Below are 144,179 nucleotides of genomic sequence, written 5' to 3'. Positions count from 1 at the left end.
CTTTTATACCACAAGTAAAAAGGGATGATGTGTTGGTTGATAAGCCTTGGTCTGAATGGACTGAGACTGATAGTAAGAAAACCAAGTTTGATTGGATTGCAAAAAATATAATAACTTCTACTTTAAGCTCTGATGAATTTTTTAGGGTGTCACAATGCAATTCTGCAAAAGAAATGTGGTATATTCTTGAGGTCACACATGATGTGAGTTAATTTTTAGATGTTTTCAATTATGGTGACATTTTACTTAAGGTTGGGATTTTAGCAATTAATGGTGAGTACCTAAGGAAGATTCCCACTGGACATGAACTTAATCAAATGATTAAGTAAGTGTGAAGGTTCACTTCACAGAGGCAAAGATGAAAAACAAGATATAGTGATGATGAGATGCAATTGCAGAATTGAAATGGGCATAAGGTAAACATCAATGGTGGTCATGGCCTCCCCAATGATGCGTCATACTCATAATTATGAGTGAAATCTAAGAGCAACAAATAAGAGAACTAAGAGACAAAAACATAAAATGGAATGGAGAAATGGAAGGAAAATGGAATGAGAAAACTTATGATAGTGGGTGAGAAATGTCACGCCACTTGGAGTGTGAAGTGCTTCAAGATGAGTGTGTTGGCCGCCACTTGAGAGCTTCCCAAATCACTCAAGATAAGACCTCAAACCTAAGAGGACATAAGCCTTACTTGTGCAGAGTTTCTTTCCTTCATTCAAATTCAACTTGTAAAATACAATGGGTAAGTCTGCTATTTATAGAGGAAGGAGCCTTGGAAAATAAGCAAGAGGGGTAGGATGGGAAAAGGGAAAAAAAATGGCAGCCTTAGGGTTTGACTAAGTCAAACTCGTATCCTAGGCTTGTCCTTCTAGAAACTAGGTCAAAATGCCTTCCTAAAGGGCTAGGAACAAGCTAAAATGCTAACTACACCCCCTATTATGCTAAAGGCACCTTATTCTAGCATATCTTTGCTATTTGGACCCCTAAAGTGAGCTCAAATTATTTACAACATATTCTATGTTTTAAGAAGACCAGAAGGAAGAATAGTTGGTGTTCTGGTTTATTCCCATCTCCTCTAGTCGTGTCCATGAGATCCTTGGTGGGGTCTTGAATTGTTTGCTGAGATGACTTCTCACCATGTGCTTTGTCTTTTGTTTCCTTGGTCATCTTCATAGCTACTTGGTTTATATCATGCCCCCCAAGTTTGAGAGAATTCTACCTCGAATTTAGAACTCCTACAGATAACATATTTAGTTTGTTCACATATAAGATAGTGCAAGGATTGGGATGTGAACTCAACTTATGTTCCTTAAGTGTGAGGAGTACATAAGATGGGTTTCTATATACAAACCAAGTTTTAAAAGAATATTGGGGAATGACAAATCTTTGTGATGAAAGTCCTCTTAAAAGGTGGAAACCTTTAAGAGGTGTTTGAAAATCATCCCTAAAATTCTTTAAGAAAGATGGTATGTAAGTAGAAACTTTTGGTAATGAAAAAGAGAAGGAAGAAGTATACCGTAAAGGCGCATTTATTTTTGTGAGGTCTAACAAGATGAGACCCTTTTTACTTTCCACGACTTTTTCATTTTCTCTTTTTGTTTTTATTTGAATTTGGTTTTGACCTATTGTAACATTATGGTTCTTTTATTTGGACAATTGGCAGCTATGTGCCCAAACCCTAAACATTTAAAACATTTTATGCTTAAAGGCTTGGTGGGTGACTTAGGGGTAGAGGTAGAAGGTTTGTCTTTAAAATCTTTATAGGAAGAAGTGGTTTCTTTTGAAAAATTGGAAGGAGAAGTTTTTGTAGAAATGTTATATTTATCTTTCCCTGAAGATTTGTAGAAGCCATCATGATGAGTAGTTTTGAAAGTTGTTTTCGTCAAAATATGTGATTCCACTTTGATGGCTAGGTGAACTAACTTCTTTAAAGAAGAGTACTCATATAATTCTACAATATCTTTAATTTCTATTCTTAAACCACTCACAAACCAAGTGATCTTCGACTCTTCACTATCATGCATATTTATCTTAGTCGAAGTTGTTTCTAGATCTTTAAAATATTCTTCTACCGTCCTATGTCCTTGATGAAGTCGTTGGAGATTCAACAAGAGTTCCTTCATATAAGGAGGAGGAACAAACCGCTCGTGTATACATTCTTTCAAATCATACCAAGAGACCATGGCTGACCTCTTGTTTAGCGCAATGTCCATCAGTTTGTTGCCACCATTGGATGACATAGTCTAAAAAAACTAGGGAAGTTAACATAACCTTTTGGTCCTCGGTGACCTTATACACACTAAAGAGATGTTCAACTTTAGCTTCCCATTCTAAATACAAATTAGGGTCATTGGTGATGTGAATGTAATAGCAAGAATACATGATTCTTTGACATTCTTAGGAGCAACTTGAGTTGGTCATGAAATGGCACTTTACTTAGAATTGGATCAATGTTCTAATTCAAGAACTCACCAAGACTTTGCACCAAACCAAAGCTCATATGGAAGTCCATATATTGTCAAATGGAATCAAACAACAAGGAATGAAGAACAGCAATTGAAACTGAACAGAATTGAAATATAAAGCTACTGTACCGAACAGAATTTGAAAGCTAAGCTAGGAAACACAAATTTAATCGGTGGAAAAGAATGAAGAACACTAAAACAAACAAAATTACCGATTGAAATTGAAGAACAAGATGAAGGAAGATAACTTATGTGATTGAAGCAAGGATTGGGAATGGACACGCCACTTGGATGATGAATGTTCCAAGATAAGTGCAGATTTGCCGCCACTTGAATGCTCCCAATGCATCACAAGATAAGACAAGGAAAAGGAGAACTAGTCTCACAATCACTCACAAATGGAGCATAGTAACTTTACTCTATTTTTCCAATCTGAATTGTACAAGCTAAGCACCTTTATTTATAGCCTAGAGGTGCTGAAAAATAGGTGGGAAATTTCAAATAAACTCATTTGAAATTCCCACCAAAAACAAGTCACATGGGAGGTGTGACCTTTTTCTACTATGACACCTCCCAAAAACTACACCTACACCACTCTCCTAAGTCACATGGGCAATGTGACTTTATTTTACATTTTCACACTCCTTTATTTAATAACCACACCTCCTAAAACCTATACAAGAGTATTTCAAAGCTTGGCCTTGCCCCTCATGGGATGGACTTGGGCTCTTTGGGCTTTGGCCTTCTTGGGCTTGGGCTTTGGGCTTGGGCCTCATCTTTATTTTATGTCTTCTTTTAATTTTGAGAAGACTAGAAGGAAGAACTTCAAATATGAGGGTGGATGTCCTCTTCCTCCATTAATAAAAGCCTCCTTTATTTGATTCTCATCAATTGGACCCACTAAAACTACGTAACTTTACAAAATCAAAAGAATGTTGTGGTTGTTGTTGGTGTTGATGGTGTCGTTTGTCAAAATTGTGCACTCGCCAATCATGTTCTTGACTCCCGTAGTGCATGGAATGTCCAGTTGATCTTGGAAACTCCCATCTCCTTTCTTGAGATTTCCTTTCTTGAGCTTCCTCTAGCCTTTGCATTCTTTCCACTAGTTTCCACATTTTGTCTTCTTTGTGGGTCAAACTCCTCCGGGCATCCTCAAGCTCTCCCAAAAGACGTGTCTTTTGAGAAAATTGTGGTTTAGAAGATTTCCCTAAAGATAGATGATACATAATTCACAAGTGAACAAACAATTAGTGAAATAGAAGTTAGAAAACACTCTCTCAAGTTTGCGTCACTTTTGGTGAAAAGAAATCAAGATGAGAACACTCAAAGCACTCAAAAAGAATTTTATCCTCTCAAAAAGGTCTTTCTTGGTGTTGAAAAATTTCTCAAGTGAAAGAGGACAAAGCCAAACACACTTGATCTCAAAGAACCACAACAAAACTTAAGAAATTTGAAAAGACAATCAAGAAAAGCTCAAAACAAGAAAGCTAACCCAATTTTGGGAAAAAAGATTATGACAAAACTTGTAAAGGAAGACAAGCAAGAAAAAAGGCACAAAAAAGACTCTAAGATACCTACTAAACTTTTAACAATGAAACTTTCTTTAGAAATTCGTCAAAGCAAAAGGATAAAAATTCCACAATGTTGAAATCAATTTGTCAATTAAGATGAACCCAAAATTTTGAAAATATTGCTCTTTGAAAGATTGGAACACAAATTTATTTATTTTTTGCGCAAATTCCTTTTCTCTTCTCTCTCTCTCTTTTTTATACTTGTTCTTGAATTATGGGAATGAAATGTCCATATTTTTTACCATGCATATTTTCATATGACTCCAATTTTCACAAAAAGTTTGGGATTCAAAATAATTGATCAATTATAATCTTTTGTTTGGAACTCAAATCTACTTCTACTAAAACAAGTTTCTAATTACTTATAAACTTTCACAATTAAAAGCAAGTAAGTAGAAGCAAAAATATAAGGACTCCTAGTACACTAAAGAACATATGACTCAAAGCAAAGAGGCAAAAATAATAAAATACATAAAGGAACATTCAAAAAATGAAACAATGCTATTGAATAAGGTAAATGCCGAATTTAAAAGCAATAAAGTAAAGAGATGAAATTAAATGTTCTTGAATATAAAGACAAGAAATTAAAAGTGCAAGAAAAGTAAATTGCCAAATCAACTATAAACAAGATAAGCTCAGAGAACCAAAGCTCTGATAACCACATGATGTGAGTTGATTTTTAGATGTTTTCATTTATGGTGACACTTTTACTTAAGGTTGAGATTTTAGCAATTAATGGTGAGTACCTAAGGAAGATCCCCACTGGACACGAACTTAACCAAGTGATTAAGTAAGTGTGAAGGTTCACTTCACAGAGGCAAAGATGAAAAACAAGATATAGTGAGGATGAGATGCAATTGTGGAATTTAAATGGGCACAAGGTAAACATCAATGGTGGTCATGGCCTCCCAAATGATGCACCATACTCATAATTATGAGTGAAAACCAAGAGCAAAAAATAAGAGAACTAAGAGACAAAAACATGAAATGGAATGGATAAATGGAAGGAAAAAGGAATGAGAAAACTTATGATGGTAAGTGAGAAATGTCACGCCACTTAGAGTGTGACGTGCTCCAAGATAAGTGTGTTGGCCGCCACTTGAGAGCTTCCTAAATCACTCAAGATAAGACCTCAAACCTAAGAGGACATAAGCCTTACTTGTGTAGAGTTTCTTTACTTCATTCAAATTCAACTTGTAAAATAAAATGGGTAGGTCTCCTATTTATAGGGGAAGGAGCCTTGGAAAACAAGCAAGAGGGGTAGGATGGGAAAAGGGAAAAAATGGGGAGCCTTAGGATTGGACTAAGTCAAATCTGTTAGAATTATAGGGCTAAAACAAGACGAGGGTGAATTGTATTTGAAAGATTTTTGCAAGTGTTGAAGGTAGAATGAAAGGCTATGAAGAATTAATATATGGAAAATTTATCCAGCCAAATACAAAATTGTTTTTAAGCTTGAAGCAGAAAATCAATCGGTTGTTTTTACGAAACAGCCAGTTTTTTTTATTAGTAGGTTATAAAAATAGATTTAAAGAAATTTAAAGAGTGTAAGGACAGAAATATTCATATAGAATGTTTATACTGGTTCACTCAACACCTGAGCTACATTCAGTCCTCAGAAACCACTGAGAATTGACTATGTAATCAACCCTAGATTACAAGCTATACACACCAAGAGTGACGATCTTGAACCCCTCAAGAACACACACCACTCCTTAGCAAACACCACACAAAGAATGTTGATCTTGATCCCTTCAAGAACACACAACACTTCTTGGCAACACTAGTACATAAATACAATTATCAAGGAAGAAGAGAATAGAATACACTTGGGTAAATCACAAGATCAAAGATCAGAATACGAGACCCAATCTTATTCCACACTTGAGATGATCCAAAAAGCTCCTTGAAAACTGTTTTTGATTGATCTCTTTCACTTAGTTAATGCATAGGAGCGTAAATCCATCTTTTTATCTTTCAATCAAATGGTTAAAACAGTTACAACAAAAGTCCAAAAGTTGTTGGAATCATTTAAAACAGAAAAACTACTTAACATAATTCTGTTAAAGTTTTCACACATATTTGGTTGATGTTCTTCTTTAGAAATCACCTAGTGGAAACTGGGTTTGTGGTGCTTGATATATCTGGAAAAGATTATCCTATGTTTCTGCATCTGTTTGTGATTGCAGATTGAGCCAAATTCTAAACAAAACTTCCCAAAGCAACTCAGGGATTTGTCTTCATCAAATAGAGGGAGAATGTTGAAAATGAAGCTTTAACTTCTCCAAATCTATGAAGAGAGCTTGATGCCTGTGCTGCTGATTTTGGGGTTTAGTTCTAGGTTGTTTAGAATTTGTAAAATTCATTCTTAATCCAAAGCACAACTAAATCAATCTGGTTTTGAAAATGAAAAGTGTTTTTCTAAGCTAAGTGAAAACAACCGATTGATTTTGTTGGGTTTAATAGTGCCAAAGTTCAAGAAGGGGGGTGAATTGACCTTTTCAAAGCTTCGCGCAGAATCAGTATTTATCACAGTATACAGAAAATAAATCGATTTATTTGTAAATGAGTAGATTTATTTTGGCACTGTTTATGTTTGAAAACGTTTATATCAACCAAGTTATTCTTGAGATTATGCAGATTAATTTGCAAGCCACACACACACTGATATAACAGAGAAAAATAGTGAATCACAAAAACAGCAACCTTCAATTTTAAGCAAGTGATTAAGGTTCAATTATTAGCTTGACAATCAATTTGGTAACCTATCACAATCAACCTGTTTCAGTGATATTTAACAGATCATATATCTTCTATTCAGAATCAAACTGTTTTTCCAAAAAATAAGAACTGTATGAACAAGCCTAGAAAGAATAGATTTATTTTTAATTGAACAGATTCAATTTCTGACAGATTAACATATAAGCGAGAATTAGAGTGCAGAGATTAAGGGAGAAAGAACACAAGGCACTTATATTGGTTCACTCAACTGAGCTACATCCAGTCTCACCTAATCCAAGGTGAAATCTACTAAACAAACATACCAAACACACTTACACAACCACTGTTCTTGAACCCTACAAGAAACATGGCACACTTGCTGAAAAACCCTATTTCATCACACACACTCTTCAAGAAACCCTATCAAGAAGAGTTTACAATCACACTTTTACAAGAAAAGAAATATGAAACGAATACACCTGATAGAGGATGCAGAAATATGCCTTAAACCAGTAGAACAGATCGCTTAAACAGTAGCAGCACCTCTCACCAAGCTTTGGAACCAAACAAGAACAAGCACACTTTTGATTTTTGAAATCTTTCAAGAACAAATGCTAATTCTTTGTAAATCCTTAATTCTTTGATGCAAAACTTGTTTTCTCAATTGTATGATTCTTGATTTAAACGTTGGAACAAGTTTTCTTTTTATAGAAAAACAGCCTATAACAGTATTTCAAAAAATAGTTAAAGCTGTTACAAAAAGAACAGATTGAAAATAAAATGAACAGATTTATTTTCAAAAAATAGTTAGAGAATTTGTTATGTGAAGGAGACTCAGTCAACCATTTTGGTGCAGGGACAAAACAAAAAACCGTTTAAGATAAGCATTGCACCAAACTTAAAAGATTCTATTCATTTACAGATGAACATATTTATTTTTCAAAACGATAATAGAAAAAACTTAACTATTGAAACACAGTCGTTTTGAAATAGTGAAGACTTAGTCAAAATACTTGATGCACAAAATCTGATTTTCACAAGACTTAGCCAAAGCAACAGTTTAAAAAAGAATTTGTTCATTTAGAAAATAATAGATTTATTTTTATGCAGTAAAGGTGTTTTTTTGCAAAACATGTGAAAAACGGTTTAAGAAACTTGTGCTTGCTCTTGTCACATGGTATGTGGTTAAGAAGTGAGTTACCTAGCAAAAAGCCTACTCTTAAACAACCTCTAAACTATACCTAAGAAATTCTTAAAGCAAATGTAAAAACAAGTGAAATCTATACAAATGGCTTCATCAAACATATGTCTTGAAGGGGCAGCAACCATCTTCAACAATCTCCCCCTGTTTGATGGAGACAAATCCCCATAGCTCTATTGCTTTAAGAACCTGTACTGCACCAAATACTAAACCAAAAAAGTGAAACTTTGCATAACATGTGAATTAGTTTTAAGGTGCAAAATGTAAATTCCTGTTTCAGCTAGCTTCACCTAGCATGGTAAGCTATTTTTCTCCCCCTTTGGGTTCATCAAACAGCATTTAAGCATAGAGAAAGATAAAACAGAAACATAACCATAACAGTCCAGAAAACAAATACAGATTGTTCAACATTACAGAAATTAAAAACTGATAAACAAAAGCATGAAAAGCAAGATATTTCTACTCTTTGTAATATAACTCTGCAAGCTGCAACTGAACTCCTTCAATCTGATCATCCAAATGCTGAGATCTTGCTTGAGTGGTCTCAAAGTATGCCCTCTGTTCTGCTGTCATAGCATCAAGGCGATACAGAGCTTGCCTTTCATACATGGATAATGGCTCTCCCCTGTATTCTGGGGCTTGATAGGCAACAATAGCATTTTGGTGAGTTGCAGCAGCTTCTTCATGCACTGATTGTGGAGCTGGTGAATCTCCTCTGATTTCTACAGATGGAGAACTTATCCTTTGATTTCCAGCATGTTCAGCAGATGGCTCTTGCCCGTAAGAGTGATGGATAACATATCATGAGTGTTCTGCAGCTTGAACCGTGTCATCTTCCATGGGAACAGCCTCATCTTCATCTTCATTGTTAAGGTTTGAGGCTCCATGTTCTTCTTGAGGATTCTTGCCTTTGAGAACCACCCAATTGTCCTCTACTTTGTGAAATCCCATTTTTGTGAGAGTTGAACTGTCAATCTCACTTACAGCCTTAACGGGTTCGTTTCGCTCATTTGAAGCATCAACACCAAAGAAATCAATCAATTTTGAAACAAGTATAGCATAGGGAAAGCGATAATCAGCCAACCTTTTGGATTTCAGCATATGTTCATTGATGATATAAACCCAGTTTACCTTAATCTGGTTCATGATGCAATATAAAAGGATTAAATCCTCTTCATGTAAAACAACATGATTTGTACCTCTTGGGATGAGTTGCCATGCTATAATGTAAGCAACAAGACGTGGTGTTAGGTTCAAATGACCTGCATGGAACCTGCTTATGTTCTGGGTAGGGGACCTCATACAACTCTTGTAATATTCCAGTTTATTGAATTCTTGAATCCCACTTGTGTTTCCTTTTCCAACCTTGAGTCCAGAATATTTGATTCCAGCCACTGAATTCCAGACATCACTTGTGACCTTCATTTTGATCCCTTTCACATAGGAGACAATGTTTTTTCCATCCAAGGTTAGATTAGTGTAAAACACCTTAACTAAATCAGGATACACATTACCCGTTAATTCCAGCAGCTTTTTCAGTTTCTGGTGCTTCAATACAGACCTTGTTTCTGCCAGTTTTTCTGCTTTCAGCCAGTTGAAATCCAACACCTTGGGTATGTTAATATGCTTTCTGCTCATCTCGTGGATGTAGGCATTGATACCCTCTTCATCTCCAGCAAACCAACCTTCTAGCACACCTTGAAAGGTGCTTTGCTTGCCCTTATTTTTCTGTTTCTATCTTGAAGAAGAAGTCATGGTTGAACCAGATTTTTTTCTTTGTTTCAAATGGTGAGAACCGAAAATGGACAACCAATGTGGGTAACAAGATTTTCACACAGATTTATATTGTAAAATGTGTAGGTTGATATGGAAGTTATGAATGGATATGCATGAAGATTTTATGCTCTGAAATTGTGCAGAAAATCTTTGAAAATATACAATAAATATTTAGGGTCACGATGCACACATCTCATACCTTCATTGAGCACCCAAACCATCAAATCGGTTACATAACCATGACCAAAACCGTCAAAGGTACAGTGGTTAATGCCCACTAAGGCAGTCAATCAGTCAAAGATAAGAAATTCTCTTTCCTAGTCATCAAAGCATATCAGTACCAAAAATAAACACATTTAATTGCGAATAAACAGATTTAATTTTTCACTGCTAGGCACAATTAACATTTATAATTCCCAATTCATTAAGCAGAAAATTAAACCTATCTTTAGCTAATGGTTTTGTGAACAAATCAGCAAGTTGTAAATCTGTACCAATGAACTTAATCTCACATGTTCCATTTGAAATGTGTTCCCTTAGGAAATGATGTCTAATTTCAATGTGTTTGGTTCTTGAATGCATAACAGGATTTTTGGTTAAGTTAATTGCACTTGTGTTATCACACAGCAGAGGTATATGGTTAAGTAAGATACCAAAGTCATTCAATTGTTGTCTTAGCCATATGGTTTGAGCACAGCAACTCCCTGCTGCAATGTATTCTGCTTCAGCAGTGGAGAGAGCAACACAAGCCTGTTTTTTGCATTGCCATGAGATCAAGCTTGATCCCAGCAAGTGACAGGTTCCACTGGTGCTCTTCCTATCAATTTTGCAACCTGCAAAGTCTGAATCAGAATATCCAGTTAAACTCAATGAAATGTTACCTGGATACCAGAAGCCAACTTCTCTAGTTCCTTGCAAATACTTCAAAATTCTTTTGGCAGCATTGTAGTGTGATTCTTTAGGAGCAGATTGAAACCGAGCACACATGCATACTGCAAACATGATGTCAGGCCTGCTGGCATTGAGATACAATAGAGATCCTATGAGTCCTCTGTATTTGGTTTCATCAACAGAAAGCTTCATCATGATCCAAGTGACAGCTAGTTGAGAAGGGTGTGTTGATTGGTTTGCACTTGTCCATTTCAAATTTTCTCAGCAGATCCTTGCAATACTTGGCTTGATTCAAGAATATGCCATCCTTGAGTTGTTTGACCTGCAAGCGTAGAAAATAGTTCAACTCACCCATCATTGACATTTCAAACTCACTCTTCATGATTTTCACAAAAGTTTCACACAATTCCTCATTGTTTGACCCAAATATGATATCATCTACATAAACCTGTACTACAATAGTGTCATCCCCTTTCTTCTTGATGAATAAGGTCTTATCTGATGTGCCTCTTTCATAGCCTTGTGAGATGAGGAAATCACTTAACCTCTCGTACCATTGCCTAGGAGCTTGCTTAAGCCCATAGAGAGCTTTCCTTAGTTTGAACACATGTCCTGGATGTTGATGGTCTTCAAAACCTGGTGGCTGTGAAACAAATACTTCTTCATTTATATAACCATTCAAGAAGGCACTCTTCACATCCATTTGGAATAGCTTGAACCCTTTGATCCAGGAGAAGGCAAGCAGCAATCTAACAGCTTCTAGCCGAGCCACTGGTGCATATGTCTCATCATACTCTATTCCTTCTTCTTGATTATACCCTTTAGCAACTAGCCTAGCCTTATTTCTGGTAATCACCCCATGCTCATCCATCTTGTTTCTGAATACCCATTTTGTTCCAATTATATTCATATCAGGTATTCTAGGAACAAGAGTCCAGACCTCATTAAGAGCAAATTGATTCAGTTCCTCTTGCATGGCCAGAATCCAGTTACTGTCCTTGAGAGCTTCATTCAGATTTTTGGGTTCCACTTGAGATACAAAGGCCATTGCTTCACAGAAGTTGTTCAAGGATTTCCTAGTTGATACTCCTTTCTCAATGTTCCCAATGACATTATCAAGGGTTAGGTCTCTCGGGGTTTTCCACTCTTTTGGCAAACCTGCAGACACAGTAGGTTCTTGCATAGCATGTGTATCAGCAGTATCAAAATGAATCGATTCATTTTGATTTAAAACATATTTAAATTCATTACAATCAAGGTCATCAGCAACAGTTTTAGATATCCTATGATCAGCTTCATCAAATACAACATGCATTGATTCTTCTACTATAAGCAACCTTTTATTGAAGACTCTATATGCATGACCATTCAAAGCATAACCAATGTGCACACCTTCATCAGATTTAGCATCAAACTTACGTAAATTCTCTTTGCTATTATTCAATACAAAGCATTTACACCCAAACACTCTAAGGTGACTCACACTAGGTTTCCTGCCCTTATACAATTCATATGGAGTTTTCTTAAGAATGGGTCTAATTAGGGTTCTATTTAACACATAAGCTGGAGTATAGACTGCATCTGCCCAAAAATACTTAGGAAGCTTAGATTCATTTAACATAGTTCTAGCTAGTCCTCTAGTGATCTGTTTTTCCTTTCAACTACACCATTTTGTTGGGGAGTCCTAGGGGTTGAAAATGTTGAAGATGGTTGCTGCCCCTTCAAGATTGTGTTTGATGAAGACTTATATGTAGTGTTTGATGAAGACATTTATGTACTTTCCATGTATTTGTGCTTTGCCTTAAGTATGTCTTAGTTAGTGCTTAGAGGTTGTCTAAGAGTAGCTTTTTGCTGAGTAACTCACCTCATAACCACTGGCCATGTGATAAGAACAAGCATAAGTTTTCTAAAACTGTTTTTCACATGTTTTACACAAAAACACGTTTTACTGCATAAAAATAAATCTGCTCTTTTCTAAATAAACAGATTCATTTTTTCACTGATGCCTTGGCTAAAGTCTTGTAAAAATTAGATTTTGTGCATCAGGTATTTTGACTAAGTCTTCTTCTTTTCAAAACGACTGATTTTTAAATTGTTAAACTTTCTCTGTTTTCGTTTTGAAAAATAAATCTGTTCATCTGTAAATGAATAGATTCTTTTTGCCTCTGGTACCATGTCATGCTTAAACGTTTTTCAGTTTTATCTCAGCACCAGAATGGTTGACTAAGTCTCCTCACTTAACAGATTCTCTAACTGCTTTTGAAAATAAATCTGTTCATTTTATTTTCAATCTGTTCATTTTATAACAGCTTTAACTGTTTTTCAAAATTCTGTTAGAAGCTGGCTGTCTATAAAAAGCAAACTTGTTTCTGAGTTAAATAACGATTCAAACAGATCATACATCTGAAAAAAAAAAGTTTTAACAGCAGAGAGTTAAGTGTTTTCAAGGATTAGCATTTGTTCTTCAAAGATTTCAAAAATCAAAAAGTGCTTGTTCTTGGTTTGGTTCCAAAAGCTTGGTGTGAGGTGCAGCTACTGTTCTAGCAATCTTGCCTACTGGTTTAAGGCTGATCTTTGTTACCTCAATCAGGTGTAGTCGTTTCATTTCTTATTACTTGTAAAAGTTTGGTTGAATCCTCTTCTTGATAGGTGTTCTTGGAAAGTGGATGTGTGTGTATGAGTGCTGAAATAGGTTTTTTCAGCAAGAGTACCTAAGTTCTTGTAGGTTTCAAGAACAGTGGGAAGTGTACTTGATTGTACTGTGTGTTAGTGAATTCCACCTGTTGTTGGTGAAGACTGGATGTAGCTCAGGTTGAGTGAACCAGTATAATTGTTTGTGTTCATTCTCTCCCTCACTCTGCAATTTCGTTTCTGCATAATTGATAAAACAGCAAAGAAATAAATCTGTTCAATTGTAAATAAATCTGTTCTTTCTGGGCACTGTGCATACTGTTCTTGATTTCTGAAAAAGCTGTTGTAATCAGATAAGAACATACATAATCTGCTAATACCATTGGAACAGATTGACTGTGATAGGCTGATCAAGAAACTGTCAATATCATTAATTGAACCTTAGACAATTGCTTAAAATTGAAGCTTGCTGTTTTGTGATTAAGTGTTCTTAATTTCTGGAAAATTGCTTAACATCAAAAAGAACATTCATAGTCTGTTAAAAGCCACTGAAACAGCTTGTTTGCAAAGATCACTCAATTAATTAGCATGCTATCAATTGAACCTTAATCACTTGCTTGAAATTGAAGCTTGCAGTTTCTGTGTTTCACTGTTTTTCAAATCTGATATTTGAGTGTGTGCTGCTGGAAATTCTCACTGCATAATCTTGTGATTAATCTTGCTGAATTAAAAGCTTTTCAAACAAAAACAGTGCTGAAATAAATCTGTTCATTCTTACATAAATCGATTTATTTTCTGTAAAACTGGGTTAAACACTGTTTCTGCGAAGAAGTTTTAAAAGGTCAATTCACCCCCCCTCTTGAACTTTGGCACTATTAAACCCAACAATTGGTATCAAGAGCTAGGACTTGTATTTTAATCAAGTTTGTTTGTAATAATGTCTGAGTTCAATGTGCTTTTTGCTGAAGGTTCTGCTGTTAATAGACCACCTATGTTTAATGGAATGAATTATGCATTTTGGAAAGTTAGAATGAGAATTTTTATGGAATCCATTGATGCATTAATTTGGGAAGCTGTGGTCAATGGACCTTATGTGCCAATGCAGGTTGTCAAGGATGAACAAGTTGAAAAGCCAAGATCAGAATGGAATGAGACCGAAAGGAGGAAGGCTCAACATGATCTTGTGGCCAAGAACATCATAACCTCTGCATTGACCATGGATGAGTTCTTCAGGATATCTCAATGTAAGTCAGCTAAGGAGATGTGGGAAGTCTTAGAAGTGACTCATGAAGGTACTGAAGATGTGAAAAGGTCAAGGAAACATGCACTCATCCAAGAATATGAGCTGTTCAGAATGCAACCCGAGGAGAGCATTGCTGATGTGCAGAAGAGATTCACCCACATTGTGAATCACCTCACTGGCTTGGGAAAAGAATTTGACAGAGAGGAGCTCAACACAAAGATATTGAAGTGCCTCGACAGAAGCTGGCAACCAAAGGTGACAGCTATCTCTGAAAGCCGTGATCTGTCAAAATTGGAAACTGCTGCTTTGTTTGGAAAGCTGATGGAGCACGAGCTAGAGCTTAAAAGACTTAAAGAGCAGGAAACAACAGAAAGAAAACCCAAAGGTCTTGCACTGAAAGCAACTGAATTGGATGAGATCAAGGAAGAAAAAGAAGATGCTGAAGATGATGACACAATCAGCCTTCTTACAAAAAGATTCAGCAAATTCCTGAGGAAAAAAAGCAAAAACAGAAACCAGCAGAAAAGAAGGTATCCTAAACCCAATGATTTAAATTCCTCTAAATATACTTGCTTTGGATGTGGCAAATCAGGGCATATCAAAACAGATTGTCTAGACAATCAAACAAGGGACAAATCTGCCAGCAAGAAATTTGAAAGGAACAAAGGAAGAAGAGCCTACATCTCATGGGAGGAAAATGAAGTATCCTCAACTAGCAGCTCTTCAACAGAAGAAGAGGAGAACAATCTGTGTTTCATGATGAAGGATGAGGAGTCAAGCTCTGAATCAGTAAGTAATTTTTCTGCTGATTCTGATAACTATGATGATTTGCTTGCTGCCTTCAAGGAAACACATGAGGAAGCCAATAGGCTAGCTGTAATATGCAATAAGCTGCTAAAGGTAAATAATGTGCTTGCACCTAAAGTAAAAACACTTGAGGAAGAATTGCATAAGGCCAAAACAGATTTGGTAAGCCTTGAACTGACTTGCTTGCATGCCTCTATTAAAAACTGTGAAAACTGCAAAAGATTGGAAAAACAAGTGGAATATTTGCTGAAAACCCTTTCCAATTTCACCAAGGGAAGAGAAAACCTTGAGTCTCTCCTTGGATCACAGAATGCTGTTTTCAATAAGAATGGACTTGGTTATACCCCTGGAAATACAACCAATGTCAAAAAGCTTTCAAATTTTTTTGTTCCAGCAAAATCAGTTTTTTCAGCTTTTAACAGTGGCAAAAAGGCATCTCATGTAACCTGTTTTTACTGCATGAAATCTGGTCATACATCTAGGTTTTGCATTGCTAGAAGACATCTTGTGCCTAAGAACTTAGCTAAATGGCTACCAAAGAGAAGGTGTTAATCTGTGCTGGACCCTATACTGAAAAAGGGTACCATTTGTGAATTTTTTTATTCTGTTTTGCAGATTGGAAGCAAGAAGAACCAGTGGTACTTGGACAGTGGCTGTTCCAAGCATATGACTGGAGATCTTACAAAGTTCACCAGCCTAAAGCTCAAAGCAGAAGGACATGTGACCTATGGTGACAATAACCGAGGGACAATTTTAGGCAGAGGAACTGTTGGAACAGGGAGCTCAACAACCATTGAGAATGTGCTGTATGTAGAAGGACTTAAGCATAGTCTTCTCAGCATAAGTCAGCTTTGTGACAAAGGATACAAAGTGAATTTTGAGTCAAATGGCTGCACAATCTCAAGTAATTCATCTAGTAAGGTACTGTTTACTGGTAAGAGAGTGAATAACATTTACTTGTTGAATATCATGGAAACTAACTCCTCAAATGAGTGTTTGCTGTCCAGAAGTGATGAGTCTTGGTTGTGGCACAGGAGGTTAGCTCACATACATACAAATCACTTGAATAAATTGAAATCTAAAGATTTAGTTTCTGGTTTACCTAACATTAAATTTCAGGATAACAGGCTTTGTGATGCTTGTGTGAAAGGTAAACAAATCAAATCCTCTTTCAAGTTAAAGGATATTGTCTCTACAAAAAATCCATTGGATGTGTTACATATGGACTTATTTGGTCCATCTAGAGTTGCTAGCTTGGCTGGAAATTTGTATGCTTTAGTCGTTGTGGATGATTACTCTAGATTTACATGGACTTTATTTCTTGCACATAAACATGATGCTTATTATGCTTTTAAGAGATTAGCAAAAATTCTGCAAAATGAAAATGGTTGCTGCATTAAATCAATTCGAAGTGATCATGGGGGAGAGTTTCAAAATGCTAATTTTGAGAGGTTCTGTGAGAAGCATGGGATAGCCCATACCTTTTCAGCCCCTAGGACACCCCAACAAAATGGTGTAGTTGAAAGGAAAAATAGATCACTAGAGGAACTTGCTAGAACTATGTTAAATGAATCTAAGCTTCCTAAGTATTTTTGGGCTGATGCGGTTTATACTGCTGGTTATGTCTTAAATAGGACCTTAATAAGACCAATTCTTAAGAAAACCCCATATGAATTGTATAAGGGCAGAAAACCTAGTGTGAGTCACCTTAGGGTATTTGGGTGTAAATGTTTTGTATTGAATAATGGAAAAGAGAATCTTGGTAAGTTTGATGCTAAATCTGATGAAGGTGTGCACATTGGTTATGCTTTGAATGGTCATGCATATAGAGTCTTCAATAAAAGGCTGCTTATAGTAGAAGAATCAATGCATGTTGTGTTTGATGAAACTGATCATAGTATATCTAAAGCTGCTGATGAACCTGACAGTAATGAATTTAAATCTGTTTTAAATCAAAATGAATCGATTCATTTTGATACTGCTGATACACATACTGTACAAGAATCTACTGCAGCTGCAGGTTTGCCAAAAGAGTGGAAAACCCCAAGAGACTTAACCCTTGATAATGTCATTGGAAACATTGAGAAAGGAGTGTCAACTAGAAAATCCTTGAACAATTTCTGTGAAGCAATGGCTTTTGTATCTCAAGTTGAACCCAAGAATTTGAAGGAAGCTCTCAAGGACAGTAACTGGATTTTAGCTATGCAAGAGGAACTGAATCAGTTTGCTCTTAATGAGGTCTGGACTTTTGTTCCTAGAATACCTGAGATGAATGTTATTGGAACAAAATGGGTATTTAGAAACAAAATGGATGAGCATGGAGTGATCACCAGAAACAAGGCTAGGCTTGTAGCTAAAGGGTACAATCAAGAAGAAGGAATAGACTATGATGAGACATATGCACCAGTGGCTCGATTAGAAGCTGTTAGACTGCTGCTTGCCTTTTCCTGCATCAAAGGGTTCAAGCTATTCCAAATGGACGTGAAGAGTGCCTTTCTAAATGGCTATATAAATGAAGAGGTATTTGTCTCACAACCACCAGGTTTTGAAGACCATCAACATCCAGAATATGTGTTCAAACTCCAAAAGGCTCTCTATGGACTCAAGCAAGCTCCTAGGCAATGGTATGAGAGGCTAAGTGATTTTCTCACCTCACAAGGCTATGACAGAGGCACATCAGATAAGACCTTGTTCATTAAGAAGAAAGGAGATGACTCAATTCTAGTCCAAGTATATGTGGATGACATCATTTTTGGATCAAACAATGGAGAATTGTGTGAAGCTTTCGTGAAGGTCATGAAGAGTGAGTTTGAAATGTCAATGATGGGTGAGTTGAACTATTTTCTAGGCTTGCAGGTCAAACAACTCAAGGATGGCATTTTCCTAAGTCAAGCCAAGTATTGCAAGGATCTGCTGAAGAAATTTGAAATGGACAAGTGTAAACCAATCAGCACACCCTTCTCAACAAGTTGTCATTTGGATCATGATGAAGCTGGAATTTCTGTTGATGAAACCAAATACAGAGGACTAATAGGATCACTGCTGTATCTTACTGCCAGCAGGCCAGATATAATGTTTGCAGTGTGCATGTGTGCAAGGTTTCAGTCTGCTCCTAAAGAATCACACTACAATGCTGTCAAAAGGATTTTGAAGTATTTGCAAGGAACTAAAGAAGTTGGCTTGTGGTATCCAGGTAACATTTCATTAAGCTTAACTGGGTATTCTGATTCAGATTTTGCAGGTTGCAAAATTGATAGGAAGAGCACAAGTGGAACCTGTCATTTGCTTGGATCAAGCTTGATCTCATGGCAATGCAAAAAGCAGGCTTGTGTAGCTCTTTCCACTGCTGAAGCAGAATACATTGCAGCAGGGAGTTGCTGTGCTCAAACTATATGGCTAAGACAACAATTGAATGATTTTGGTATCTTACTTAACCATATACCTCTGCTGTGTGATAATACAAGTGCAATCAACTTAACCAAAAATCCTGTCATGCATTCAAGAACCAAACACATTGAAATAAGGCATCATTTTCTAAGAGAACACATATCTAATGGAACATGTGATATTAAGTTCATTGGTACTGATTTACAACTTGCTGATTTGTTCACAAAACCATTAGCCAAAGATAGGTTTAATTTTCTGCTTAATGAATTGGGTATTTTAAATGTAAATTGTACCTAGCAGTGAAAAATTAAATCTGTTTATTCGCAATTAAATGTGTTTATTTTCTGCACTGATACACATTGATGACTAGGAAAGAGAAATTCTGATCTTTGACTGCTTTACTGACTTAGTGGGCATTAACCTCTGTACCTTTGACGGTTTTGGTCATGGTTATGTAACCGATTTGATGGTTTGGGTGCTCAATAAGAATTTGAGTGTATGCATCGTGACCCTAAAGATTTGGTGCTTATTTTCAAAGATACTCTGCACAAAATTCAGAAGCATAAAATCTTCATGCATATCTTCTCATAACTGCCATATCAATCCATTTATTCTGCTATAAATCTGTGTGAATACTTGCTACCCACATTGGCCATTCTCTTTCCATTCTCACCATTTGAAATCAAGAAAAGAATTCAGGTTACCATGGCTTCGTCTTCAAGACAAAAACAGAAAGGCAAGGGAAAGCAAACTGATGAGAATCAAATAAAGGAGGCTTTTATTAATGGAGGAAGAGGACATCCACCCTCACATTTGAAGTTCTTCCTTCTAGTCTTCTCAAAATTAAAAGAAGACATAAAATAAAGATGAGGCCCAAGCCCTAAGCCCAAGCCCAAGAAGGCCAAAGCCCAAAGAGCCCAAGTCCATCCCATGAGGGGCAAGGCCAAGCTTTGAAATACTCTTGTATAGTTTTAGGAGGTTTGGTTATTAAATAAAGGTGTGTGAAAATGTAAAATAAAGTCACATTGTCCATGTGACTTAGGAGAGTGGTGTATGTGTAGTTTTTGGGAGGTGTCATAGTAGAAAAAGGTCACACCTCCCATGTGACTTGTTTTTGGTGGGAATTTCAAATGAGTTTATTTGAAATTTCCCACCTATTTTTCAGCACCTTAGGCTATAAATAGAGGTGCTTCCTTTGTAAAATTCAGATTTGAATTTTATCTAAAGAAACTATACCCAAAATTGGAGTGAGCATTTGGAGAGCTTTGAGCTTCTTCTCTAGTCTTATCTTGAAGGACCATGGTTTCCTCAAGTGGCGGCTTCCACACTCATCTAGGAGCATCCATTCTTCTAGTGGCGTGATCATCCAACCATTCCTCCATCTTCATGAGCATTCTCTTCTCCTTCCTTTCTTCTTCTTCAATTTGTTCTTGTTGCCTTGAGTTTTGAGTTGTTTTTGTTTCGGTTCCTATAATTTTCCAGCACCTTTATTCTGTTTAGTTTTTAATTTCTGTTCGGTTCTTTTGTTTTAAGTTCAATTCTGTTCGGTTTATTCTTTTCCTTCTCCTTTGTTGATTCAATTTGACAATATTTGGTTCATCCAAATGAGTTTGGGATTTGGTACTTGTTTTGGTGAGTTCTTGATCTTAGAACCATGATCCAACTTCTAAGAAAGTGCCTCTACATTTTCCAGCTCAAGGTGATTCCTCAAAGTGTCAAGAATCTTGTTCTATGTGCTATTGGAATCACATCATGTGGTATCATGAGTCTTAGGTTCATTCTTGTTTAATTGTTGAGTTGTGTGCACTTTATTTCAAGAGCTTTTTAATTTCTTGCAATTTAAGTTTCTGTTTTTGCATTTTTAATTGAGTATTCTTGCTGTTTTTTTTCTTTTGCTCCAAGTGTTTGTGGAAAGGTTTATAGCACTCATAATTCTTATGAGTATGGTTGCTCTTTTGGAATGGCATTATCCTTCCTAGAGTTTACCTTAAGCTTCCTTTCACTTGTTACAATTTGTGTTGTGTCTTTTAATTTTTGAATCTTGTCAAGTTTTGTCTTAGTCATGTTATTCCATATATGTCATTACATCTAGTAGTACTTTTATTGTTTTGATTGTTTCTTGCTTTAGTGTCATATAATTTTCTGAATTGATGTTGATCCTTTGTGCATTTTCTTTTTAGAATTGAGTTCATACTTGTATTCTAGACCTATACAAGTTCCAATACATCATTTTCTATTATGTCTTTGCTAGTTCATCATTCTGTTTTTTTTATTCCTATTAGGTTTCCTCTGTTTCTGAAAAGAGTGCTTACTGTTTTTCCTTATTGCAACTGATTTACGTACTTTAAAATTCTGAAATTCTGGATTTGAGATATTCAAAGTGTTAGAAAAGAATAGAAAAAAGAATCATTCAAAAATATGAAGTACACAAAAAATGATAAATAAAATAAAAAAAGTGTACATTCCTGCCGAAAAAAATACGGTAATCTGGCAGTGATTTTAAAAAATTTATTTCTCTCAATTGGCTTACTGTTTTTAATTGATTCCAGTGCCATTATTGAGTTAACATCTTGAAGTTTCTGTGGTATAAATTTCATAATCCAGTTCGCTCTACAACGTTCCAGTTAAATCAGTGAATATCAAACACAGTTTGCATAAATTTTTTTTTTTTTCCAGTAGCTAATATTTTTGTTTTCTTCATCTACTCTAGTGCTTTTCCTTAGGTATTCTTTTGTGTGCCTACTTTTCTCATTGAGTTCTTTATTTTCTTGATTGTCTTTCATTCTTATTCTTTGAGTTTGTCTTACATATAGTATTCCTTTTGCAATTACCTTTCCTTGCTTATACCTTTTCTTGTTTGTCTTTATTGTTTCTTTGGTTTTGTGGTGGTTTGCTCTTAAGATTGGTGTGCTTGCTTTGACATATTTCATTTGAGGATTCCAAGGCCTCAAGATCAGATTGGTGCAAGAACATTATTTCTTTGAGAGTGATCTCTTTTTTCAGCCTCATTTCACTTCGGCAGTTTCATTGCCAAGCTCACTGTTATTGCTAATTTTGTTTCTTAACTTGTTTGCTGTTTTTGTGTGTTTGCTGTTTTTTATTTGCAAAATGGCTGGCTATTCAAGTGGTGCATCTTACAAACAGCATTCTCCTTCCAAAGCTTCAGTCCTTGGTGAAGAAGAACATAGAAGAAGGAGGCATCACCATCATTCTCATGAAGAGAGCTATAACCGTGACCAAAGATATCACCAAGTGTTCAACATTGCTTGTAAAAAAGTCCCTAGTTTTAATGGTGATAGTGATCCTAATGTGTATTTAGAATGGGAGACTAAGGTTGATCATTATTTTCATGTGTATAAGGTCCAAGATGACCAAAAACTTAGAATAGTTTCTTCATCCTTTTTGGGCTATGCCAAAGAATGGTGGCATAAAATTGTAATGGACATTATATATCGCAAGAAACCTCCCGTGGTTTCTTGGAATGCTTTGAAAGAGTGTATGCGCGCGAGGTTTGTTCCTCCTTCTAGGAAGGAACACTTGTTGAAGTTCCAAAGGCTTCCTCAAGGACATAGGATGGTAGATGAATACTTTAAAGATTTTGAAACAACTTTGACTAAAATGAATATGCATGCTAATGAAGAGTCAAAGATTAAATGGTTTGTACGTGGTTTGAGAAGAGATATTAGAGACTTTGTAGAATTAAAAGAATATTCTTCTTTAAAGAGAGTGTTTCACAAAGCCATCAAGGTAGAATCATATCTTTTGAAAAAAACTTGCAAAAATACTCATGATGATGATTTGTACAACTCTTCTAGGAAGGATGCAAACAAAATTTCTACTCAAATTTCTCCTTCCACTTTTTCCAAACAAACCATGTTTCCAAAAAAAGTTTCTACTACAAATCCTTCTACTCCTAAATCACCTACCAAAACTTCAAATATCAAATGTTTTAAATGTTTAGGTTTTGGGCACATCGCTCTTCATTGTCCACAAAAGCAAATCTTAAAGATAAAGAAGGTAAAACAAGACCTAACTCACCCACTTCCCACAAGTAAAAATGAAAAAGACAAAGAAGGCCAAGTTGACATGGATCTAATCCTTTCACCTCCAAGGTGTTTTCCTTTCTTATCTTTTTCCTTACCCAAGGTTCCTATTTCACCACCATCTTGGTTAAAAACTGTTAGGGATAATTTGTTCATACCTCCTAATGGTTGTCACCATTTAAGAGGTCTTTTTCCAAAACATCACATCATTCCCAAACAAATTTTACCAACTTGGTCGATTAATAGAACCTCCTTTTCTGAAATCCCATTATTTAAAAATACTAAGTCATGTTTACATTTTTCTTCCACTTTTAATTGTAAAACTAAACTGACTTTGTTATATGCAGGGATTCAGAATTCGTGGACGAATTCTCTCCAACTCGAGGAGTATGATGAGAATCAAATAAAGGAGGCTTTTATTAATGGAGGAAGAGGACATCCACCCTCACATTTGAAGTTCTTCCTTCTAGTCTTCTCAAAATTAAAAGAAGACATAAAATAAAGATGAGGCCCAAGCCCTAAGCCCAAGCCCAAGAAGGCCAAAGCCCAAAGAGCCCAAGTCCATCCCATGAGGGGCAAGGCCAAGCTTTGAAATACTCTTGTATAGTTTTAGGAGGTTTGGTTATTAAATAAAGGTGTGTGAAAATGTAAAATAAAGTCACATTGTCCATGTGACTTAGGAGAGTGGTGTATGTGTAGTTTTTGGGAGGTGTCATAGTAGAAAAAGGTCACACCTCCCATGTGACTTGTTTTTGGTGGGAATTTCAAATGAGTTTATTTGAAATTTCCCACCTATTTTTCAGCACCTTAGGCTATAAATAGAGGTGCTTCCTTTGTAAAATTCAGATTTGAATTTTATCTAAAGAAACTATACCCAAAATTGGAGTGAGCATTTGGAGAGCTTTGAGCTTCTTCTCTAGTCTTATCTTGAAGGACCATGGTTTCCTCAAGTGGCGGCTTCCACACTCATCTAGGAGCATCCATTCTTCTAGTGGCGTGATCATCCAACCATTCCTCCATCTTCATGAGCATTCTCTTCTCCTTCCTTTCTTCTTCTTCAATTTGTTCTTGTTGCCTTGAGTTTTGAGTTGTTTTTGTTTCGGTTCCTATAATTTTCCAGCACCTTTATTCTGTTTAGTTTTTAATTTCTGTTCGGTTCTTTTGTTTTAAGTTCAATTCTGTTCGGTTTATTCTTTTCCTTCTCCTTTGTTGATTCAATTTGACAATATTTGGTTCATCCAAATGAGTTTGGGATTTGGTACTTGTTTTGGTGAGTTCTTGATCTTAGAACCATGATCCAACTTCTAAGAAAGTGCCTCTACATTTTCCAGCTCAAGGTGATTCCTCAAAGTGTCAAGAATCTTGTTCTATGTGCTATTGGAATCACATCACAAACCACTTCTCAAGGTGTGTTAGAAGGATGGTTCGCTGGAAATGAAGAAGGCATCAATGCCTACATCCATGAAACAAGCAGGAAGCAGATCAACATACCCAAGGTGCTGGATTTCAACTGGCTGAAATCTGAAAAATTGGTAGAAACAAGGGCTGTGTTGAAGCACCAGAAACTGAAAAAGATGTTGGAATTAACGGGTAATGTCTATCCTGACTTGGTTAAGGTGTTTTATACTAACCTCACATTGGATGGGAAGAATGTTGTCTCTTATGTGAAAGGGACAAAGATGAAGATCACGAGTGAGGTGTGGAATTCTGTGGCTGGAATAAAATATGCTGGACTGAAAGTAGGGAAAGGGAACACCAGTGGAATTTCAGAATTCAACAAGCTGCAATATTACAAAAGTTGCATGAGGAATCCTACAGAAAGCATAAACAGATTCCATGCAGGGCATTTGAACCTCACTCCACGTCTAGTTGCATACATCATAGCTTGGCAACTGATTCCAAGAGGAACAAACCATGCTGTCCTACATGAAGAGGATCTTATCCTCCTATATTGCATCATGAACCAGATTAAGGTAAACTGGGTGTTCATTGTCAACGAACACATGCTCAAGTCAAAAAGGTTGGCTGATTACAGGTTTCCCTATGCTATTCTTGTTTCCAAATTAATTGATTACTTTGGTATTGATGTTACAAATGAGAGAAATGACCCTATCAAAGCTGAAAGTGAGATTGATACTTCAACTCTCACCAAAATGGGTTTCCACAAGATTGAAAACAAGTGGGTGGTCCTCAAGGAGAAGGACACTCAAGCAGAACATGAAGATGAGGATGAAGCTATTCCTATGGATGATGACTCTCCTGCTGCCCAATCTGAACATGAGGAAGTTGCTGCAAATGCCATAGTTACCTATCAAAGTCCAGAATACCGTGGAGAACCAATGTCTATGTTTGAGAGGCAAGTGCTGTACCGTCTTGATGTCATGTCTGCAGAACAAAGGGCACACTTTGAGGCTACTCATGCAAGGTTCCAACACCTTGATAATCAGATTGAAGGAGTTCAGGCACAACTTGCAGAGCTTTACTACAAGGATTAGCAGTCTTCTATTTTTAATGCTTTCATTATCTGTTTTCAAGTTTCTGTAATGTTGAACAATTTGGTTTTTTTGTTTCTGAACTATTATGATTGTGGTTTCTGCTTTATATCCCTTTATTCCCTATGCTTATTTGCTGTTTGATGAATCCAAAGGGGGAGAAAAATAGCTCACCATGCTAGGTGATGCTAGCTGTAACAGGGAGTTAATTCTGCACCTTTAAATCAATTCATATGCTATGCAATACTGCTGCTTTTTCTGGTTTAAAATCTGGTGCAGTGCAGGTGCTATTTTGGTTTAAAATCTGGTGCAGTACAAGTGCTTAAAGCAACAACGCTATGAGGTTAGCTATGGGGTTTTGTCTCCATCAAACAGGGGGAGATTGTTGAAGATGGTTGCTGCCCCTTCAAGATTGTGTTTGATGAAGACTTATATGTAGTGTTTGATGAAGACATTTATGTACTTTCCATGTATTTGTGCTTTGCCTTAAGTATGTCTTAGTTAGTGCTTAGAGGTTGTCTAAGAGTAGCTTTTTGCTGAGTAACTCACCTCATAACCACTGGCCATGTGATAAGAATAAGCATAAGTTTTCTAAAACTGTTTTTCACATGTTTTACACAAAAACACGTTTTACTGCATAAAAATAAATCTGCTCTTTTCTAAATAAACAGATTCATTTTTTCACTGATGCCTTGGCTAAAGTCTTGTAAAAATTAGATTTTGTGCATCAGGTATTTTGACTAAGTCTTCTTCTTTTCAAAACGACTGAGTTTTAAATTGTTAAACTTTCTCTGTTTTCGTTTTGAAAAATAAATCTGTTCATCTGTAAATGAATAGATTCTTTTTGCCTCTGGTACCATGTCATGCTTAAACGTTTTTCAGTTTTATCTCAGCACCAGAATGGTTGACTAAGTCTCCTCACTTAACAGATTCTCTAACTGCTTTTGAAAATAAATCTGTTCATTTTATTTTCAATCTGTTCATTTTATAACAGCTTTAACTGTTTTTCAAAATTCTGTTAGAAGCTGGCTGTCTATAAAAAGCAAACTTGTTTCTGAGTTAAATAACGATTCAAACAGATCATACATCTGAAAAAAAAAAGTTTTAACAGCAGAGAGTTAAGTGTTTTCAAGGATTAGCATTTGTTCTTCAAAGATTTCAAAAATCAAAAAGTGCTTGTTCTTGGTTTGGTTCCAAAAGCTTGGTGTGAGGTGCAGCTACTGTTCTAGCAATCTTGCCTACTGGTTTAAGGCTGATCTTTGTTACCTCAATCAGGTGTAGTCGTTTCATTTCTTATTACTTGTAAAAGTTTGGTTGAATCCTCTTCTTGATAGGTGTTCTTGGAAAGTGGATGTGTGTGTATGAGTGCTGAAATAGGTTTTTTCAGCAAGAGTACCTAAGTTCTTGTAGGTTTCAAGAACAGTGGGAAGTGTACTTGATTGTACTGTGTGTTAGTGAATTCCACCTGTTGTTGGTGAAGACTGGATGTAGCTCAGGTTGAGTGAACCAGTATAATTGTTTGTGTTCATTCTCTCCCTCACTCTGCAATTTCGTTTCTGCATAATTGATAAAACAGCAAAGAAATAAATCTGTTCAATTGTAAATAAATCTGTTCTTTCTGGGCACTGTGCATACTGTTCTTGATTTCTGAAAAAGCTGTTGTAATCAGATAAGAACATACATAATCTGCTAATACCATTGGAACAGATTGACTGTGATAGGCTGATCAAGAAACTGTCAATATCATTAATTGAACCTTAGACAATTGCTTAAAATTGAAGTTTGCTGTTTTGTGATTAAGTGTTCTTAATTTCTGGAAAATTGCTTAACATCAAGAAGAACATTCATAGTCTGTTAAAAGCCACTGAAACAGCTTGTTTGCAAAGATCACTCAATTAATTAGCATGCTATCAATTGAACCTTAATCACTTGCTTGAAATTGAAGCTTGCAGTTTCTGTGTTTCACTGTTTTTCAAATCTGATATTTGAGTGTGTGCTGCTGGAAATTCTCACTGCATAATCTTGTGATTAATCTTGCTGAATTAAAAGCTTTTCAAACAAAAACAGTGCTGAAATAAATCTGTTCATTCTTACATAAATCGATTTATTTTCTGTAAAACTGGGTTAAACACTGTTTCTGCGAAGAAGTTTTAAAAGGTCAATTCACCCCCCCTCTTGAACTTTGGCAATATTAAACCCAACAGAAAAGGTATGTGATATCCCATGCTTCTCACAGAACCTCTCAAATCTAGCATTCTGAAACTCTCCCCCATGATCACTTCGAATTGATTTAATGCAGCAACCATTTTCATTCTGCAAAACCTTTGCTAATTTTTTAAAGGCATTGTAAGCATCATTTTTATGTGCAAGAAACAAAGTCCATGTAAATCTAGAGTAGTCATCCACAACAACTAAAGCATACAAATTTCCAGCCAAGCTAGCAACTCTAGATGGTCCAAATAAGTCCATATGTAATACATCCAATGGATTTTTTGTAGAGACAATATCTTTTAAATTGAAAGAGGATCTGATTTGTTTACCTTTCACACAAGCATCACAAAGCCTATCATCCTGAAATTTAATGTTAGGTAAACCAGAAATTAGATCTTTAGATTTCAGTTTATTCAAGTGATTAGTGTGTATGTGAGCTAACCTCTTGTGCCACAGCCAAGACTCATCACTTATAGACAGTAAACACTCATTTGAAGAGTTAGTTTCCATGATATTCAAAAGATATATGTTATTCACTCTCTTACCAGTAAACAACACCTTACCAAAGGTGTCACTTGAGATTGTGCAGCCCTTTGACTTGAAGTTCACCTTGTATCCTTTGTCACAAAGTTGACTGATACTAAGAAGGCTATGCTTGAGTCCTTCTACATAAAGCACATTCTCAATAGTGGTTGAATTCCCTGTTCCAACACTGCCTATGCCCAAAATTCTTCCACAGTTATTGTCACCATAGGTTACATGTCCCTCTGCCTTGAGCTTCAAGCTAGTGAATTTTGTAAGATCTCCATTCATATGTTTGGAACAGCCACTGTCCTAGTACCATTGATTTTTCTTGCCGCCTATCTGCAAAATAGAACAGAGATTATACAAATGGTACCCTTTTCAGTATAGGGTCCAGCACAGATTAAAACCTTCCCTTTGGTAGCCATTTTGCTAAGTTCTTAGGAATAAGATGCTTTCTAGCAATGCATGACCTAGAGGTATGATCAGATTTCATGCAGTAAAAACAGATTACATGAGATGCCTTTTTGCCACTGTTAAAAGCTGAAAAACCTGATTTTGCTAGAACAAAAGAACTTAAAAGCTTTTTGACATTGGTTACATTTCTAGGGGTATAACCAAGACCATTTTTATTGAAAACAACATTCTGTGAGCCAAGGAGAGACTCAAGGTTTTCTCTTCCCTTGGTGAAATTGGAAAGGGTTTTCAGCAAATACTCCACTTGTTTTTCCAATTTTTTGCAGTTTTCACAGGTTTTAATAGAGGCATGCAAGCATGTTAGTTCAAGGCTTACCAAATCTGTTTTGGCCTTATGCAGTTCTTCCTCAAGTGTTTTTACTTTAGGTGCAAGCACATTATTTACCTTTTGCAACTTACTGCATATTACAGCTAGCCTATTTGCTTCATCATGTGTTTCTTTGAAAGCAGCAAACAATTGATCATAGTTATCAGAATCCATAGAGAATTCACTTACTGAATCAGAGATTGACTCTTCATCCTTCACCATAAAGCACATATTTTTTTCCTCACTCTCAGTTGAAGAGCTGCTGGTTAAAGATACTTCATTTTCTTCCCATGACATGTAAGCTCTTCTTCCCTTGCTCCTTTCAACCTTCTTGCTGGCAGATTTGTCCTTTGATTGATTGTTTGGACAATCCATTTTGATGTGCCCTGTTTTGCCACAGCCATAGCAAGTATAGTTAGAGGAATTTGAATCATTAGGTTTAGGATACCTTCTTTTCTGCTGGTTCTTATCTCTGTTTTTCATCTTCAAGAATCTGCTGAATCTCTTTATAAGAAGACTTATTGTTTCATCATTTTCAACATCTTCTTTTTCCTCCTTGATCTCATTTTGTTCACTTTCTTTCAGTGCAAGTCCTTTGGGTTTTCTTTTTGTTGTTTCCTGCTTTTTGAGTCTCTTGAGCTCTAGCTCATGCTCCATTAATTTTCCAAAGAGTGCAGCAGTTCCCAGCTTTGACAGATCACGGCTTTCTGATATGGCAGTCACCTTTGGTTGCCAACTTCTGTCGAGGCACTTCAGCACTTTTATGTTGAGTTCCTCTTTGTCAAATTCCTTTCCCAAACCAGTGAGGTGATTCACAATATGAGTGAACCTTTTCTGCACATCAGCAATGCTCTCCTCGGGTTGCATTCTAAATAATTCATATTCTTGGATGAGAGAATGTTTTCTTCACCTCTTCACATCTTCAGTACCCTCATGAGTGACTTCTAAGACTTCCCGCATCTCCTTAGCTGAATTACATTGGGATATCCTGAAGAACTCATCCATTGTTAATGCGGAGGTTATGATGTTCTTGGCCACAATATCATATTGAGTCTTCTTCCTTTCGGTCTCATTCCATTCAGATCTTGGCTTTACCACTTGTTCATCCTTGACAACCTGCATTGGCACATAGGGTCCAAGGACCACAACTTCCCAAATTAATACATCAATAGATTCCATGAAAATTTTCATTATAATTTTCCAAAAAGCATAATTCATTCCATTGAACATAGGTGGTCTATTAACAACAGATCTCTCATCAAAAAGCACTTTAAACTGCATCTGTTTCTGGTGCTTGATATATCTGGAAAAGATTATCCTATGTTTCCGCATCTGTTTGTGATTGCAGGTTGAGCCAAATTCTAAACAGAACTTCCCAAAGCAACCAGGGATTTGTCTTCATCAAATAGGGGGATAATGTTGAAAATGAAGCTTTAACTTCTCCAAATCTATGAAGAGAGCTTGATGCCTGTGCTGCTGATTTTGGGGTTTAGTTCTAGGTTGTTTAGAATTTGTAAAATTCATTCTTAATCCAAAGCACAACTAAATCAATCTGGTTTTGAAAATGAAAAGTGTTTTTCTAAGCTAAGTGAAAACAACTGATTGATTTTGTTGGGTTTAATAATGCCAAAGTTCAAGAGGGGGGGGGGGGGGGGGGGGTGAATTGACCTTTTGAAAGCTTCGCGCAGAATCAGTATTTATCACAGTATACAGAAAATAAATCGATTTATTTGTAAATGAATAGATTTATTTTGGCGCTGTTTATGTTTGAAAACGTTTATATCAACCAAGTTATTCTTGAGATTATGCAGATTAATTTGCAAGCCATACACACACTGATATAACAGAGAAAAATAGTGAATCACAAAAACAGCAACCTTCAATTTTAAGCAAGTGATTAAGGTTCAATTATTAGCTTGACAATTAATTTGGTAACCTATCACAATCAACCTGTTTCAGTGATATTTAACAGATCATATATCTTCTATTCAGAATCAAACTGTTTTTCCAAAAAATAAGAACTGTATGAACAAGCCCAGAAAGAACAGATTTATTTTTAATTGAACAGATTCAATTTCTGACAGATTAACATATAAGCGAGAATTAGAGTGCAGAGATTAAGGGAGAAAGAACACAAGGCACTTATACTGGTTCACTCAACTGAGCTACATCCAGTCTCACCTAATCCAAGGTGAAATCCACTAAACAAACATACCAAACACACTTACACAGCCACTGTTCTTGAACCCTACAAGAAACATGACACACTTGCTGAAAAACCCTATTTCAGCACACACACTCTTCAAGAAACCCTATCAAGAAGAGTTTACAATCACACTTTTACAAGAAAAGAAATATGAAACGAATACACCTGATAGAGGATGCAGAAATATGCCGTAAACCAGTAGAACAGATCGCTTAAACAATAGCAGCACCTCTCACCAAGCTTTGGAACCAAACAAGAACAAGGACACTTTTGATTTTTGAAATCTTTCAAGAACAAATGCTAATTCTTTGTAAATCCTTAATTCTCTGATGCAAAACTTGTTTTCTCAATTGTATGATTCTTGATTTAAACGTTGGAACAAGTTTTCTTTTTATAGAAAAACAGCCTATAATAGTATTTCAAAAAATAGTTAAAGCTGTTACAAAAAGAACAGATTGAAAATAAAATGAACAGATTTATTTTCAAAAAACAGTTAGAGAATTTGTTATGTGAAGGAGACTCAGTCAACCATTCTGGTGCAGGGACAAAACGAAAAACCTTTTAAGATAAGCATTGCACCAGACTAAAAAGAATCTATTCATTTACAGATGAACATATTTATTTTTCAAAATGATAACAGAAAAAACTTAACTATTGAAACACAGTCGTTTTGAAAAAATACTTGATGCACAAAATTTGATTTTCACAAGACTTGGCCAAAGCAACAGTTTAAAAAAGAATATGTTCATTTAGAAAAGAACAGATTTATTTTTATGCAGTAAAGGTGTTTTTTTGCAAAACATGTGAAAAACAGTTTAAGAAACTTGTGCTTGCTCTTGTGACATGGTATGTGGTTAAGAAGTGAGTTACCTAGAAAAAAGCCTACTCTTAAACAACCTCTAAACTATACCTAATACATTCTTAAAGCAAATGTAAATACGAGTGAAATCTATGCAAATGGCTTCATCAAACATATGTCTTGAAGGGGCAGCAACCATCTTCAACAGATTTCTCGGTTTAGTCGGTTGTTTTACACCCAGCTTGTTTGGAGGGCTTTCAAACTATTTTTGACTTGGTTGACTAACTTTCAAAACCAATTCAATCAGTTAAAACGACATTTCAACGTGTTGATTTTTGAATTTCTTAACAGCTTTTCAAAAACCTGTTAAATCTGTTTTCAGTTGATTGGAAACTGTTTTGGCTCGCGTTTAACTGCCTAAAAGGACTAGTTTGAAGAGCTATAAAACTGGGTTACCCTTCATATTTGAAAACACAGAAAGAGAGATTAAGAAATTGTTTTGAGAGAGATGTAATTCAAGCTTTGCAAGATTTCCTAAGACTGTGTAATTGGTTTAAGAAGTGAATTAGGAGCTCTGTGATTTCATGTACACCAGGTGTATTTGTTCCTTCTCTTCTTATTATTTTTTTCCATTTTGTATACTTGTAAAACGGTAAATCTGTAAAGTCAGAGGATTGTTCTGACTGTGTGTGTAAAGGCAAAGAGGGTGTGTGTTCTTGTGTGGTCAAGATCACCTCTTTGTGGTGTTGTGTGATTGTAATTTGTTGTTGATTGCTTAGTGTAATACCCAATGATTTTCTGGGGACTGAATGTAACTCTGGTATGGAGTGAACCAATATAATTGGTTGTGTGATATAAATGGAAGAAGAAATACCTTTCTCAAAGGATGGTGATGTGAGTATGCAAAGAGGCTTTGAAGATATGGAAACATTTTGTTTAATTTTTTTAATTTTTTCTTTTTCTTTTTCACCATCTAATGTTGTGTTTAGTTTTATTTCATCCTCTGTCACCTTTTGAGGTGTAAGAGGACACAATACCAATTTATGACCTTGAAAAGAAAAGGTGGTTTTATTAGTATGTCCTTCATGAAAAGTATTATGATCAAATTGCTAGGGTCTCCTAAGAATGATGCGTCCTATTTTCATTGAAACTATATCACACACAAAAAAAATTATTTATGTTTTCCTATGGCTATAGGTACACTCACTTGGTTTCAACTACCACATGATGTGAGTTGATTTTAGATTTATCCATTTTAAGGGTGACAATTTGTTTATGATTTGGATTTTAGAAAATATAAGGTGAGACCTAGGGAAGATCCCCACTGGACACGAACTTAACCAAGTGGTTAAGTATGTGTGAAGGTTCACTTCCAAAGGCAAAGAGGAAAACACATTATATGGTCAAGATAATGCATATTGCGAAATTGAAAGACATAAAAGAGACAAATATGATGAAGGAAACCGAATGGAAATTGGAAGAACAAAACAACAACATAAACACAATGAACAATGGTGTAATGGAAAATGGAAGAAGAGATGAAGGAAAGAAAGCTTATGGTGATGGACAAGAGAAGAGCACGCCACTTGGAGTGTGGATTCTCCAAGATAAGTGTGGAGGGCGACCACTTGAAGAGCTCTCAACTCTCACAAGATAAAACCTAAGCTAAGAGAACACAAGTCTCACACAATTTGTGAGAGTTTTCCTTCTATATCAAAATTCAACATGAAAAATACATGGACTAAGGCACCCTATTTATAAGAATGGATGTCTTGGAAACAAGATAAGCAAGGGTATGATGGTAAATGTGTGAGGGGTTGCCATTAGGGTTTGACTAAGTCAAAACCGTACCCTAGGCTTGTTCTTCTAGAAGCTAGGTCACCTTTTCTTCCTAAAGGACTAGGCACAAGCTAAAATGATAACTACACCCCTCATATTATGCTAAAGACACCTATTCTAGCCTATCTTGCTATTTGGACCCTTAAAGTGAATCCAAATTATTTAGAACATGTTTTATTTTTAAGAAGACCAGAAACAAGAACATTTGGTGTTCTGGTCTATGTCCAATTCTTCTTTTGGTGAGGTTCGCTAGATCTTTGATGGGGTCTTGACTTGATTATTGAGAAGACTGTTCATACTGTGAATGGTCTCTTGAGTCCTTGATAATCTTTTTGTCTTCTTGGATAGTATCACCACACCACCCTCTTGACTAATTCAATCTAGTTTGTAGGGATGGGGATGTGGGATAACTTGCAAGGCCAATTTATTTACTAACTTGTAGCTACAATAGTTACATTAAAAGCCACTATCAGTATTACGAAACAAATTTAATTAAAAATACTTTATACTTTATGTGGAATAGGTTCTCTCTTTGTGATTGTTCTAGCTCTACAAGACAACTTTGTAAAAGTCGTTGAACTACTTGATGTAATCCTAACTTGCATCTTCATTTGTAGATCTTCTTCTTCGTTGTTTTGATTTGAATATCTTCTATGGAAGATGAATTAATATTGAGGAAACATAAAGAATTGTAGGAATTTTGAAAGAGATGAGAATTATGACTGTGAATATAAGTGAGGTTAGGCCAACACTTAATTTCGAGATGAAGTTGGATCAACACTACTAGGAAGAGTCTAGAAATTTGTCTAGCAAGAAGACAACTCTAGAGAGAACTTTGAACAAGTAAAAGTGTTTCACAAATTGGATAACATGTAATTACTCAAATCAAAGTTGAAAAACACGTACAAGAGACTCTTATTTATAAGATAAAGTCTCTCAAAACCTCTAAAATGAGAGTGATAATACTTCTATCATATGTGTTACCATGTAATATCCGCATTTTTAAGTATTTCTTTTAGATTCTTCCTTGCACAGATATCTAATGTCAATTTGAAGAAATCAATTTTTTCACTTTCTAATCATCTTTTTTTTTCTCTTCTCTTTCTTTTCTTTCTTAACCATTTTAATATGACAATTATTAAAAATTATCATAATTATCTGTATAATATATCAGATTTTTTTTCAAAAAATATCATTTAGAATCGCCATTTTATAAACTAGATCACTATTTTTGATTTTTCGTTCCTCCATAATATTTTTCTTTTCTCCAAACATAATTTTCCCAATTCCCTCCGAAACATTTCCGAAAAATAAATTACCCCCAAAAGATTCTATTTCGCATATCTTTGAAACCCCGTCTATTTCTTCTCTTTCGAAACCCTAAACCCTTTCATTTCTTTCTTTGAATCCTAAAAATTTACTATCTGCTTTCAGCAACGCGACGGTATTGCGAATTTGGCCATTAAGAGAAAACCTAATCCATGCGGTTTCAAGCGTGTCGTTGGAGCCTTATGTGAAGCTCAAATCGCAAGGTCGTGGATTGGTCGGATTCAGTTGTTTTAGGTTTGTTCTCCTCCTCGCTCTTTTGGTTCTTCCTCAACTCCACCTTTTTAATTAGAATTGGAAAAAAAATGTTTCAATTTTTCATTTAATTTGCAAAATAAGATGGTAAAGAAGCTTGTGTTCTTCACCTTTTCTTTGTAGTTTTTGTTTTGCATTTGGGAATCTCATAAATTTAGTGGTTCTGATGTAGTTTTTGTTCTTATGGGTTCTTTGCATTTTATGAACAGAGAGAAAAAAGTTAATATTTTTATCTCTCTTGTTCTTTGCTTTTTGTTTTTTTATTGAGTTTTTGTCTTATATGGATTTTGACGGGATGAATTTTGCAAGTATTTTTTTGTTAATTTGGGAGTAGCAATGTTCAATTTCATTCCTCTAACCTTTATCCATTGATTTTGTATTGGTTGTAAGGCTTAGGACTTTTTCGTAGTTTTTATTCACTTTCATTAATTCCATGGCACTTTTGCAAATTCGTCCAAGGGATTGACTGGGATAACTTGAGGGCACAAATTTCGCCAAAGCTTGCTCTGAAACATGGGGTGTGATTACCATTAATTTGCTCTTTGAAATGCCATTCCATTTGTTCACTTCAATAGTAATGGTTTTATGAAGATCATTTCCAAAATATGTGTATTCTTATTATGCAAACGCAAGTTATTAGCTTAATAATTTACATGTTTAAATATACATGCCTTTCAATCAAAACAAGCAGGGGGAATCATAGAGATATTTGCAAGTCCGAGAGAGTTTGTTTCATGTCTCTCAAAACCCTTGAACTGTTTCACCAGTAAGTTATACATAGCTTCTTTAACTAAAATTTACACAAAGTTTAAAGGGTTCCCATATAAATTTTATTTCACAAAATCATTTACAGATTATAATATTTTCTCATATTATTGAGTAAATTTAATGAATTTAGTATTGAAATAAAATTCAGGCTTGGGAATATGGAAACGGGAACAAACTAAGGATGCTTTATTTTATGTTGATTGACATCATAATTTTTTTTACAATGAAAAAAAGTCAGTAAAATGTTGTCTTCTTGATAATATTAAAAATCTCTGCATATGAAATCAATTTTGTAAGATACAGTGAGTATTAAGTATCTTTCACATTTAAATTAATTGTTGTTTGTCATTCAGAACCAACTTGAAGTTGCAAATGGGAGGACTCAGTGAACCAATTTGCAGAAACCGCATTCTCAACTTTGAAATGTTAATGTTGGAAGTAATCATAGTTATGATACTTATACGAATCATAGTTAATGTTAATGTATGAAGAAAGTTCAAATTTATGAGTATAGAACTGAATAGTGAACTGAATAATAAACACAAATTAAAGAAGAAAAAGATATATATGCAACAGAATAGAAGTATAGAACTGAAGTCTTTATTTATGAGTGACGTAGAAGATAACATAACATAGGGAGGGTAGCATACCGAGTCCCAACAGAAAAGCTATAACATATAATTGTAGATATGTGTATTTAATATTTGAATTATTCATTAATTAGTTATATTATATTATATATTATTAAATAAAGTCTATAGAGTTAGCACAAGCTACTAGTGGTGATGGTGGAGCACAACTGATCTACTGGGGGATTCTGCTTTTGTCTAAACAGATCCTTATTTCAGTTAGAATAGACACAGTAGATTTAGAAGTAGATTTACAGATTAGTTGTGGTTGAACATGCAATGCTCTGCCTATGGCTAAGCTGATAATATTTCTATTATATCTTTTACCATTTACTATACCTGCATTTTTAAGTATATGTCAGATTGTTCCTTTCGTAGATATCTATGCTCAATGTGAAGAAATCAAATTGTTGCAGGTTAGAGCACGTTCCATGATCCTTCCACTCGTGCTTCCAAAACTTTACATCACCATTAGCATAATAACTTGGCCAAACTTGTTTAAGGTGAGCATCTAAGTCTTTTGTTATCTAATAAAATAAACAAAGAATATCACTTTCCAGTATTATATCAAAATACTATTATTAAGAAATAGAAATCTTACCAGAGAAAGATTGAATTGTTCTTGTGTGCAGGAAAGTGGTCCTTTCCAGTTAGATGGCCATAAACCATGTATAGTGAACTCCAATGGTTTTGGTTTTGTTTTCAGACATGAAGGACTACCATGACAAAGGCCTCTTGGCCCAAATTGTGAAATCTTCCAATAGTCAAAAGCTTGAGCATAACCATGGAAGAATAAAAAGACCAAAAACAAAACACTAAAGTAATTCATTATGAATATTTGTGAGAACAATGAATCTCAATCATCTCAATTTATAACCTATGGTTTTTTGAAAAAGCTAAAGGTTCTTTTAATGTAAAGTGTGTTACTAAATTTTATACTTAATGTGTTGAAATAATTTTATCAATATATCTAAACATGTCATGATGTGTGTCACAATCCTATATCTATTTTCAGCTTATACCTACATACCTATAAATAAACAAAATTATGGATCAAGTTTAATTAGTTAAACATTATATAATTTGTTTAAAATACTATATTCCATGATTTTTTTTCAAGTTCTTAGTAATATATCATCTCAAAATAACAGCACTGCTTTTTTGGCCAGATTTTATTAATATCATTTTTATAAGACCTTCTTAGTTTTCAAATTTGAAAAAAAAAAGTTATATAATATCACTTTTATATTAAGATATCAATAATTTTTATTTATAATTTTTTAAATTCTCTATATTCATATCAAAATAATTTAGACATAGCATGAATGACAATAAAGATAATAATTATATTTTAAACATAGCACATACAAAGGAATAAAATACATGCCTTATTTTTTGTCAACAAAAATATATATAGAAAAACAATCCTTACCAAAACTTTTGATTAATTCATATTACAATTCTATGAAAATTAAGTCTCCTACTTAGCAAACAATGAAATTAAATTTAAATTGTATAATATTTAAAATTTAATTTAGAACACAAAGGACATTATTAAATTTACTCTAATGAAAAATAAAATTATAATATTATTATTAAATTTACTCTAATGAAAAATAAAATTATAATATTATGTATAATACATTTAATCAAATATATTATTTCCAACTAATATTATGTTTTATTAAATTATAATATTTCTACTGCAATATTTTACTTTTTTCTTTTCTAATTTACTATTCAATCTTTTATATTAGAATGGGTTTAACCATGCATTTTATGTCGTGACTAAGATTCTTTTAAATTTAATTTTGTGATAATTTTTTATAATATTTCTTTTGGATTTCATTTGTTGCGACTTATATACGATTTTGGAATTAGTTTGCCTTGCATTTTCAAGATGAGAAGAATTCATATTCTTAAAGATGTTAGTGGAATTGTGAAACCATCGAAGTACATTAATAATTTAGTGAGAATATATTAACCAAAAATATTATTAATTTCCAGTTTTTAAAGATGGATGAATAATTCTTTATTCTATCTATGAATATTACATTTATTAAAATATATTTATTTATTTATTATTTATTTAATGGAATTTAAAATTTATTCTTATTTTATTTAACTTGGTAATTTATGAGGATGATCCTACTTCTAGGTCTCCCTCCATCTACAAATGTTGTCTCTTCTACATATTCTTTTTCCCCATCTACAAATTTTCTCCCTCTTTCATTTCTTCTCTTCTTAAAGCTTCTCACTATTAATAATGAGTGAAATGGACTATGATGTAATAAACATAAATTAAAGAAGAGAAAGATATATTATATGCAACAGAGTAGAACTGAAGTCTTTATTTATGAGTGACTTACAAGATAACATAACATAGGGAGGGTAGCATACCAAGTCCCAACAGAAAACAAGCTATAACATATAATTGTAGATATGTGTATTTAATATTTGAATTATTCATTAATTAGTTATATTATATTATATATTATTAAATAAAGTCTATAGAGTTAGACGTTCCATGAGGCTTCCACTCGTGCTCCCAAACTTGGCCAAACTTGTTTAAGGTGAGCATCTAAGTCTCTTATCTAATAAAATAAACAAAAAAAAATATCACATTCCAATATTATATCAAAATACTATTTTAAGAAATATAAATATGCCAAAATTGTAAAATCATCCAATAGTGAAAAGCATTAGCATAACCATCCAAGGATAAAAAAAAGTAATAATTCATTATCAATATTAGTGCAGAACAATAAAACTCAATAATCTCAATTTATAAGCTATGATTTTTAAAAAGCTAAAGGTTCTTCTATTTTAGAGTGTGTTAGAAAATATTATATCTAATATGTGTTTGAAATAATTTTATTAATATATCTAAACATGTTATGTTTTATTAATATATTTAAACATGTTATACTCGTCCTCTTTTCAAAAACAGAGAAAAAAACAAAGAGAAGAGATTTTATTTATTTATTTATTTATTTTGTTTCTCTGTTATATGACCTTTCAAAGTCTGAGGACATGTTTGATTCAGACATACGTTCAAAATAACAACCCAAAAACTTGTTTGGTTTTTTGTTGGATCCTATATTATTATAAATTGGGTTTTGTCACAATTTTATAGTTCAAACAAACTCAATTTGAAATGAAAGAGAAGAACGAGTTATACTCAGTTTACAAAATGAAGTTTCTTCAAATTTAAGTCTTCAAACTTTAATATAAACATACACCAACTTAATTATTAGTGAATTATGAATCATAACCCCCCCTTACTTGCTTCTGTAGGTAGTTGGCACCTTAATGTCTGGTGTGGTGCATTTACTAACAGCATGGTGGCTCATGAACACTGTTCCAAATATATGCGAACGAGCATTGCTTCCAGCAGGAAGTCCTTGGACTTGTCCTGGTGATCATGTGTTCTATGACGCGTCTGTGATATGGGGTTTGATAGGGCCCCGTAGAACTTTTGGAAATCTTGGACACTACTCGGCTATTAACTGGTTTTTCTTGACTGGAGCAATAGCTCCTTTCTTAGTTTGGCTAGCACACAAGGCCTTGCCTCAAAAACAATGGATCAGGCTTATCATTGTGTCTGTGCTCTTGGGTGCATTATCTGATATGCCTCCAGCTACAGCAGTAAACTACACTAGTTGCTAACCATTACATTTATAATAATACTTCCAGTAGCGGTCTCCTAAATGCTTATGAGCAGTTACTTATAAATGTTTATTCAACAATTAAAATAGAAAAATAAAGAGTCACACGCAGTTACGTGCATTTATGTGCAGCTACAAAATCATAATATCTAACACTCCTCCTTGATTTTTGAACTGCAAACTCCAATCTTCTATCTTAAGTATTCAAACTTGCTAGCTGGAAGTGGTTTAGTAAACAAATCTGCAAGTTGATTTTCAGCTTTACAGTAACAAAGAGACACATCACCATTCTTCTGCACTTCTCTTACAAAAAATAACTTGATATTAAAGTGCTTAGTTTTGCCATGAAAAATTGGATTGTTAGAGATTGCAATAGCAGCTTGGTTATCAACAAAAATCTCTGTGCTTTGCTTCTGCTCCAAATTTAAATCAATCAGGATCTTTCTTAACCAGAGAGCTTGATTCACAGTAGCTGATACAACAACAAACTCTGCTTCAGCAGTGGATTGAGCTACTGTTTCTTGCTTCTTTGAGCTCCATGAAAACATCTCTGATCCAAGGCTAAAACAATATCCTGATGTACTTTTCATGTCATCAATTGAACCTCCCCAATCACTGTTAGAGAAACCAGTTAACTTGAACTCCTTATGATTCAAGAGCTTAACTCCAATGTTCCAAGTTCCCTTGATGTATCTGATGACTCTCTTAGCAGCCCTCATGTGAGTCTCGTTTGGGCAATGCATAAATCTGGATAGAATGCTTATTGCATTTAGAATGTCAGGTTTGGTTGTTGTCAAATACATTAGACATCCTATCAAGCTTCTGAATTCAACTTCATCAACTTTGGGAGATCCATCTTCTTTGACCAGCTTCTCCTTTTGATTCATGGGAGTGCTTGTTGACTTGCAATCTTCCATCTAAAATTTTTTAAGTATTTCTTTTGCATACTTCTTCTGACAAATGAATACTTCATCCTGACTTTGCTTAATTTCCATCCCAAGAAAGTAAGTCATCAGACCAAGATCTGTCATTTCAAAGACCTTCTTCATGTTCAACTTGAATTGATTGACTTGATCAAGATTATTTCCAGTGACCAACAAATCATCTACATAGAGAGAGATGATCAAAATGTCTGTACCATCATGCTTGACATATAGAGTAAGTTCAGACAAACTTTTCTCAAACCCCAGACTAATTAGGTGATCATCTATTCTACTGTACCAGGCCCTTGGGGCTTGTTTCAGGCCATACAGTGCCTTCTTCAGTGAGTACACTTTGTCTTTATTTCCTTTGTCCACAAAGCCTTCAGGTTGCTCAACATAAATTTCTTCTTCAAGAAATCCATTTAGGAATGCTGATTTGACATCCAACTGAAACACTTTCCAATTATTTTGAGCAGCGAGAGCGAGAAGCAATCTGATTGTGTCAAGCCTAGCAATAGGTGCAAATGTGTCTGAATAATCAACTCCAAACACTTGAGCATATCCCTTGACTACTAGCCTTGCTTTGAGCTTGTTGACTGAGCTATCGGGATTTAACTTAGTTTTAAATACCCACTTCACTCCTATTATTTTCCTGTCATGTGGTTTATCAACCAGCTCCCAAGTTCTGTTTTTCTCAATCATTAACAACTCCTCCTCCATTGCAGCCATCCAATGTTTATTATTTTTTGCATCATGGTATCCGACAGGTTCACAAACAGCCACATTGCATCTTTGATATATATCAGAGAGTGATCTTGTTCCTCTAATTGGTGTATCATCTGTTAGTTCATTATGCCATTCTTCATCTACATGTTCTTCTAGAGTGTTGACAATAGATAAATCCCTTGATTGACTAGGAATCTAGTTTGACTTATTTGAGTCTTCCCAACTCCATTGTTCATCTTCCACAAAATACACATCTCTGCTCACAATAAAACGTCCAGTATCTGGTTGAAACACCCTATAAGCCTTGGAACTGGTACTATAACCAACAAAAATGCCAGTTGTTGCCTTTTTGTCAAGCTTATCACATTTAGTTTGTGGAATATAAGTGAAACACAAACAACCAAACACTTTAAGAAATTTTAAAGATGGTTTGTATTCATACCAAGCTTCAAATGGTGTCTGCTCTTTCACTGCCTTTGTTGGAATTCGATTTTGTAAAAATACAGCAGTGTTTGCTGCTTCCACCCAAAAATTCTTTAGGAGATTCTTCTCAAGAAGCATGCAACGAGTCATTTCCATTATAAATCTATTTCTCCTCTCACTAACTCCATTTTGTTGTGGAGTGTATGGAGTCGTTAATTGATGCTCAATTCATGCCTCCTCACAAAAAAGATTGAAAGTTTCTGAAGTGTACTCCTTGCCATTATCAGATCTTAAAATCTGAATTGTACAACCACTTTCATTTTCCACTCTTGCCTTGAATTTCATAAATACACTAGCAACTTCTGATTTTTGTTTCAAAAAGAAAATCCAACACATTCTTGTTAGATCATCAATGAAGGCTATAAAATAAAGGTTACCATTTAATGATGGTGTTCTTTGAGGACCACAAAGATCAGTGTGAATGAGCTGCAATTTCTTCGAAGCCCTCCAAGCCTATTTAGGAAATGATTGCCTGTGTTGCTTCCCAAATTTGCATGCTCGACAGTTGGTCAGTTCATCATCAAGATCAGAAAGTCCTTCTACCAACTTCTTTGATTGCATTTGAAGCATCCCTCGATGATGAAAATGCCCGAGTCTTTTGTGCCAAATTTCAGTGACACTTTCTTTGGATTTAAAGACCATGTGCTCCTCCTCCATTGGATTGAGAGCAAAACTCTTTCCCTTCATTTCAATTTTAAACAAATATCTGCCATCAACATCTTTGATTAAGCAATGTTTATTTTCAAACATCACTTTGTAGCCTTTTTCCAACAATTGATCAACACTCCAAAGATTCTGATCAATCTCTGGCACAAAAAGAACATCTGTAATGATTTTTGTACCTCTATAGCTTGTGATAGCTATTGTGCCTTTTCCTTTTACTGCCAGGTGTTCACCATTTCCAATCCTCACCCTTTTAATATCAGTGGTTCTCAATTCCTTGAAGAGTTCCTTATCATGTGTCATGTGGTTGGTGCAGCCACTGTCAACCAGCCAACTCTCACTTGATTCTATGCTTGAGAAACAAGTGGCTACGAACAAGTGATCTTCCTCTTCTTGATCAGCAACTTGAGCATCTGCCTCTTCCACCTGATTTTTTTTTTTGCATATCACTGCTTCATGTCCAAGTTGGTTGCATTTAGAACATTTGGCATCAGGTCTTCTCCAACATTTGAATGGTGGATGACCTAACTTATTGCAATGCTTGCAAGGAGGATAATTTCTCCTTTTGTTGTTATTGTGTGTAGCAACTTCTCCATTTTCTTGCTGGTTCTGCTTGCTTTTGTTTTTCCAGCCACCTTCATGTTTGGCTGGTAAACCTCCCTCAACTACTCCATCTTGTCTCATGGCTCTCCTTTGTTCTTGGGCTTGTAAAGCATTTAAGAGCTCTGCGAGAGAAATCTTTGATAGGTCCTTCATATTCTCCAAGGTTGTTATGGTGGCTTCAAAACTCTCTGGAACTGTTACAAGTAGTTTTTCCACAATTCTTGAATCTTTAAACACTGATCCAAGCAACCTCACTTTATTGGCAATGGTTAGAAGTCTATCCGAGTACTCTTTTACGGATTCCGACTCCTTCATTCTCTGCAATTCAAACTCTCTGATTAGATTCAGGGCTTGCATTCCCCGAATCCTCTCATCACCTTCATATTCTGCCTTGAGGTAATCCCAAATTTCTTTTGCTGACTTCAAGGACATTATCCTTGTGAATACCATAGGAGATACAGCTGCAAATAGACATGCTTTTGCCTTTGATCTCTTCATCTTTTTTTCCTTCTGTGATTTTATTTGTGCCACAGTAGGGTTTTCTGGAAGGGACTGAATTTCATAGTCCTCTTCTACAGCTTCCCATAAATCCAATGCTTCTAGGTAGGTCTCCATACGAACAACCCACATTTGATAATTGTCTCCATCAAAGACAGGTGGTGCCATTGCTGAAAAATTTGATCCTCCTTCCATTGGTGCACTCTACTAACCTCACAGATCCCTCAAGAAAATAGCTCCGATACCAATTGTTGGTGTTGAGGGAATAAAACAGAGCAAAATGTTTTATTATCTTTGCTAACCATTACATTTATAATACTTCCAGTAGCTGTCTCCTAAATGCTTATGAGCAGTTACTTAGAAATGTTTATTCAACAATTAAAATAGAAAAATAAAGAGTCACATGCAGTTACGTGCAGTTACAAAATCATAATATCTAACAATGGTGTTAAAGTGTTAATGCAACCATGGTTGTAAATTGTAGTTGAGAGTGCCTTGCAGGCAGGTTGATCTAGCTGCAACTGTTACCACAAAGATTGAAAAGATTTTGAAGCATATGTAGGTTTAGGTATGTTTCCTCCAATGATGATGATGGTAGTCTTGAGTACTTCTTGGCAAGTTTTAATATGATCAGATTCATAAATAAGCATCTCTTGTAAAATATGAGCATCTTATTCAGGCCTTTAGAAAAATACACACAACATATGATCTTTGTATTTATTAGTAACTTTATATAGATCACATTATTAAATTTACTCTAATGAAAAATAAAATTATAATGTTATATATAATACATTCAATCAAATATATTATTTCCAACTAATATGGAGAGATTATGTTTTATTATAGTAGTGGGTAATAAGACTAGATTTTCACCATAATGTTTGGTGAGATATTTTGGTAATAAGACTGAACATTTTTTTAAGGAAATTTTTCAGTCTGTGAGTATGTCATGTCTCAGGAAATTTTGCATGGTCACATGGGAAAAGTGCCCTTTTCTTTTTTTATGCTTTTCTTTTTACATGTTATGCATGACTTCGTTTGTTCCTCAATTTTGGTTGTTAAACTTGGTAGACTTTTCAGTTTCAATTCAAGAACTTCACGGATACTGCTTATCACTAGACAATTCTTAGTTGTTGAATGATTATGGAATTAATTATTTTTTAATAAAATTTTTCGTAAGAATTTTAGAAGAGGATATTAGTTATAGGAAATGTTAAAATGAGAGAGTTTTAATAAGTTAGGTTTGTGGAGAAGTTAATTTTAACTTTTGAGGATAAGTTTATTTCATTTTATTTTCTTGTAAACGTTTGTGGAGAAGTTTATCCAAAGGACTATAACTTATAAGATTACTACTGGCCTTAAAACATCTATCTATGGAGGAGAGTTCCAGTATGAACATACTGTATATGTATACAGGTTTGTTAGTTTACTTAAATAGTTTGAACCAATTTTTTTTGTTTTTTTAATGATTAATTATCTCTTCCTTTCCTTTGCATTGTTATTATGTCTACTTCCCATCTATTATGAAAACCTACTAAACAATTATTGTCTTTGTAAATATTTTTCCTACACTACTTCAACCTGTTTCGAGTATGGGTAGGATTTCATCACTAGACATTTATCATAAAGAATCTATTAGAGATAATAGTATATTGGATATCAATATCAAAGATGTCAATGATAAACTTTATATTAGATGCCCAGTGATTCAATATCAATGATAATGACACAAGGATAATTGTGAATGTATAATTTATTCTAATTTATCAGCACAACTACAAAATCATTAGTAGTACTGAATATTAAGATTAGATTTTCACCATAATGTTTGGTGAGATATTTTGATAATAAGAAAATATGATTATTTAAAAAAATACACACACATATACATATATATATATAATGTAGAACAAACACAAAATGAGTAAGAAACAGTCGAAATACAAATTATTATAATAATTACTTTATGTTAATTTTCATTAAATTTATCTTTTATGTATTTAAAAACAGGAATTATTATTTGACACACATAATGAAAATTTCATAATTGTGTATTGTGACACCTTATTTTTAATACTTCTTTAAATTAATAGTTTATGACGATACTTAATACTTCAACTACATTACTTTGAGGTGCAACTTTTATATTTCCTTACATGTAATGTCTCACATTGAGAAGTATACAAAGAAAATTTTATGCTAAAAATAAATAATTAAAATTAAAGTCATTACCATATAATTGACTTTCAACATTTATTTTCTTCTTAATCTTTACTACAAACACAACTCCAGTCGTGATTATACATAAAATAAAACCAATTAAAATCTTAGTGTATATATTGTTGTAATAGTATATTTAAAAAAAATATTTATATATGATTTTAATAAGAACTAGAATTTCTTTTAATTTGGACAATGGTAAAACATAGAATAGAATCATTGATAATGACCAACCATTTTCTATGGTGGCGAACTTTATATTATTATATTTGTATAATTACTTAACATCTACTATTTTATTTTAGCTACACTATATTTTATTTACCATTATAAAGGTTTATTTATTTTTTAATTAATGTATCGTTTAAAACAAGTTCTTACATGACATTGTGAAAAGTTATTTTTTTTTTAATTTATTTACTCTATCCTAAGAACTTTGTATCATCTACGTTTTTTTATATTATTAATATAATTTATATTATTATTAATATAATTTATATTATTATTAATATAATTTTTTTATTATTAATATAATAATAATAATTATTAATATAATAATAATTATTATTAATATAATAATAATAATTTTTAATATAATAATAGTAATTATTATATATATATTTTTATTATTATTAATATAATTTATATTATTATTATTAATATAATTTATATTATTATTATTAATATAATTTATATTATTATTATTAATATAATTTATATTATTATTAATATAATTTATATTATTATTATTAATATAATTTATATTATTATTAATATAATGATAATAATTATTATTAGTAATAATAATATTATTATTAATAATAATAATATTATTATTAATAATAATAATATTATTATTAATAATAATAATATTATTATTAATAATAATAATATTATTATTAATAATAATAATATTATTATTAATATTATTATTATTATTAATATAATAATAATAATAATTATTATTATTAATATAATTATTATTAATAATAATAAGTATAAATTATATTAATAATAATAAGTATAATAAAAATCATAATATGACCAAAAAACTTGTGTGGTCTAGTGATTAATGTTTCATTTTGCAGATTTTAACTCTTTAGACTCAACTCTAACCAAAAAAATTAAAAATAAGAACCACATAAACCTCAAATAGATACAATTAATATAGAAAAAATATGAGAAAATCGAGATATCACATTCTCACACTTAAACTTTTTGCACTATTAAACAAAAACAAGAAAAGAAAACTAAGCAATTTTTTTTATAAAAAATCAAAAACTAAGACCTATATAAATTGTGAAAACGGAAAAGATTTTGAGTATGAAAATGTCATCAATCAAAGTCTTTAAGGCTTAAACCAAGCATCTACTCTAGATATGTGTATCTTCTATCTCTTAAACTAAGCGAATAAAATATTAATTAAAATTAAGCAAATTAACAAAGAACTTCAATTAAACAAAAGAACCGAATTCTCAACAAGCATTAAAAGACAATTCTTTAAAAGATCATGCCTAATTCTAGAAATCATGTCATGTTCTAGAAATATATTTTCAATATATGAAATATTTAGATTGAAAAATAAGACTATCCAAATTAACCATTTACATACGTTTATACATAATTACATAGGTTTCTTATGTCCCCTTCCAAGGTTACAAACCTATGAGTAATCATTGTTACAACATAATTATTTGATGCAGAAACAAAAGGAAAATCAATATCATTTATTGGAGTGAGAAAAACTTACCATCATTGTCTTTCCCATCACTGGAAGAGAACACATATGTAGAACTTTCATCAACAACATTCTAATCATCAAATATAGGTATGTGAAACATATTCTGTAAAAGATAATAAATGTATTCAAATTGAATCAGAATAGTTAAATCATAATTATTGGCAAAAGAAAGTGACCTGTTGGGCCTCAAAAGGGGTTTGGTAAGTTAAATTCCAGATATAAACCCTTGTAATTGTATACATGTGAGGAAATACGCACATTAGATGACATCACTTTTACAACAATCATTAGTGAAAGAATTACAAGGCAATTGTTTATCAAAACATAAAATCAGGTGCAATTCTTCAGGTACTTTTAGTTTTTTGGTATGAGAATTAGAATTGCACCCTGATGATTAGCCTAATAATGACTTGCATTGGTGGATCAAAAGCACCAAATTCTCAACATCATTAAAGTTAACACTTATTACTCTAGCAAATGTTTCTTTAGATAATCAAAGATACTTATAACTTAATGGTAAACTTGTATTTTCAAAGACATTGATTATCGCCAAGTGTAAAAAAAAGAAGCAATATCTATAAGTTTCTCCCTAAGCTGTAATACATTAGATTATGAGCTATATTCAACCTTTGCATGTTCTCTGTTTATGATATGCACATGATGAACCTACATGCATATATCAAAGAGGAAATAGTTGAATATTGAATGTTCATAACAAACAAGAGGTAAACATTAAAAGACTTGTGATAAAAAAATATTTAGACATTCTGCACCTTCTTCTATAACATTTCAGGGGAAAAAGTGTAGTAGTAACCACGACAAATTTTGAAATGATTCTCCAATATTGCTTTTCCCTCCAAGCTAATAATGAAAGCAAAATTTCTATAATTCTGATTTTACATTACTTTCTAGAAAAGAGTTGTAAAACTTGATATTTGATACCATACCACATGCCTCATTCAAACGAACAACATATGGATGTCTGACTAGCTTTATAATAAAAATATCCCTCCTGATTTGCATTATTAATAAATAAATAAAAATAAATAAAAAATAGGAACCATAAATCATAATTCACAAATATAATTCTTAGATTTAAACCTCATTGCCACCGATGTACTAAAAAAACCTCTCATATCTTAAAGTGGAAGAAACCCAAGTCAAAAGCTCTTAAATTCACACTCACTCACACGAAGTCTAATCAAATCAAAGTACTAGCATCACTCAACATCAAAGAGATTAATTAATATTCATTGTTCATCTTAATAATATTAAAGCTTAAATAAACTTTTTACGTTGATTAATGTACAATTTTGGTCCTTATAAAAATTTAATAACACATTAAGTCTTCTAAGTTTTTAAAATTAAGCAATTTTAGTTCAACATAGTTTATCATCTATATGCTACCAAAAAAATGCTAATGTAGTTATTGCTTTAATAATGTTAAAGCTTATAATTAAATATAGTCATTAATATTCTAAGTTAAAAAGACCTAACTAAGTTTGTTATCATTTACTAATGCATCAACCTTCTTGGTATATAATGAAAAACACATTAACTTTGGACCATAATTGTTTAATTTTATAAAACTAGAAGACCAAATGTGCAATTAAATTTCTCTAAAGACCAAAATTACACATTCACAAAGTTATAGGGAACAAAATGCATTTAAGCATAATATTAATAACCACGCCAAAACAATCATATATAACCAATGACTCTACAATTGACAAGGGAAGACGTTTGAGCCCTGTGCTTTTCTACGCTATAGCAAAAACACATCAGAACAATAAAAATTGCATATCATAACTAATTTATTTTAAGGAAAAACATTTTTACAATAACTTACTAAAGTAACTTGGAGAAAACAAAATGATTATTTGTCATCCTTTGAAGTAACAAAATAAATCCAAACCTGTCCTTTAAATTAAGAAAGTGAACTTTAACATTAAACAATCCACCATTTACCATAAGAGAAAAAAAAAACCAATTTCCATACATGCGCAAAACCTAAGAAAAATATGGGATATGAGTAGCAAACATTGTACTTGCATCTCAATTCCTATCCTATCCCAAATTTCTCCAAACCCTGAATTTTTCAAACCCCTTAGTCGGTTCTCGCACAACCAAATACCAAAATCCCTTTCCCCAATTTTTGAATTCAAAAGATCACTACTTCCTCTCAGTTTTGGAAAATATTCCACAATCAATTTTTTGTTGTCATTTCCACTTATACCCTTACATGTCAGCAATGTTGCAACATCACCATCCATGACCAAGTCTGCAATGTCAATAGTGAGTTACTAAATAAACAACGTCAATAAAGGGACTTTTCCCATTAATATAGAGACCAAAAAGGTCAATAAGCCAAAAATTAATTATTAGTTTAAAAAAAGTGGATAATGATAATAATTAATGAATAAGTTTAAAATTTTACTTACTAATTAAATTTAAAAACTAACTAATTATTAATTAAATAATTAAAAGTAATGTGGATGGTGGTTTTGTATTAAGTGGTTATATTTGGTGGTCGTGAATAACTAATATAAATGTATGGTTTAAATCTAGGCTTCTCTTGAATATGAAAAATAAGTTTTTAAGGCATTTTCTATGCCTTTAAACATTGGAGGAGCAGTCAACACCCTTTGATCTAATTCGGATTCTCCCTGCTCAAAATACCCTCCCAAGCTCAAAGATCTACTTCCATTAAAACTCATTCATTTCGATTAAACATCAAATAAACGCACCACAGTTCAGAAAATGGAGATCTAGGGAGTGAGAAATGGGAAAAATTAAAAGCAATTTTGAGAAACCTAATAACAAATACGAGCTTGGTTGGGATCACTACAAGAAATTTGCTACTTACATACCGATTATTACATATGGATTCAAATCCGTAAGTAAATTGAGAATTACATACGGATTTGAATCTGTATGTAAAGTGACGTTATGTACGGATTTGGATCCGTATGTAAAATCAGTGTTACTTACGGATTTTTACATAAGGATTTGGATCTGTATGGAAAGTAAGCGTTGCATACGAGTTTTTCATAAAGGTTTGGAGAGGTTCTTTGTTAGTAGAAAACACTTAAGCGTGAATCTGAGAATGAAAGATGAAAGGTTGTTCATCTTATTTTGATAACAAAATTTCTTTTTTATCTGCAAAAAATGAATGAATAAATATGAGGTATTTTAGGGATACCTCAAAAGACCTGTCTTTTGCTCAAAGTACAAATGTCTACTCTAAAGAAAAAGAGTTCCTAGAAAAATTAACAGTCCTCATACAAGCCATTGGCTTAAGACACTAATTAGAGAAAGAAAAGTAAACCCCTCGCACTTTGGACATTACCCATGATCAGGCCTTCAACTATGACATAGTAAAAATTTCTATGGGATCAATCCTGCAACTTCTGAAAGCCTTCCTATTCCTGTGTTTCCACAATTCCCCCTACCACTGCTATCCTCACAGCGCCCCCCCCCCCCCCCCCCCTCTCATACCTCATTTACACTTTCTGTGACCCTATTCATCCTAAACCTTAAGAAATGCCTTTTTAGCTCCCTATGACCCATTGAAACCATCCCCATCCACTCACAACACTTAGCCCACACAAGTCAGGCACTACTCTATACGTAGAATATAAGTGAGACATTACAAAAAACAGTGTAAAAAATGACGGTTTTATTATGGCGGTTATTAATAACCGCCACAATTTTCAGTATAATATGTCATTTGACTAACCGTCATAATTATCTTTGTATAATACTTCATTTCAGTATAATATGTTATTTTTAACTGTCGCAATTATCCTTAAAAAACTAATTTCCCAATTTTTTCTCTCCATACACCATTTCTCATTATTCATTTTTTTTAAAACTTGCTTTCACTTGGAAATTGGATTTTTTTTTAAAACTTACTTTTCCTTGAAAAATAATTGTTTTTTTTTGAAAATTTGCTTTGAGTTTGAAAACCAAACCCTAAGACCTCTTCCCTCTCTCTACTCCACACCCCTAACGTATCTTCCCTCTCTCTGCTCCACACCCTTAAGCCTCTTCCCTTTCACACGAAACGAAACTCTAACGCCTCTTCCATCTGGCTGCTCCTCACGAAACCCTAATGCCTGTGTCCTCTCACGAAACCCTAACGCCTCTGTCCTCTCACGAAACTAACGTTCACTCTCGGGTCTGCCATGGCCACCTCCACGCAAGGATTCAACGTTTGTTCAGGTTCGTTTCGTTTCGTTTCTTCTATCTGCAACTAAAACCCTTACTCGTGTTCAATTTCGTCTACCATTTTTACTCGTTTCAACTGCATTTCGGGTATCTCTGCCTCTGGTCTCTGTTATCTCTAGGAACTAAGTCTCTTGGAGATCACTGCCTCACCCTATCTTAGGTGGCCTCTGCTTCTCTCGTGTTGGTTTGGCAATCTCTGCCTGTCACTAAGAATTTTTATTTTTAATTGTGAATATCATCATTATTAGGTAATTTATTTTATCATTTTTGAGAATTTGTATGTATATTGTATATGATATATAAACAATTTAGGTTGAATTGTTAGCTTGAAGCAGTTGATAGATTAACATGTTTTCCAAATCCTACTTTCCTCTAACATATAGTGGTTGCTATTATCAGCTAAATTAGGCTCAATGTCTTATTAAATATATTTTTGGGTTTTCGGTTTAATGTCTTGTTATCAGTTAAATTAGGCTTCAGCAGATCAGAATAAAACTGTTATACTACTTGAGGTACCTCATCTCATGTGCAAATTAACTTAACTATCATGGTTTGTGTATTTATTGCGGGAGAAGATTCATCCGCTAGTTCTTTCTTGAAACTATATGTAAGTTGTATTCTGATTGCAAGTTACCATGCATTTGGTGTGATTTTTCATTCTTTCTGGGAATCAACTGATGCACAGTCATCGTCTAAAACTAGACTTATATTAGCCGAAATGATTAAATAATGTATTAGTTTCACAGAGGTTTATACCATTTAACCAAATTTAAATAAGAAAAATGATTTGAAAAAGAACATATTAAAAAGGATGTTGACATTCAAGACCTTGGTGAAATATATGCAGAAGATCAACAATATATTTTCAATTTGCAATCTCGTTTGTCTTTCATGAAAAAGGTACTTTTTAAAACTTAGGGATCGTCTTGTTGATATTTGAATTGAAAGAAATAACCATGGGATTCATGAAGTCTTGAATGGCCTGTGAAATGTATTTTGTATTGGACACTGTTAATTCTTGATTTTCGCATATTTTATGGTATGCTTCATCCTTTGATTCATGTTCTGTTTTGTTTTTGTGCTTGATAATGATTGATTTGCATTCAAGATCCTTAATTGCATATAGGTCTGCAATACATTGTTAATTCTTGATTGTCACATATTTTATGGTATGCTTCATCCTTTGATTCATGTTCTCTTTTGTTTTTGTGCTCGATAATGATTGATTTGCATTCAAGATCCTTAATTGCATATAGGTCTGCAATACATTTAGCTTGTTTTTCTCATTTGGATTTCTTTTTTGTTTTGCGGGACACTTTTAAAGGAGTTACATGAAGTAAAGAGGAAAAGTGCTGCTCTTCAAATGCAACAGTTTGTCGGAGAGGAAAAGAATGATTTATTGGATTACTTGAGATCTCTTCAACCTGAACAGGTTTTTTCCTTTTCTGGAATTTCCGATTTTCCTTGCATTTGGACCTATTCTCCTTTGGTGCTTTTTGCTCAGTTACATCTGTGGCTCATTCTCTTAACCATGAATATGATTCTTTCTGATATAATTTTTTTCGTATTCAGTCAAGTTATTTTTCTCTCTTATTTTAAAATACTATCAATGATATATTTGAAAATCTTTTTATTCATTTAACAATGGAGCATAAATTTTATCACATTGTAAGGTTTAGAGATAGATAATGAATATTTACTCTAAATATATCATGTAGATGATATATAATGTTGATTGGGTTCTCAACATCTCCTGAGGCAACTTCAGTCTTTCTATCATGAGTTGTCAGGGAAGCAATTATTCAAAGAAAGTTGTATACTCTTCTTATTGTTTTGGTCTATTTTGTTGATAAATTTTATACTTGGTTGTTAGATGCAATGATACAGAGCATAACATAAATAAATAACTAAGCATTTGTGTTCTGTTCTGCACAATACTTTTTTGCTTGTGTGCAGTGCAATTTTGTACGATTTTGGTGAACATTTTATATGTATAATAAGAAATGATTCTTTGTCTCTGTCCCTAGAGCTTTCCCTATGCCACATCTACAGAATAAAACTTAGTGTGAACTATACTGACTAGATGAGTATTTTAACCTTAAAAGTTCCAAGATTATACATCTAGATGGGGAGAGCAGGACTTTGCTTTGCTTCGATTGCTCCTTTACTCTGGAGAAAATTAATCAGTAGGTTTTTATCTAAATAGTAAAGAGATTGAATTGAAGCCTGCTTATTCTAAACAACTAATCAAAACTTCTATTCTTGGAATGAAACATAGTGTGGTTTTGATTATTTTTCGCAACATGAAAGGTTATGGTCACTGAGCTTCTTAATACTGCAAAATGAATGCACCATTCTCTATCCTGCTTCTGCAAAGGCTAGCCATGAGATTGGGACATTAGATATCTTATTGCTTTGTTAAAAAGATAATATTTAGACGTTTAATGCTCTAGTCATGTTGTTGTCTTTTTGTTTTCCTATTCTTCTACACTTTTAAAGAATTAAAGCTAGGAGTCAATTAAGTGGACCCACAAACTTGATGAGTTAAGTAGAAATATTTTTTTTTTCTCAGAAACTGGACTCAGTTTTCTTAAGTAACACAAGATAAGCCTATCCAAGTAGGCTCACACATTTGTCTGTATCATGTTCGGCTATGGAGAGATGTAAGCTATCATAAAGGTGTATATTTGAACAAAATTTTTCATAACAAAAATAAGTTAAATGAATTTCGTTCTAAGTTAAAAATTAACTTATACAAAAATTAAAAAACAATAATTTAAAGAAGTTATATTAGAGAATTATTTTTTTACGCATGAGTTAATTTCAGCTTTCTCTTTTAAAAACGTTAATGAGGAAAGTTGTTCAAACAAATACGCAAAAGACCCAGTGATTTAAAATGGTGATCTCAGGCATACTATGTTGGGTCTTTTAAGTGGAGATGAAGAAAGAAAATGTGGGGAGGAAGAAGAAGAGTGTGATAGATGTTTGTTTGGATTATTATATAATCCAGATTTTTGGATTATTATATAATCCGAAAACCTTATATCTTATGGTGGAAGACAAATCTTTTTCTAGTAGTTGGTTGAGAGCTTTTGAACTCACATATTCAGGTAGTTATTTGAGAGCTTATGAAATTAGATAGTTTTTTCTTCTAGCATAGCGTGATGTTTTAATATTTATACATTTATATTATTTTAACCTTTAATTTTTAATTTAATATGATATTTTATTTCATTTATTCAGAACTAAATTAAAAACATATTCTTACCCAATATAAATTAAAGTCGAAAAATGAATCCACGCCTACATCTGATTAATTCATAAATCAGATATTGAAACATAGATTTTGCAAATGTGAAGTTCTTGCATCATTTATTGGTGGTAAAGTCAAATTTCAAGTTAAAATAAAATTTGAACTTACCTGTTTTATTTATTGCATGAAGTTCTTGCATGATTTATTGGTCGTTTGAGGCCTTCTCCAGTGGTATGGTAAACTCTATTTTATTTTATTATTAATAAGTTTACTTTAAGTTTACACAAAACTGATTTCATTTTCACTTTGTAGAACATGTGTATCTCTATAAGGAAGAGACAAATTATTCCTCATACTGGTGGTGTTATGTCTTTGTCAAGAAGAAGAAATAATTTGGTATTTGTTTACTTATATTGTGCTCTCTATTTTAATATATTACAATTTCCACCACAGTATACTTATATTATTATTGTTGGTTGAACATATAGAAAATTGAGACTGGTAAAAATATTGGACGAGCTGAAATGTGGAAGATCACACATAAAAGGAAAAATGGCACATATGTGAATGATGAGGCGTTGGAAATTGGGGTAAGTGTTTGGACTACTTTGATGATGATGTATTGATCATGGAAATATATTAGATTGCTTTCATGATGATGTATTGATCATGATGATATATTGGACTGCTTTGATGATGATAAACTGATCATACAAATTCATTAACTTAAAATTATTTATTTCAGGCATCAGATTATGGAAGTGGTGCTCCATCACCTAATCAAGTAATAGGATCAAGTGCCGGAAGCAAAACTAATTAGGGATGTGTTTTAATTTTAAACTTGATTAGGGATATATGAACTTTTGAACAATTATGTATTGTAATTTTGAACTTGATTATGGATGTATGAACTTTTTATGTGTTTTAATTTTCAATTACATATAAACTTTTGAATATTATTATGTGTGCTTTAATTTTCAACGAAATGAATGGATGATTATAACTTTATACATTATTTTATTTTATTATGAAAAAGTGGTGGTTAAATTTTATAATTGTATAAAACAGATTATAAAAAAGTGGTGGTTAAATTTTATAATTGTATAAAACAGATTATAAAAAAGTGGTTAAATTTTATTTATTCAGTATTAAAATTATGTCAATTAAAAACGCCATTACTTATATATATTATGGTGCCAAAATTTTCTTCAATGATTGTAAATTGCGATAGTTATAACTAACACTATTTACATATAAAAACCGCCACTATTTACACTATGTTTAAAGTGGCGGGTGTTGCGGCGGGTAACATAAAATCGCCACATTAAACTTTGTGGCGGCCAGTTCTATGGTGGTTTGGGAAACCGCCACAAGTGTATATTGTGGCAGTTATAAACGCCACTTTATACGAAAAAAACCGCCACAATATACACTTTTTTTTTGTAGTGAGACATAGTTTCCTCCTCCTCCACGCACATGCTGCAGATAATGGTGGTCAATCCTATCCTGCTCCTTACCAAATTTTCTTTTTGCAGAATCCTCCAAGTCGTGAGATGAGTGGATGGTTGCGCCTTTAACCTCCAGAACCCCCACATTATTTTTCTTGAAGAGAATGTGTGTGCTAATAAGTTGGATAATTTATGATTTATTCATAGAGAATCATTTCATCAGGATAATAGACTTCAATCTAGTATGTTCTTAGAATTCTTTATGAATAAGTATAATCTACCTATGTATATGTTTTTTTAACATATGGGTTTTGGTCTAGTCCCTCCATATACTTTTTTTCGTCTTCCGTGTTCTGTTCTTTTTCCTTTACTTTGCTCTTGCTCTTCTCTTGTTGTTCTTTGTTGCGGTTGTGTGTGGTGCAAGGATTGTATGGTGTGCATCCGTTTGTTCAGTCGGTCGCTCTGCTTTTGGTGGTTGTCTTCCCGTGCGTTGGGTTGTGTGTTTTGTGTGTTCTTTGCACAAACAAAACTCTATAACTAACTCCCTAGTACTACTTGCCAGATCATGAATGTTTGTTTTATGGTCAAATATTTTTTCTGCAGTCACTAGTACAAAAAGGTTAATTAACGACGGTTAAAGAGGACATATAAAGACGGTTATGAAACCGTCGTTATTGCGGGTGCCGTTATAAAGTAATCATTTTTAATGACTGTTGCTGAACCGTCGTTATAAAATTAACCTACTTTATAAGTGCATGCTAAATAGTAATAAAAAATTTAAATAAAAACTTTTAAAGACGGTTCCCATGGGAATCGTCGTTGTATGTTGGACTTTTAAAGACGGCTCCACATGGAACCGTTGTTGTATGTTGGACTTTTAAAGACGGTTCCACGTGGAGTTGTCGCGTTATATGTGGATTTAAAAAAGTATTTTGTTTTTTAAAACACTTCAAACCTGCATAAAATATCCAATTCCAAAAAATCAAAACATTTAAAATCATAGTTTAAATATGAAAAATACATACAACAAATTATAACATTCTACAAAAAGTTTTCCCAACATATGAAAAAGTATGTCATTCTAATGATTTATCTATCCTAAGGTGTTATACATGGTTACAAAATACTTTGACCATGTTGTTCTCACATACTCCAATGCTTTTGAATCTAGCGGGTGTTGGTCGTTGAAAAACTGTACATTTGAAATTTTTTGAATTAGTACATGAATAATAATCCCTAAATTTTAAAGTGTTTATTGTATTGATGTATTACCTGATCCCAACCTTTATTAATTGCAACTTGCACAATAGTCAACATCCACGGCATAACATAATAACTGCACTCATAACTTCCGGATTGCTTGTTGGACTGCATGTGAAAATAAATGTATTGAATGAATGAGTAAGACACATTAAATTGATTGAACAAATATACTTTAAATACCTTAAGGTACATCCAAGTGCGTCTTTGTGCGTTTGTACTTCTCCTCCCACTCAACATGTTATATCCAGAGTAAGCACTAAAATAATAAGATTACTAAAATAATAAGATTTCATGTTAGAATACATAACATTATATAATATATAAGTAATAATAAATGTTAAAAGAATTTGTCGTACCTATCTATAATGTGTTTAAAATAGGTAGGGGTTTTTTATGCAATGAGCAAAACCATGTAGTGGTATGATCTTGAATAGATATGATCAATAGTTGCCAATGAAACCTATATAACAAATCAATTAGTTTCTCTTATGTCAATAATTTAGTATAACTTATTTAATAAATAAGGACTTACTCATGGATGTACGGAGCAAAATAAATTTGACTTCCTCCATTCTTTAAGGCAGTGGTGATGTATGTTTGTGTTTTTGACTTCTTGTTTTCATTTAATTGAATTTTTTGAGGGTCTAAAAACCCATATATATTTTGTTTCCTTTCATTGAAGCATAATCCACAAACATACCTAAATTTCAATAAGTTAGTACTAATATATTTAATAAATCAAAAAGTATAAAGATTTAAATATTTGAACTTACATCATCCATAATTGCAGAACTATTATGTTAATCTATTGATCTCCAGATGCAAGGTCCAACCAACAAATCAGACATGTGAACGTACAACGGTACATCACTATGCCTTCCAAAAGCATTGGCATCCCATGGAACCTTTAAGAAGGTTATATCTAAAGCTGTAGCAACTTCCACCAAGCTGCCACAGGATCATCAATGGAGAATATTTTCTTCTTTCGCAGATGCAATTTTGTCTTAGGTTCCTACTACTCATCAACAATCAAACAAATACTAAAATTAATTAAAATGTAATATAGCTGATATATAATCCTATTAGTATTAGTGCAAAGATATACCGTAGAGACTATAGGTTTGACGAGATGTCTAGGTTCACTCTTAAACGCGTCAAACACATCAACCCCTTCATTCCACAATAACTTCAAATCTTCAATCAATGGATTAAGATAAACATCTATGTCATTTCCAAGTTGTTTTGGACCAGAGATCATCATAGATAACATCATGTATTTGCACTTCATACACAAAGCATGAGGTAAGTTGTAAATCACTAACAAAACGGGCCATGAACTATGATTACCTCTTAAATTTCCAAAGGGATTCATTCCATCAGTTGCCAATCCAAATCTTAAGTTTCTTGATTCTTTTCCAAATTTAGGAAATTCTTTATCAATATTCTTCCACTGTAAAGAATCAGTAGGATGACGAAGTAGTCCATCACATTTTCTATTTTTTGCATGCCGCCTAAGGTTTTTAGCGTCACCTTCCTCTGTGAATTCATCAATTTCATCGTTCTAACCAACTTTAACCTTATAACGTGACAAACCACACCTGGGACATCTTCTTAAATCTTTGTACTCATTTCTGTATAAAATACAATCGTTAGGACATGAATGCATTTTTTTATACTCCATACCCATCGAACAAAGTACTTTTTTTGCCTCATAATTTCGATTGGGTAATGTATTTCCTTCTAGAAGCATGTCCTTAACCAATCCGAGCAATTCTGTAAAGCTTTTGTCGATCCATCCATTCATTGCCTTGAAATTCATCAACCTTAACATTGTTGATAATTGTGTAAAGTTAGTTTAACCAGGATACAAAGGAGTCTCTGCATCATTAGACATATTTTCGAAAACTGCATTAGCAAAATATTCTACTCCCACATCACGAATCATGTCTTCTAATCTATCATTCATTGAGAAATGAACTTCCTCTGAAGCTCCACGCACACTTGGCAAGTCTAACAATTCACCATGCGACGTTCATGTTGTATAATTTTTCAAAATCCATCATAAAAAAGATGTTCTCTAATTTCAGAAACACTCAATATCCTTCCATTCAAACAATTGACACAAGGACACCTTATTTTTACTCCATTATTACAACTAACAACATTATGTTCTGCGAACTGTATGAATTATTCCATCCCTTTTTCGTAAGCATTAGTTATCCGTTGTGTATTAATCCAACTTCGATCCATAGAACTGCTAAACTAAGAACCAGTGCGGACTCAGAACCAATGCGTTCAATATGTAATCATTAAAAAATAAATCAAAATTGTCGAAGGTCGGACACCTCCGGACTCAGAACCAGTGCGTTCAATATGTCAAAAAAATATATAATAATTAATAACTAAATCAAAACTGCCAAAGGTCGAACACCTCCGGACTCAGACTCAGTGTGTTCCCTCAATATATAGAAACTAAATTCAGATTGTCGAAGGTCGCACACCCTCGGACTCAGACTCAGTGTGTTCAATATATAAAATCAATATCTAACTCAAAACAAACACTTTCTAATATATAGTTCATAAAATTTAATATTTAATATATAATTAAATAATAAATAAAATATACTAACCTCAAAAGTGAAACGAAGCTGAAAAAAACTTGCGCGTACGAGCGAGAACTTTGTTAACGAACAGGGTAGCAAGGAGGCGTGACACAAGTTACGGGGCGCGGTCGCGGGGGCGCGGTGGCGGTCGCGGCGCGACGCTGATTGCAAGGCAAGCGACGCAGTGGCAAAGGCGGAAGGGTGGCATGTGAACGGTGTGGGTGAGGAGTGAAAGAGAATCCAAAGCATAAGCATTCTCAAACCTTTTAATTGAAAAGTAGTTTTCAAACTAAATGAAAAACAACCTGTTGTTTTGTCGAAACAACCGATTGTTTTATACTTAGGTGTTTTTAGAAAGGTTGAAAACTGTTTTTGATGGTTGACTTGCTGTCAAACCAAAACAACCGATTGATTCGTGGAAACAACCGATTGTTTGATTCGGGACCATAACAGAAAATTGTTTTATGCTTTGACTGAGCATTAAATGATTTTCTAACGGTTTACGCTCCAGTTTTTAATGTTTTGACCAATCTTTAAATGCAATAAATAGTTTGTTAAGATTATGTAACAAACAACAACTTTGTTTTAATATGGAAAAACATATTTGAGTTTTTCATAGATTGAGCTTTTGAAAAGTTGAGAATTGCTTAGAGATAGCATTGATCAAAGAGTGTGAGATAGGATTTTCATCTTGTATTGATTTCAGATCTTTTCTGTAACAAGTGTAATCCTTTGTACTTTGAAAGAAACTCTGTGTGTATAGCTAAGAAGTGTTGTGTGTTCTTGATAGCATTCTTAGTGGTGTTGTGCTTAGCCAAAGGAAGTGTGTGTCTTGAGGGGATCAAGATCACTTCTTTGGTTGTGTTGTAAGTAATCTAGGGTTGATTGCTTAGTGGATTCCCCAGTTGTTTCTGGGAAAACTGGATGTAGCTCTGGGTTAAGAGTGCACCAATATAAATCTTTGTGTGCATTCTCTCTATCCTTAATCTCTTTAAATTCAATTTTTATATTTGTGAATTGGTATAAACAACCGATTGTTTCTGCGAAACAACCGATTGTTTTTCTGGTGTTCTGCTTATTTGCTTTATGTTTTGGCAAACTGAATTCTGATTCAAGTGTTTCTCGAAGTAATTTCATTCTAGGCTTAAAAGTTTGCGAAAACCCTCTTTAAACCATTCACCCCCCTCTAGTTTAAAGTCATACATTCTAACACACACTTCTCTTCCTCCTTTTCAAAGTTAGAGGTTAGTGATTTTGCTATTATATTAAAGAGAGGTGACATGTTGATGAGTTGAGTAAGAGTTAATAAATAAATGGTATTTGAGATTGTTTCTTATTTTATGATAAAAAACAATTTTGTGATAGGTTAAATATGTTTTTTGTTCCTATATTTTCACATGAAATTGGTTTTCATCCCTAATCCAAATTTTAGACCTCTTGAGTATTTGTAGTAAGAAAAGAATGTTGATCAAGGATGATCTTGAGCTTTGATGTCTCCAAATCCATGAAGTTTGGTGGAAGGCTGAGTTGTTGCTTGTGTGGGTGGGTTCTGGGTAGATTTATATGTAATCCAATCTTTGTTTGAATCTAAAACTGATTGGAATCGAAACCTTTTTAAAAAAGATTGTTTACTTTGTTGTCAAACCAATTCAATCGATGGTTTCGAGAATTCAACCGATTGTTTTTTTAAAATCTATAACAGAATTCTGTTAAGTTTGGTAAATCAACTTTAAATGTTTTCTAATTGTTTTGACTTCTGCTTTAAATGATTTTAACTTATCTTTGGAGTATATAAAGGTTGTTTTACACTCCTAAAGGTATTGGAACAGTTTAGACATTTTGAGATTGAGAAAACAGATTTGAGTTTTCAATATTTGCATCAAGCTTTTGGATTTTCACAAAGGACTGGAATAAGATTGTTGTAATCTTTCATTTTTGATATTGATCAGGTGTAATAATTTCTTTATCTCTTGTATTTCTGAATATTTGTGGTGTAAGCAGAATCAGAGCGTGTTCTGAATTCTGTGGTGTTGTGTGCCAAAGGAAGTGTATGACTTAGAGGTGTTCAAGGTCACTTCTTTGGTGTGGTTGTATGTAATCTGGATTTTGATTGCATAGTAGATACCCAGTGGTTTTTGGGGACTGGATGTAGCTCTTGGGATAAGAGTGAACCAGTAGAAATTGCTTGTGTTCTTTTCTCTTTCCTAAACTCATTTACATTATGCTTTTAAGTTGTTTTAATCATTGCTGATAAAAACAACTAGTTGAATCGCAAAAACAACCAGTTGATTTTCTGAAAATCAACTTAAACAGTTTTGTTTCATTGTTTCCTTGATTTCTTTCTCTGTGATTCTGCATTGGAGTTCATTATACCTTCAAAGTTTGCAAAAATATTTTATAAACAATTCCCCCCCCCCCCCCCCCTCTTGTTTAAGGCCATATATTCTAACAAAGAAAACTATCACTACAAGAAAATCATTAAATAAAAACCAATTTTAGAGACAAAAGATAATTAGTTATTATGTTGACTAAATTAGATATTATTTTTAGAGACTAATACTATTGGTACCTAAAATAGTTTCTAGTACTAGTAAAATTTATAAACTAGTTTATAAATTGGTATCTAGTTAACTACCAAGATTTTAGTTACCAATTAATTCAAGTTGGTAGTTAAAACCTTAAAGCTAATTAGATACAAATTTAGAAATTAATTTATAAATTTTATTAATAATAGAAACTGTATTGGTATGGACCGAACGGTCAATACCACGACTCGGTTCCCACGACCGAGCCGACCGGCTCCCATGCGCCCATGTGAGCCGACCGACACATCTGATCCATTAACACTCAAATCAAGGTCAGTAAAGCTAAATCACCATTAAGATGTAGGTAATACGTCCCTAAGTACGATCCACTTCACTAAGCTGACCCAATAAGGTAAGCCCATTAAAATAATATAAATAGCGCATATTCCAAGAACAAGGTACGTCATTACTAAATATACTCTGACAAGTGAGTGTCGAACACTTTTTGCTGACTTGAGCGTCGGAGTGCCTTCTGCAGGTACCTCACATTCGACATTCCTCAAGAGGGAGCAAGCTGAAGTGTGAGTTGACCGACCGACAAGAAGGAGGAAGAAGAAGTCAGTTCTCTAGGTCCCATCTCCCTAGCATGAACATAAACTACTTTAAATACCAATAATTATTTTGGTCTCTAAAATTATTTTTTATTTTATAATTTTTTTGTTGTGTATTAGAATGGGTTCCTATCAGCTTTTTTTTTAATGAGAAACAAATTTTTAGTGTAGAATAGAATGATAAAATATTTCATTTGAGTCATCGCTAACACGCAAATGTTATAATATAACCTATATTAAAAATTTATTTATTAGATAAAAATATACTAAAAATTTATTTATTAGATAAAAAAGAAAAAGTGATAAAGAGTCCTGCAAGTAGTTAGAAGGTCTAAAATTTGAAAAAAAAAATACAAATTCAACATTATAATTGAGCGACCAAAAGTATTTAATTCTTTTGTTATTTATTATTTTAAAATTTGACCCACTAACTTAAATTTAATCTAAGAAAATCAAAGATGAACTCCAACATAAAAAATAAAAAAAAAACATTCGGTCTAACAAAATATTTGACTTAAAGTGATTTATATTATGCAAACCCAACTCATGAACACCTATATCACAAATGTTTTCCTTATCCACACGAAATACTCTTATTGCTTCTTCCATTTCTCCACGTTTCTTGTAGGTTCCAGTGTCTACGTGTCTTCCACATTTTATATTCCAATTCTTGCAAACTTTATAATGTGTTTTCAAAGAGATAAAGGTTTCCTCTTTAATAAATAAAAAGCAAAAGCTTTGAAGCACCCTATTGTCATTTTCAGATGAGAATATTATACCTATTTAACCCCAAAATATTCTTAATTATTAGTAATACAAATATTTAATCATGCCAACAAATATGATTAACGATTTTCTCTGTGAATCTTTCTAGAAAAATACAATTAATCTGTTTATAAATTAAAATGTACAAACAAAAATAAAAATTTAGAAAAATTACTCTTTTACTTTCCAAAGAGTTATTGAGAAATTTGTAAGACAAAAATGTCCATTATAATACTAAGAAGAACATTTGTATTAATAGGTTTTTGTTGTTCACATATTTAATATGTTATTTTATTTTATTAAGTTAATATTTAATAATGGCAATAATTTTATGAATTTTAAATTTCTTATATTTTTATCTTGTTTTATTTAAATTAATATATTATTTACGACATTTAAATTTAAGATAAAAGGAAATTGAAGTTGTTAATTAGAATGAAACAAATAGATTGTGAGAAAGTAAAAAATTTGAAAATTATGAAAAATAAATGAAAAGTAATGATTGAAAAAAATGACTCTTATCCAAACGAAACACTCATAAATAAACTACCTGGTTAATAGTTTCTTCTAATGTGAAATTGATTGAAAGAAGAGCATTGCAAGAGTCTTGGTTGAGAGTTACATCTGTGAAGTTTGTGAAGAAATTTTCATCATTGCGGCCAAGAAACTGAAGCAAAAAATACCAAGAAAAGCCTGCATGAACTGCGAAGTGCATTTAGTATAACACAGAAACACCATGACAATTTTGAACATTGATGTGATCACTGTCACAGATGAAGAGAAAATACAAGCTAAACAGGAATGGCTTTCATCCACAAGCCCCATCAAGGTTTAGTTTTTCTCTTTCTCATATTCAAGTCTGTTTCTAGATTTCTTCTGTTTCGATGAGTTTGTAGTTCTCTCTGCAAACCACCCTTTTTGGCAAATTTTTCTCCTCCATCAAGGTTATTTTCTTCCCAGACACATTATTTCTTGTGTTTTCTTGGCTGATTATGTTTGAAAAGAAAGAAACAGACACATGATTCAGTTTAATTCCTTAGAAATACATCAACTTGGTTTTGTTTTTCTTGAGCAGTTTACAAACACAACACCGGCGAGGAAGGTCTTCAAGATTATTTTTTACCTTCACTTGTTCCTAATTGCTGTCTTGGTTACTTCCCTCACCACCTATGGCCTAGTCTATGCTTCTCACAGCAACTACTTCCACCCAAAGGAGTGGTACCCTCCACTCTTTATATCAACATTATGTGGTGGAGCTGTTGGTTTCACATGGCAATGGATCACTGCTAGGAATCCTGCAAAGGCTATTAGAGAAGCATTTTGGCTGAGTCCCCTTCTTACATCTGCAATGGGGATTCTGTTTGTGTACATGGGATATGCTCCAAGTCTTGCAGCTGGTGTAGTTGCTTTGGTTTCTGCATTAATTCAGTCTCTTTATGGTATTTGGGTTCGTCCAAGATTTGAATACGCCAGCAGAATCTTGTCAGTTTCAATAGCTGATCCTCCTACCCAAAGCATGAGGTTGGCATTTTCATCAATCCTCATTGGTATTCTTTATTGCAGTTTCATGGTGTGTGGAATTGGTGGAGCTAGAGCAATTGAAAGAACCAAACTAGCTGTCTTGTTCATCTTGGTGATTCTACTGAGCCTTGTGTGGACCTTGCAGTTTCTCAAGAACGTGTTACAAGTCACCATTTCAAGGGTCAAGTATATGCACTTAGCTGGTGGAGTAATCATGGACACCAGAGTAGCATTGAATGACACAGTCAAGTACCTAACTGGAAGTGTTTCCATTGGCTCCATCCTTGTGCCCTTTGTCTCACTCTTTAGGGGTTTTGCAAGGTCAACAAGTCTGATTGGAGGAGACACTGATGAATTCATGTTTTCCTGTGCTAGTTGCTACATGGGGATTGCTTCACTTCTTGTGACCTGTGGGAATAGATGGGGTCTGGTGCATGTTGGAGTCTATAACAAGGGGTTTGTGCAGGCATCCTCTGACACTTGGGACATTTTCAATAGGGTTGGTTTGGAAGAACTGATAGACTTGGATCTCACTGCCTCCTTTTGTTTCCTCAGTGGAGTGGCAGGGGGAGCAATGTGTAGCCTAGTGAGTGGAACTTGGAGCATAGTAATACACAATAACTATGCTACAGAAACATCCATTTATGCTTTCTTAATTGGTTACTTCATGGTAAGAACCAAGAACTTTCTGTTTTTGACAAGTGTAATACTTTCTTCTTTCTCAATCATTTTTACACATATCTAGATTGATGCCTAGCCAAAGAACTTGTTTGAAAACAAAGATATTTGTTAAGATAAACTTAGATGTAAAACGGAAGTTATTGATGATGTTATTCTCCAAAATATTTCTCAGAAAAAACCCAGAAACTCATAGTATTGCATCTCAGTTTTACTATTTCAATTGATAAAAATCATCTAACACTTACTTTTTCAAGTAACTGAAATCATTTATTAAATGTTCGTTCACCAGATTTTTTAAAATATTGCTGAGTATGATGTTAATCTTGCATCTTATTCTGCAGTTTCGGTTAGCAATGTCATGGCCACAAGCATGTGTCTCAGCTTACTATGTTGCCTACGCAGAGAATCCACAGAGCACTCAATTTGACTCCACCATCCCTGTACGCTTGGAGCAGCTTTATAGATCGCATGCGTAGATAACACTCAGCTAATCATTTTCAGATTTGATGAAATGCTGAAGGAACAGTAAATACAGTATATTAATCCAAGATGAACTTGCTGATCCCAAATTACAACATTGGAAACAATTTTCACAATGTACACAAAGGTTTAATTTTGGTGTAGTATTCAATCACGATAAAATTAATAATGCAAGTTTCCTATGGCATTCCTTTCATTCACATAACATAAGTTCATATAATTCTTTCTTGAATGAACTGAATAAACAAACTATGACCCTCTTTTCTCGTAAGCACATAAGTATATTCATCTGCATTACCAAAGATAAATGAAGTCAACATAATCAAGAATAAGCTGCAGAAGTTTAAGCCAATACTAGCCATCCACATAATCAAAAGTTTCATTGTAGAAGTTCACAAAGACATAATAATACTATGTTAATTATGTCAAACACAAAATGCAGCTAATATAAATTAGCGTTTTGGATTTGAAGATTATCACAAATTACTTTCTTTATGAAGATCTTGATGTATTGAATTCTTCCTACGGTGTTGCGTCTGTTCTCAACTAATTAGAAGGAATAGTATGAGCATCTAATAATTTAGTGTACATGGTTTAGTGAACTTGTAGTTTGTTGTATACATTCTATTATGTTAGTTGTCATCTTGTACTTTTAAATAACATGTAATTGTTTTTGCAGTCCTATATAAGGATAATTGTACTTGTTGGGAACAATATTAGATTACAATGAAATATATTTTGTAAAACTTATTTATTTAATAAACGAGACAATTAATCATATTTATCTTACTTTGCATGTTCTTTATCTGTTGTCTCCTTTGGTGTGATTTGCAACTAGTATTGCATTGTCTCTTTTTTACTGTTCTTCATATAGAAATTTGGTATCAGAACCAATTTCTATATTGTTCCACATTTGTGGTATATTTTTGCAAGAATATGGGTATTATATCCAATATGGAGAATTCAACAGGAACACTGGTTTCAAGTCATGGACAATTGTTCCAAGTTATGGGCAATCAAGATGAGTGTCTTGATTAAGGAGCAAAAGGTGTGGATATCATTTTTTTTAAGGCTAATGATATTTTGACATTCTGCTTCACCTTACACCAACAACAAAATATTAATATTTGTAATAAAAAAAATTAAAAAAAAAAATTTCTTAATGAAAATATAAGCAAAATGTAAAATGTTAAAATAATTTTTAAAATTAAAAATAATTAAAATATTATTTATTTGGGTGTAGGGTGGAACATTGGGTGTCAAAAAATCATTTTCCTTTTTTGAAAGCATGTCCCACATAGAGAGACAACTTGAGAGACAACTTTTGGACAATTAGAGGAAAAGGAGAAATAATCTCATTTGATGATTTTTCTCTCACTTTTAAATGACGTTCGCTGTGAGGTTATGATAGAGAATACCAATGCATCATTGTGCCTAAAGATGGAGAATTTGTTCATGAAAATTTCCATATGCATCAAGCTTGTGTTGAAAAGAAGGTTATTATAGTAAAGCCCATACCCATTAATTTTGATTTAAGGTTTTTACAACAAAGAATAAATCACGAAAGTGTTTCGTCTAAAAGACTGTAAGTTTTTCTAAATAACATATCTTATAAGATGCAAGTGCTTCTGTTCTAGCCAACAAATCTAGGTGATTTCGAGTCAACCTTTCAACACTTTCGCTATGAGACGCTTGGAGATCACAATGAGGGGAGCTCCACCTGTTGATAAGACTTCGACGATCAAGTCAATGAGAGCATTTAAAAGATATGAGTGTAGTGTGTATTGCCTGGAATATTGCTTACCTTTGTTCAGGGTCTCAAGGTCCTTTTATAACACTCGTAGATCCTTCTTTAGGAGTTAATAACAACCTCATAGAATGTCAATATATTCCCCTTTATTTTAGGGGTGTTGATGCACAGAGTATTGTCAAGGCCGACCTCTTTCAAGGTCATTAGGTATGCTTTTACCTAGATCGAGCTCCGTCTGTTGGACCTGAGCTAAGTGGGTCGAAGAGATACGTTTCAAGTGATTAGGTCAAGGCTCGATCACGATTGAACGGTACACACCCCCCCAACCTCGAGCCGAGCAGGGTGAGGCGAAGAGGTTTACATGTGTCTATCATGAAAAGACGTTGGCGTAGAGGGCAGTCGGCTCACGAATTTGAAAGCGTCACCTGATGGGACAGTTTTATGTCAACGCTTATGGTGCATACACGTGTCCCACAATCAACGGCTAGGGAAATTGTCATTTTAACTTCTCTTTTTGAAAAATACAATACCCTTTCTTCTTCTGCACTTTTCATTTCGCGGAAAACTTAATGAAAAGAGAAATTGCCTTCTTGCTTCCCTCGTGCCACCGTGCTCCACCGTGAACCACCGCAAACTAGGTATGTTTTATCTTACTTATACCTTATTGGACTGTGGTTTTTACTATTATCTGTTGGATTATGTCTCGTTATTTTCTGGCTTGTTTGGTTTGTTTGTATGGTATTTTTGTTGAATTGTTCTTCGCATTTTATTGCTCATATGTTTTAGTTCTTTAGGAATGGATTACGCGTCCGCTTACCCTTGAGCCAAAAAATAATTGATTAGATAAGCCTCTATGTTTACGAGTTGTTTAAAAATTAAGGAGTTGAGGGAGTTAGGGAGTTTGAGTAAAACTAATGAGCACCTAGTCAAAGTTGTAGTGTGTGGAGAGGACGAGCATGTGTGTTGTAAAAATTCATCCGATCCTACTAGGTCATTATGTTTCTTTTACACCACCATCTTTACCAATGTTAAGTTGCGTCTCCCCTTATCTGTTTTTAAAAAAACAATCTGTTGACCGAGCTCAATGTTGCTCTCGCTCGATTGCGTCCGAACAACTGGCGTTTATCCAAGCATTTGTTATCTTGTGTTCACAGTTTGACATTTCGCCGAATGTGGATGTATTCTTTTATTTTTTCGAGTTTAAAAGTTTTGGTAGAGAATTGTGGGCATTGTTAAATAGTGTGTCCAGAAGGGGTTTGCTTTTCCTCTTCCAATCCTCCTACGAAAACTTCAAAGGTTGATTTATAAAGGTTCATCCCTCGATTGGTGATCCAACTTTGTTGGATTGCTTCCCTCTATGTTGGTCACCCAATCCTCGTTTCAAGAGTGTTCGTCATCTTGAAGACTTGGACCCAAGAGAACGAGGAATGTGCGAATTTTTGGAAAATCTCAAAGTCATCTTTGACACGTTGACGATCTTGACGAGAGAATACTTATTGGGTTCTCTTCAAACCTATATTGGTATATTACACTCTTTTCAACCTAAGTTTACTTAGTTTTAGAATGTACTTAGCCTTTGTATTTGAATTTCCTGCCTTTGATTTCTTTGAAGAGAAAATGTTCTCCACCGTCAGCAAGACCGAGCTCGCCGAGCGGATTAAGCGGATGATGGGCACCAAAGATGTTCTGGTCGTTGGTGAGGTATTCCCCTTTTTGTAGATAATTCACTCAAAAAAAATGGAGGAAATTGAAATTTTACTCTTTCACATTGTAGTTTCGTCACACTCTGCACTTTGACTCTATCTCTCACATAGCACTCTCTCTGCACTATGTCACTTAATATATTAGATTCTTATCTTTTTTCTATATACCGAAATCGATGTGGGGTGTCGTAGGGTAGGGTCACTACCAAAGTATCATAGACCTTTAACAAGTTAATTAAATTCAAAGTATTTGTAAATGACAAAAGTTCAAGGAATTATTTAATTTTTAAGTGTTAGTTTTTGTTGTGGTATCTTTTAGAAAAATTCTTCTATTTCAGTTCGATACAATAGCTTGTTATTCTTTTCAGCTATAAAAAAAAACTTCCTATTCTTTTCATGACACGCAGTTTCCTATATCCTTCCAAAAAAGAGCATATGAAGCTTCTGAAAATGTCTGCTTTTATTAAGCTCTTAATTTACTTATTTTATACCATATGCCACTCATTTTGTATAAAACTTTTGAAGTTGAGGGGTTTCAATTTATTTTATAAAATTTTAATGTGAAAAAATTAATAGTTTGATAACGATGTTTCAACTTCACCATTATGTGTTATCTGAATCTCTTTTAATTTTTAAATTTTAACTTATTTGAGCTTTAAAAATAGTACTTTCTTTTAATTCTCTCTTTTTTTATTATACAAACAGTATATCATTTCTAATCTATTTCTCTATTCTCTTTAAAAAAAAAAAAATCAGTTTATGATTTCAATTCCAACCAACATTAAAAAAAACATGAAATATAAACCAATTTTATAAATAAAAAATAATTAATTGTTATATTAATTAAATTAGAGACTATTTTAGAAACTAAACAAAAATTGATTTCTAAATTAGTTTTTATTATTGTTAAATGATTTCTAAATTGGTATCTAATTAGCTACCAAGGTTTTAACTACCAATTATTTAGTTTCTAAATTTGGTAGAAAAACATTGATTGCTAATTAAATACCAATTTAGAAATCATTTAACAATAATATAAATTAAATTAGAAACTATAAAATAGTCTCTAATTTAGTCATTATAACAACTAATTATTTTTTATCTAAAAATTGATTTTTATTTAATGTTGTAGTGAAAGTAATGCATGAAAACAGAGTTTGAGGATTTATTTAAATTAATCTATTCTAAAACGAATTATTCTCAATTAATCTTGGAACCATTTTCTTTTTCCACAGCAGAAAGAAACCTAATTGGGTTCTTATTCAATTTTTTGGTAGTTGGTCGTTATTATTTTGCAACTAACCATCACTTTTCTTTATTTTTATTTTTATCACTAAATGGTTAAGCACTTTCCCAATGTTTTTTTATACACTTGAGAAATTTCCCTTTGCACAGTATTAAACACTTTAGTGCCCAACACTGATACTCCAATTATAGTACTAGAAAAAGAGATGAGAATTGAACCTTCAATTTCTGTCTCCTTCACAGTACTAGTTGATGCTCTTCTAACGCAACAGAGGAAATTCCACGGCACAATAACTTCACACCATATCATATGACACAACTTCTCAATCCTCCATATATTGACACCAATAACACATCCTCAAGAACATGCTCTAAATGGCACGTTTCATCTATAACACAAAACCCCTGCACAGAAAACTACTTCTCCTCAATATATCCTTCATTTTCCTCATCTTTCTCTTCCTCAGTGCCTATCTCCACCCTTCTACTTCCAATGTTCATGCCTCCACAAATGTCTTCAACCGTGCTAGAATGCTCACTGACATCAGTGTTGATGGTTGCACTGACCTTCACAAGTACTTGGATAATGACTCCAAGTGCTTATATGTCAAATCCCACGTTCACTGCAGGTCAAAAGGGTATATAAATTATCTCCAAATCTTTTACTGCAGCTTTGGACATTCCCCAGTATTGGGTCATGCCCTGCTTATACTGTGGCTTGTGATCTTGTTTTATCTTTTGGGAGATACAGCTTCAAATTACTTTTGTAGTAATCTAGAAGGTCTGTCTGACATCTTGAGACTATCCCCCACCATAGCTGGGGTAACCTTGCTTTCTTTGGGAAATGGTGCCCCTGATTTTTTTGCAAGTGTTGTTTCTTTCACAAGTTCCAATGACGGTGCAGTTGGCCTCAATAGCATTCTGGGAGGGGCATTTTTTGTGTCCAGTGCTGTTTTGGGGATCATAAGTTTTCTTGTTAGTTCAAATGAAACTGCAGTGGACAAGGCTAGTTTCATTAGAGATGTCATTTTCTTCCTTTTCTCACTTTTCATTCTCCTTGTCATCATTTCTATTGGTAAAATCAGCTTGTTGGGTTCAATATTCTATGTTTCTATTTACTTCCTCTATGTCTGTGCTGTCTCTGCCACACATTTCATCTATGGAGAGGACAGGACAGAAGGGGAACTTGTCTCATCTTCTGATGACTTGACTGAGTCAGGCATACCCTTGTTGGGGTGTGTTGATGATGAGAAACCAAATGTATCAAATAAAGAGGTAATCGAAGAAGAAGGGGACAAGCAAGAGGGTTTTGGTAATGATTCTTTTGACCTTACTTACTTGACCAAATTTGTACATGTGCTAGAGCTACCTCTTTCCTTGCCAAGAAGGCTTACTATACCTGTTGTGAGTGAGGAAGGTTGGTCAAAACCATATGCTGTTATATCTGTGACTTTGGCACCAGTGTTGTTTGCAGCTCTTTGTAACACCCAAATGGAAAATGGGAGTTCAAGGAGTAGTCTTGTTTCATACTTGACAGCTGCTTTAATTGGCATTGTTTTGGGGAACATGGCATGTGTGACAACCAAGAGCACTAGTCCACCCAGAAAGTGCTTGTTTCCTTGGCTAGCTGGGGGCTTTTCTATGAGTGTAACATGGACTTACATCATTGCTGAAGAACTTGTTTCCCTCTTGGTTGCACTTGGGAATGTCATAGGGGTTAGTCCTTCAATCCTTGGACTAACTGTCCTAGCTTGGGGTAATTCTCTAGGGGATTTGATAGCCAATGGTGCAATGGCCAAGAATGGTGGAGCTGATGGGGCCCAAATAGCTGTCTCTGGTTGTTATGCAGGCCCTATGTTTAACATTTTGATGGGCTTGGGCTTGCCTCTTGTACTCTCAGCATGGTCTGAATACCCAGAGTCTTATGTGATTCCCAAGGACCCTTCTCTTTATGCAACACTTTTATTCTTGATGGGAGGGGTGCTTTGGGCCCTTGTGATATTGACAAAAAAGAATATGAAGCTTGATAAGTCATTGGGAATTGGGCTCTTGACAATTTACCTCTGCTTTTTGTTTATAAGGATGGTCATTGCAATTGGTGTTATTAAACTCTAGAGAATACTTTCAAAGGGATTATGGTCCCTTTTTTTATGTATGGGATGGACATGACTTATTTTATCATACATTTCAGTTTCCAACATTCAACATTATTAATAATGTAAAGTTACTATGCTTTGGTATCTTGTATCTTGGTATATATAGTAGAATAGAAAGGTTAATTAAAAATTGTTATTTTCTAAGGGACTAAGATATTAATATTTATCGGTTCAATAATTAAATTTCTCTCTTCGATCGCTCTTGTCCTCCTCTTTTCAGTCATTCAGACTTCGAGTCAGTCAGGAGAGTATCTATAAAAGGTTCTTCAACGCTCAAGTGGTTGGTATTCGGTACAATAAATATTAATAATGACATACATTTGTCTTTGATTATTGGTTATTGTGTCTATTTATAGTATCTGGTAGACTCTTTCATTGTTTGACCTTGATTAAGAGTGTGTCAATTAACATTCACATTACCTAATTTTGGTAGAGTTTAAGTATCGCCAATACACACTTTAGTTAATACACTTAAACTTGTGTCGTTCGGTCGGTACCGAATACCAACATGCTTGGGAACTGTTCGGTCTTTGACGATAAATTTGCTCTCAGGCTAAAGAAATTTTATTCTAAAAAATCTTTATATGATTACCTCATGAGTTGGTTATGGATAAGAATGTATATATTTGATCGATATTAGATACTAACACGTTTGGAGATAGTTTGGTCTTGACCTTAGAGAAATGTAATTGAATAAACTATTTATTATATATTATTGAAGATAGAGTAATTTTGTAATTATGTATGATGGTTCATCTAATAGACCGTCTAGTGCTTTGTTTAATGTGTTTCCAATCTTATTTATTTATACTCTAAAACTTAGGTTGATTCTTTGTTTTGTAACTATGTTTTACTGGTATAAGCTCATATAATTAAAATATTATTTGTTTAATTTTTTAAGCCACTAACTATATTAACCTACCTTTCTTAATATCTTTTTCATTGTAATTTATGAATTATTTAATATATAATACTTGTTAATTATATATAATTAAACTCAAATTTTGATTGTCATTACAAATATTAATTGAAATTTAAAGATGTCAAAATGGAACTATAAAACTCAATTATTTATATATACTATTTACGTATACACGAAAACACGTTACATGTATTTATATAATTATTATATAAAAAATAATGTAATTTAAATATATATAATTTTATAAAATTAGTATTAAAAAATAATATAATTATTTTAAAAATTTATTTAATTATTTTAAAATAAAAAATTTATTTGGAATTGTTTTACTAAAACATATATAAGGTTAAAGTAAGTTATGAAATAGTGTCTCCATTTATATGGTAGTATATATATAGATATATAGTTATAAACATGTTCTACAAAGAAGCCCCCTTTATTAACCATATAACTACCTCTTCTCATAACTCAAACTCTCCCATCTCTTCTGTCTCCCACTCCCAGTAATCTTGCAAATTTCCTCTAAGAATGTCCATCAAAATTGTGGTTGTTTCCTTCATGCTAACCTCACTGCTGTTCTTTCTTCTTTTCATTCCCACAAGATTAACTATACCCAGTTCCAGCTTCAAGCCTTCTATGAACTACTTCAACACCAGCAGGGCCAACAAGCCATATCCAGTTACATTTGCCTACTTGATCTCTGGTTCTAAAGGAGACTCAGGGAAGCTGAAAAGGTTGGTGAGGGCTCTCTACCATCCAGGGAACTACTACTTGATTCATATGGATTCTGGGGCACCAGAAGCTGAGCACAGGGATGTGGAGGAATATGTGGCCAAGGACCCAGTTTATGGTGAATTGGGGAATGTTTGGGTTGTGGGGAAGCATAATTTGGTCACTTACAAAGGACCAACCATGCTTTCCACCACTCTCCATGCCATGGCAATGCTTCTCAGGAGTTGCAAATGGGATTGGTTTATCAATCTCAGTGCCTCTGATTATCCCTTGGTTACACAAGATGGTATGGTGAGTGGCCTTAGTTTATGGCTGTTTTGCTCTTGTTTTGCATCAAACATTTCAATTATAATGTGTTCATCAAACACTTTGTTGCTCTGATCAAATTGAGTTTGTGAATAATTCATGTTGCCTGTGCTGTTTTTCCATAATTTCACTCGATTAAAAGAATGGAATCTTCCAATTTTCAGATATGATCCAAGCCTTTTCTCAGGTTCCAAGGCATATCAATTTCATTCACCACAGCAGTCAGTTGGGTTGGAAATTGTAAGTACCATTCATGTAGTATTTGTTTTCTTAATCTCACTTTTGTTTCATAAAGATGAACTTTTTAATTTCATTCAATTATTTTGAATACTTTGATTTTATTTTAAAAAATAAATAAATGAATATATATATGATTAATTAACAATAACACATTAACACATGACTAATGACACATTATTGATTAAAATTAATTTATTACCAAAATTATATGTAACATAAGAAAAAAAATGTTATCTCAATGTGGGAAAGATGTCTCCATGAGTTTAGTGAAAGAAATTAACTTATCTTTAAAAAAAATTAAACCAAAATAAATCCATTTAAAATTAGTGAGATGAAACAATAAATCTTTAAATAGAAACTAATTTTATAGATTAAAAATAATTAGTTACTATATTGATTAAATTAAATAATATTTTAAAGACTAAAAAAATATTTGATATCTAAATTAATTTATATTATTAATAAATAATTTTTAAATTAATATTTATTTAATTATCAAAGTTTTACTAAATAATTGATAGTTAAAAGCTAATTTGATACTAATTTAAAAGATATTTATTAATATAAAAACTAATTTAAATATTAATAATTTTTTAATTTTTAAAATAGTATCTAATTTAATTAATATAAAAATTATTTTTATTTAATAATTTTGTAGTAATGTAAGAAAATTTATTATAATAATAAAATAATAAAATTGCTATTTAACCAAATTTTAACCTTGTGTATCCATTTCAGGAATAAGAGAGGGAGGCCAATAATTATAGACCCAGGGTTGTATAGCCTCAAGAAATCACAGATTTGGTGGGTCACTAATAAGCAAAGGAGTCTCCCAACATCTTTTAAACTTTATACAGGTTTTTATCCATTTTCATCCTTACAATAAAATCATGAAATAAAAACTAATTTTATAAATAAAAAATAATTAATTAATTATTATAATAATAATTAAATTAAAAAAAAATTAATTTCTAAATTAATTTATATTATTATTATATAATTTTAAATTTTCTAGTTAACTACCAAAGTTTTTGTTACTAAATTTATAATCTAAATAATTGGTAGTTAAAACCTTTGTAACTAATTAAATACTAATTTAAAAACTATTTAATAATAATAATAACTAATTATTTTTTATCTCTAAAATTGATTTTTTTTGATAATTTTTTTCAAAGTGTTGGTATATTATTATCTGTATGTTTATGTGTTGCATGTTTTATTCAATTCCTCCATTCCAATAATTTATAATTATTTTCCTTGTGAAATATTTTCAAATTAGATAATATATTAAAAAAAACAGAAAAGTAGGGTTTTAAGTCAGTGTCAAAGTGGTACCAAATAAAATAAAACAGAAAACCAGGAATCTAAACAACTCATGAAGTCATTGTTAGAGGTCAAGGGTTCCATCATGAATGCTCTCATTCAATTATTTTCTACCAAGATGTCACTTCTTTTTGGTTAGAAGTCATTAGTTTAAGCTTGAAGGATGGTAATATGCATAATTTGTTTCAAGAACTTTACCTAATGCCATTGTTGCCTGAGTGAAACCTCACAACTTCTTCCATACCTACTAAAACACAACTCTAGTTGTTCACAAAAAAATGTGAGATAGGAGAAATCAAAACTATTTAAAAAATTGGTGGGTATATGAAGAAATGTTTAACCTAATTTATTATGTTATATATTATGTTGCTTAAAACTGAAAAAGTTAGTGTATTATGCGTGTAACGATTATGAACACACAATACAAATCAAAACACATAGCATATGTGTATTTATATTTCTAAACATAAGACATTAATACAATTAAGAAAAAAAAAACAGTTCATAACACTTTATGAAAACAGTTAAAATACTATATTACAAGTGAAACTGTACAAAAATTGAGAATATCCCATTTATTCACTTTTTTTTGTATTAATGAAAATAATATTTAAAAATATTAAAATAATATAATTTTAGAACAATAGTTTTTAAAAAGTTATGTGATGGTTACTCTAAAAAAGGAAATTGTTTAAAATTGAGAAAATGTTCAATTAATTGTTTTATTAAATAAATAAATTATTCTTTATTTATTAAAATATAAAATATCCAATTAAAATATGACACTAGGAAAAAAAAGTTATGAAATTATATATTCCTTATACAATAATATATTAGAATATATATACTTTCATACATGCACTCCCACATAAGTTGAGAAATTATGCATGTTAAACAGATATTGTATAAACGGTAGAATAGTCTTATCGAAAAACCTTGACCTTTAAATATTTTTATCTCTTTATATAAAAAAAATTGTATCTCCTTTTTGTAAAAAAATAAATATAAATGAATGAAATATGAGAGTTCTTCCCTTTTTCTTAAATCTTTTATGATAATAGTGACAATAAATAAATACACACCATTTTTATTTTATTTTCTGATAAAAAAATTATAAATAAAACAATTATTAATAATAAATATTATTCTTCTTATTAATGTTAATAAAATAATGATATATTTTTAATTAAACCATCTTTAAAAAGTAATTTTTTCTTGAATAAAATAATTTTAGAGGTGTCATTAAAAGAAATTGACACAAAAATCACATCAATATAAAAAGTTAATTAAAAAATGTTAATACCCGTATGAAACATTTTTTAAGAGTCAATTCTAACAAGATTGTAGAGCTAATTATTGGATAATCATGTTTTTGTGTTTTCATACTCAAAATATTCAATTTTCGAGTGAAGATGTGTATTAGAATGTTACATCAATTAAAAATATAAATAAATTATAATTAAAAATATAAGTAAATTATTCTGTACAAAAAATATAAATCTCATGAGAATAACTATGCATGCATTATTATGATGGAGATTAGTTCAAGGTTATATGTTTTTGTATTTTTAGCTATTCATAGACTTCTTCTCCTCTTTTGTAAATTGGTTCTCCAGAACTAACTTATTAACACTACAAGAAAATCATGAAATCGAAATATTTTAGAAACAAAAAATAATTAGTTGTTATATAGTGACTAAATTAGAGATCACTTTAGGGACTAAATAAATTTTTGGTTTCTAAATTAGTTTTTATTATTGTTAAATAGTTTCTAAATTGGTATCTAATTAGCAACTAATATTAACACTAATAGAAACTAATTTAGAAACCAATTTTTTTTTTTAGTTTTTAAAATGGTTTCTAATTTAGTTACTATTACAACTAATTATTTTTGATCTCTAAAAGTTGGTTTCTATCGGATGATTTTCTGTAATATTTACCTTAAATCTGATTTTATATATAGATTAGAGCCTCCAAAGTAGTTCATTTTATTTACTTATTCATTTGTGGATAAAAAAAATAATTATGTATTCATAATCTTTCTTGTTACCATTTTGAATAAGTTGATCAAGGTGATGCTACTAGAAATGTTTTCCATGTCCAGGTTCAGCATGGACAATACTATCAAGATCTTTTGCAGAGTATTGCATTGTTGGGTGGGAAAATTTGCCAAGAATCCTCCTTCTCTACTACACAAACTTTGTGTCATCCCCAGAAGGATATTTCCAAACAGTTATTTGCAACTCCAAGGACTACAAGAACACCACTGCAAACAATGACCTACACTACATTACTTGGGATTATCCTCCAAAACAACACCCAAGGACACTAGGACTCAAAGATTACAGAAAAATGGTCTTGAGCAACCGTCCATTTGCCAGAAAATTCAAGAAAAATGACCCTCTTCTGGATAAAATTGACAGAGACCTTCTCAAGAGGAATCATGGGGAATTTTCTTTTGGAGGATGGTGCTCAGAGGCTGAAAAACATAACAGAGTATGCTCAGGTTTCAAAACTCAGAATTATGGTGTTCTCAAACCTGGCCCTGCCTCAAAAAAGTTGAAGTTTCTGCTCTCTTATACTCTTTCTCGCAAAGTTTTTCACAAGCAGCAATGTCGCTAACTTTCATTTCATTTTGATCATTTGTAAGAAAAATATGATGAATATACACAGTGTTTATTTCATATAAATTTTATTGAAAAATTATAACTTTATACCAGTTCCATCCATTTTACATAAAAAAAATATTATTTTATTCAAAAAATTGTTGTTGGATATTTTTTTACTGTAAAAAAAATTATTTTATTCTTTGATTAAATTAAAATTATTTAGCTAAAACAACTGTCGTTTTTACGAATTTCTAAAATATTTTAATACTTTATTAAATAATTTAATGTACAATTTAATTTAAAGAAAATAAGTAAATAAAAACTTAACCTCGTCACAAATTGTTTGATGTGTGTGGATGACACATGATTTTTCCCTCATGATTTAAGAATATTTTTAACTCTTTTTGAACCAAGCAATGGAATTAAATACAGTATAAAGATTGTAATAATTATATCAGAAAATAAGAATTAGAAGAAAAAAAACATGAAAAGCCCAAGTGCTTTGAGTTAGGTTAGGAGACTCTTCCTTCCTCCACCACCATCCACCTCCATAAATTTTGGTATTTCAAAAAATACCCCTTTATAATATTCTAGATTACGTAATTTAGAAGTCTTTCTCAAAATTCTTAATTAGCTTTCAAATTATATAATCCGAAAGTCTTTTTCAGATGCATGATTAATTTCTGGATCATATAATTCGAAAAAAAATTTAGCTTTCGGATATGCAATCTAGAAGTCTTTTTTCAAACGTGTGTCCAGATTACGTAATCTGAAAACTACTCTCTATAAAGGTGGCATAAAAAGGATAAAAAAGTATTTTCATGTTTTGTGTGAAGTGACAAAAGAACCTATGGAGGTATAAGAAGAAACAACCGGATTAGGAATCAGAATCGAGCCACGATGCATACGGGTAGCCCGAAGAGATTACCATTATACGTTGATTTTGTGTGGTTTATATTCATTTAATTAAATAAAATTGGTTTGGGATTTTATAAAACAGGTAGAAAATATATTTAATTTTTTTAAATAAAAGAAGTTTTTTTCTAAAATAGAAGAAGTTTTGTTTTAAATTTGATTTTAACTATTAATTGATTTTAAAATTAATTTGAAATCATTGATTAGTTTTAAAAATCGAGTTAAATATGTTCTTTAAAGTATTCATGTTAAATATATCTACACATTCATGAGTTAATATATCATAATTAAAACTGAAGAGTAATATAATTGATTTAAGATCCTTCAAACAAGGTTAAAGTTAAGTTGAAGATATGCAAACTTAGATAAAAAAAAAATGTTGAAATAGAGATAAGTTGATGATATTATATTTATTCAAAAAGTTGTTTTGTTTTATGAAAATCATTTTAGAAAAAAAGCCTTAGTTAAAAGATTTTACAGAGATACATTAGTTGAGGTTGAAGTGAGATAAGAGATGTTGTAGTTTAAATCTTGGTAATCGATTACCAAGATTAAATTTATGATATATGATATTAATGAAAAATATTTCAATCAATCTAACAAAAAATCACCGTCGAAAGGAGTTTCTAATAAGGAGTAGACTTTAAAAAAATTCTCCTCGTAGTGGTGGTTGTCATCTCTTTCTTCTTCCTTCTACTGCCTTTTTCTGAGTGTTGAGGGGGTTCGAACACTCCGACAGGGGAGGGGTTTCAAGTTGCAACTATTTCGATGTTATCCTTACTCTTACAGGTTGCAGCCTTATGCCGAAGATCGGCCAATAGAGATGCAGTCTGAGTCATTATACTTGCAAAGTAAGAGATATTATTAGCACAAATGATAAAATAGTCTGAGAGGAAGAATTATGTAAATATACCATGATAGGTTGTCTACCGTTGGAATAACTTATATACGGTCAAGAGCTTTCAAGTAGGGAGTCTTCTGAGAAGACTATAAAAAACAATGTAGATCTCCAATTCTTTGGTGCTCGAGGAGGAATGAGGCCAGTGTTTGAGTCGAGTTGGGGTCTTGGTCCAATAAAAGAGAAATTGGGACTGGCTGTTTCGATAAAAAAATATTCCATACCCTCTGACTCTATGAAAATCTTGAAAAGTTTCTCTTTGAAGATTTTGTACAAGGTAGTCTATAGGGCAAAAAGAATGTTTTTTGATCGATTGATAAGTGACAACCAACTTATAAGGTCGGTCGGGTGGGAGGTATAATAGTGTAGGAACGTCCTGGGGGAAGGACGCAAACAAAACATGTCACAAACAAGGTGAAAGGCCTGAAGGGAAGTCCATGAGTTGAGATGAAGCTGAGTAGGAGCAATGTTGAGTGCCCAAAGGACACCCATGGTAAACTCATCGGAGGGGAAAGCGATGTGAAGGTCAGAGAAGAAGCAAGAATAAGCAAAGAAAAAAGGAGGTTCTAAGGGAGGCCGACCCATACAAACGGTATTGGCCGAATGACACAAATCTACAACAAGGATGCCATCAACGACATCATGTTTCCAAAGGCACACTTTGTCGACAAAAGAAGCAATGGAGGAAGAGTCCCAAAACTAAGAAAAATAGCCAATGACCTTAGGATCGACCCAGTCGAATGCCATACGGTGGGACGACTCCCCAGCAGGGGTTGATCGGTCGACAGCCGTAGCTGGGTCATTGGCCCTAATTGGGTTTACACCTGGCGACACGACCTCGCTAGTATTAGAGGGACCTACGGTTTCACCCATCGAGTGATCAACTCTTGCAAATGCATCAATGGAGGGCAAGACCTGGATGGCCCCGACTAACACAGGATCGATCGAGAATCACCCGGACGAAGAAGATGAAGAAGATGAAAGGGACGAAGTGGATTCAAAAGAGCTAGAAGGAGAAGACATAACTAACTTCTCGGAGTGAAGGAAAAATACCTCGTCAGATTGTAAAGCTCATAAGTTAGAGCAAAGTAAGTAAAAGTCATTATTTATAGGCGTTGAGGGGGAGGAACAATGAAACTCCACCTTGATCTCAACTTTTAGAGCGTTTCTGATCCAACGGTCCTCATTACATCGTACAATTTTGAGCCCAAAAACCCAAAATCATCATGAGGCACGTCTTATCAAGGTTTTGGCGCGGTCAACGTCACATCCAACTTTGGAAAGCGCAACGGTCACATCTAGACTCTTCAAGTTGAACCTCTTGAGATTGAGGGACAAGTGTATCGGTAAGTATTAGAAGTATCCTAGAGATTTGGTATCCGGTTTATACTAACTGACATGTACAAAATACATTAGAGATAAAAAAGAAATTAACAAGTCTAAACAATAAGTAAACATTAGATAATGTGTTATTAATCATGATACAAACATTAATCTGACCTAATAATAATGAACCCACAATAATATAAATATTCACAACTTTGAAAAAAAAATACATTATTATCCCATATTAATTATAAAATTTAAGTAAAGTGAATAAGCGAGATTTGACCAAGCGGAGGTGGAGTCGTGAACTAAGTAGTAAAAAAAAGTTATATATATTTTATTTTTATTTTTATTATTTATTATTATTATTATTATTATTATTTTTTAACTCTCTCCACGTTTCCATATAATAATATTAATTTATTCTTTACTTCATTCTTTATTTTATTTATTGTCCTCATTACCCACTTATAATATTAATTTTTTTTATGAACCTGAGAATAGAATGTACGGAGATAGTCCCACTAAAGCATAGGCTCTTTCATATTTTATCTTATATGTAACTTTTTATCTCTTCAGTGCTAATTAAATTGCTTAAATTTAGCCATTATAGCTGTTGCCGTAAAACTTTACAATATCACACTTTTGGTACACTGATACTGATTCTAAGGTGAATTAGTGGTGGGAATCCAATTCACCAGTGCAAAAATATAAATTTTTAATTCATTATCAGTTTGTTATTTGTTAAAAATTATTATTAAATAAAAATTAATTTTAAAAACTAAAATATTATTATAATGATTTATCATTTATATATTTTTTTAAATTCTTTTTCTTATTCAACAGACAACAGATGTTTTATCAGTACAGTTGATTTGCAGAAGAACATGTGACTCTGTCTTTCTTGTTGTCTGACAACAGATGTTCGTACCACTTTGTTTCAGATCCCACTTATTATTTCTTCCATCACTCTGAGAATCATATCGAAGGCAAAGGGTGAAGAAGAAGGATCAAGAAGAAATGGAGGCTAGTGTTCCTGTGGTGGATTTTGAGAAGCTTTCAGAGGGAGAGGAGTTGAAGAAGCTGAGAGAAGCATGTGAGAAATGTGGTTGTTTCAGGATCATCAACCACTCCATTCCAAAAACTCTGATGAGTGAAATGAAATCAGTGGTGAAATACGTGCATGATCTTCCTTTGGAGATCAAAATGCGCAACAAATCCATAATTCCTGATAGTGGTTATGTGCCACCCTTTCCAACAAGTCCTCTCTATGAGGGCATGGGGATATATGACATGAATGAATCACCAAAGGCACTTGAAGATTTCTTCTCCCAATTGGATTTGCCAACCTATCACAGGTTCCTCTCTCTTTCTCCCACTAATTATTAAGTAAAGCAAGTGATGTTAATGAATGAGAAATTTATAGTTTAATATTGTAGGAAGAAGTGGAGTAGGAGTGATACATTCATGCATGATTTATTATCAATCTGCATCAAGTATGCAGATTTAAATAAAAATAATATTATAAAATTGGTTTATAAAATAATATTTATTTATATATTATAAAATATTTTTATTTCTACTTAATATTTTAAAAATTCTTTGTTTTTAATATAATCAGTAATATATCTTCAACCATACAATTAATAGATAGAAAATAGTTAAACTCTTAAATATTCCTATGCAGTTAATAGATGGGTATGGGGATATTCTTGGTGGAAACAAATCAAATATTGTGGATTAGTAATACTGTTTCTCAAAATTCATGAGAAGAACTTTTTTCTTAGGATGTGTTTAGTAATTTAATTTAGCTTTGTTAACTAGGACACCATTTATGACTAAGCTCCTTCTCCTTTGTTTGCTTCAACTCCTGAATAATCAGTGGCAGAACTTTAACAAAATTTTGGGGGAGACAAAGTAAGATTTAATGTATAAATTAAAAAGAATTATATATATATATATATATATATCTTAATTGGAGGGTATTTGCATCAACAACAAAAATTAAGTAAAAAAACCCTAATTATTTCTTTTGTCTTAACTAGTTCATTTGGGGTATTATAATAATTGTTTTAAAAAAAAAACCTGTTTCTCTGTCCATACTCATATATTTAAAGGTGACATCTCCAATCTCGAATCTTAAAATGTTTGCAGTGATCTCATTTTCTACCGGCCCTTCAACATCACTTTCCTTTTGAGCCATTTTCTTGGTTTTTATAATAAAAAATATACTTTAAACCAAATTCATTTCAAACAACCAATATAATTATATTTTTAATTAAACAATAAAAAGAAATATAATTGAAATATAAAGTTATTAATTTATTAAGTGAGTATATTTATTGTTTGGATATGAAAGTATCAACATTGTTTTATAATAGGGTGATGATAGTTTTACATTATCATTTTCTTTACACTTCCACTTAACAATCAATAATATTATTATTTTATTTTAACATTTTTTAATTAAATATAATATTTTATTATTAAAATCAGTTTAAATTAAAATCTTAAATAAGTAGTTATAAGGTGAAAATAAGAGAAAAATTGTGAAAGAATTATTATTTTTTTATAATATTATTATTTCAATTAAAATAAGCTAGATTTGTTTGCATGACAGGCAAATAGTAAAGACATATGGGGAAGCAATTCATGACTTGGCATCAACTATATCACAAAAGATGGCAAAGTCTTTGGGTGTAGTGGGTGTTGATTTCAAGGATTGGCCATTCATTTTAAGAACTATTAAATATAGTTTCACCCAAGAAAATATAGGTGAAATGGGAGCACAGTTGCACTCAGATACAGGATTTATCACTCTTCTTCAAGATGATGAAAATGTTAGTGGTCTTGAGCTGTTGGATGATTCTGGCTTATTTAAGGCAGTGCCTCCTAAATCAGGGTCATTCCTTTGCATTATTGGAGATGTTGGACAAGTAAGCATAGATTAGCAAGTTAATTTTATTTTTTCTTTTTTAATGACATTGAAACTTACTTCATTTTTTTTTTCCTATCACTACTAAATCAATTTTAAAGATAAAAGATAATTAGTTGTTATATTAATAAATTATATATTATTTTACTTTAAACATTATTCGTATATAAATTAGTTTCTATTATTAATAAATTGTTTTAAATTGGTATTTAATTAGATACCAGAATTTTAACTACCAATTATTTAGATTTTAAAGTTGGTAGCTAAAATCTTGGTACCTAATTATATATCAATTTAGAAACTATTTATTAATAATAGAAACTAATTTAGATATCAGTAATGTTTGTAGTTTCTAAAATAGTATCTAAATTCACTCAATACAATAACTAATCATATTTTGTTTCTAATATTGATTTTTATTAAATGATTTTCTTGTAGTGTATATGAATACTCTTGAACATAAATATACCTTTTTATCAGGTTTGGAGCAATGGAAAATTTTGGAATGTTAGGCATCGTGTAATATGCAAGGAAATAGGAACTCGTTATTCATTTGGTGCATTTATGTTAGCACCAAGGGATGGTAATGTTGAGGCCCCAACAAAGTTGGTGGAACTTGACAATGGTCGACGTTATCAACCATTTAAGTATGAAGATTTAAGGAAGTTCAGAATCAACACAGGAAAGAGAAATGGTGAAGTTCTTGATCAATACCGCATTGCTTAGTGATTTGTGTTCACCAACAAGACTTTACAATGAGAAATAAAGTTGGCAATAACATGAATGTTGCTGATAAAAAAAAACATGAATGTTGCTTTCATTTCGAAAATATTTATATATTTTTTGAGTCTTTGGTTTCTCTAATGAGATGTGAGATGTGTAGTTGTTTGCAAATTCGCAAAAACTTGTAAAGTCTTAAGATATTGTGATTTGTGTATTTTTGTTGTACTTTGCTTAAGTTGTGTTACTATTGAACTTGCTAAAATCGAATAGGTTTACAAATGCAAATCATGCGATTAAATAGATTTTTTATCATTAATATCATGATTTCTTTATCAGTAAAAATAATGAAATAAATTAATTGGAGCATTTAAAGGATGCTCAAACTTATATACAAAAAGTTTAAAACAAAAAAGTCCAACAACACCAATTTTTACATCAAACCAACCTTGGTGCAGACCAAAAAAACTCTACTGTAAAGGGAGTTTACAAAGTTTGATACACTTGAGCACTTCCTTCCCTTCCCAATTCCCTCCCATAATTCCAAAATCACATAACATGAACTGAACATATATCCAACTTTGAGATGGCCTAAAATCGTAATGTTATAGCTCTCATATTCAGTGCAAGTAGATTGACCAGATTTTTGTTCTTGTGGATTGTGTTGAACAAGGTGTCTTGATGTCTCCAAATTCAAGAGAAATGTTTTAAGACCTTGTTGTTGGTTGTGTGTGTCTGTCTAGAAGTATTTTAATTTGTTAATCCACTCTTTATGATGATCCAAGATTAATTGAATCTTAATCCTTTTGAAAAAAGATGTTTTTTCTAAAGAGTGTGAAAATTTAACCTGTTGAAATGTCGATTCAACTGGTTGTTTTACACTTAGTGAATTTTGAAAAGGATTTGAAAAGTTTGACTTTGTTTGAATTTGTTGTCAAACCAATTCAACCGGTTGTTTCAAGAATTCAACTGGTTGTTTTTCTGAAAACCTTAACAAAATTCTATTAAGCTATACCAATCTGTTTGAAATGATTCAAACTACTTTTGGTTCTTGAATTAAATGCTTTGACCATCTGATTGGAGTATAAAAAGGTTGTTTTACGCTCCTCGTCATTAACTAAGAAAGAGAGATCAATCAAAATCAGTTTTCAAGATTCCAAAGAGCTTTTGGATCATCTCAAAGTGTAGAATATGATTGTCTTGTAATTATGAACTTTAATCTTTGATTTTACCCATGTGTATTCTATTCCCTTCTTCCTTAATCATTATATTTCTGTGTGATCTGGTGTGGTGCAGTTTCAGATGGTTGTCTAGAAACTATGAGTTTTGACAAAGAGTGGTGTGTATTCTTGAGGGGTTCAAGATCATCACTCTTGGTGTTTGTTATGTAATCTATGTTTGATTACATAGTGAATTCCCAGTCGTTAGCTGAGGACTGGATGTAGCTCTTGATTAAGAGTGAACCAGTATAAACATCTTGTGTGAATCTCTCTATCCTTACACCCTTTAAACTACTTTAGCTTTGATTTTCTAAACTTCTGGTATAAACAACTGGTTCTTTCATAAAAAAAACTGGTTGATTTTTTGGAATCAAACTAAAAACAGTTTTCTAATTGGCTGAACAATTTTCTAATTGATTGATTCTTCATAATCTTTCACTCTACCTTCAATACTTGCGAAAACTCTTCAAAAAAAATTCATCCCCCTCTTTTTTAAGGCCTATAATTCTAACAAATTGTTGTCTTGGCAATATTGAAGAATTCCTTTGTTGATGAAATTGAATGACAAAAGTGGTATGTTGCAGATCTGGGTACTTCAGATCTCTATAAAGGAAGATGAGATGAGTTAGGTAAAGAGCATTAGGAAATTTGAACAAAAATTGCTCATCCCTAAGACTTAGAGGTAATTCCTTCTTCCCTTGTTTCTTATCCCAACAACTCCCTACACAAGCACAAACACAACTTTTGTCACCAAAAGGAAACCACTTAAGTGTGGACAATGCAAACACCAAACTTAGAGGATAACAAACACAGAGAAATTCCAAACAGGATAAGAAGACACACATATAAGCTACCATGCAAAACAAATTTATGTGATAGATTTAGGGCATTGTAATGGACACAAAAACCAGTCAGTGTATGGAAACGAAAAACCAATCATGGTAGATATCAGTTAGGCAAAAAATGCTTTATTCATCTACAATATGGATGACTACGACAAACAAGGAACTTTCTCTACCTAGTGTAATGGTCTTTTGCCAATGCTTGAATTGGGTATAACTAGTGTTTTCTTCACATCTAGGGCAAACATAATGATCATTCACACTATAACTACTTAAGTTGCCATATGCTGCAAAATCATTTATTGTGAAAAATCATGTTACACGCAATGCAAAATTATCTTCGCAATATGCACTAAAGACATCTACTTCAGTTTCCCATAACATCTTCAAATCATCAATAAAGGGTCTGAGATACACATAAATGTTATTTTCTGGTTGTTTGGGTCCTAAAATCATCATAGACAACATAATATATTTTATCTTCATGCACAACCAACAACGCATGTTATAAATCACCAAAAAATTGGTCATGAATTGTGTTTACTACTTAATTTACCTAAGGATTCATACCATCTATAACTAGTCCAAGTATCAAGTTTCTTGATTCTGCACCAAACTCTAGAAATGTTTCATCAATCCTATTCCATTGTGGAGAATTCGCTAGATGTCAAACAAGTTTGTCACATTTTCTACCATTTGCATGTTATGTCAGGATTTTGCATCCTCTTTAATGACAAGCAAACTTTTAAACCTATGGATTATTGGTAAGTACCATAACATCTTCGGAAACCCTATGTTCCTTCCTCACCACTACTTAGATCATATTTCTTTCTAAATCGTGATAACTCACATGTTGGACATACCCTCAATGCAGCAAACTCATTTTTGTACAATACAACTTATTAGGGCGTTGATAAGTGTCACAATTTAGTAATATTTTGTACAAAAATATATACACTTATGGATTTTAATTGATAAAATAGTTATAAATCAGCCCCTAATTTAGGAATTTGAACATTTTTTATACATATTTTTTTATTATAAGATGAATATGAATGATTTACTCTCAAATTTGTGTTAATTTTAGGATTCTATGGAAAAATGAACATAAAAAGACTAAAGCAGAATGGACAAGTTATAGACAAGATAAAAAGACAAAGTTGAAACATTGAAAACTCGCTCAAAGTTGCCCAAGACTCGACCAAGGCTTGCTTAAGCGAGTTTGACACTAAAATTGTTTTTTATTCTCGTGAAACTCACTTGAACAAGCAATATCTCGCTTGAGCGAGTTTGATAACAAAGTTTGTTTTTTTATTCTATAGAGCAACTCGCCCAAGGCTCACTTAAGTGAGTTCACTCCAGTGAAGTTGGGTTTTTTCTCGTAAAACTCACTTAAACAAGTAATATCTCACTTAAGGTGGGCAAATTCATATTTCCTGTGGATTTTGTTGTCATGGACATAAAAGAAGACAATGAAGCTCCGTTGATACTTAGCAGACCTTCATGAAAATTGTTAGACTTATTATTGATGTTGATGAAGGAGAGCTTAAAGTGAGAACTCAAGATGATGAGGTAACTATTAATGTTTTTGATGGTTTGAAACATTCTAATACATGGAAAGATTGCTTAAGAATAGATGCACCAAAGGAAGCCATTCCTGAAACTAAAGAGCAATTGAACCTTTCAAATATCTTAGGGAAAGTTATACATCATTGTACCTCACAAGCAGTTGAAAAAAAAGAAAGATCTTGTACCAGAGTTTGTGGAAAAGAAACTCACTAATAAAGAGTCATCTACATCAAATATAAAGGAGGAAGACAAGGTTCAACAAAATGTCACTAGTGCAAAAAGAAAAAAAGAGCGCTCTTTATTTAATGCGGCTCTGCGCTTAAACGCATTCGTAAAAAACGCGGTGGCATTTTTGAAATTAATTTGATTTACAAATGCGGTTGTTTGTATAACCGCATTTGTAAATCAAGCGATTTGATTTACAAATGCAGTTATACAAACAACCGCATTTGTAAATGCTTTTTACCCTAAATATTTTTACGCGCCTCAACAATTTTGTAGTTTCTTTCAGTTCTTCCGTTCGTTTGCGCTGTTCATCCTTTTCGTTTGCCTCTCGTTTGCGCACTTCATTGCATTGTTGGTCGAAGGTACGTATACTGATTCCATTGATTCACTTTCAATCTTCACATTGGCTTTCGTTTTTAATGCCTTTCGTTTCCTTCCATTGTTGGTAAAAGGTACACTGTTCCATTGGCTCTCCGTTGCTGCTCCACCACTGCTTCCGCTGCCGCTGCCGTTGTTGCTCTTGCTCCCCTACCACTCTTCACCACCAACTTGGTTCACGCACAAGGTTGGTTTTTAAATTTTTAATTTTTTTTTTTTTGCATTTTTTTGATTTTGTTTTATGTATTATAATTTATTGTGTATTTTAAATTTTATATTATTTAATATTTATTATATTTTGAATTTGTATGTTTTTTATGTATTATAATTTGTATTTTTCAAAATTTATATTATTATAATTTATAATTTGAATTTGTATGTTTTTTTTATGTATTATGTAATTTATATTAAAATTTATATTATTTAGTAGTTAGTTGTTACTTGATATGTTATATTTAGCAATAATACATTCTGGTATTGAGTTTGAGGGTGTTCGACCCTCGGCAAACGTGTGAGATAGAACACTAATATAAAAATTCTAATTATTCCAGAATATATAATGGATAGAAATTGGATGAATTTTGTTCGTATAAGTGAGGAGTACGAAAGAGGAGTAGAAGAATTTATACAATTTGCACAACGTAACACGATTAATAGTGGTCATGATGGAGCAAAGATCAGGTGTCTGTGCGTTAATTGTTTGAATGGAAGGATATTGGATGTTAATATAATGAGGGAGCACCTGCTATGTGATGGGTTTCTTCGATCTTATACAACTTGGACATGACATGGTGAATTATTAAATTTACCACGTGTTTCCGTAATTGAAGAATACGTGGGGTCCACCATGGATGATGTAGATGATGATTGATTGGAAGACATGATTCGTGATGTCGGAGCTGAGTCTTTTGCAAAAGCGCATGGATATGAAAGTATGTCAAGCGATGCAGAGACTCCATTGTATCAACTAACTTCACACGGTTGTCGGCGATGTTAAGATTGATGAATTTGAAGGCAATAAATGGATGGACTGATAAAAGCTTCACGGAATTGCTTCAGTTGTTGAAGGATATGCTTCCAGAGGGAAATACTCTACCTAATCGTAATTATGAGGCCAAAAAGATTCTTTGTCCAATGGGTATGGAGTATAAAAAGATACATGCATGTCCTAATGATTGTATATTATACCGGAAAGATTTTGAATTGTTGAAAAGTTGTCCGAGGTGTGGGTTATCACGTTATAAGTTGAAACAAAAAGATGATGATACTATTGAAGATATAGAAAAACATGGACCCTCAATGAAGGTTATGTGGTATCTTCCCATCATTCCAAGGATGAAGCGTTTGTTTGCAAACCTAAACGATGCTAAGAATCTTAGATGGCATGTAGATGAGAGGAAATGTGATGGCATGTACCAACATCCAGCTGATTCTATTCAGTGGAAGAAATTTGATGATGAGTTTCCAGAGTTTGGTAAAGAATCAAGAAATATCTGACTTGGTTTAGCTACAGACGGAATGAATCCATTTGGTAATATGAGTACAAATCACAATTCATGGCCTGTTTTACTAGTTATTTACAACTTACCTCCTGGATTGTGCATGAAGCGAAAATACATGATGTTGTCTATGATGATATCCGGTCCGAAACAAGCAGGGAATGATATTGATTAGCATTTCTGCGCTAGTGTGTAATTATAGTGCAGGATGAATTTAGACATGGCCAACCAATTATGTTTAGAAACGCTAAGCTAAAATTCCAACCCAGATGGTTGAAGACAAAAGGGTCAAGTTTATGGGTTGTCAAAGAAATCAAGACTAGTGGAACTATTGAACTTGAAAGTTCATACTCTAAAAGAACTAAAGTTGTAACCAGGAAATTGTTGCAACAAAAGGGTCGTCCACCTTAAAAAAAATAAGCATTAAATTACATAACGTTAAACAAACACTTTCTCAAAAACAACCCAAGATCAATTTTTATTTTTTATTATTATTGTTTAATTTTATTTTATTTTTAGCTTTGATACTAATCGATAAACTCCATCTTATTTTTCAAAGAGTTTATATACCAAGACTTTCGATATACATTCTTAATGGATTGCAAAGATGTTGAGTCTCGCTTATATAAATTTGTGGGTTTCATTTGTATTTCTATCCAAATCTTTTTTACCATTTGATCTATTTATATATTTTCTTTTTTATCTTTAATTAATATAAAACCTCATCCGGGACCAGCTGATCCACGTTTGATCATGTTTAGTCAACATTTACTACAATTATATATACAAATATAACTAAAGGTAACTTGCCCCAAAAAATAACTAACATTGTTTAATACGTTACATATTTGACACACAAAATATCTCATTTAACTCTATCTTTACAATGATACTGATACTCAACTTTCACACCAATTAATATTGCACTCTAAAAAATATTGGTGCCTCCCAAAGATTTTAATCTTCTTAAATGATGGTTTATAGGTAAAAATTAGTGGCAGTAATGGCCAAACCAGCATTGTTTTCCTTGACCAAATTCCTCTTCCACATCACCCCTGCTATGAATCCACCACAACAGATTAGACACTGAGTTCCCATCATCAAAAACTTTCAAGCTTCTTACCTTTTGCAGTGCACTTTCTTTATCATAAGTTCCTTCCAAGGCATAGATAAACCCCTTCCACCCTTCTCCAACACATTTTCTGTTCAAATTGGGCACTGTCCACTCCACAAGTTCCTTCACATAACCAACATCTGAGAACAAGGCCTCGGTAATAGGAGACAGTGGTAAAACATGAATACCAAGCCTGCACTCTCTCCACTGAGAAGGAGCAAACCATAGTCCACTATCTCTCTTGTTAGCCCACACAACACTTACCACCTTGTTCTCTTTTGTAAAATCTTCCTCGTACAGTTTATGTCCCTCTCCCAAATGCCACCACATTTGAGCTGCATGAATTTCCAATGCTGCAAGTGTTGATCCAGTGGCAATAAGTTGAGTGTCACCATATGCTAGACCCATCAATGCTGCAGAATAATATGCATTCACAGCTTCACTAGTACTCTCCTGATTTCTTCCATCTTCAAATTCAGTTAACCCTCCAGCCCAAGAGTGCAATTTATACAGATCAAAACACCTCAAACGCGTGTACTTAGAGTCTGATCTTCTTCCCAAGCTCATGAAATCTGCTACAAGTGAATAGGCTTGAGGTTTGTACTTCCTTCCCCAAGCTGGATCAATCTTTGCAAGCACCGCAATTCCATAAAGGAAGTACCCCAAATTGTAATGATGATCATTATAAACACCAAACCCAAAATCTGCTCCTGAATCTTTAGACCCTTGTTTAGTAACAATCCCTCCCCATTTTCCCTCATAGAGAAAACCATTTCCACTGAAAGTTCCGTCTAACCATGGCTCAATGATCTCCTTCAAGAACTTCCTAATCACAGGCATGGCATCGAGAAAAGCCACCTCTTCAGCTATCAATGCTAACCTTGCTGCCCTTGCTACAATCTTCCCATAAAAATAGCATGATGTTGTTGTTATTCCCAAGGGATTCAAAGCTTCCACATCTTCAGAAAGCACTGAAAAAATCTCTTCATGGAATTCTTCTTTTATTCCTCTTGTGGAATGCCAAGTAACTGAAACCGGGTCGGTTTTCAGCAGCCAGGAGTCTCCAACAACACCAACAAGCTCTCCATCAATACTTCTAAATTTTAAATTATGCAGAACTGTCACACCACTATCACCACCATCATTCAAAAGCTGAAGGTGAAGAGGGTGAGCTAGCATTAACAACTCTCCCCACCCTTTCTTTTCCCATTTATACTTTACACAGAACGGATTTGTGAATGTTGCATCCCCAGAGACAGGATAACAAGAGCTGAACCTATTGAGGATTGCCTCATACTTAGGGTCAGAATCAGGCAACACTGCTATCCTAATTATGCCAGAAAATTCACCAGAAGTAATCTCAGAAAGGCTGTGGTTTAAACTGATGGGCGAGGAAGTGTTAATGAGCCACGATTGGCCATTGTTGAGCTGCAAGGTGTGTTTGGTGAGGGAGTTATTGGATGAGAGTGAAAGAATGGCATGCATGGTGGTGATGGAAAGTGGTGTGGGACATGTAACTGATGCTGTCACAAAAGGGCTTCCCCTGACAAGAAAGAACCTGAGGTTTGAAGAGGGAATGTCCAAAGTGAGACTTAGATCACTGAAGGAAGAGATGACGTGCCTGGCGTGTAAGCCTGGGGTGGTTTTGCTCTCAGTGGAAGAGATGGTGATGTCAGGGTTGAAAACCTGTGCTATGAAAGAAGAGTTGAAGTTGAGAGAAGGGTAGGAGAGGGAGAGGGAGGAGTTTGAGGATTTGATGAGGTAGGGGTGAATGTATTCAGGTGTGTCTCCATTTTGAAGAACATAGTTTTGGAAGAAAGAGTTTGTAGGGAGTGGAGAAGAGAGAAGGTTTGGAGCAAAGAAGGTTGAAGGGTCAGGGAGAATAGTGGAGTGAGCTTGAGGGAAGAGAAATGGAGCATTTGGTTGCTTAGGAAGAGGAGGAGGAGGAGGAGATGGCGGCGGAGGTGGCGGTGGAGGTGTAGATGAAGGAAGTGGTGGTGGTGGAGGAGGAGGAGGTGGTGGAGGTGGAAATGTTGGTCTTGGTCGTGGTTTATTTTTGAAGGGTTTTGTGATTTCTCTTTCAATTTTTCTTCCAAGTTTCTTAAACATGGTGAGTTTGGAAGAGGTTAAGTTAGTTGGATATGGAAATAGAAAGGGTTGGTTACTGTACTTAATGCAGAAGAGAAAAATGAAGATGAAAAGAAAAGCAAGGAATTTGGAAATTTATGAAGAAAGGAATTGTTTGTTTGAAGAGAATGGAAGAATGTTCATAGAAACAGAAAAATGGAAGAAATGATTCCATTCTTTGGCTTGAGTACAGAAAATGGGGTAAGGATCACTTCATATCTAAAAAAATTATTATTTTATTATAAAACAATATTTTATTTTAAAAGATAGTTGTAGAGTGATTTTTTTTTATTATTATTATTATTAGAGTGTAAAGATTTTTTTTTTCTTTCTTTAACTTCTTCAAAGAATTTTTTTTCTCCTTAAAAAAAAGTTAAAATTGTTTATGGGTCAATATTTTAAGTTGTTTAATCTAAAAATTCATTTCAAATGTGGTATAGATTGTAAACTATTATATTTTACATAATCTAAAAATTTATTCTAAATTGTATAATGTATAATTTAAAATCATTCTTCATTACATAATTAAAAAATAATTATTCTGAATGGTTTAATCTAGACTATAATAATTCATAATACATTTTTTTTATATAAAAATGCATTTTAAATTTTGTAATCTTAAGTATTTTTCAAATTATACAATTCAAAAATATATATTTGGATTGTATGCACTAAAAATACACTTTAGATTATACAATTTAAATATATTTTGAGATTGGATAATACAAAAATACGTTTTAGTTTGTACAATAAAAAAATATTGTTAAAAAATTATAATATGAAAATATATTCTAAATTATACAATTTAAATATTTGAATATGAAAATGCATTCTAAATTATGTAACTTGAAAGTTCATAATTTATTTTTAAATTTAGAAATATATTTTGAATAACTTAATGTGAAAAATCATAATGCATATTTCTGGATTCAAAAATATATTTAAGAATCTACATTCTAAAATATGTTTTCAAATAATATGGATTGTAAATTATGTAACTTGAAAATTCATAATTTCTTTCTAAATTTAATATTATTATTTTTAATTTTAATTTAAATACGATTTATTACATAATTATATAATATTTTGTACACTTTTTAAAAATATGCTTTTAAGTTCCCGGGTGGGGGGTAGGGTGGGGAACAGGTCAATCATATAATTTTTTAAAAATTTAAATTACTTATATAAATTTTGTGTCCCTAATATAATATATTATATTTACTAAAATACCCAAAAAATATTAGTATTCAAAAAAAATATCAAAGACTTAAAATTTATTTAAGTCAATTTATGTTAAAACATTTAATATATTTAAGTGTTATTTATTTAGTACTTATGGTGTATGTTGTATTGTAAATAAAGAATAAAATTTCAAAATGTAATATAATATTCAATACACTTCCTTTTTATTTATATTTATATTTTTTTATTTGGTGTTGATTGGATTTAAACGTAATTTGGAGAGTTAGAAATGTTTTTAATAATTATGTTTTAATTAATAAAAAACAGTTATTATTTGATAAAAAAAACTGTTAAAAATTAAAAACTCCAACTTACTCATTTATTTGATCATAACTAATTAAATTTGAGTTTGACTTATTCAATTTATAATTTTTAAATTTTATCTCTAAACAAATATTCTTAAATTATTTCTTAAAATTTATCAATATAGCAACTGAAATTCCAATTTACTAAACTCTTACTTTAATAATTAACTCAGGAAATACTATGAAGATAAATAAAATATATTTTCAATAAAAAAAATACAAATATATATATGAAGGAATTACTCAAACATCCTTAATATCAAATTTTTAAAACTTGAATTCATTTCATTTAAATAATCAAGTTAAATAGAAAATTATTTAACTAGATACACGAATCATTAACAAGTCAAACCTGAACAATTCAAGAGTAACTTAACTCATTTTTAGATCAATACTCATAATTTCGTTTTCTATTTATAGAGCTTAATTTTGATCCCTATATATAATGATGACTGAATTTAGAATAATTTCACATCTAAGAAACAGTATGAATGATGAAGAGACCACCAAGTTAAGAAGAAGTTTGCCTTACAACAATCAAAAGTTTACAGTAAGAACAATGAAGTCTTATCAGCTAGTTGAAATTGGTAACATTACATGGATCACACCATTAAGCTCCATTTCAAATTAAAACCTTAAGAGGTCAAAATGGTATGTGTGAGATGTAATGAAAAATTATGATCAAACAAAAATAGTTTGGTTTCAAAAAATGAGAACATTATCTAGCATTTCAATATACATGATTACACAGATAATGAAAAATATAAAACCAACATGTTGATGACAAATTGCTATTACAAAAAGTTATATGATTTAAGTTATCTTTGTTGAAAAGGGACACCATAGAATGAGCTGCATTTTCTTCATGGTATGACAATGATTATCCTATTGACTACTAATTGTTTTCTCCATGCCATGTCTTGTAATGCAACTCCATGAGCCAGTGTTTCAAAACTATTATATGATGCCTCATGGCACATAACAGTAGCACAGCTGCTGACTACTAAACAATTCAGATGTTTTGGAGAAACATTCCAGGTTTTAATTATCAAATCCTTCCAAATTAACCCAAAAAAAGAATGAGAGGTAACATGAGAAAATGCATATCAGTTACAAACAGATTGTAATTTTCTTAGAACCTTGACACCTTTAGAGTTTAGACTATAGAGGGCATTCATCAGGTAACAGCTGCCTGAAATTTTCAAAATGGAAATGCAAAAAACTACACAATTGAAAAGTGGAGGTAAGAAGCTAGGCTAAATCTGAAGAGCTGAAACCATAATGTCCTCATGACAGAGAATGAATGCATAAGTTCACACAACACAGAGTTTACTTAATAAAAATTGTAAGAAACAAACATCAGCCATATACAGAAATTTATTTATGTACAGTGTAAGAAACTATCATAATTTATTTTTGAATACCTGAAAATCATTAACAATACCTAGTGGCAGTAATGACCAAACCAGCAGTGTTTTCCATGACCAAATTCCTCTTCATCACTTCTGCTGTGAATCCACCACAATAGATTAGTCAATGTGTTTCCATCATCAAAACCATTCAAGCTTCTTACCCTCTGCAATGCACCTTCATTATCATATATTCCCTTCAGTGCATAAACAAACCCTTTCCATCCTTCTCCAACACCTTCCCTGTTCAAGGCAGGCAATGTCCACTCCACAAGATCCTTCACAAAATCAACATCGGAGAACAACACTTCAGAAATCGGCAGTAACGGTAAGAGTTGAATCCCAAGCCGACATTCTTTCCACTCAGGAGGCGCAAACCATAGTCCACTGTCCCTCTTGTTAGCCCAAAGAACACCAACTACCTTGTTCTCCCTCTCAAACTCTTCACCATAGTGATTATCTCCCTGTTTCACATGCCACCACATTTGAGCTGCATGAATCTCCAATGCTGTGAGCGTTGATCCAGTGGCAACAAGGTGTGTGTCACCATATGCCAGACCCATCAAGGCAGCAGAATAGTATGCATTAACAGCTTCACTGGTACTCTCCTGATTTCTTCCATCTGCAAACTCAGTTAACCCTCCAGCCCATGAGTGTAATTTATAAAGGTCAAAACACCTTAGTCTTGTGTAGTTCGAGTTTGATCTTCTGCTCAGTGTCATAAAATCTGCCATGAGAGAATAGGCTTGAGGCTTATACTTCCTACCCCACACTGGATCAATCTTAGCAAGCACTGCAATTCCATAAACGAAGTATCCCAAATGATAATGGTGATCATTGTAAATTCCAAACCCAAAATCAGCACCAGCATCAGTGGACCCTTGTTTGGTAACAATGCCACCCCATTTCCTATCATACAGAAATCCATTCCCATTAAAAGTCCCCTCCAGCCACGGTTCAATGGTTTCCTTCAAATACTTCCTAACCTTAGGAATCACATCAAGAAAACACATCTCTTCAGCTATCAGAGCCAACCTTGCAGCCCTTGCAATCAGTTTCCCATAAAAATACGACGAGTTCGTCGTTATTGAAGATGAATTCAGCCCCTCAACATCATTCACAAGCGCCGAAACAACCTCATCCCGGGATTCTTCTCTCACACCCCTTATAGAGTGCCAAGTCACAGAAACAGGATCAGTTTTCAAACTCCATGAATCACCAACAACCCCAACAAGGTCCCCATCAATGCTCCCATACTTAAAATCACTCAGAACATTAACATCACAACCACCATCAGCCAAAAGCTGAAGATGAAGAGGGTGTGCCAACATCAACAAATCACCCCACCCTTTCTTCTCCCACTTATACTCCACACAAAATGGCCTGGCAAACACAGCCTCACCGCTCACAGGGTAACAGGAACTGAACCTGTCAAGCACAGCCTCGTGCTTCGAATCAGAATCAGGCAACAGGGCAATCCTAATTATGCCAGAAAACGCATCAGAATTTATCTCAGAAAGTCCATGACTCAACCTGATCGGCGAAGAAGCATACAAAATCCAAGTCTGGCCATTGTTGAGGCTAAAAGTGTGCTTTGTGAGGGAATCACTGGAGGAAAAGGATAGAATGGCGTGAATAGTGGTGATGGAAAGAGGGGTCGGTTGAGTCACGGAGAGGGTCAAAAAGGGGCTACCCCTAACAAGGAAAAACCTCAAATTGGAAGAAGGGATGTCCAAAGTGACACTGAGATCATTGTGGGAAGAGATGGTATGGTTGAAATGGGAAAGGTGGGGCTTTTGAGAGGAAGAAATGGTGAGATCAGGGTTGAAGACCTGGTAAGTGAAGGAGGGGTTAAAAGAGCGAGATGGGTATGAAAGGGAGAGAGAAAAGTTTGAGGATTTGATGAGGTAAGGGTGAATATACTCAGGTTGATCACCATTTTTCAAGGTAAAGTTTTGGAAGAAAGAGTTAGTGGGGAGGGGATTTGAGAGAAGGTTTGGGGAGAAGAAATTGGAGGGATCAGGAACAACAGAGGAATTAGCATGTGGAAACAGAAAAGGAGAATGCTTTCTAGTATGAGACATTGTTCTTACTGGTACTGATGGAAGTGGTAATGGTGATGAAGGTGGTGGTGATGGGTTTTTATAGGGTTTGGACCCATTCTTAAGGCCACTTCTCAGGGCTGTGCTAACCTTGCGTCTAAGTTTTTTCAACATTTTCTGGGTTGTTGACTAAATCTATGTTTGCAATATTATTTTAGTGTTAAAGAAAAATTAATTATTAGAAGACTCCTTGCAAAATTCTAATAAGGACAATGTTTAGAAGCTTAATTTTAATTTTTAAATTTGATACAAGTACGCGTTAAAAGTAATCATAAACTACAAATTCCTACATTAAAAAAATAAATATATTTTTTTAAGAAAGACAAGCTCTAGAGAGAGAAAAAAAACAGAGCCTTAGTATGATATGTGTGAACCTTGATCCTAGGGAATTGAGGTATTGAGAGTAAGGAGAATTGGTTAAGCAACAAAGTGTGATTATTGTGACACTAAATTGCCAAGGGGAATGGTTTTATTGGGTTATGATTTTGCATGGGATTGGATTGGAGATGATTGAATGAGATGGGTAAGAGGGGGTTTATGAAGGTTGGATGGTGAAGGAATTAGGGTTTGTTGTTGGGGTGGGAAGGTTAGAGAATTAGATTCCTTGAAGAAAGGAAGTGAGAAAGTTTCTGAATAGATAATGATATTTTGATTAAATGAGTTTACAATAAAATATTAATATTTGTAATAAAAAATTTAAATAAAAAAATTCTTAATAAAAATATAAGCAAAATACAAAATATTAAAATAATTTTTATAATTAAAAAAATTATAAATTATTAAAATATTAATATTTATTTGAGTGTAGAAAAAAAAAACATTTTTGTTTGTGAATAGGAAAGTGCAAGGAAGGGATGGCGTAATGATATGCAGTTTGAATGTCCTAGTGTGAAGGAAAGACACAATCTAAGGAACTTTACGCGGTTAAGGAATTACTATGATTTATGATGTAGGGGGAAGAGACTTCAGTTATAGGCTACAAACAACTTCAGATCTTTGTGTTCCCAAAGTCTTATGTATTAAATTGCCTTAAATGTTACTTTCTCTTGGCTTTTCTTAGATTTGAGTTTTTAGAATGTTTTGTTCAATTAGACTTTCCACAATAGTTTTTTCAAGATATCTTTTCATAATTTTGTTTCTTAAAATATGTTTTTAGATTTTGTTTTCTGTTAAAAACAAAAATTCGTGAGATGCATTACTTGTATTTTGGATTTGATATTTCAAAATTTCATTTTCATAACACATAAAATCTGTTCCTAAATTTTCATTGGGTGCAAGTTAGAATTAAAATAGTTTAGTGATTAAGAGAAATTAGTTGTAATTACTCACATTTATTATAGTTATAAGATATTGTTAATTTGACTAAAAGAATTCAAAATTTATATGGAGTGAACAAAATTCATTTTAGTTCTTATTTAAATTATTATAGATTGAGATGTCATCAAAGTAAATAACCACAAATATTCTTAAGCAATCGCTAAGTACATGATTAATTAATCTTATAAAGGTGATAGGAGCATTGGTTAAGTCAAGATGCATAACTAACCACTTGTACAATCCAAACTGGATCTTAAAAGCAATTTTTCATTCATCTCCTTCTTTGATTATTATTTGATGGTAATTACTCTTAAGATTAATTTCGAAAAATATGTTAGTTCCATGTAACACGTCCAACATGTTATCTAACCTAAGAGTCACTTACCTGATTTTCCATCTCTTTAGTTTCTTAAGGGTTAGTCCTATAAGTTGGTCTATTCAATAGGTTGCTCCAAGACTAAGTCTATTTGATATTATATTCTCTCAAAGATTTTTGTTGAACAACTTCTTTGGAAGGACACAAACCTCCAAACTCAACTCCTTTTCACCCTCTATTTTAAGTGTGAGAGAGATTTTCCAACTTAGTTTTTTTTCTCTATTTTTTCTCCTCTTCTAGATATTTTTTTTCATTTTTATTTGGTTCTCTCTCACTTGTTAAGGTGTGGGAGGACACACGGTTATATTTTTGTCATTTTGAGAGAAACTTATTTTATTTGTAAGACCATCATGCATAGATTGTATCAAATTATCATGGTCTATCAAGTAGAATATGCCAAGCTTCCATAGAGACTATGTCACATTAAACTTATCTTTATAATTTTCTAGAGAAATTAAGATACTCATTTGTTGATTAACTACTACACCACCATCATCTTTGATCCATTGAAGTTTGTAAGGTTTTGGGCATGATGTAACGGTTAAGGCTAGCTTGTCTACCAACCAGAATTACAACAATTACAACAAGAGTCATTATCCATAATCAAATAATAAGTTTTTACAAAGACTTTACATTTGGTGTGGAATAGGTTTTCTCTTTGAAACTGTTCAAGTTCTGCGGATAAGCTTTTAAGAAGTCTTCTCACCACTTACAATTTTCACTCAGAAGGTATAGCTTCATATTCAGAATCTAGAGTTTCATCTTCACTAGGTGAAGATTGAGCTCCACCCTGACTTTCAATCTTTTGATATTTTAAAAACATTGTTCTCCTATTAGGACACATAACATCATAGTGCCTTCTAATAAGATATTTAAAAAACAGAACATCTCTAGCTTTAGTTTCTTTAGACGATTATTTAGTTTTGTAATTTTTTTCCTCTTTGTTTTTTCTTTCTTTTCATTTTTCCTATTCCTTTCTTATGACCCTTCATTCCTTGATTTGGAGGGGTCCCTCCCTCTTATATTCTTTATCTTTATTAGGGTAGGAAATGGTGGGACAATCATTCTTAGAGGTAGATTTTCTTTTCAATTATTGTTCTACCCTCATGTACTATTAAACCAATTCATTCAAATATTGCATGGTAACAATTCAACTTTATTCATAATCTCATAGTTTTAGAACCTAACAATGGTTATGCGTGGTTTTTTCCTAATCTTCACCCTTAGCATGAGTAATTTTATTTGTTGCCTATAATATTCTATACTAATGTTTTTTTGTTTGAGTCTTTAAAGCTTGTACATCAATTTGTTATCATAATGTGAGGGTACATGTATTTTTCTTAGGGCAACCCTAATTTCATTTCAATATCTTATTTGGAGATTATTATGAATTCTCAAGCCTCTTACAAAGGAAGTCCACCAATACATTACATGCCTTTGAAAAATTGTGGTAGCTAAAGGCACCTTTTTCTCATGATCCACTTGATAACACTAAAATATATATTTGTTCTACTTTCATCTCCCAATCTAAATATTCTTCTACATTATCTTCCATAGAAAAGGGGAAGGTCTACCTTAGGTTCCTTGAGATATAATTGGTTTCTAAGCCTATGGGTGGTTGATAATAGTCATCATTGTGATTACAACTATGCACCCCTTCTCTTTGAGAATGAAGGTCCTCATAATGTTCTTTTCTTCTTTGTACCCTTCTCCATGTTCTCCAATGTTTTTCTTGTGGTTGATAGTAATCATCATTGTGATGACTACTATACACCGCTTCTCTTTGAGAACGAGAGTCCGCATAATGTTCTTTTCTTCTTTGTGCCCCTCTCCATCTTTGCTCCAAGGTTTTTTTTTATGTTTCATGAAAATGAGAAAATATGGTCTTATGTTCATCTATATCTCTTTTTTTTGTTTTCTTTAAAGTCTCTCATTTCATTTATTAAGTTCAACTTTTCAAGATAATCCCTATAGGTTCTATAAACATTAAAGTGCTTAGAATAAGAAGGGTCACTCATTTTTTATCAAAATATTTTCTTAAAGTTTGAAAGGTTCATAAAAGGTGGAGTGACAAAAATTTTTAATTATGTGTGTGCATGTACCCCTATTTGGCCCCAACAGAGGTCTACCAGACATATTGAAACAAGATCCTAATTTTTGCCACAGATAAGGCTATTAATGAAAAACCTTAAAGAAAAATAACTTCAAAGTAAAATAGACAAGTCCTAGTGCAAGTGACACTTGTGAGCCTTTTAGAACACTTTCACAAGACTAAAAATATTTCTATTACAATGTTTACTTGAGAGATGAGATTATACCAAATAAGTTTTTCTAAGACACCTAAGAAATTAAAGAAAATACAACTATGTTACAAATAAAGAAATATCAATTTTGTATATACTATAGTTACAAATAAAAAAAAAGAGTAATAAACAAGTTAACTTTTAAAATTGAGAATATTACATGTTAGAGTTACATTTAGTAAATTTAAATATAACCTAAAATATCTATAAAAAATAAAACACTAAACAAATGAACCATAAACCAAATTTTCTATTATAAAGAATAGGAAATCCAACTCGTAAGAGTTCTTACAAAATTTTAATAATTTTAGTTTTAAGTTTCTTTTCATTACTTATTTTAAATAATTATAACAATAATGATTGATCTGATATTTTCAATCGTTTCACATTGTCTAGAAGTTGAGGATAAAGGAAATTTAAATATATTTTTTTCCTTAATTTTCTAAGGTGTTCCAAAATAGACATTACTTTAGGTATAGTTATTGACACTAACAATATTATCTCAACAAACTTGAGGTCAAAACTCTTGTTTTCCTTAGACTTCGATGTGAGGCTTGTTCTGATATATTCGATAGTCCTATATTACTTAGAAGTCAAGGTTATGAATAATTTAAATATATCTTCATCCCTTAACATTTTGAAATGTCTTTTAAGAGAAAAATAATGATGAAATTTCAAGTTCTAAAGTGCACTATATCACAAATAAATGTGATTATTGACTCTAATAATGTTATTTCAAAAAAAAATTATACAACTCTAACAAGTCAAACTCCTTTCTAATCACAACAATAATGTATTATTTGTGCTTTCATGTGTGGTTAGTTTTACCTTATTAGTTTTAAGTTAATGCTTATATTGTAAAATAATTTTATCGTTTAAAGAAAGTTTTTTGGTCATATTTGTTGATTTTGGCTTAATCCCAAGTCCCACATCGGTGGGTTCTGTTTGGGAAGGAGGTTGGAGGGTTATAAATTAACATTTCCTCCTTCACTGTTATATATCCCAATTTGTAATATCTTCTCCCATAATAATAAAAGTGAGTTGTTTAAGCTGTGCTAAGAGATTAGGTTAAATTGGCCGAACTCCGTTAACAATTTTCTGGTGTGTTTTTTTCTCTTTATCTCTTTTATTATTCCGCTCTGTTTATTTAATATTATTTGTCGGGTAGCTCTGTTAGGATTCTGTTTTAGTGGGGAAATTACCCGTTTTTCTCGACAAGTGGTATCAAGAGCCGAAGGTTCGCCCTTGAGTTGTTTGAAATTATTTGTAATATTGAATATTATATTTTGAGTTTGTAATGGAAAATCAAGAAGAAGAAGCGAAGGATGTATTCTGAGTGTCGGGCTCCTCGTCACCATGGTCGAGGTTCCCAGTGTCCACCTTGAAATTGACAGTGGAAATATTTGATGACACTGGACATTTTGGCATGTGGCAAGGAGAGGTCTTGGACTCTCTTTTTCAGCAGGGTTCTGATATTGCTATTGAAGGAGAGAAACCAGAAGAGGTAGAGGAGAAATACTGGAGCATCATCAACCGGTTGGCATGCGGAACTATTCGATCTTGCCTGTCCAGAGAGCAGAAGTATGCTGTAAAAAATGAGACTTCTGCACACAAACTGTGGAAGGCATTGGAGGACAAGTTTCTGAAGAATAGTGGTCAGAACAAGCTCCTGATGAAGAAAATGTTGTTCCGATTTGACTACCAACAAGGTACTACTATGAATGCACACATCACTATGTTTAATCAATTAGTAGCAGACCTGTTGAATTTAGATGTGAAGTTTGAGGATGAGGATTTGGCTTTGATGTTGTTATCATCTCTACCTGATGAATTTGAACATTTGGAGATTACGCTCCTTCACGGGAAGGAGAATGTGTCGTTAGATGCTGTTTGTTCTGCTTTATATAGTCATGAATTGAGAAAGCAGGATAAGATGAAAATCAAATCAACGACATCAGAAGAAACATTGGTGGCAAGAAGTCGTCAACACAGCCATACAAAGGGGAGAAGAGGGAGGTCTAAGTCTAAAGGTCGAGTCGTTGCCAAAGATGAGTGTGCTTTCTGTCATGAGAAAGGACACTGGAAGAAAGACTGTCCAAAACTGCAGAAGAAAGGGAAGGCTCCGCAAGATGCAAATGTTGCAGAATGCAAAAATGATGTGGAATCAGATATCTCTTTAATTGTCTCGCTTTCAGCATCATCTTATCCAGATGAGTGGATATTGGATTCAGGTTGTACCTATCATATGTGTCCCATTCGGGAATGGTTTTTTGAATTTCAAGAACTCGATGGCGGGGTTGTTTACATGGGTAATGATAATCCATGTAAGACAACTGGGATAAGTTCAATCAAGCTGCAGAATCATGATGGATCCACCAGAATTTTGCGGGATGTACGGTACGTGCCAAAGTTGAAGAAGAATCTCATCTCATTGGGGGCTTTAGAATCTAAAGGCCTAGTTGTGACGATGCGAGATGGAATTCTTAAAGCAACTTCAAGAGCACTGGTGATGTTGAAAGGCGTGAGGAAGAACAATCTATATTACTATCAAGGTAGTACAGTGGTGAGGACAGTAACGGTAGCAACTTCTAGCACTAAGAAGGATGTCGAGGCAACGAAGTTGTGGCATATGAGGTTGGGACATGCAGGAGAGAAATCCTTGCAAATTCTTACCAAGCAGGGATTGTTGAAAGGTACGAAGGCTTGCAAACTTGAATTTTGTGAGCATTGTGTTCTGGGAAAACAACGAAGAGTGAAGTTTGACACTGCAATTCATAATACCAAGGGTATTTTGGATTATGTGCATTCAGATGTGCGGAGACCTACCAAGACTCCGTCAATCGGAGGTAGGCATTATTTTGTCACTTTTGTGGATGATTTTTCCAGGAGAGTTTGGGTGTTTACTATGAAAAACAAAAATGATGTGCTTGAAATTTTCCTTAAGTGAAAAGCTCAAGTTGAAAACCAGACAGGAAGGAAGATTAAGGTTCTCCGAACAGACAATGGAGAAGAATACAAGAGTGATCCGTTCCTGAAGGTATGCCAAGATTGTGGCATAGTTCGACACTTCACTGTTAGAAAAACACCACAGCAGAATGGGGGTGTCGGAGCGTATGAACAAGACACTTGTGGAGAAAGTTCGTTGTATGTTGTCTATGTTGAAGATGGTTGCTGCCCCTTCAAGATTGTGTTTGATGAAGACTTATATGTACATTTCATTTGTATTTTGCTTTGCTTTAAGTGTGTCTTAGGTAGTGCTTAGAGGTTGTCTAAGAGTGGGCTTTTTGCTGAGTAACTCACCTCATAACCACTGGCCATGTGATAATAACAAACATAAGTTTTATTAAACTGTTTTTCACATGTTTTACAAAAAACACGTTTACTGCATAAAAATAAATCTGTTCTTTTCTAAATAAACAGATTCATTTTTACACTGATGCCTTGGCTAAGTCTTGTGAAAATTAGATTTTGTGCATCATGTATTTTGACTAAGTCTTCTATCTTTCAAAACGACTGAGTTTTAAATAGTTAAACTTTCTCTGTTTTCGTTTTGAAAAATAAATCTGTTCATCTGTAAATGAATAGATTCTTTTTGTCTCTGGTGCCATGTCAAGCTTAAATGATTTCCAGTTTTATCTCAGCACCAGAATGGTTGACTAAGTCTCCTCACTTAACAAATTCTCTAACTGTTTTTGAAAATATATCTGTTCATTTTATTTTCAATCTGTTCATTTTATAACAGCTTTAACTGTTTTTTAAAGTTCTGTTATAAGTTGGTTTTCTATAAAATGCAAACTTGTTTCTGAGTTTAATAATCGTTCATACATTTGCAAAAACAAGTTTTACAGCAGAGAATCAAAAGTTTACAACGGATTAGCATTTGTTCTTCAAAGATTTCGAAAATCACAAAGTGCTTGTTCTTGGTTTGGTTCCAAAAGCTTGGTGTGAGGTGCAGCTACTGTTCTAGCAATCTTGCCTACTGGTTTAAGGCAGATCTTTGTATCCTCAATCAGGTGTAGTCGTTTCACTTCTCATCTCCTGTAATAGTTTGGTTGAACACTCTTCTTGATAGGTTTTCTTGAAGAGTGGGTGTGTGCTGAAATAGGTTTTTTCAGCAAGAGTACCTAAGTTCTTGTAGGTTTCAAGAACAGTGGGAATTGTACTTGGTTGTGCTGTGTTTTAGTGATTTCCACCTGGTTTTGGTGAAGACTGGATGTAGCTCAGTTGAGTGAACCAGTATAACTGCTTGTGTTCATTCTCTCCCACTCTCTGCAATTTCGTTTCTGCATAATTGATAAAACAGCAAAGAAACAAGTCTGTTCAATTGAAAATAAATCTGTTCTTTCTGGGCACTGTGCATACTGTTCTTAATTTCTGAAAAAGTTGTTTGATTCTGATAAGAACATATAAAATCTGCTAAAAGCCACTGCAAACAGATTGACTGTGATAGGTTGCTCAAGAAATTGTCAAAGCTATTAATTGAACCTTAAACAATTGCTTAAAAATTGAATCTTGTTGTTCTGTGATTCATTGTTCTTAATTTCTGAAAAACTGTTTGATATCAAGAAGAACACTCACAGTTTGTTAAAAGCCACTTGAACAGGTTGATTGTAAAGGTTACTCAATTAATTGGCATGCTATCAATTGAACCTTAATCACTTGCTTGAAACTGAAGTTTGCTGTTTTGATGTTTCACTGGTTTTTGTTCTAGTATCAGTGTATGCATCTGGAAAGTCTATCTGCATAATCTTATGATTAACCTTGCTGTATAAACGCTTTTCAAACAAAAACAGTGCTGAAATAAATCTGTTCATTTTCACATAAATCGATTTATTTTCTGTAAACTGTGTTAAACACTGTTTCTGCGAGAAAGTTTTAAAAGGTCAATTCACCCCCCTCTTGAACTTTGGCACTATTAAACCCAACAGTCTAATGCCGAGTTAGGCAGAGAGTTTTGGGCTGAGGCTGTGACATACGCTCAACATCTCGTCAATCGTTTGCTATCAGCTACTATAGATGACAAAACCCCGTTAGAGGTATGGTCTGGAAAACCTGCAACTGATTATGATTCTTTGCATGTTTTTGGTTCTATTGCATATTATCATGTGATTGAATCAAAGTTGGATCCAAGGGCAAAGAAGGCTCTTTTCATGGGCTTTAGTCCTAGAGTGAAGGGATACCGTTTGTGGTGTCTAGAGGCAAAGAAGACGATTATCAGCAGGGATGTTACCTTTGATGAATCTGCCATGTTAAAGAAGGTAAATCCAGAAGGAGCTGACAGTACTCCGCAACAGGTGGAGTGTGCCCGGAAGCAGGTGGAGTTTGAGCAGACAGTGGTGATCCCAACACGAAATACCACAAGTGACTCTCCTATGGCAGAAGAAGAGTCAGATGAGGAAGAGGTTCCTACCCAAGAATCTCAACAACAATCAACGCCAATTGCAGTTACAAGACAGAGACGAGATATTCATAAGCCTGCTCGTTTCATGGATATGGTTGCCTATGCACTTCCAGTTGTTGATGACATTCCATCCACTTACCCAGAAGCCATTCTGAGTTCAGAGAGTGGTAATTGGGCAGGTGCGATGGAAGAGGAGATGCAGTCTTTGAAGAAGAACAAGACGTGGAAGCTGGCACAATTACCAAAAGGTAAGAAGGCAATTGGGTGCAAATGAGTATTTGTAAAGAAAGAAGGATTTCCTAATAAAGAAGATGTTCGCTACAAGGCAAGGTTGGTTGTTAAAGGCTTTGCTCAGAGGGAGGGAATTGATTATAATGAGGTATTTTCTCCAATTGTTAAACATTCCTCCATTCGAATTTTGTTGGCCTTGGTAGCACAGTTGAATTTGGAGCTTGCTCAACTTGATGTAAAGACTGCGTTCCTACACGGTGATTTGAAGGAGGAAATCTATTTGACTCAACCAGAAGGATACAAGGTTGATGGTAAAGAAGATTGGGTTTGTAAACTTAGCAAATCGTTATACGGACTGAAACAATCTCCGAGACAGTGGTACAAACGATTTGATAAGTTCATGAAGGATCAGAAGTACAAGAGAAGCAAATATGATCACTGTGTGTATTTGCGCAGACTTGAAGATGGTTCCTACATTTACTTACTCTTATATGTTGATGATATGTTGATTGCAGCAAAGAGCCAAGTTGAGATTGACAGGTTAAAGGCTCAGTTGAGTAAAGAGTTCGAGATGAAGGATTTGGGGGAAGCCAAGAAGATTCTTGGCATGGAGATAAACAGGGATAGGGAGAGGGGAAAACTTTGGCTGTCACAGAAGCAGTATTTGCAGAAGGTACTACAACGTTTTGGTATACACGAAGATACAAAGCCTGTAAGTACCCCACCTGCTCCTCATTTGAAATTGAGTAGCCGTTTATCTCCGACGACTGATGAAGAACGAGAATACATGGCGAAAGTCCCATATGCAAATGCAGTTGGAAGTTTGATGTATGCAATGGTGTGTACGAGACCAGATATTTCACAGGCTGTGAGTGTTGTTAGCAGGTACATGCATGATCCGGGAAAGGGTCATTGGCAAGCTGTGAGATGGATTCTACGGTACCTCCAAAATACCTTAGATGTTGGATTGGCATTTGAGCAAGATGAATCACTTGGTCAATGCATAGTTGGATATTGTGATTCTGATTATGCAGGTGATTTGGATAAGCGACGGTCTACAACTGGCTATTTGTTCACTTTAGCAAAAGCGCCAATTAGTTGGAAGTCTACCTTGCTGTCTACGGTGGCTTTATCTACGACAGAGGCAGAGTATATGGCGATTACAGAGGCTGTGAAGGAAGCAATTTGGCTTCATGGGTTGCTTAAAGACTTGGGAGTTGGTCAGAAACAACTTGAGTTATATTCTGATAGTCAGAGTGTTATTCATTTAGCAAAGAATCAAGTCTTTCTTGCACGGACAAAGCACATTGATGTTCGTTATCACTTTGTGCGTGAGATTCTCGAAGAAGAGGAGATTGTTCTCCAGAAGATTCACACTACGGAGAATCCTGCAGATATGCTCACCAAGGTAGTTACAAGGGCCAAGTTTGAACATTGTTTAGACTTGGTTAATATCTTGCACATTTGAAGTTGGCGTCCGAAGGCGCAAATTTGAAGCTCTGCAAAGTTTGTTTTTGTTATGTTTTGAGAAGATTTGTATTAGGTGGGACTTGAAATTAAGCCAAGGTGGAGATTTGTTGATTTTGGCTTAATCTCAAGTCCCACATCGGTGGGTTCATTGTTTGGGAAGGAGGTTGGAGGGTTATAAATTAACATCTCCTTCACTGTTATATATCCCAATTTGTAATATCTTCTCCCATAATAATAAAAGTGAGTTGTTTATGCTGTGCTCGGAGATTAGGCTAAATTGGCCGAACTCCGTTAACAATTTTCTGGTGTGCTTTTTTCTCTTTATCTCTTTTATTATTCCGCTCTGTTTATTCAATATTATTTGTCGGGTAGCTCTGTTAGGGTTCTGTTTTAGTGGAGAAATTACCCGTTTTTCCCGACAATATTATCATTTTTAATATACTTATTATTATTAATATAATTTATACATATTAATATAATTATTATTAATAATAAAAAAATAAATTATATTCATATTATTAATATTATATTCATATTATTAATATTATATTCATATTATTAATATTTATTAATATTATTCATATTATTAATATTATTATAAATATTATTAATACTAGCGGGCACACAGGCGCTCTCCCGCCTGTGTATTCGCATTTTTTATTTTTATATAATTAAATACAAAATTTAATCAAATTAAATAATATATTATTATTTATGTTAATTTTTTATTACTTATATTTATATTTATTTTTAATTAAATATGTTTAAAACAATTATAAATCAAATGTAATATTATTGAAGAACTTAATATTTTAACAATGTGATTCTTACCTAAAGAAATTGAAGTTATTAATTTAATTATAAAAGAAACTAAACATCTCTATATAAAAAAATAAAATAAAATGTATACATTAGAGAAATAGGAAAAGCAAAATAAGATAAATAAAAGAGATGAAATAAATTAGCAATACACAATTTCGGAATCTCAACATTAGGGTTTTTGAAGCATTGAGGAGACGGAAGACCTAGTGAAGTGGCGGTGATGAAATGTGAAGAAGAACAACAATAGAGTTTCAGAATCTCAAAATTAGGATTGTGGAGACATTAACATGTTTTTATATTATTTCTCTCTCACAGTTTTCTTATATATCACTCTTTCATAATCTCAAAAATTTTCTTATATATCACTCTTTTGCCTAAAAAAATTAGCCGTCCATAAATCCACATTTCACCCCTCTCTCTCTCCACTCTTCCCTAATAAAAGGCACCAATCTCTCAACTTTCCTGCCAGTTAAGTGAGAACACATAAAATAAAATTTTAAAATTAAAAATATGTTTATTTAATAAAGAAGAATATCAGTTTAAAACAGAAAAGTAATCAATTTCTCCACTATCCTACCAGTTAGGTAATAACAAAAAATAAAATTAACGTACCAATTTCTCCATTAAGTGAGAACAAATAAAATATTTTACTTCCAAATGATAATAAAAAAAAGTGGATCTTTAACAATAAAAGATTTTCATCTATGACATCAAAATATATTAATTTTTCAAAATAATATTAATTATTTATTTTAAAACATTAATAATCAATACCCTTTTTAACACTACCTTAATAATAAGCACCCCTTTCTATCAAATCTCAAACTAACAGCGAATATAAAAAATTAAAAATCAAATAATAAACTTGTATCTATTGATTTTTTTTTTGTTAAATTCTTTTTGTTTTAAAAAAATTAAAATCTACTAAGCGTTTCTGTTATTATACAACAATTAAATATACACATTTTTATATTACAAAAATATTGAACAAAAACAATTTAAAAAATGAATGATTCCATTAGAACTCAGATCAACTCAAAGATAATGGTATTTTTAAAAAAGGTTGGTATAGTTAGTGGAGAGGAGAGAGACGTAAATAATAAATTATTATAAAAGAACGAACAAAAAAGATAAAAAAAAGGGAAGAGGAGAGAGAGACGTAAATAATAAATTATTATAGAAGAACCAACAGAAAGAAAAAAAAAAGATAGAAAGGGAAGAGAAGAGAGAGCACCTTTCAACATAAAAATATAAAAATAACTACAACTATTCATTATTTAACATAAATTACTAATCCTAATCAATTCAAGAAAGCCATTACAAAAGGGTTACCTCCACATGGTCTATATGGTACCCCAATGACTATATCCTACAAATGAGGCAGAGTTCTTATCGGATTTGATCAATTGCTTCAATAACCTAAATTCAAACATAGCAAGACAACCACCAATTCATTATATGAACATTTGGAATGTTGTTGCGTTGGGCTGCACACGGAAAATAATTATTGGTGTGATCAGATATCCAACTTCAAGTCCCATTACCCTTGTTACAATCTCCATATCTGGTTTTGTGTTTTCTTTAGCAGCAATGCTTGCATCACTAAAATCATGTCCCACAAACCACATCTTGAAGGAAGCACTTTTCACCTCTCCTGTTCATGTAGGCCATTCTTCATGAAGCAACCAAGGTTGAATATATCAGGAAAATTCAAAACAAACCTCTCACAAATACAAAGATAAAAATGTTATGACAGATACAAATCCCTAACTGCAAGTATTTTTTTGGGTTTGCAAACAATGTCTTAAAATCTCACCACACCAAAAATAGAAAACAAATAAAAGCTATAATTAAATAATAAAAACTATAATTCATGGATTTGAAGTAAAATTAATCGAGAAATTGAAGGCAAAACCTTGTTAATGACAATGCAAAACGAACTTGCAACGAAGCACAATGTGACTGAGAAAGATGATGAAATCTTCGCGTGACTTGGGGTGCTTGGATTGCTCCCTCTTTTTCTCAGACTCCCCCTCACGGTTTTCTTTTGGCTTGAAAAAAAATCAAGTTTAAAGAACTAATCGCATGAAACCACACATCGACTTCTCGATCTTGTTCTCCACTTTCTCTGGAAAATAAAAAGCAACATCCACAAAGAGACGGAACAACATCAACAGAGAGAAAATGAGAGTTTACATTAGATTTCGTTGATTGAAGGAATAAAAAGGTAAGAAATGAGGAAATGAAAAATCTATTTGAATCAAATTGAAAACTGTTGTGTAAATCAAATGATAAATTGTTCTGCATCAAATCGAGAATTGCTCTCGCTAATTCAAATTGTTTCGTTCTGCTGATTCAAATTGTTTCGTAAATAAAATGAAAAACCGTTCTGCTGATTCAAAAAAACAACAAATAGAAAATTAAACTCAAAACTGTCTACAAAATAACCAAAAACGGTTATTTAGGAGAATTCTCTTTATATTTAACTGTTCTTTTAAAAAAATTATATATAAAAAAAACAGTTATAAAATAATAAAAATAAGAATAAAATATTAATAAAATGTAACTGATTTTGAAAATAAATTAAATCGCTCATCCACCTCTCTTTTAATTCATAATTGTTCTTCTACATCTCTTTCAATTCAAAACCACTCTTCCACCTCTCTTTCAATTCAAAACTGTCCCCACTACGTATACCAAATATTGTAGAAAAAAATAAGAAATGACACAATGACCATAATACAATAATAAAATTAAATATTAATATAAGGATAAAATGAAAAAAAATGAAGAGCAGTTAAGAGGGGAATCCCTTTATATATAGGTATAGATTATATTCATGTTATTAATATTAATATTGTTAATATTATTAATAATAATAAGTATAATAAAAATCATAATAATACTAAAGAATTTGCTTGGTGTATCCGTATGTAATTACATACGGAAAAAATCCGTATGTAAACCTGTTTACATACGGATTTTAATTCCCGCTCTATGGCGCCAAAAGTTACATACGGATATAATCCGTATGTAATTACATACGGAAAAAACCGTATGTAATACCTGTTTACATACGGAATTTAATCTATATGTAATGTTGATTTTACATACGGATTTTGATCCGTATGTAATAATTTGTATGTAATTCACGTTTTTCTTGTAGTGAAATACAATATTTGTGGATAATTTATTAAGATTAAAAGTAATAAATTCTATCATTTTTATTAAATTTGTATTTTTTATTAAAATTAATAAATAAAACTAATCAGTTTACAAATCAGCTTAGTTTTTGCTCAAAAATAGTAAATGATATATTGCATAACTCTTTATTTTTTTTTATTTTTTTGGATAATCTATTACATCAAATGATATATTTCCATATACTTTTTGAATTTTACAGTTATTTTTTAGGTGTTTAACCAGCTCATAAAATTGATATTTGTACTCACTTATATACAATGAATTGTCCTCGTCCCTAGTCGACGTGGGATCTCCAACAGTTTCATGTAATAGGTATTTACATGTTGATTAAAAATTAAAATACTTTAAATGTGGGATAGTTAGCCAAATATTCTACTTGGTGCGTTATTTTACATTAATTAATACTTATAACTTTTTTAATTTAAACATTTATTTTTTAAAATATATGTAACTTATCTTCTTTACTTATTCATACATATGTTTAAATAATCATACATATGTTTATCTCATTATATTAAATATTTTTATTTCTATTTAAAATTCTAGATATATTAAAAAATTACTCTTAGATATTAAATTTATCACCCTAAATATAACTCGACAATGAAAACTTTTAATTGAAATATATATACAATTTGAAGGGTCCATTATCAAAATAGTTGTTTGTGTGGAAAAGTGTGTAGTGGAGAGCACATCCTTCCTCCATGCTTCTATTTTTGGGTGTTGACTTCTTCCTCTCTTTCATACCAAAAAAAGTAAGACACTCGAAATAGAAAAAAAAATAAAATAATTAATTTTAGAGACATAAATAAAAAATTATTTAAGTTTTCTCTAATTTTAGAAATTAATTTTACAACAAAATACAACTTTGTGTATATCATAGACGAGAACGAAAATTGATACATGCCAAGACTTTTCCAAACAATAATATCTTTTGGCTTGCTATCAAAACTTCCACATGCAATATGATTCATATGTGTATTGATCCATAACTTGTGTTTATCTTGTTCAAATTCTTCACTTGTGTGCACATAAATCTGCTTTTACGTGGGGCTGGTTTTTTATTTCTGCATCTGAATTTGGTATGTTCCCATTGAGAAACTTCTGTTTTGCTTCTTGGCATGGTCACATTCACTCATCTTTCTGCCCAAGTTTCACTTCCTTTCAATCAATCATTCAATCCTCTTTACTCACACCCTTCCACAGTTCATTCATCAGAAATTTAGAATCATTCATATTCTTCAACATCATCATCATCATCAACACACCAAAACAAAACTTTAACCTCAACTTGTACTAAAAGCCAGTTCACCAAATCAATAAACTATGGTCAACTATCCAGCAAGTATCCTCCAAAAATCCAAAATCCAAACACCTCTTTCCTACTCATAACAATTTAATAATCAACCAGTTGTTGATAGAGTAGCCGCCAATAATGAAAAAACACCTAGTCTAAGTAACAAGTGCATTGACCTCATCCTCTCCAAAACCCTTATATACTCACACCATTCAAGCATTCATCATCATCATCACCACAACCAAACACCACTTCCACCACCTTCTGAAGCAGCAATGGCTAAGCAAAACAAAACTCATTTCATCTTCCCAGAGACACAATCCACTGTGCTTCCTGATCCCTCCAACTTCTTCTCCTCAACCCTTCTCTCAAAACCACTCCCCACCAACTCTTTCTTCCAAAACTTTGTCCTAAAAAATGGTGATCAACCTGAATACATTCATCCTTACCTCATCAAATCCTCTAACTCTTCCCTCTCTCTCTCATACCCTTCTCGCCAAGTCAATTCTGCTTTCATATACCAAGTCTTCAACGCTGATCTCACTATCTCATCCAAGCAAGGTTCCAGTGGGAAACACCTTATCTCCTCCTATAGTGATCTCAGTGTCACTTTGGATATCCCTTCTTCCAATCTTAGCTTCCTCCTTGTTAGGGGAAGCCCCTTTTTGACTGTTTCTGTCACCCAACCAACCCCTCTTTCCATCACCACCATCCACGCCATTCTCTCATTCTCTTCAAACAAGACTAACACCAAGCACACCTTTCACTTCAACAATGGTCAAACATGGATCCTTTATGCTTCCTCCACCATCAAGTTGAGCCACACTCTTTCTGAGATCACTTCTGATGCATTTTCTGGCATTGTCCGGATAGCCCTGTTGCCTGATTCTGATTCAAAACACGAGGCGGTTCTTGACAAGTTTAGTTCTTGTTACCCCGTGTCTGGGGAAGCTATATTTAGAGAACCCTTTTGTGTGGAGTACAAGTGGGAGAAGAAAGGATCAGGAGATTTGCTACTCTTGGCCCACCCTCTCCATGTTCAGCTTCTGTCCAATGGAGACAATGATGTCACTGTTCTGGAAGATTTTAAATATGGAAGCATTGATGGGGATGTTGTTGGTGTTGTTGGGGATTCGTGGGTTTTGCAAACAGATCCCGTGTATGTAACATGGCACTCAACCAAGGGAGTCAAAGAAGAATCCCATGATGAAATTGTTTCAGCCCTTTCTAATGATGTTGAAGGCCTAAACTCATCATCGATTTCAACAACTTCGTCATATTTTTATGGGAAGTTGATTGCAAGGGCTGCAAGGTTGGCATTGATTGCTGAGGAGTTGAGCTACCCTGATGTGATTCCAAAGGTTAAGAAGTTTTTGAAGGAAAGCATTGAGCCATGGTTGGAGGGAACTTTCAATGGGAATGGATTTCTACATGACAAGAAATGGGGTGGCATTATTACCCAACAAGGGTCCAATGATGGTGGTGGTGATTTTGGATTTGGTATTTACAATGATCACCACTACCATTTGGGGTACTTCCTTTATGCAATTGCAGTGCTCGTTAAGCTTGATCCAGCCTGGGGTAGGAAGTACAAGGCTCAAGCCTATTCCATTGTGCAAGACTTCATGAACTTGGACACAAAACTAAACTCCAATTACACACGTTTGAGGAATTTTGACCTTTATGTGCTTCACTCTTGGGCTGGAGGGTTAACTGAGTTCAGTGATGGAAGGAACCAAGAGAGCACAAGTGAGGCTGTGTGTGCATATTACTCTGCTGCCTTGGTGGGGCTGGCATATGGTGATGCTCGTCTTGTATCCCTTGGATCAACACTAACAGCATTGGAAATTCTTGGGACTAAAATGTGGTGGCATGTGGAAGAGGGAGGGAGTTTGTATGAGGAAGAGTTCACAAGAGAGAACAGGATCATGGGGGTTCTGTGGTCTAACAAGAGGGACAGTGGACTATGGTTTGCTCCTGCAGAGTGGAAAGAGTGTAGGCTTGGCATTCAGCTCTTACCATTGGCACCTATTTCTGAAGCCATTTTCTCCAATGCTGAGTATGTGAAGCAGCTTGTGGAGTGGACTTTGCCTGCTTTGAATAGGGATGGTGTTGGTGAAGGATGGAAGGGATTTGTATATGCCCTTGAAGGGATTTATGACAATGAAAGTGCATTGCAGAAGATAAGAAACCTTGCAGGTTTTGATGGTGGAAACTCTCTCAGTAATCTCTTGTGGTGGATTCACAGCATAGGAAATGAATAAGAAGGATTTGGTCATTAGACGCTCAACATTGAACAGGAAACACTGCTGGTTTGGCTATTGTTATCATTACTTCTATTATTAATTATTAATATACAAATAAGTCCATGATTTCTGTATGTGATATCTGTTTGTTACAAATCCTTGTTATATGAATAGTAATATATATAGTTATGGATGTTGCTTTCATTTTGGTTCAACACTCTGGCACTCATTGCTGTTGACAGCAATTACTCTGACTAGAACTAATAAAAAATTTAAATTAAATACATATTTTAAAATTTAAATTATACTATTATATATAAATTTTAAGTATAATGATTCGGCATATAATTAAATATAGATTATAAGACATATAAGTTGCTTATCTTATTATATTATTGTATTATTGAACTATACAATTTTGAGAAGATCTCACTTAATTTTTAATTTTCTAGTTGATCTACTATATCTTATTCCTTCTTATCCTTGGACATGTTAACCCTAAACCCTAAATACAAAATATTAATTTAATCGCATGCAAATTCACATAAAATTTAAAAGTTAAATTGAATTCGAATAATATATGATTCTTATTAAAAAAATTGTTTTTTTTTTAAGAGTGGGTGGTTATAAACGTCACATGAGTAATCACTTACACACGGATAACTAGTTTTGCGTGCGTCACATAAGTAACCACTTACAGACACACAGGTAACCAGTTTTGCGTGTGCTATGAGTCATATATTATAATATAAAGTCAGTGTCACATTCTCATCAAATGTCACGTCTGAGACATGAATTAATGTCACGCAAGCGATGTCAAGTCTGTGTTGGTGACAAAGGATAATAATAAAACATATTTCAAAACATTTCTTTACATTTTTAACTACATTTATATAAAATTATTAACTAAACATTAGGTCACTCACTATATTAGTTGAACAAAAAATAACCCCACCCAATTTAGATCATAATTCTTTTTTTACCTTAATAATATACTTAACTTCTTTTGAGAACTCTAATTTTTATATACAAGACTTTATTGAACTTATATCAAATAGCAGCCTTTCACTTCTTTTAAGAATAAAAAAACGGTTTTTTTTTATAGATTAGTATATATATATATAATAAAAATTATTTTTAAAAGATATAATACATAATATAATTTATAAATATATAAAGTAATTTCATAAGAAATTTACGTTCTCTTTTATCTTTTTATATGTTTTAAAAGTAATTGTATCGAAGGATCTAGATACTTCTCAAGACATATTTCTCGTCCTTAATTACTCTAAAGTCTCTTACAAAATGGATGAATTTTAGAAAAAAAATCCTATTAGAGGATATATAAAGTAAATAGGATTTAAGTAATTCATATATAATATATAAGGAATCAAATAAATAAGATATATAATATCAGGTAACCCATAATTTTTACAGATTCTTCATATGAAATATATTTTATAAAATTATATTCCCGTAATTAACAATTCTCCTGAATTTTTCAAAATTCAATCTAAATTCAATTCAAATCCAAATAAATATTTTGAATTTAAAATTCATATTATTTTAACTAGATTAAAATTGTTTAGATTTCCAGATTAAATCTAAATTAAATCCAGTTTGTTAATTAGATTTAATTCACTTTGTCAATTACATTAAATTCATTTTGATATGGACACAGATTAACTTGGCTTAAACTAAGTCTAAGCCGACTCAACCTGGATGCAGACCAACTCGACTCGACATCGGCCTAGGCTCGGGCTTGCTCGGGTCGATTTCGACCCTTGCCCGGGCTTGCTCAGGTCGATTTTGGCATGGGCCTGCTCTGATCGACATGGGCTCGGGCCCACTAGGCTCAATATCAGACTTGGCTCGCTCGGCTTGACATCGACCCAGACCTACTCGGCTCGTCATCGGCCTGGGCCCACTCGACTCGACATCAGCCCTGGTCCGGTCGTCTGGATATCGGCCCGATCCCGCTCGACTCAATATCGGACCCGAAAGACTCAGCTCGACATGGGTCTGGACCGGCTCAACTAGACATTGACATGGGCCAACTCAGCTCGACTTTGGTCCGAAATGACTTGACTCGACTTTGGCCCATACCGACTCAATTCGACTTGGGCCAGGACGACTCAGTTTGACATAAATTTGGGTCGACTTTATTCAACTCGGGCCCGAATTGTCTTGGCTCAACCTGGATCGGGTCAAGTCAAAATCCAATCCAAAATACAATTTGGATAATTTTAAAAGGTATCCAATTTATATCTAATACATATCCAATTAAATGGATTAAATTTAAAATCCAAAAATATAAATATAAATTTAAAATAAATTCATTTAAATAAATTAAAACTAATATAAATTTAAATAATTATGGTGGAATTTGGATTTTTTCCAACCTTACCTCTCATCACCTCTCATCATAATAAAATGTTCTTCCCTATAAAAACAGATGTCACATATATTAGACTCACTGTTTCTATCATTACTTTAAATATCTTAAGTCTAAACTATTTTGAGAATCACAATGTAAAGTCAACTAAAAATATTATTAATAACTACAAATATGGAAACTTTTTTAAAGTTGGAAGATTACAATTTTTTTTTCTCAACTAATAATAAATAAATAAATAAAAAGAATCAGAAAGAATTGAAAAATAGCAAGTTGGTAAGTTAACATCATCCAATAGCAGCCCTGATCTTTATCGGAGTTTCTGTCAAAAGGAAAATGACACTAAAAAATGTGTTTTATATATAAAAAAAAGTATAAATTATAATGAACAAAAGTAAATATATTTAAAGTTTATGAGAATCATTCAATATTTATTATGCAAAATAGACATCTTTGTTGGTATGCAATCTAATTAAGATTAAAAAATAAAGGACAAGTCAATATATCATTTTTCATATGCAATTAAGTTATAAAATTTAAAAGTATAAAAGTATAATTATAATATTGTATAATATATTTTAAATAAATAATATGAAAATAACTAATGTCCTATTATAAATGTATTATCCATTGATTTATTAGTAGTTTTATAATTAATTGTAAGAGTAGTTTTATTTAATCCCTCTACAACATCCGTTTACTCTTTTTGTGACGATAGTTTTACTACTGTAATAAATTTATGTTTAGTCCTTCAATAAGTTTTATTAATTATTAATATGTATAATATATTTATATTTATATGATAAAGTTAAATTTTAAAAGAATATTGTAATAAATTTATGTTTAGCCCTTCAATAAATTTTATTAATATGTATAATATATTTATATGATAAAGTTAAATTTTAAAAAAATATTAATCATTATTGCTAAGTATAATTAGCTACTGCTAACTATAATATTTAACAATTCTACTTAATTTTTTTCAATTTATTTTACTTTCTGCAAATTATTTTATTTTTCATTAGATGTTTTATCTTTTTTATTTTTTATGTTGTTTAACTACTATACCGTTTATTAGACGATTGTCTCATTAGATAGTCTATTGTGCATTTTGCTTTATGTTTTACTTTTTATTTACATTATGTAATTCAACCCAATCTCTCTCTTTTTAATTTATGAATAAAAGAATAATAAACAATGGATTCAATCAATATGTTTTCACATGTATTCAACCAGGGTTGACCTTATACTACATTAGAGTGAAACTTTATTTTTGGTTGAAAAATTGGATGCAACTAGACAGTTATGATATATAAATTGTAAAATATATAGTCTTTAACATTAGGCTTGAAACCAAGAAAAAACAAGGATGAACTTTTGGATAATTTTTTTTTATGTTTTTCGTATAGAGTATTAGCATAAGAAAGATAATCAAACACGGAAATCATTAAAAGATTAAGAGTTTTATTATAAAAAAAAAATTCTAAAAGAAGATTGATTATTTAAAACATAAGTAGGAATGTGATTAACAACATAAGTAGTAATAGCATAATTCCAAAAACTTTAGGCAAATTATTTTTGAAAGAGAATGACATGAGCGACAAACAAAATATGCAAATGTTTTCTCTCAACAATACCTTTTTGTTGCGGGGTTTCAATGCAAGATTTTGTATGAAGAATTCATTTAGATGCATAGAAATCATTCGAACAAAATTCTAACCCATTATCAGTACGAAATTTTTTAACATTGGTTTCAAATTGAGTTTCAACAAGATTAATAAAATTCTTTATTCTCTATCTAACGTCAACTTTATTAGTCAAAATGACTTATTCAGGTGAATCTAGTATTATCATCCACAATGGTAAGAAAATTCATACATCCCTAAAAAGAATAAAATATTATAAGGGTCCCAAATATTTAAATGCAAAAGATCAAAAGGCTTAGGAGTAGTAGAATTACTAATAGGAAAAGGAAATTCTTTTTCTTGACATAATGACAAGCGTTACAAACATAAATTTCCTACTTTGTATATCAGAAAAACTCTATTTCATAAGATTCATTGTATCATGCAACAATGTCAAATATCAATATCCAAAATGCTACAAATAGGGTGAATATAAATAGAATTAAATTTTTTACCAATGTTTCTCTTGGAACAAAAAAGATAAATGTCATATATAATATTTGCTATACCAATTGTCTTATTGGAGATACCTTCTTGAATAATACAAGAGTTAGGTAGAAGGTAATCATAAAATTATTTAGGCTTATTAGCTTTGATCCATAAAAATATTAAGAGTGAAAAAGGAAATGTAGAGAACATTGTGATGAAAAATTTGTTAGTTAACTTAACATATTGAAGAGTCAATGTTTCATGACCATTAGGTAACTTGATAGTAATTAGTTTTACAGTTTTCAAATCTAAAAAGTAATTTATTTGAACCACATGATCCTTTCCACCATAATCTATCACCTAAGTAATATCATTATCAAGAAAAGGCATACTTGGGTTCTTTAGTTCTGGAATACAAGTAGAAATGGATCCAGTATAAGCAGTATCTGAATTTTAATAGTTATGTTGATTTATCAATCTCAACAGAGCTTGATATTGTTCTTAAATGAATTTTGTTTCTCCATTTTGATTGTTATTGTCACTAGCATCACACCTATCTTTATCAATTATGGTGGCATTGATGTTTTTGTTTGAGTTTCTACAATTAGTTAGAAGCTCGTGTTTCTGTAGCACATGTCGACTGTATGACTTATTTTACCACAATTTGAACAAACTTTATGATTACAAGAAGTCTTTTCCTTGTTATCGGAAACACTATTGAGATTCTTCTCGCGAAAACAAATATTCTCAATGTGGCCAATTTGTCCACAGTATCCGCATTGAACATTGTTAGCAACATTGTTATTATTAATAAAAGTATTCTTTACTTTTAATTGAGATCTCGAATGACTATGTCCCTAAGAATTTTTCTTTTTCATTGGACAACAAAGAAAAAGTTTTTTGAGATAGGTGGTAAAGGATCAAGTAGAAGAATGCGTGATTTGGTGTTTCCATATTGTTCATTAAGAGCACGTAGAAATTGCATGTCTTAGTCTTCAAGTTTTTTCTTGACGATGATGTTAAGAATTGTAAGTGAATTTACAAACATGGTTTGCCCTGAAATTTTCAATTTCATCTCATATAACACATAACTTTGAAAAGAATTTGGTGACAAATTGATCTTAATAACTAAAAGAAGAAGCTTATTGTTGAAGGTCTATCATGTGCAACAAATTGCCTTGTCCATGCCTGACTTATGATTATTCCAAATTTCAACAGCATAATCCATCCAAATAATGCATTAGCATATACTCATAGATACATAATTGATAAATCATGATGCCACCATATCGATGCATCTTTTCCTTGAATAAAAAGTTTGATTCGTGGAAGCAAGTGGATAAATCACTTTATCTATAAATTGCAGCCTGTTCTTTGCGCTCAAAGAAATAACCATAAAGTAGCTCCAAGAATTGTAATTAGAAGAATCAAGTAAAGAAGAAACCAAAGAAGTATTAGGGTTCTCACTAGGGTGCAGATACAAGAAGCTATTAGTTACTGGACATATATCTTAATCAACTTTATCCATTAGAGTGATGTTTTATAGAGTACTTCAAATACCATTACAAAGAAAATAGAAGGAAAGAAAATAAAAGAGAGAAATAAGAGAAGAAAGAAGAAAGATTAGAAAGAAATTCTTGTTATTGATGTGCAAAGCATTGATGCAACATCGTCTTAAATAAGATACAAAAGAAGAAACCCACCAAACTATCTAGAAAAAGAAGCCCACCGGATCATTTGTAGAAAAAGAAGTTCATCATATCGTCTAAGCATAACACACACGATAAGACTATCTAAGCATAACTTACAAGCAGATAATTTATATATGAAGCAAATCAGATCGTCTAAGCAAGCGTGAATCGAATACGGGTTGACATGTCCCTGACAAGTCATTTGTCTACACATGGCTTGTTGCAATTTCTCATTAGTTTTTTGCAATTCTTTGTGTCCTCTTAGAGCTTCTCTATCAAATGATGTGACATCTCTACTTATTTTGTAATCGCTATTGTTCTACCTCCTTTGCTATTTGTTTAGCCTATGCATTAACCCATTGTAACTTTCACATGGTATCCAGGATTTTTGGAAGGTTGGAACATGACCATCTTTGGTTTGAATGGTATGTCTTTGATTTCTCATGATTTTATTTTGTGAAGTCTTGTAGAGGTAGGAACAATTTTACCTAGCCCTACGATGACTATGTCTCAAACTCCCAAAATCTCGGTAACAGAATCATAGTTCCCACCAATCTGATCGAGATAACGTCATATGACTAACGTACTCATTACTTAAAGGGCGACTTATGATCAACAAACGTATATCTAGAAGGCAACATGCCTTTACTTAATGCTGAGACTTTAAATTTCTCAATATTCATGAGATGTCCTTTCACCATGTGTTTAATAAACTATTAGTGATTCTAAGTACATAATGATAGATATATTAATAATGATAGTTACATAAAATGTACTGGTTGATTAGGTCAAAATGTGGACAATTTATAACATATTATCTTGTTAAGTGTGTAACTATCTTCAATATTTTTGGATAATTTATTTTATTGTTTTTAATCTTAAAATATAATAAAAAATAAATAGAAATACAAAATGTATATATTAAAATTAATTGGATAATTTCTTTTTATATTGTTATAGATGAAGATACACTTAAGAATAAAATAAGGATATAGATGAATAAATTAAAGGAGACTTTCATATTTCGTTAAAAATGTATGAAGGAATAAAATTTACAGGAGGAGCATTGTTAAGGGATAAAATGTATATTAAGTTAACCAATTAATGTCTTACATTATTAAAAAATTAAGCAAAATTCTATTATTGAAATATATTACAATGTTATTATATAAAAAAATACAAATTTTAATTATTATGTTTTACTTTTATCAGATTAAAACAAATTTGTTATTTCATACCATACATAATTCTATAATATAATTCGAAATTAACAAAGTTATTAGTTTTTACAGTTTTTTAAATAGTAGAAATGCTCACAAGAAAATGAAATTTAATTTTGATTTACAAAAGCAACAAAATTGGAATTCCGAAACCACCCCAATTCCCAACTCCCAACTCCCAAATCAACCACCGCAGATCGGAAAAAATGGAAGGTAACTGAAGAAATTGAGAGAGAGAGAGTGAGAGAGAGAGAGAGAGAGAGAGAGAGAGAGAGAGAGAGAGTTAGCTTGAAAGGCATGGCTGGCTTACTGGCATGGGCGGTGGGAGGTGGCGCAGGAAAGGAAGCGGAGGACGATTCCATCATCCCAATCCTCTTTTCCGAAGATCAGCAAAGGTACGTGATCGAACTGGATCAGAAGTTGGGTTCTCTCCGCCGTGTGATCCATGATCTACGGCTCAGACTGCCTCCCCAGGACATCTCCGAGAGCCTCCCGCACCTCCACGCTCACTCCCTCGCCTCCAACGCCGCCCTCGCCCTCCAACTGAACTCCCACTCCGCCACGCGCCAACAGGTCCTTTACTAATAAACCTTAATTGCATTTTTACTCTCTCATCCAAATTCCCCAACACGGTTGCAAATACTACTGTGTTATTATGTTATAGAGGAATGCTAGCAATATCACTCTAATGTTCTCTTAATTTTGATGAAAGAGACTCAGAGTGTGTTTGGGTTTGGAAACTGCAAAAATTCAATTATTCAATATTCGATTATTATTATTATTGCATGTACAATTGATTATGTTGCTATAATAGATTGTAATCAGAATCTTGCCATTAGTGTGTTGAAGAAAGGTTGGGTTAATTAATTTCATTTGGAAACAAAATGTGAATCAGTTTTTATATAAGAAAAAGAGTGTATGAAGCTGAGAGGGAAACACTGTTGGAAAATAATTACAAAAAAATAAACTTATCTTTTCAGAAAATAAAGTTTCTTACACATTTAGATTATTGTCCTAAATATACAATTGAAATTACAAACTGCTTTTTTATCCTAAAAATAGCTGAAATTGGCAAAAATAATTTTTGCCAGACATGCTCTAGTTAAGGGAGAGATGAAATCTAGTAAAAAAATTATTTTTCAATAAATTTCACCTAATAGTAAAGAGAGTGTTGTTAGCATTCTTCTTTGTCAGGGATTAATCCAGCTGAGCCTGTAGCACAACCTTTGTCTGGAATTGAAATATAGGTTTGGTCTGGGTTACAATTTGTATTGATTGAACAAAAAAATTTGTTAGATTTCCAAAATTATACATTTTGGAAGAGTTGTATTTGGACTACACCTGTTGAATCTCTTAAGTTTTCTTCCGTTGACAATTGTGTCCCTCCGTCTTGATTCTGTCTAATTTTAAGTCGTTGATTTGCTCAGAATGAAAAGATGATCCTTTTGATGTCCATTACTGTGTAAAAGCAAGAAGAAATGTTAGGAATACTCTATTTGATATACTCTTTTGAACATGCTGTTTCTTATTGGGTGAAATTTATTGGACATGTATAATTCTCTGGGTTCCAGGTCTTAGTTAATGAACATTTACCCTGAGTTTGTAGTTAACAATAAATATAATCCAATGTGTTAGAAAGAACATATTTAAGAGTGTGTTCTTAGCAGTACTCTAAAAACAATAACTTACCCCATGAATCACAAACACAACTATCAAATATTCTGTGTTTTCTTGCTGGTTGCAACACTGTATTTATTCATTTGCACGTATGCCATGTTGGCAAATTCAGTTAAGTATCAGATGAAATCAAGATAAGGGGACTAAATTATAAACAGAAGAAAACTTGATGGACTCAGCTGGCACAACTGAAACTTGTGAAAGTGAAAGAACACAATTGCAATACTTGGGGACTAAAATGATACTAACCTAAAATACTGCTACGACTAATGATGATGATTTTTGTTTCAGGCCCAACTTAGAGAGGTGACATTGAAGGAAGAGAATGCGGCATATGAAAATGCAATATCGGATTGTGAGGTTAAAATAAAAGAGAAATTGCAGGAGGCTGATTTACTAAGGACAAAGTTGCAGGTTCTGATTGTGAATTGATTGTGATTTGTGAGGTTGAGTTTGGTTCAATTGATTTTTTATTTATTTTGTTATAGGAGATGGAAGAGACTGAGAAGAAACTGAAAGCTGAGGTGGAGAATACGAAGCAGCAAGTATCTGATGGTTGGGATGAAATGAAGGCAAATTCTAAAGCTGGATTTGATGTAGATGCAGAAGCATCGAGATCAGCTTTACTAGATGAATTGGAAGAGAAGAAGAAGCAACTGGTTCGTTAATCACAGACTCTTTTATGTGCTCAACTTAACATGATTACAAGGACCATATGATCTATGCTATATAATTTTAGGTGTAATTTAACTACTTATGTTGATACTTAACCTAATTGAGAGTTTTATTTTCATATGTTGTCAATAGAAAGATGTTATATTATCAATCAGTTAGAAATTACACTAGATAGGACTTTTTACTAATGATGAATACAAAAGTCAGCATCCTTAACATGTATGACAATCTATGATTGGATATATAATTAAGCACCAAATTAATAACCCTCATTTCATCCAGAGTTCAATGGAGGCTGCTGTGAAACAGTTGGAGAAGAAGTGGGCAAAAGTGCAGGAAAATACACTTAAACTACCTTCCCCAGGTATGATTTCTTATCATATATAGGACTCAAAATCCACATTGGAACTAAGTGTCTATGATGGAGTTTGTATAGCCTTAGTTCTTCTACTACAATGGCTAGCTTTTGTTGTGTACTTTTCCCAAATTTCTTATCATAAATCCACATGTAGGAGAGAACCATGAAAGGATAAATCTGGGATCCCTTGAAAGTGGAAGTGGGAAATATATCACCTGCGCGGATGTTAATATACCAATTATGAAGCTTTCAGTGCTTGGAACTGCAAAAGGAATAGTGATATTTATTAGAACCCGGTTATGACAGTATGTCCGTCTTATATTATTCTTTTTTCCAGATTTCTGTGCCGTAATTGTGAATGCAGAGGACTTTGAATGATTAAGTCCATCATGATGATGACATAAAAAATTCAGCATAGGAATGGGTTAGGTGATTTCCTGTATTTTAGATTTTGTTCAAACGTTGATTCGTGTGTATAAATGAGTTACGGAAACATTTTGCATATTCATAATAAATTTCTAGTAATATGATTATATCCTGCCACTGCATTTCTGACGTAGTAATAATTTTCAAAATGCTGATACAAAAATCTGATTGGATTTAAGAGTGTTTCTTTACTGGTGCCAAGAGACTGGGTTTTTCAATTGGTTCGATGTATCTATTATTTTCTTGCCTCTGTTGTTTCCATTGTAGCTTTAGTAAGATTCAAGGGTACTCCCGTTTGTATTCTTTTTGAATGATTTTTTATCATTAAGAGAAAGAAAGAACTTTAGTTGGGGAGACTTCAATCTTGTTTCATATCTGAATAACATTAGATACTATTTCATGCTCTTAGAAATCCACTAACCATAACCGGACATAAATATAATTTTGATTGCTTTTGTGGTGTTAATTCTCCTACTGATACTCTACACTTGGGAAGCACCTTGCCCGAGTTTATGTATTTTTTGGCTCTAAAACGTTCTTGTTCTGCAGCACAAAGAGAGAAGACATTGGATAAACAACTTCATGGTCTAATTGAGCAACTGGCTGTTAAGCAGGTCCTTTTTACACTTCATTGTACAGTGTTTGCAAATTTCTCCCTCCCTCTGGTTTTTACTAGAGAATTTTGTTTTTGACAATGTCTAGTTGATAACTCTTTGATTGATTATTTGGATGTGAAAGTGTTTAACTGGTTGTCTTACTCTCATACATTCAGGCACAAGCTGAGGGCTTACTTGGTGACATGCATTTGAAAGAGATGGAACTGGAAAGATTGAATGCGCTATGGCGGCAAACAGAAAACAACAATTTGGAGGCGAACACTGCTGCTAGGAATCGTTTCGGTAAAAGCTCCTCAGATAAGTTGCACAGTTTGTCAGATTATGAAGGCCATCAGAGGCTTCCTTATCACTCAGCAGGCAGAACTGAAACCCAGCAGAGGCTTATGCTATTCAGGTCTGCATTTGTGCTCTACATTTTAGCTTTACATATTCTGGTGTTTATCAGGATATCCTTTTAACCAGCATTGATTGACAGATCAAAACAAAATGTTAATGTTTACTCTGCATGTTTGAATCTTTGTTTCTCCTCATCAGATATCCCTTGCACATATATACAGAAGTCTGTATAAATGTTTTTCTTTTCATTCATGCTTTGAAGTGTGATCAAAATGTAGCATCTATGCGTACAGTAACAGTTGTAGCAGAGATAAGTACAAGAAAATTCAATTTTTGCAGCAGAACATGTTCGGAATGTAAAGAACCTATGATGTAATAGCTTCGTTAAACTTGATTTAATTTGATTTACTGATGACAGAAGATGGCGTTCCAAAAAGTAGTTCAAGTGATTGTTACTGAGAGTCCAAAATCTGATCAGAATTACTCAATGTTCAATTAAATTTCACGAAGCTAAGGTTTTTATGAACACCAAGACGATTAAATTTAGTTCATAACACCGAGCAATGAAATAGATAAAATGTTAACTAACGTGATGGGTTTAGCAAAAGGGATTATCTTGTAATAATTATTTTAACATTAGGAGAAACTATCTTGTAATAATTACAACTACTAGGTTGAGTTAGTTAAAAGATTAACGTGGTGTCTATGGATGAAAATAAACTGAAAATGGCATGTCTAGAAATGAAAACACCAAATAGTAATTAATTTTTTTTAAATATATTTGGTGAGAGAAAAGGAAACAAAAATAAATAAAATAATATTTATTTTATTCCATTGAGTCTCTCGGATACTCTTTTATATAAATTCAAGGCATATTTATCTTTTTTTTTTCTCTCAATATTTTATAAATTTATTCAATGTAGCTTTCATATTTTAAAATATTAAAATGGTACCAACTGTTTTTTAAAAAGTTTAATATGGTTTCTAAAAAATGTTGGAACCATTTTAATTTTTTTTTAAAATATGGAAACTAAATTTAATAAAGTCATAAAATATTGGGACAAAAAGTTTCATTATGCCTAAATTCAATTATATAATCATGTATTTTTTCTATAAGTTAAAATTGACACTTGAATAGATAAATTTCAGATATTACAATATTTTCATATTTTTTTGTGCTAGATGCTCAAAATAGAAAGTTTGGATGTGTAATTTTCAAATTTATTTTTGCTCTGAATGTGTTTAAAATTTAATTTGAAAGTATTTGAAATATGGGTTAGTAAAAACAAATCAAAACAGACAATTGATTCATTCCCGATAATGCGTTATACTAAAACAAAGTATTTGAAATTTTCAATTTATTCAAAAAATTTCTATTTAAAGAAGATTGAGAGATATTTGCAATATCTTACAAAAAGATATTCACAAGATTTATATGAACAAATCTTGATACAAACCAAGTAGCTATGAAGATGACCAAGGAAGCAAAAGACAAAGCACATGGTGAATAGTCATCTCAACAAACAATTCAAGACCCCACCAAGGAGCTCATGGACCCAACCAGAGGAGATGAGCATAAAACAGAGCACCAAATATTCTTCCAGCTGATCTTTTTAAAGAATATAATATGTTGTAAATAATTTGGGCTCACTTTAAGGGTTTAAATATCAAAGATAGGCTAGAATAAGATGTCTTTAGCATAATAGGGGGTGTAGTTATCATTTTAGCTTGTTCATAACCCTTTAGGAAGGGGTTTTGACCTAGTTTTTAGAAGGACAAGCCTAGGTGCGGGTTTGACTTAGTCAAACCCTAAGGCTGTCCTTTTTTCCCTTTTCCCATCCTACCTCTCTTGCTTGTTTTTCAAGGCTCCTTCACCTATAAATAAGAGGCCTACCCATTGTATTTTCCAAGTTGAATTTGAATGAAGTAAAGAAACTCTGCACAAATTGTGTGAGCTCTTAGTGATGCTTATGTCCTCTTAGGTTTGAGGTCTTATCTTGAGTGATTGAGAAACTCTGAAGTGGTGGCCAACACACTCATCTTGGAGCACATCACCCTCCAAGTGATGTGACATTTCTCACCCACCATCATAAGTTTTCTCATTCCATTTTCCTTCCATTTCTCCATTCCATTTTATGTGTTTGTCTCTTAGTTTCTCTTCTTTGTTGCTCTTGGGTTTCCCTCATAATCATGAGTATGGTACATCATTTGGGAGGCCATGACCACCATTGATGTTAACCTTGTGCCCATTTTCAATTTTGTAATTGCATCTCATCCTCACCATATCTTATTTTTCATCTTTACCTCTATGAAGTGAACATTCACACTTACTTAACCACTTGGTTAAGTTTGTGTATAGTGAGAATCTTTCTTATGTATTCACCATTAATTGTTAAAATCTCAATCTTAAGTAAAAGTGTCACCATAAATGAAAACATCTATAAATCAACCCACATAAAATATATTTATGAAAATATGAATTTTAAATATATACAAAATATAGGGTCACCCAGAGTCATTCCACATGTTGAAATCTTTTCGTTTTTAAACATAAAATCATTGTTTAACAATTATAATCAAAGCTTATTGTAGTTGTTAGAGCCAAATAAACCATTCAGGTTGTTTTTTTATATCATCAAAACATTAACTCTTCATATGATCTTCTAGTCATCAGATCATCTAGTGGGTCATAGATCGTCAAGTGTTTTATCAGATCATCTATAGGGTCTTAGACTGTCCAAGGTCTCAACAAATGCAATGCCTGTTATGTGGATTAAATTCAAATTTTCTATTAGTTTTTGTTATCATCAAAACATAAGAACATAACTTCACATATAATCACTACTAGAAAATCATTAAACAGAAACCAATTGTTGGTTTCTAAATTAGTTTCTATTATTTATAAATAATTTCTAAATTGGTATCTAATTAGCTAGCAATGTTTTATAGGCTTAACCTAATAATATGGTTTATATTTATAAACTAGTAATGGATAAACAAGTACCTGATCAATACATATATTTCTCTGCCCTTATATCCACCAGGAAAGAGAAATTGTAGACTAGAGAGTAGAGTGAGTGTCACCTTGAATCATCACTCATCTAATTGGATCTTTAAAGTACGAAAGAACCATCTCTCATAAAGATAAATAACTAGAGTCATTTAATCTAATTGAATCTCTATAATAATTCATTGATCAAGTTACACATATTTTTTCTTTAACATAGGTGAAAATTACGTAATTTTAAGATTTTATTTTAATTTTTTATATTATTCAATTATTGAAAACATTTGCGTTTTTATACTATATTTATATTCTTATTGATAGAAGAAAATATAAATCTAAAACTAAATACACTTCATTTATAAGAATTTCAAGATTTGGATAATGTTTTATGAATTTTAAACAAATCTATCAATTTATCTTTTTGATGTTTCTATATCTAATTATTAAAATTTAACATCAATAAAAATGGATAGTTGTAAAAAAATTAAGTAGAAAAGTTACATATTTAATTGATAATACACATAATTACAATTGATCAAAACGAAAAATATTAATAAATTATGTTAATATTAAAATAAAAAATTTGCTTTAGAAAATTTTCAAACAAATTATCAATGATATAAATGAATCAAATAACAAGTCATGAACACTTTAATATTAAGCACGTTATAGTACATTAATTATATTTTTTTTATCAATAATAAAAATAAATATAAAAGGAAGTATTAAAAGTACCCCAATTCTTATAAAAAAATCTTAAACTCTAGAAACAAATACTATAACATCTCTAAAAACATATTACTTTAAGGAGTCTAATCATAAAGCTAACACCAATTACACTATTGCTACCTAAACCTCACTCTCTCTCAGCAACATAACATCTACCTACAGGAGAATAAAAACAGAATCTCAAATCTATATATGGAACAAATGATCAATACTATAATTCGGTTTTTATGATCGAGCCTAGACGTTTATGTGGGTCAACCGACACATCCAGTACATTAACACTTAAATCAAGATCAGTAAAACTAAATCACCATTAAAAATTAGGTAATACGTTCCTAAGTACGATTCACTCCACTAATCTGTCCAATAAGGTAAACTCATTAAAATAATATAAATAGCGCATGTTCCAAGAATAAGATAAGTCATTATTGAATATACTCTGACAACCGAGTGCCGAGTACTCTTTACTGACTTGAACATTGGAGTATCTTCTGCAGGTACTCCATTCGGTGCTCACAAAACGCCTGAGAGCCAAAACTAAGAAGGAAAAGTGAGGAACGACAAAGGAAAGAGATTGAAGAATAACACAATCGACCGACAAAAAAACGAAAGACGAAGTTTCTCAATAGTTCTCTAGGTTCATCTCCCTACCAAAAACATATCTGATTCAAACAAATCAAAAAAAGAAATTAACCTTTTATTATCTTTTACTTTTGAAAAGACCACATTTAACTTAGATAAAAGAGATGGAAAATTTGATAGGTGAATAAACTGAGACAATAAATTGGTACAGTATTATAGTGCAGTACTTGTTCATAATTTGAATAGTATACCCCACATCATAAAGAGCCTCTGCAAAATCCAGAAGCATCCCACCGACATATCAATGTCAACTTTCATGCAAATGATAGACAAGTGTATTAATCACATTGTTTAGAGTTCATATTCTTATTCTGTAACTTTAGATATGAATCAACATCTAAATCATAAATTAACTTGTATTTAGGAATATGATTTGGTAAATATAGTCATAATCACAAGTGTATATACTCATTATTTAACAAAGATGAAGATATGGCTCATATTTCATATTGGTAAAGTATTAAAAACAATAACTATAAAAAACAAGAATGAATATAATTTTACTTTGAGACTATATATAATCAAAAACTCACATTTATTATCTGACACATCTACCTACCAAAAAAATCATATGGCTAAAAAAAATAACTTTTATAATTTTAGATGGATAATATTAATAAAATAAATGAAAGTATACTTATATTTAAGTTTAAGTGGTCTTTGGTGTAAAATAAACTTAGTTATAAGAAATTTAATATTAAAAATGTTCATTTTTTTGTATTTATTTTATTTTAAAAAATACGTTTTGAAATTATTTTTTTGAGCATTTTTATCAAAAAGAAAATCACTTGTAAAGGTGAAAACTTTAAATTTTTTATTAAAAAAAATATTGTGATTTTTTTGAGATAATTTAATATGATGCGTAATTAAAGTTTTGTTAAATTTCCCACTTTAGTATTTAATCATAATAAAACTTTATGTAAATATATTTAAAACATTTATACTCAGTAAAATAAATTTTAGTATTTCTAGGAATTGTAATCCCCAAGATTTATTATTCTCTCCTTAATTCGAGTATAAGAAAAGACATTAAACAAAATGAATGTGAGTGGTATTTTTCTTTTGGTATAAAATATATGAACTTTGGCACATAGCTAATCTTTCTCCAACTAGTTTGATTTGTTTAGGAGTAAAATAACATTTTCAGTCCCAATTTCATTTTTAATTTGGAGATCAAACCTTATACTTAACTAAGTTGAATCCTCTTTTATCAACAATTTTTGTGAGGTATCTTTGATCTTTAATTTGTTAGAGTTCTAATCAAACACTACAACAAAATCATGAAATAAAAACTAAATTTTAGAGACCAAAATAATTAGTTGTAATAGTAACTAAATTAGATATCATTTTAAAAACTTAAAAAATATGGTTTCTAAATTAGTTTGTATTATTGTTAAATAGTTTCTAAATTGATATCTAATTAACAACCAAGATTTTTACTACCAAATTTAGAAACTAAATAATTAGTAGTTAAAACCATAATTGCTAATTAGATATCAATTTAGAAACTATTTAACAATAATACAAAATTAATTTAGATATATTTTTTTTAGTTTCTAAAATGATATTTAATTTAGTTATTATTATAACTAATTATTTTTATTTTTAAAAATTAGTTTTTATTCTTAATGAAATGTCTAAAACAATTACACCAGAAATTGTTGAATTTATAGCAGTATATTGATCTTCATTCTCCCAACAACCCAAATATTTTGTAGTGATGAATCACTGTTGGCTACCAGAAGAGCCTTTCTTACTTGCAATTATTGTGATACATTTGAAGTTCTTGGGCATGAATAACTTTGCCCAACTTAGCACAACTCATAATGCATGACAGCTAATGAAGACAATTTGTGACCACAAATACCTTTGGATATACATTCTATATCTACACAAGATAAATACAATATACTCTCTGAACCCAAAAATAAACAACAAAAAGTATCTCCACATGGTTAACAATATCATCCACATGTGGTTAGCATGGTAAATCCAAAGCTCTTAAAAAACTCTCTCTAGCTTTGAACTATAATATGCCTCACTTTCCCTATCCAACATATGCAGCAAAAACTCATTCCATGTATCAACTGGCCCTGGCAAACACCAGTGAACACAGTCATTCAGTGTCACATTTTTGTCCCTAGAATGTCCATAGTTGTTGGGGTGTCCATCAGGCCTAAGAAACATAATTTCAGTTGTGTTCATCATCAGAAACTGCAACCCCCTCTTTGTGGCTACCCTTTGTGCTTCCATAAACTCCTCCACTTGTGTCATATACATGTCTAGAATGTACTCCTCAGGCTTCATTTCTTGCTTGGTGAATGGCCTAGTCCTCACACACTTCCCTCCCTTGTTCCAATCCCCATTCTCAAAGTGTGCTGGGGAGAATGTCCTAAAAAATGTGACCCCCTTGTACCCTTCAAGGTCATTGAGAGCCCTGAATGCTGTCCTGAATGCCTTCCTGTATCCAAAGAGGTGTGTGAGGTCTGTCACATTCTCCATCCCACACTTGTTGCATCCCACAAGTTGTCCCTCTTCATAGAACAACAGAGGCCTGAAGAACCATTGCCCTGATGAGATTATGACAATGTCAAAGTCCTCAACCTGACTGGTCCATGCTTCATCTGCCTCATCCACATACAGTCTCATGATGCTGTTGAAGGAGTGACCTTTTGGGTCAGCATCACTGGATCTCACAAAATATGGAGACCATAGATTAGCCAGGGTGAAATTGTAATCATGATAGATGTACCGTTTGAAGTACATCACATCTGAATAATATCTATGAGAAGCATCCTCAGGTTCAGACACCTGAAAGAGTAAACCACAAGCATGTTTTATGATTGATTATCTTCATATGAGTAGAACTTTTTAACATAACCAACAAGGTTTTGAAAAACAGTTCACAATCAAAATTTCATAATTTAAAAACCTGGAAACATAATCATGCAAAAGCAGACTCATTAACAAAGTTTTCCATCATAAATACAACTAGTGAATGATTTCTCAAAAATTGAGATGAAAGGGTAGATTGAGTGGTATAATGCAAGGATGGAGCTATATGACATACACTTTCAGCTTCTATTCTCTTGAAAAAGCTAGAAAACAAAGAAGGTATCTCACTTACATGACTTAGGAGGCACAACAAAGACTGCATCTGGTTTCTCCCAACTGAGTCTCCAACAAATACCATTTTCTTTCCTCTCAGAAGATTTAAGAAATGAGATGCATTGAAGAGTGGAAGCTCACATTCATCTGGCTTCCACCTCCAATGCAGGTACTCTCTATCAGGTCTCCCAAACTTCATGCAATTTTGTTGGTCTATAATCCAATGGCATGTTTCATTGGTGTAGTAAGGTGCTGCAGAAGTATGCATCCATCTTCCAGAAAAGATGTCACACTGCTTAATTTCTGAGGCGTTCAAACTGCTGCTGACACTTACAGAAGATACCTCAGGAGTTGATTCGTGTGAGTTCCTCATGAGAGAAAGAGGGAGCATGATGAGAAGAAGAGTGAAGGGTACCAGGAGAAAACTTTTGGCTGTGGTTCTTGTTGTGTACTTCCCATTGAGAACCTCACTGCCCCGAACCTTCACTGTCATTGCTGAGTTATATTCTGAATCAAAACTTTCGCTGAATGGCTCATATAAATATGAACTTTATTCTAGTTTTTGGTTAGGATAAACCTTTCAAGTCTTAATTCGTTTTTGAACTAAACTCTCTCAAGGAGTGCCTTATTATATCTAATTCAACTTCACCAATTCGTGATTTCTCTAAGTCTTGTTACAGTGTCATAATCCATTAATGATATTTTGACGTGTACATAGATAGATGGAGAAAAAAAAAAACAAAAGAAGAAGAAAAATCAAAAGTGATGTTCCACTATTTTTTTCTATGCTCACCTTCAATGCTTTATTGCACAAAGGGGCAATTGCTTCTTTGCTAAACTAGTGGCACAGAACACTCTGGCTTCTGTTCTGCTTCTAGATTTGCATAAACAATAGTCCTTTCTCATGCTTATGCACATCTTTTAAAATGTACACACAAGGACAAAGAACCTTTGAGGATGCTAGCCAATTCATAAACAACTAGGTCTGGCTAATAAAACAATGTCAAAAACTACAAAATGAAAAAATAAAATAAATCTGGTGTTAGAAACCACCAAAGGGAATCCAAGAATATAATAGTCCCTTGTGCACTCATTGTTTACTACCATTTGTCAGTTCCTTTGTGGAAGTTAGAGAGAACCTAAGATAAAAGGGAGAAGCTAAAACTGGTAAGAAAATATTTACTATTATTTTAAAAAAAATATGAACAATGGGATCTTACAATTTACAATTTAGTTTTTCAAAGAAATAAAAGTTTGATTTAGCTCTTGAATACTTGAAAACTATAACCATTATAATATGCTGCTAAGTTTTATTAAACCATTTCATGATTAAGTCTTAAGAAACAAATTTACACCAAATTATGTTTTTTGAGTAGGAATATTCAGATATTAACATATATTTTTTACACATTTCAAAGATCAGATCATTTTTTTCAAATTGGTTATTTCTTCATTATTCTCTTTTATGAAAGTACAGGTAGATCCTCTGATCTATTTTCATGCTGGTTGGTGAACCAAACTCCTTCCAAAGCATGAAATTGTAAAGTTTACTCTCCATAAATTTGTTGTACATGTGTTTGATCAAAAGAACAAGCAATCTGTTTTTATCCCAGCAGAAGAGAAAAAAAAAAAGAGGCTGAGAAGGGTTCATGATTGAATGACAGAAGCAAAAATCAGCTGAAATATCAGTTGTGCTGTGTCTCCTTTATTCCTTTTAATTATATTTTAATCCCAGCACATTTCTTATCCAATTTACATGATTTTTTTTATACAATATTTCTATACCATTGGTTCTGGTTCCTGTATAACAAATTATTCATCCAATCATTAATGCTACATCCAAAACAAATTATTGTGTAATATTGAGACCAGATATAAAAGTGACTAACACAACACAGTATACATTATTCCCAATCTAAACAGTAACATGTATAATAAGGTTACTAATTTTCAATTGGAACCAATGAGTAATGCATCAATCCATATAATAGATTATAATACAGTTTTGAATTCAAAATTTTAAAACTAGTTTGTGGGGTTTTTACCTGTATATTGCTCAATTTTTTTATTTCTGTTAAATATGGAATTCAAACTCAGACTTAAATTCTTCTGAATGTTGTCTTTTACTCAGGTTTAGAATTTGACATCTGTGATAAATGAGACCTTAGTTTTTAACCCCTCTAGCTAGGAAGAGGTAGTGTTTCAGTGTGGTTTCTATAAAAACCAGTGGCATGAAAGAAAGATTTGTTCTGTGTTCTTTTGCATTTTCATTGTTAAGTATTATTACAGTGTTGAACCCTTTTGATTGTTTTAAACTGATACAACAGGCACTCAAAAGATCATGATTCTACTGCTATTTATTCCACTAAGCCTTCATCATCAATGACACCAGCAGCAACACATTGTTGAGACAGCAAAGGCTCATGAGAGCTTTATGTGTGGTGTTTTGAACAAAGGGTGGTTCAAGAGACAGGAATATTGCCGACAGATTATTGATTTTTCAACAGATGTTTCTGTTCTATATTTTGGACATGAAAACAAAATACACTGAATTGTAACTTGGTCTCATTTTAATCAATGATCAGATCAATTTTACATACTTATTTTAATCATATTATTCATATAAAATATTAACCGATCTCAATTATTCACAATACTTAAACCTGAAACCTTATTTAAGAGGATTAAGTTTATTATCACTCAAACCAAATATATGTAGTGATTCTAACACATTTAAGACACTATAGAAAACTATTTAACAAATAAAATTGTAGAAAAAAAGGACTAAAATTACCAATTAGCAAGTGAAATATAAAATTACTCAAAAAGATAATATCATGATGACTTGTGTGGTCCAAAGTTTTTGAATTGGTATTAGAAAAAATGAGCAAAAGGGTGGGTTTGCCAGAATGTATAGATGAAGTTGGCATATTTTGGAAGAAAGTGGTTGGTAAGGGAATAAAATAGAATTGAGGGAGAGTGAAACATATAAAAGCCAACAAAGCAAGAACTTTTAGCAAATCCTCATCTTTTACAAGTGATTGTTTGCATTATAACATCCAAAATGCCCAATTTCTTAGATCATTTTTCAATTCATAATATATTATGTGTACCCATTCTTCATATTTTAGATTACCATCATTAATCATTCAACTATCTTTAAGCCCTACATGCATAATTAAAAAGTTAGACATTTAACCATGTTGATGATTATGGATATACATCAAAGAGTTTATTGATATTCAAATAGAAAGTTGCACACCAACATTGGAAACTTATACCAATAAAGATGTATAATTTAATTGGTGTAAGAAATTACATATATTTTTGTTTTTTGAAATATAATTATGTTTGTTTCTTTATTTTATTTTCATGAAAAAAATCTCTTTTTTTTTTTGTCATCAAGGTTTATATATTATGGATGGTCCGATAGAGACCCGAAAGCGGATGACCTGATAAGGCCAACAAATACTTGTTAGGATAGGCTCGAAATGACTCTGATACCATATTACGAAGTGGACTTTAAGCCTAACTCAACCCCATAAAACCGACTCATGAGGTTAAGATTTGCACCCACTTATATACAATGAAAAACTCTAATCTCTAGTCAATGTGGATCTCCAACAATATTCGTTAAAAAAATGTTCTTTGTTAAACTAATTTCATGATTTTCTTAATGAAAGTTACTTATTGAGACATCTCAATTCTATATGACAATCATTTGTGGGAATACCATTTGAACTAACTTTTCTCTTGGTGGGGTTCATCATTCATGATAACTCAAACATTGTCTAAAGCTAGCCAAATAAGTGGTTAAGATATCAGTTTCTGTATAATTATTTTATCATAACAGATCAGACGGAAACTTGAATTTTAGCCTCCAAATAATGGAATTCAATAATGATAATAATAATAATAAAAAAAACATTTGAGAAGGAATTTTAACATTTGACTATGATATCACAACCTGTTAAAATATGCAACAATTACATGATATGACAAACTAATTAATTAAGTCAAACATTTTGATTTGATTTTTTTTCACCAATAATCTATCACAATCAAATTTTAAATAGTGTCAAGTATTTTTTCTTTGAAAAGTTACTTATGAAATTAATTTATGCAAATTACCAATTTTTTCGCTATTACGAAGCATAATAATTGATGTATTTAATATTTTAATTAATTTGCTTTTTTAATATTAAAACTTTAACATTTGTAATAAACTTTTATCTTATACTTTTGCTTCTCTCTCTGATTTGGCTTTTTAAAGTTTTCATCTAAATTAGAGTAGAATCTCGTGCTTTGTATGGTGAACCAAAACAAAACAAAAAAGAAAAAGAGAGAAATAAAAGAGAATAGATTATTGATTTGAGAGGAGAAAAAAAGTGAACCCTAGAACACCATTAAGCAACTAATAACTTAAAGAAAACGTTTTATATCTTAAAAATAAGCATAAAGGAGATGCCAAGAATTTACTATTTGATTATTTTTTTTAAACTATTCAAATTGTGCTTTTAGTTATTTATAGTAAATTATCTTGCAAACTCAGTATACAAAAAGAGTAAACGAGAAAGAATATAAGAAACAAAAAAGTGAACCCACATTGTATTGGTAATTGATTAAATAGATTTTGTATTTTATATGAAAATAATAATAAACGTTTGATTCCTTTAATAAAAAAAGAGAGAGGTGTATGATAGAAAGCACTTACTTTTGAATACAAATATTTATATATGGATGGATTTGGCATTAATCAACTTATTACTTCTTTTTCTATATTTGTAAGCCATTTTGATGTAAATAATAAGACTAATCATGTGACTACATAGTTCAATTCATCTACCATAAAAAACAATTCAATTTGTTCGGTGTTTTAAACTAATAACAAGTATGAACTTAATAATCATGCATCTTTGAACATATTAAACATACTTCTAAAAACATAGAAAGAGAAGGAAAGAAAAACAAAGAATATTGATATTGAATATGAAATTTTATATTTCATATGCATACATGTATCATAATTATCACAATACATCATTATTATTTATACAACTATCATAAACATTTGGTCAACAACTCGTTAGCTACCTAAATAACATACAACATTAAGTAAATATTTACAATATTTTTCCTTAATTTATATTAGTAATAAATTTGACTCTTATTGTCTATCTAATTAGTGAAATTTTCAAATATTTTTACTCCTTTTATAAGTAATGGG

At 32.6% G+C, this 144,179-nt stretch overlaps 11 protein-coding genes, 1 long non-coding RNA gene and 2 pseudogenes across 15 annotated transcripts; 8 read left to right on the top strand and 6 right to left on the bottom strand.

The window, feature by feature from the left end:
- The first annotated feature begins 34,833 nt into the window (after positions 1 to 34,833).
- LOC137837092 (uncharacterized) lies at positions 34,834 to 37,567 on the top strand. Its single transcript, XR_011085361.2, has 3 exons — positions 34,834 to 35,155; positions 36,987 to 37,073; positions 37,203 to 37,567. It is a non-coding gene; the product is annotated as an uncharacterized LOC137837092 (long non-coding RNA).
- Positions 37,568 to 39,882: 2,315 nt separating this feature from the next.
- On the top strand, positions 39,883 to 40,239 carry LOC137838212 (oligopeptide transporter 4). Its single transcript, XM_068647468.1, has one exon. The coding sequence runs from the start codon at positions 39,883 to 39,885 to the stop codon at positions 40,237 to 40,239; it is 357 nt and encodes a 118-aa protein (XP_068503569.1).
- Positions 40,240 to 40,429: 190 nt separating this feature from the next.
- LOC137838211 (secreted RxLR effector protein 161 pseudogene) lies at positions 40,430 to 41,155 on the bottom strand (annotated as a pseudogene).
- Positions 41,156 to 42,823: 1,668 nt separating this feature from the next.
- On the bottom strand, positions 42,824 to 44,356 carry LOC150027860 (uncharacterized). The gene has a single exon (XM_090301572.1). It carries the CDS (start codon positions 44,327 to 44,329, stop codon positions 42,824 to 42,826), a length of 1,506 nt encoding a protein of 501 aa, XP_090157698.1. The 5' UTR covers positions 44,330 to 44,356.
- Positions 44,357 to 59,092: 14,736 nt separating this feature from the next.
- Positions 59,093 to 60,042, bottom strand: LOC150027859 (uncharacterized; annotated as a pseudogene).
- A 5,191-nt stretch (positions 60,043 to 65,233) lies between these two features.
- Positions 65,234 to 67,665, top strand: LOC137837089 (protein PNS1). Its single transcript, XM_068645944.1, has 3 exons — positions 65,234 to 65,625; positions 65,872 to 66,987; positions 67,340 to 67,665. The coding sequence occupies exons 1-3, from the start codon at positions 65,533 to 65,535 to the stop codon at positions 67,472 to 67,474; spliced, it is 1,344 nt and encodes a 447-aa protein (XP_068502045.1). The 5' UTR covers positions 65,234 to 65,532; the 3' UTR covers positions 67,475 to 67,665.
- A 4,841-nt stretch (positions 67,666 to 72,506) lies between these two features.
- LOC137837088 (cation/calcium exchanger 1) lies at positions 72,507 to 74,416 on the top strand. The gene has a single exon (XM_068645943.2). The coding sequence runs from the start codon at positions 72,552 to 72,554 to the stop codon at positions 74,289 to 74,291; it is 1,740 nt and encodes a 579-aa protein (XP_068502044.1). The 5' UTR covers positions 72,507 to 72,551; the 3' UTR covers positions 74,292 to 74,416.
- A 1,261-nt stretch (positions 74,417 to 75,677) lies between these two features.
- On the top strand, positions 75,678 to 80,619 carry LOC137837090 (beta-glucuronosyltransferase GlcAT14B). 2 transcript variants are annotated; one of them, XM_068645945.1, is made up of 4 exons: positions 75,678 to 76,272; positions 76,457 to 76,532; positions 77,271 to 77,389; positions 79,960 to 80,619. In XM_068645945.1, the coding sequence occupies exons 1-4, from the start codon at positions 75,783 to 75,785 to the stop codon at positions 80,475 to 80,477; spliced, it is 1,203 nt and encodes a 400-aa protein (XP_068502046.1). In that variant the 5' UTR covers positions 75,678 to 75,782; the 3' UTR covers positions 80,478 to 80,619. The 2 variants fall into 2 exon arrangements, with proteins under 2 accessions (XP_068502046.1, XP_090158051.1); XM_090301925.1 differs by having other exon boundaries at positions 76,137 to 76,277; positions 79,960 to 80,563.
- Positions 80,620 to 84,464: 3,845 nt separating this feature from the next.
- LOC137837085 (2-oxoglutarate-dependent dioxygenase DAO) lies at positions 84,465 to 102,378 on the top strand. Of its 2 annotated transcripts, none has more exons than XM_090301220.1 (3): positions 84,465 to 84,961; positions 91,567 to 91,679; positions 102,128 to 102,378. In XM_090301220.1, exons 1-3 carry the CDS (start codon positions 84,624 to 84,626, stop codon positions 102,151 to 102,153), a joined length of 477 nt encoding a protein of 158 aa, XP_090157346.1. In that variant the 5' UTR covers positions 84,465 to 84,623; the 3' UTR covers positions 102,154 to 102,378. The 2 variants fall into 2 exon arrangements, with proteins under 2 accessions (XP_090157346.1, XP_068502042.2); XM_068645941.2 differs by lacking the exons at positions 91,567 to 91,679; positions 102,128 to 102,378 and adding exons at positions 86,224 to 86,539; positions 87,019 to 87,482.
- On the bottom strand, positions 93,729 to 96,481 carry LOC137837084 (glucan endo-1,3-beta-D-glucosidase). Its single transcript, XM_068645940.2, has one exon. It carries the CDS (start codon positions 96,212 to 96,214, stop codon positions 93,983 to 93,985), a length of 2,232 nt encoding a protein of 743 aa, XP_068502041.1. The 5' UTR covers positions 96,215 to 96,481; the 3' UTR covers positions 93,729 to 93,982.
- On the bottom strand, positions 99,037 to 101,797 carry LOC137837083 (glucan endo-1,3-beta-D-glucosidase). Its single transcript, XM_068645939.2, has one exon. It carries the CDS (start codon positions 101,402 to 101,404, stop codon positions 99,224 to 99,226), a length of 2,181 nt encoding a protein of 726 aa, XP_068502040.1. The 5' UTR covers positions 101,405 to 101,797; the 3' UTR covers positions 99,037 to 99,223.
- A 15,017-nt stretch (positions 102,379 to 117,395) lies between the features above and the next one.
- On the top strand, positions 117,396 to 120,161 carry LOC137837082 (glucan endo-1,3-beta-D-glucosidase). The gene has a single exon (XM_068645938.2). The coding sequence runs from the start codon at positions 117,987 to 117,989 to the stop codon at positions 119,973 to 119,975; it is 1,989 nt and encodes a 662-aa protein (XP_068502039.1). The 5' UTR covers positions 117,396 to 117,986; the 3' UTR covers positions 119,976 to 120,161.
- A 7,305-nt stretch (positions 120,162 to 127,466) lies between these two features.
- LOC137837081 (golgin family A protein) lies at positions 127,467 to 131,886 on the top strand. Of its 2 annotated transcripts, XR_016520540.1 has the most exons (7): positions 127,467 to 127,950; positions 129,346 to 129,468; positions 129,543 to 129,713; positions 130,012 to 130,093; positions 130,242 to 130,392; positions 131,063 to 131,127; positions 131,286 to 131,886. XR_016520540.1 is itself a non-coding variant. In XM_068645937.2 (6 exons), the coding sequence occupies exons 1-6, from the start codon at positions 127,675 to 127,677 to the stop codon at positions 131,586 to 131,588; spliced, it is 1,020 nt and encodes a 339-aa protein (XP_068502038.1). In that variant the 5' UTR covers positions 127,467 to 127,674; the 3' UTR covers positions 131,589 to 131,886. The 2 variants fall into 2 exon arrangements, 1 of the variants encoding a protein (XP_068502038.1); XM_068645937.2 differs by lacking the exon at positions 130,242 to 130,392.
- Positions 131,887 to 137,554: 5,668 nt separating this feature from the next.
- Positions 137,555 to 140,153, bottom strand: LOC137837080 (protein trichome birefringence-like 19). Its single transcript, XM_068645936.2, has 2 exons — positions 138,972 to 140,153; positions 137,555 to 138,655 (listed from the first exon to the last, which is right to left on the bottom strand). The coding sequence occupies exons 1-2, from the start codon at positions 139,443 to 139,445 to the stop codon at positions 137,846 to 137,848; spliced, it is 1,284 nt and encodes a 427-aa protein (XP_068502037.1). The 5' UTR covers positions 139,446 to 140,153; the 3' UTR covers positions 137,555 to 137,845.
- Positions 140,154 to 144,179: the final 4,026 nt, after the last annotated feature.

The sequence above is a fragment of the Phaseolus vulgaris genome, chromosome 4, assembly GCF_051622355.1.
Source record: "Phaseolus vulgaris cultivar YP4 chromosome 4, ASM5162235v1, whole genome shotgun sequence".
Lineage (NCBI taxonomy): Eukaryota > Viridiplantae > Streptophyta > Magnoliopsida > Fabales > Fabaceae > Phaseolus > Phaseolus vulgaris.
Note: the sequence above shows the minus strand (reverse complement) of the source record. Positions and strands in the feature narration are given on the sequence as shown.

Coding starts and splice junctions, on each gene's coding strand:
- LOC137837082 (XM_068645938.2), top strand. CDS start 117,987: ATGGCTAAGCAAAACAAAACTCATTTCATCTTCCCAGAGACACAATCC.
- LOC150027860 (XM_090301572.1), bottom strand. CDS start 44,329: ATGGAAGGAGGATCAAATTTTTCAGCAATGGCACCACCTGTCTTTGAT.
- LOC137837090 (XM_068645945.1), top strand. CDS start 75,783: ATGTCCATCAAAATTGTGGTTGTTTCCTTCATGCTAACCTCACTGCTG. Junction 76,273..76,456: donor TCCCTTGGTTACACAAGATG/GTATGGTGAGTG, acceptor TCCAATTTTCAG/ATATGATCCAAGCCTTTTCT. Junction 76,533..77,270: donor AGTCAGTTGGGTTGGAAATT/GTAAGTACCATT, acceptor TATCCATTTCAG/GAATAAGAGAGGGAGGCCAA.
- LOC137837088 (XM_068645943.2), top strand. CDS start 72,552: ATGGCACGTTTCATCTATAACACAAAACCCCTGCACAGAAAACTACTT.
- LOC137837089 (XM_068645944.1), top strand. CDS start 65,533: ATGACAATTTTGAACATTGATGTGATCACTGTCACAGATGAAGAGAAA. Junction 65,626..65,871: donor CATCCACAAGCCCCATCAAG/GTTTAGTTTTTC, acceptor TTTCTTGAGCAG/TTTACAAACACAACACCGGC. Junction 66,988..67,339: donor TCTTAATTGGTTACTTCATG/GTAAGAACCAAG, acceptor CTTATTCTGCAG/TTTCGGTTAGCAATGTCATG.
- LOC137837081 (XM_068645937.2), top strand. CDS start 127,675: ATGGCTGGCTTACTGGCATGGGCGGTGGGAGGTGGCGCAGGAAAGGAA. Junction 127,951..129,345: donor ACTCCGCCACGCGCCAACAG/GTCCTTTACTAA, acceptor TTTTTGTTTCAG/GCCCAACTTAGAGAGGTGAC. Junction 129,469..129,542: donor TACTAAGGACAAAGTTGCAG/GTTCTGATTGTG, acceptor ATTTTGTTATAG/GAGATGGAAGAGACTGAGAA.
- LOC137837083 (XM_068645939.2), bottom strand. CDS start 101,404: ATGTTGAAAAAACTTAGACGCAAGGTTAGCACAGCCCTGAGAAGTGGC.
- LOC137837085 (XM_068645941.2), top strand. CDS start 84,624: ATGGAGGCTAGTGTTCCTGTGGTGGATTTTGAGAAGCTTTCAGAGGGA. Junction 84,962..86,223: donor GATTTGCCAACCTATCACAG/GTTCCTCTCTCT, acceptor TTTGCATGACAG/GCAAATAGTAAAGACATATG. Junction 86,540..87,018: donor TTATTGGAGATGTTGGACAA/GTAAGCATAGAT, acceptor CCTTTTTATCAG/GTTTGGAGCAATGGAAAATT.
- LOC137838212 (XM_068647468.1), top strand. CDS start 39,883: ATGTCTGGTGTGGTGCATTTACTAACAGCATGGTGGCTCATGAACACT.
- LOC137837084 (XM_068645940.2), bottom strand. CDS start 96,214: ATGTTTAAGAAACTTGGAAGAAAAATTGAAAGAGAAATCACAAAACCC.
- LOC137837080 (XM_068645936.2), bottom strand. CDS start 139,445: ATGACAGTGAAGGTTCGGGGCAGTGAGGTTCTCAATGGGAAGTACACA. Junction 138,656..138,971: donor TGTTGTGCCTCCTAAGTCAT/GTAAGTGAGATA, acceptor TTACTCTTTCAG/GTGTCTGAACCTGAGGATGC.